Source organism: Columba livia, unplaced genomic scaffold, assembly GCF_036013475.1.
Source record: "Columba livia isolate bColLiv1 breed racing homer unplaced genomic scaffold, bColLiv1.pat.W.v2 Scaffold_127, whole genome shotgun sequence".
NCBI lineage: Eukaryota > Metazoa > Chordata > Aves > Columbiformes > Columbidae > Columba > Columba livia.
In genome coordinates this window covers 1,233,426-1,376,441 of record NW_027043024.1, presented here as the reverse complement: position 1 = coordinate 1,376,441, position 143,016 = coordinate 1,233,426, and the positions used below count along the sequence as shown (strand labels likewise).

The window sequence follows — 143,016 nt, the reverse complement described above, 5'->3', positions numbered from 1 at the left end:
GGCTGGGACTGGCTGTGCGCGGCTGGGGCAGCCCCTGCTTGAAGGAGGAGGGAGCAGAGAATGGCGAGGGAAGCTGTCCCCAGCACACAGGACCCGGTCCCCCAGAGCTTTACTCAGATGCTGCTGCCTGCTCCGCTACACCTGCAAGAATCCGCATTCAGAGGTTGTTTGCAGGACAAACCAAGGGCCACTTGACAGCCTCACCACGCTGATTCTTTGTTTTCAACATGATCGTCATGAGTTTTCTTAAGTAGGTATGAGTCTCCTTTGAAGAAATAGGCTGAAGCCACATTCACAAAACCACACAGTCCGTTTTCAGCAATAGAATCTACCGTTTTCCCCTTTAGTGACAACCAAGTTTCTCTCAAGGTGCGCTATTACAGTGCTTGTGAGCTGTTCAGTGACTCACTTGCTAAAGGAGGTGGCCTCATCCAACTCCCAGTTTTAGCCTGCCAGCTCTCCAATGCATTGCCTCTGCCACCTTCCTTCTACCGGGCCCAAAGCGCATTCTACTGCCTGGTTAGGGAGATGCACGTGCCACCGGTCCCAAAGCATCCCTCTGGGGACCCATCCTAGCTGGCCGTTACCTCTCCGCTGCTGCACCAGCCAAACCTTTCTGGAACAGCAAACTCTCAGAATCTGCTCCAGCTCTGTAAGAGTCGGTCCAAAACCAGAATCTGCCTGAACATCGCCACCAAGAACAGACTGACAGTGACTTAGAGAGAGGCCTGAGGAGAAGCATTGTGGTGCACAGGTGTCTCCAGCCTGGAAGGCTACTGCTAACACTGGTTGCTGTGTGGAGTTTGCCTGCTGCTTCAGCCAAGCTAGCCCCCACCTCCTAAAAGGGATTGTTAGACGGGTCTCTCTGACCCAGGGACAATCGCTGCCGTCCAGAAGATGGATTCTTACCTGCAGCCTCAGTCACACCTTGTCCCCCACCCGCTCCCTTGAACAAAGGACAACAAAAAAGAGCATGCCCAGAAGCTCGCCTAGGGTCCTGAGGCCACCCGATGGACCAGAGAGATACCCCTGAATGAGGCCACGCAGGCGCAGACAAGCGCTGGCAAGAGAGGCGAAGACTTTTCGAGCCTGTGCAGTTAAGCCCGGATTGAGAAACAAAGGCGGAGATTGGCCTGAAACAATGGGAGCGAGGGGGGTGAAGAAGCATAAAGATGGTTCCTGACTGGACGTCATTGAGATCTCCCCACCAGAGGATCCCAAGCCACCACGGAGGACCGGCAGGACTCCACGGGACTGGACACCAGAGGGACGCCTTTGGAACTCACCTGCTGGTAAACCAGTCCTCGTTCCCATCTTTTCCTTCTTCTTTCCCCGTTTCATTTTCCTTTCCCGTTTTCTTACTCTCTCGCTATCGCGTGCCGCTTTACGGGCAAAATAATAAAGTAACACTGTTTGATTGCATTCTAAGCCCTTGGCATTTCAGATGCCTTAGTTTTGTGACACCAAGCTGGGAGGAGTGGTGACACTGGGAGCTGTGCTGCCATCCAGCGGGACCTGGACAGGCTGGAGAGCTGGGCGGGGAATAACCTGAGGAAATTTAGCAAGGGCAAGTGTAGAGTCCAGATTTCTCGTTGCTGCTGCACGTGCTGGTGAAAGAGCACGAGATGTCTGTAACATTGGTTGACGTGTTTTGCTGTTTGAGGAGTTCCACAATATGTAAAACCAGAGGAAAGCAGAATGCACGCTCGATTAGAGGAGTGATCCCCCAGTGCGCTGTAATACAAGTGCCTGCTTTTTAACACTTTCAAAACAGTGTTAAAGAGTCTGTTTGCTGACTTTTCGGTATCATTTTCTGGCGACGAGGATGGGATGATCTGCCTGACCTCCCGTGGACCCCAGGATCTCTGGGACCTTGTGCCGGCACCGGGGAATTCCCGGAAGGGACCACAGATCCTCGGACCAGCTCGGGACGCGGGTAAAACCCCATCAATGAGATAAGGCGCTTTCATTGTCTGGTTGGGTTGGCACGCTGCCTGCGCGAGACGTGGGTGACACCAGCGCGTTGGGTCTGCGCATTCGCGTCTGCGCATTTTGGTAAACTGGGTAACTTAGAAAAAGAAAGAAAGAAAAAATTAAAGAGAAAAATGAGAAAACAATAAATGAAAGAGAAAAACAAGGGAACAGTAATTTGATAAATGTACCTTTAGTGATTTTGGTGTTTGTGCCTTAGCAATTGTATAATTGTTTGTGTCTTTAGTGGTTTGTTGTTGTTGTTGTTACTTTTGTCTTGAGTGATTTTATAGTCCAGTACTTACAGTTCACCAATTGTCTGTTAATGTGATTGTGAAGTAGGCAGTGGACAATCGACAGGAGGATTCGGGAGAAATCCCCCCCGGGCTGTATTTTCTGACATTGGAAAAGGATCGTTTGCTGTTCAACAGGGAGTCAACCAGGGAGAATCTGATTGAATATTGTAATTAATGGCGGCCACTGTAAATAACATTAATATGCTGCACAGGTCTAGGTGGGTATACTTTGAGATGTGTAGTATAGTAATGCGCTACATGTAATATATAGTAAGATATATATTTTAAATCATATATTGCCTATTACATAAGGCATATTACACAATACATAATGTTACATATGCATTGTCTTTATCCCCTTCAGATCCATTTGTTTTGAAAAAGGATAATCAGGGAAAGAAATGGAAACCAGTCAAAGGTTTGTTGAAGAACAGCTATTGGTGTAGAATACACAGAGAACATGAGATCAAAATTGTCCCTTGGTCAGTCCAGGGTGGGATCCTGATATCCTTATATCGGGGGACAGGCTGCATTGGTATGGACAGTGCATTTTATACGGGATTAGACACGCTGTGCCTAAAGCCGTAAATACGCCAAAACCTTCTGAGATGAAACAGGATCGTGAGGAGTCTCCCACTGAGTTTTTACACCGTCTTAAACCGACAGCTCAGAAATATGTTAATATAGGTCACAGCGTGAGAACAAGTGCTGGTGGAATGACACAAGGAGCAAGGACTGTGTGGGACATGAACCATCAGGGACAGAGGGACTGATACGGGATTGGTACATCAGGGACAGAGGGATTGATACGGGATTGGTACATCAGGGACAGAGGGATTGGTACGGGATCGGTACATTAAGGACAGAGGTACCTGTTTCAAATGTTTTCAAATGTTTCAGATGTTTCAAATGCAAACCTATGTTTGTATTAAGTGTCTCTCTACATCTTAAAGAGAGTCTGTGCCTCATCTGTTACACCCCTTCATCTGTTTCCCTAATTACGACTTAGACTGTATTTACCATTGTAAAAATAAAGCTTTCCCCCCTAATTTTTGTCATGTATTGTAATTAGAATTAATATTGGATGTTGGAGCCTGTCCTAGCTAAACTGGAAAAAAGACAGCAGCCATGTGTATCTTTAAATAAAGATTAAACCAAGTCTGCTAGCTCATTATCTTTAAGCATTTTCCTGTGATCACCTCCCTCCCAAGGTTTTGTGTCTGTTGTATCAAGGCCTGACACCCACAGCCACAGTGGATGAATCACCATGGGCACAACACCAGGAATCCGCCTGTTCGTGTCCAGGATATCCACTTCAGCAGACACGTTTTAGTAAAAGAGCACATCATGGAACTGAAAAACCATCTAATTGTGTCATTATACACATTCACTGCTCTTTTTTCTACTTTATACCCCTTGTAGCTTTTTAAAATTGAACTGTTTGAAAAGGGTTTCTCTTTTGGCTCTGCACACGAAGCCTGATTTTCCTTCTCTAGGGCCTTTCACCAGGTTCACCACACTCGTGTGATCATTGCGCTGCACGTGGGCAAAATCAGCCGTGCCCTGTGTTTCTCCTGTAAAATAGTAAGAACGCTAATATAATTGTGCCAGGAACTGCCTGCACAGGGAATATTTTAAGGAACCCACTGCTAATGTGTTTTTAATTGGTACTTGCGTTACGGATTAGATGCAACAAAAATCCATACTTTCTTTTATCCTTTGCTATACAGGAGGTGGTTGAACTTTTCTATAGCACATTCGATCACTTGTTGTAAAGCAATGAAATAAATAACTTAGGCTTTTTCTATGGATAAACAACATTTAATCCAATTCCTTAATTGTATTCCTTAAACATGTGTTCATTAGAGCATAAGCAAAACAGCGCTGGGTGCGCGGGGGATTCGCTCCGCCCAACACGCACACCTTGAAACAATAAGAGGTGTGCTTAAATACAGTAAGGTGTTACATATTCATAATGACCCCAGGAACGCCTGTACATATCCATAACCTTTCCCGATTCTCATTAAAATGAGTTTCAGAGAACCATTTCCATAGTCTCCTCCTTGACCCTCCCCTGTTGCACCTGCTCAGTGTCACTTGGTGGCTTTGAGGAGGAGTCTCTATGGGTCTATATGGGTCTCTGTGGTCTCTATGGGACTCTATGGTCTCTATGGTCTCTGTGGGTTTCTATGGGACTCTATTGTTTCTGTGGTCTCTATGGCTCTTTATGGGACTCTACGTATCTCTATGGTCCCTATGGGTCTCCCAAGCTGCCAAGTCGACCGAAACCAGACTGGCGCCCCTTTTGCTGTAAATCTTGGCTGTCTTGTCTCCTCAAGGTTACAGCTGGTGCTGTAAAACTTCTGATCTCGGCATTCGATGAGGTTCTGGTTTTTCTTAACACAACTGGTTACATGTGGCTCTAAACTAGATACTCATTATGTGGCTTCAAGTGTTAGTTCTTTAGTAGGCCCTTATTATGTGGTTGGTTAACCCTGAAAATGTTAGCTCCCTCTATCAATATAACCTCATAAACAAGTTTCAGAACTTTTTACATAGAACTTACCCACCTTTTCTTTTTTGCAGGTTCAGAGCCCGAGCCTCATTTGGTTGTATCTGTAAACATCAAACATCTCAGCACGAATCACAACTGCATTTCTCACAGACAGAAGTGCCTGAACTCCACAGCTTGCCTGGCAGTGCAGAGAGCAGGAAGTGTGGTGAGTCCTGGGCCCTTGGGGACATTTCACCCTGTTTTGTGTCCCAGTCCCTCCCTGCTCCCTCCTCTTTCCTACTGTGCCCTTCTTCCTCTTCATCTCTTCTCCCTCTGTCCCTCTGCTGCTTCCTCACCTATTCCTCCACCCTTCTGAATCTCTGTGCAGGGTTTCTCGTGTCTCCCTCTCCGTCTCAACCCCTCTGTGTTCTCACCATCCCTGGTTTCTCTTTGTCGTCATTCTGGTCTGTTGCTCTGTCCTGCTCCGTGCCCCATCATTTCTCACGGTATCCCTCTGTCCTGCTCACTGCGCCTACTCCTGCCCCTCTTCTTTTTTACTCCCTCTCCATCTTGCTGCCCACCCCAGGATTTTTTCCCAACCTCTATCCTGCCCCAACCCTTATTGTTCTTTCTCTCTCCTGCTCCCTCTCTGTCTCTCTGCATGTCTTCCCTTTCCCTGCTGCTTCTTTCTCCATCTCTGTCCAGATTACTGCCCCTTTTCCTTCTTGATGTCTTTCTGTCCCATTTGTCTTTCTGTCTTCTTTGCCTGTTCCCAGCCCCATCCCTTCTCACTATATCTCCCCTGTCCAGCTGGCTCTGCCTTTTACTTGTCTTCTCTTCCTCTTTCCTGCTTCTCAGCCCTCTTTTCCTCTTCCTCCAGCTCATTGCTGCATGTTTTCCCTTTCCAGTCTCTTCATTTTGATCTGAACTTTGCTTTGTTTCTCAGTCCCTTTGTTCTGTTCCCTGCCTTTCTTTTTGTCTCTCCATCTGTACATCCCCCTCCCTGTCTTTCTCTACCCCCTTCCTGCTTCTCCTCCTCCCCACTCCCCATCCCTCTGTCCTGCTCCTCAGCCCTGCTGTTTCTTCCTCCCTATCTCATCACGACTCCTTGTCCCTTTTTGCCTTGATCTCTCCATCTCTCCATCCTTTTCCCTGTGTGTTTCTTTCTCTCTGGGTTCCTCTGTCTTCTCTCTTGTCTCATTTGTCTCTTTCTAGTCCTCTGTCCTTCTCCCCAGCAGCTTCAACTGAATGACCAGGTGTCCGTGCACTCTGGTGTTTCCTCATCCCTGCCCTGGGGAAGATCTGTGTCTGTAGGGCTGGGGATCATTTAGGAGCTGGTCTCCTTGTGCAGACGGCAGAGCCGGGTGCAGTTGTGGCAGAGGTTGTTCTCAGCTGCTGCTCTGTGCAGCTTGGTTCAAGAGCCAGCTGGGGGCTTCTTTGGAAGGGAGGTTTCTTGTTCTGTGCTTACTGCTCCTCGGGACCCTGCACAGGAGCGCTGTTGGGGTCTGCAGGGACGGGTGGGACCTGCTGTGACTCCTGGTGAATGTGAACTCAACTTGTCCTGATGGCCTCGAATGAAACCAGGCTGACCGTAGATGGTTTTCTTCCCTGTTTCAGTTCCAAACTACATGTTTGGCACTAAAAAACAGGAGACTGTGCTGTTTTCCAGACGTCAGTGGCTGCGAATCAGCTGAGAACATCACTGCCTTAGGTACCAGGGCAGGTGGTCTGTGATCAGGGCTGTGGACTTGCATGGCAGCGCTTTTATGAACATTTTATGGTGTTGGCACTTCAAAGCCCTTCATTTTCCTAGAAATGTTAAGATGATATTTCTTATTTGGAGGTTCAGACTCTGGTTGGACTTGATGTCGAATGGTCTATATAATGGGGTCCATAAAATAAGAATCTCACTTCCTTGTTGTTTTCTAACACTGTCTGAATTTGGTAAGCGAGAGCAAGAGTGGTTGACAGTGTCTGCTTTTGGGAGTAACGTATTCCTGACTCTCCTTCTTGGTATGGTGAAGGTTTCTGCGTGCACTATGATTTTGCTGGGCTGTGAGGCTGTGTTGGAGCAGCAGAGGTAAGAAGTGGTGGCTTTAAAGGCATTGAAGCTGTGGTAAAACTAGCAGGTAAAGCTCGTTTCTTCCTAGAGAGCTGCCTGACAAAAATAGTTACAAGGAAAGACCCTTGAAGTTGGCTTTTTTTTTCTAATTTAGTCTTAATATGGAGCTTTTGGTACTGATTGATTGATTGATTGATTGATTTCTGGGAAGCAAGAAGTGAGAGCCTGTGCACTCCCATAGGCAGCGCTGCCTCCCAAATAGGTGCACCCTTCTCCACTTCTGTTCCTTCCCTGCTCGTGCAGAACAAGGCCATGCAGTAGTGTGCAGATGTGGTGATTCCAATGTGACTATGAGGTCACAGCCCCACGGTGACGTGCTGTGCTGTGTCTTGGCAGCAGCAGCAGCAGCAGCATCATGGTGCGAGCGTGGGGGCCATGGTCCTCACCCTCCTCCTCCTCCTGGTGTCCCTGCCAGCCCGGGACGCCCAGGCTGCTCCAGCCGAGCGCAGGGAGCAGGTGGGCGGGCAGGGGCAGCACCCAGCCCCGAGCAGCTCAGCAGGGCAGCAGTGGGGCCAGGGCTGGGGCTGGGGCCGGGAGAGCAGCCGGGCTGGGCCGGGCAGGGCGAGCCAGGCAGCACCAGGGTGTGGGCAGGGGGCAGACGCCCCGCAGGGAGGGGAGAGGGGCTGCGGCTGCTTCAGGGGCAAGTTCTGGGCAAGCAGGGGCTGGGAGTGGTGGCCCAGGGGCAGAAACCAGCACTGAGTCCCTGTGGGGCCCTCGCTGCCCCCCAGCCTCGTGCCACACGGCCCCATCCCAGGGCACGCTTGGAGCCTTTGGGCCTGTTTCAAATCCAAGCTGGGATTGCTTTGGCCCTTTGGGCCAGTTTTGAGCTCAATCTGGGCACATTTGTGCCCTTTGGGGTCGTTTCTGCCTAGATCTGGGAGTTCTTTGGCTTTGCACTCCAGTTTCTACCCAAATCTGGGGGTGTTTGGGCCGCTTTTGGCCATTTTTTACCCAAATCTGGGCATACTTTGACTTTTTGGTCCAATTTCACCCCAAATCTGGGGATGCTATACCTAATTTTGGCCAGTTTTGATCCAAATCTAGTGGTGCTTTATTATTTCTGGCTCTTTTTACCAGATATATTCAGGTGCTTTTTTTCCCCTAATGGAGGCGCTGTAATCTCAAATATGAGATGTTTTCACCTTCGCTGACAGTTTTGCACCCAAACGTGGATGTTTTTGCCTCTTTTGGCCACTTTTTGCCCAAATACTCAGATATTTTTGCCTGTATTGGCCAACTTAGCCCCCAAATATTTGGAATATTTTGTCATTTTGCCAGTTTTTTCCCCAAATACGGCTATTTCTCTGCAATATATGGGCATTGTTGTCCTAAATATGTTGTGCTGTGTTTTGTTTTGTTTTTCTCTCTTCTTTATGTCCTCTTTCACCCAAAATGCAGGAGTATTGCTCTGTGAGCCTGGAAACCTCTCTGGTCTGTGCTTGACTCCAGGCCATGGCATTGGCAGAGTTGATCGAGCTTCTCAGCTGGATCCTGGTTATGAGCCTTGGGCTGTCCCAGAGGTACGTTGGCACTGTCTGTCTGCTTGAGGGAATAAACACTCACGTTTTAATAGGTTATTCACGTGTGATTGTACCCAGGATCATCTCAGAGGCTTTTCAAAAGCTTTTTGAGCCTTGGTGGTGTTACACAGACAAGTAAAGAATATTCATTTGCCTGCAAACCTGCTAGGTCTCAGCAAGAAGGTCACCCATGTTCCATTTCTAGCTGTGGGAACGTACACCTTTATATGTGTCCTGTGTCATTGCCTCACCCCCTCCCATCACTGCAGGTGACTGAGGAAGAAGGAGATCACAACATGCCATGGAAGCTCCTCACCCGTGTTTGACTCCCTGTTTGGTTCCTGCAGTCCATGGTGATCAAGCCTCTTGGTGTAATCCTGTTCCTGAGCCTGGGGGCAATCCCAGGGTAAGTGTTCATTCTTCATTGGTCACTGGCCTTTTGCATTTGTTAATATTTGGTTTATTATTTGTTAACATTTTCCTGCAATAGTTGCGCCTTGCAGTAGCCAGCAGGCTCTTTGCTAGAAGAAACATGGCTGATCATTTTTTGCCCTGGTGCTCCATGCTCCCACCTTAGTGTGGGTTTTCTTCTGTGTGTGTGAGAGGTGTCCTGGTCAGAAGGCCCTGAGAGGCCCCATGTTTGTCCATCTGGTCCCTGAGGGGTGTTGCACGTGGCCTGGTCACAGTAGTTTGGAAGCTGCCAGGTCCCAGCCAAGGGCTCTGCAGCCCCTCTGCAGCTTTGGCAATTTCAGCATGCGTCTGGGTCCCGTGTTGTTGCCTGACCCCCGTCCAGGCACTGCAGGTCACTGAAGACAAGGTAGATCACAACGTGATATGGAAACGCTTTTCCTTTCTCCTTGATTCCAGCCGTCCCTGTAGGCAGCGGCTACTTGACTTCTTGACTTGAGTCTGTCCGTGAGCCCCGGGGCGATCCCACAGGTACGACCTTGGAACAAATGAGCGTTTCCATGTTCATTTTCTGTTCCTGTGAAATTTAGCTTGCTACTTTCTTGGCTGACGCTGGGTCACGCAGAGGGGAAGTGGGTCCGCCTCAGTGCTGTGCCCCAGAGGGCTCTGCCTTGCAAAGCTCTTTGCCAACTGCTCCATCTCTGCGCTGCTCGCGGTGCCGGCTGCCGAGCCAGCGGCAGGTTGGGGCTGAGTTTAGAGCTGGGTGAGCTCCAGGGAGTCCTTTCTCCCGACAGCTCCAGGCCTGGTTAGTGGCCACTGCAAGTGCTGGATAAATGTTGGCAAGCTGCTCCTGACGGGAAGGGAGAGAGGAGCTGCCGCTGGGATGGGTTTGGATCCTGAGGACACAGCGGTGGGTGACAGGGGTGGCCATTGCGGAGGGGCAGTGTGAGCTCTGGTGCTGCTGTCTCCAGGTTGGATCACCAGACCCAGGCCACCATGCTGGTTCACCAAGTCCTTGGCAGATCCCTGTGGTCCATGGTGAGCGCTGGCTGCCAGGTCCTGGGCCTGTGACTCTCAGGGCAGCGGTTTCCCTGAGAGCCTTGCAGTAAAAATCTTTTGGGAAAACTGCTGAGTGTGTGTAACTTACCCAGAGGTGCAGCTGGTCAGTCTTGTGGTTCCTGTGGGTTGTGGCTTGTGTTGTAGTGATGGAAAAGGCTGTTGGCTGGGGGCCCCCAGCTCTTTGCCACCAGCTGAGGAACCCATGTTGGCAGTTATGTAGCAGCACTTGCTGTCCCAGCACACAGTGGAATTGCACGCTGTGAATCCTGGTGCCGACATCCCAGAGCCCAAAGCTGGAGAGGGGGAACACGGCAGCTGCCTGTGCTGTGCTGGGGTGGTGTTGGGTGCGGGTGTTGTGCCAGAGTGTGCTTACTGCTCTTGCTTTTGCAGTGAAGTTCTCAGCGTGCAAGAGCATCTGGGAGACCTCTGACCCTTTCCTGGGCCTGGTGCTGGAGATCAGGTAGTGGGGCAGGGTGTGGGTGGGGGGAGCTCTGCTCTCACAGGGGATGTTCCTGCAGCTGCACCGTTACTCCTCTCCAGGCTGCTTAACTGCCAGTGTCAGGCAGGGTGCAGGCAAGAGGGAAGCAGCTTCTGTTGTTGTGCTGCCTCTGTCTGGCAGAGCAGAGCCTGTTGCCTGAGCATGAGCCACGACTCCTCCATTGAGGCTCCGTGGGATTGGGGACAGTCCAGCCGTCCCTCATGACATGCTGGCCAGTGCCTGGCTGGGGGCAGGCTCAGGGGTTTGGTGCAGTCTGTGGCCCTGTGCTCATGGTCTGTTTTATCTCTTGGGGCCAGTGTCTCTGATCAGGTGAAAAAAGCTGTGACCAACAGACCCGTGTGTTCACCAGTGACAGGCCAGGTGAGTCCTGAAGGCTGTTCTGGGCCAGAGCTGCAGGGAGCTGCTGCCCCTCTGCCTGCTCTGCGAGGGCAGGTGGGCTGCAGCTTGGCAGGGAGGCAGGCACTGCACCCAATGGACAGGTGTGAGGGAGGATGGCTTGCAGGAAGGATCCTGCTCAGTTAAGAGTAGCTGTGTGAGCTTGGAGGGGATGGGATTGCAGTATCACCCTGTGTCCTTGGCACAGTGATTCAGCCTGGAGGCCCAAAAAGCTGCTCGCCCTCCTGCAGCTGCCTCCTGTGCCCAGAACAGTTCAGAGCTCCTGCAACACCAGCAACACAAGTGGGGCCAAAGCAGAGCTGTCCTGGCAGAGCTCCTGGGAGAGCAAGCAGCCACCCACCTCACCCAAGCTGCTGCTTGAGCCCATCCCCAGCCAGGAGCCCAGGGGCAGTGGGGAGAATGCTGAGACCCTGGAGAGGGACTCCTGCAGCAGCGGTGCTGCCAGCCCAGTGCACGGCACAGCGGGGATCTGTTCAAAGCGTCCCAGAAGGCCCAGGGTGGAACCAGCAGCTTCTGCACCTCTCAGGAATCAGGCTGTGGCATGGACCTCCCTACTGGCTCCAGCACCAAGGTGGCTGCACCCAAAGACTCCAAACTGGCAACATTGAAATCGTCCCTGTTGGCCAGTGCTGCTCTGGAGCTGAACATCACCATGTCACCACCACCAGCCATGAAGCTGGTGCTTTCTGCCAAGAAGTGAGTCTGAGCTTCTGCCTGGAGTCTTCAATAGGTGCCTTGTGTCTTCAGAGCTGGAGATTGTGTTGGGGAGAGTGTAGACGGCATGCTGGGTGTCTTGCTAAGCTGGAGGCAGACAGGGAGAGCCCCTCAGCCCCAGGGCTGCAGCAGTTGCTCTGGTTTGGGGTACAGGGCCAGGTCCCCGCTGTTGTTCCCTTCTCTGATTAAGGCTGGAGAGACGCCTCCTGTCTTCTTGCTCAGGACAGAGGGGCGGCTGTGCCAGTGCCTGGAGCGGGGTGGCCTCACCAATCTTCTCTGAGTGTCTTGTCCCCTGGGGTGATGGGAGCAGGTGACTCCCCAGCTGGAGGCTGCAGAGTCTCCTCCTCCCCAGGCAGGGGCTGGGACCGGCCCTCTGGGCGCCGCTGTGCAACCAGGGCTCAGGACAGTGCGCTGGCGTTTCTGTTGTTTATATGTCCTTCCTTCCTTTTTTCGTTTCTAATCTTTTCTTTAGATCACCAAGTTTGTTGGTTTTTTCCATGTCAATAACTGCAGCGCAGCATCCTTTGGAAGGCGAGCAGAAGTGACCATTGCACACCACCTCATTCACAATTTGCCAACCACACCTACCCCATGGACACCACCCACCCCAACTCCTTGGCCTTTTGGCAAGTCGAGGTAAGTGGTGCCAGTCGCTCCCAGGCTCCTGCACGGCAGCAAGGCCAGTAGTCCACGAGGCAACTGTCTGACATGGCAGGTGGCCCGGGGCAGTGATTTCAGCAGCCACCTCTCCTGTTCTCTTGGATTGGCTAAGATGGTAGCAGTTGGGTGCTGTGCTTGTGCACTGTGGAGTGTGGAGGAAGAGGGGGGCTCCTGCTCCTGACCTGGCCTTCAGATCACGTCAGCCTCTTTTCCTGTTCTGCAGGCTGTCCTCATCTGCTCTCCGTTGGCCAAATCATGAAAAGCTGACCTTCAGCTTCATCCTCAGCTCAGCCCTTTGGCTCCCAGCCTCCCCGTGACCAGCTGTTCCACTGCCCACCCTTCGCACCACCTTCCTCCCTGCAGCAGCGAGCAGGAGCCCAGCCAGGTCACCCCTGGTTCCTCCAGAAAGTGTCAGTGTAAGCAGCACCGTGGAGCAGACAGCAGCCCCTGTGCTCTGGCTGTGAAGGACAAGGATCAAGTCTCCAGCCCTCAGGGAAGAAGAAGAAGAATCTCACAGGAGGGCTCAGTGTCCCCTGCGGGGAAGGAGGTGGCAGGCAAGGGTCCCAGCGGTGGCAGGGAGGCCACCAGCTGTCAGCACTGAAAGATCAGGCCCGTGGTGCAAGTGTCAGGCCCCAGGACCTGTCTGGACACAGAGCCCATCTGCCCCCTCAAGAGGAAGAAAAGGAGGAGATGGAGGAGACAGAATAGTGCTGCTCAGGGTTAGAATTAGGTTTAGCATTAGGGTTACAGATTGTGGGTAAGGGTTAGAATGAAGGCTTGGGTTTAGGTTTAGTGTTTAGGGTTTGAGTTAGTGAAAGGGTTAAAGTTAGGTTTATGGGTTAGGATTAGGATTAGAGTTAGAGTTTGCTGTTAGGTGCTAGGGTTAGAGTTAGGGTTAGATGAGTGTTAGGGGTTAGTGAAGAGTATTATGGTAAGTAGTTAGGGTTAGGGGTAGGGACAGAGTTAAGGTTTGGTTTTGATTAGAGTAGGTTTATGGTTTAGGTTTAGAGTTAGTGTTAGTGGTTAGGATTAGGGTACGGTTAGGGATGAGGAATTGGCATAGTAGTTAGTGATAGGGTTTGTGGATAAGGGAAATGGTTAGATTTTGGGTTTGGGGTTAGGATTAGGGGTCTGGTAGTGCTTGGAATAGTGGTTAGGGTTAAGAGTTAGTGTTAGAGAGATGGTTAGAGTAAGGGTTGGAATTTGGGGTAGAGCTGGGGTTAGCAGTTAGGACCAGGATCAGAGTTTTCCTTAGGGTTATCATTTATTGGTTATTGTTTCTTGGTTAGCGTGTCTAAGTTAGGTTTAGAGTTAGGATTAGTGTTTAAGCTTAGGTTTCAATGTTAGGATTAGAGGCTAGGGTTAGAGGATATGTTAGGCTGAGAATTAGTGCTACAGGTTAGAGTTAGGATTAGGTTTATATTAGCGTCAGAGGGGGCTAGTGTTTCGTCAGATGTAGGGATAGGGCTTTGGGTAAAGCACAGGGTCAGGATTAGAGTTACCAGTTAGGGATTAGGAGTAGCGTTAGGTTGAGATAAGGTGTATGGTGAGGCTTAGTTAATGGTTAGGGGTTTGGGTGTAGAGTTAGAGTTAGCATTAGGTAAGGTTTCAGGTTAGGTTTTGATTACAGGTTGGTTTAGGGGTTAGGGTTATAGTTAGGATTAGGGTTTGCGGTTGGGGGTAGTTGTTAGTTCTCGAGTTCTAATTAGAGGTAGGGTTAGACTTAGCCTTAGGGAAAAGAATTAATTTTAGTTTTAGGGATAGGATTTGGGTCAGTGTTAAGGTGTAGGGGTTATTGCTGAAGTAAGCATGAGGTTTAGAATGAGCCTTGCAGGCTAGGGTTGGGGTTAAGGTTTAGGAGTTAGGTTTAGAATAAGTGTTAGGGCTTTGTTTTTGTGGTTAGAGTTAGAAGTAGAGTTAGGACAGGGTTATAGTAAGCAGTTAGGACTTAGGGTTATGGTTATAGTTAGGCTTAGGGTTAAATTAGGGTTTTTGTTCGGGTTTGGTGTTAGGGCTTTGGTTAGGGCTAGAGTTAGCATTAGGTTTCAGGTTTAGTCTTAGGGTTAGGATTTACAGTAAAGGTTAGAGTTAGGGTAAAAATTAGGGCTTAATTTAAGGGTTAAGTTAGTGTTAGATTGAGAGTTAGGGTTAGGATTAGGTTTAGGTTTAGCATTTAGATAAGGGTTAGGTTTTAGATAAGGTTGAGGGTTAGTGTTAGATAAGGTTTTAGGTTAGGGGCTAGAGTTAGGGTTAGAGTTTGGGATAGGCTTATGGAGCATGGTTAGGGTTAGTGTTTGGGGTTAGGGTTTTGAGTGAGGGTTATGGGTCAGGTTTTGGGTTAGAGTTAGTCTTAGAGTTGGGATTAAACTTTGGGCAAGAGGTTAGAGTATAGCATTAAGGGTTAGGGTTAGGAGTTTGTGTTTGGGTTATATGAGGTTTAGGTTAGGATTACATGGTAGGGTTAAGATCTAGGGTTAGATTTAGGGTAAAGGTAAGTGTTAGGAGTTACAGTTAGGGTTAGGCTTAGGAATTAGGGAGTTGGGTTAGATTCTGGGGTTAGGGGTTTGATCTAGGGTTAGGGGGAAGGGTTACATTTAGGGTTAGAAATAGGGTTAAAGGCAGGGCAAGGGTTCCGAGTTAGGGTTAGAATTACTGTGTTTGAGTTAGATGAGGTTTAGGATTAGGGGTATGTGTTAGAGTTAGGCTTTAGGGTGAGGAGTTATGGTTAGTGCTAGAATTAGGAGCTAGGGATTAATCTGGGAGGTAGGGTTTGAGGTTCGGGTATGTGTTTGCATTGGGGTTTGGCTTAGGTGTTCAAGTATTAGGGGTAGGATTTGATTAGTGTTAGAGTTCGAGAGTAGTGTCAGTGGAAGTGGTTAGGGGTTAGTTTTAGGAGGTAGGGCTAGGGTTAGGGTTATGTTTAGAGTCAGGTTTAGGGTTAGAGTTAGCTTTAGGGGGTTGATGATAGGCTTAGGTATTAGGGAGAAGAATTAGGGTTAGATTGAAGGATAAGATTATGTCTAGGATAAGTGGTTAGGACTTAGGTTTAGGGTTATACTTCCTTTTAGGGTTAGATTAGAATCATGTCAGTGGAAGTGGTTAGGGTTAGGGGTTAATTTCAGGAGGCAGGGCTAGGGTTAGGCTTATGTTTAGAGTCAGGGTTAGGGTTAGAGTTAGGGTTAGGGTCAGGGTTTGATTAGGATTAGGGTTAGAATTAAGGTTAGGGCTTTTGGGTTTGGGTTGGGGTAGAGTTTGGTTTTAGGTTGAGGCTTAGATTTGTGATTACAGTAAGAAGGCTAAGCATAAAGTTTAGAGTTGGAGTTAGGGTTGGGGGTTTGCATTAGCGTTCCATTAGGGTGAAGATAATTGGGTAGAATTTAGGGTTAGGCTTAGGCTTGAGGGAGTAGCATTAGTGGACATAGTTAGGAGTAGCTTAGGTGTAAGGGTTGGGGTTTGGGGTTAGAGTTAGGGGTTGGGCTTAGAGTTAGGGGTAGGAATTATAATTAAGATTAGGGTAAGGGTTAGATGAGTTTAAAGTTTAGGGGTTAGGCAGTAGTGTTAGAAAAGGTGATTAGGGTTAGGTTTTAGAATTCTGTTGGAGATAGGGGTTTGGGTTCATGGTTAGGGAGTAATGTTATTGTAAATGGTTAAGATTAGCATAGGAGATTAGGTTTAGCGGTGAGGCTAGAGTTAGGTTAATTTCAGGGTTTAGGGGTTATTGCTAGAGTAAGGGTGAGGTTTAGAATGATGGTTACTGGCTAGGGTTAGGGTTAGGGTTAAGGTTTAGGTTTGAGCTTTAAAGTCAGCTTTAGGGGGTTGGTTTTAGGCTTAGGTATTAGGGAGAAGAATTAGGGTTATATTGAAGGATAAGATTATGGCTAGGATAAGTTGTTAGGACTTAGGTTTAGGGTTATAGTTCCTTTTATGTTTAGATTAGAGACAGTGATTGGGTAGCGTTACCAGTTAGGGAGAAAGGTTAGAGTTAGCGTTTGATGTTAGCGTTAGATTATGGGTTGGGCGTATTGTTAGGTTAGGGTTTGGATTTCTATTTATGTGATGTTAGTTTTAGGGTTAGAGTTAGGGCTTTGTCTTAAATTTTAGGATTAGGTTTAGGATTAGTATTTAAGTTTACATTTAGGCTTAAGTTTTAGGATTTGGTTTAGGGTAATGGTTGGATTAGGGTTAGCATTAGGGGTACTGGAGCTGTCTTACGGGTAGAGTTAAGTTTTTGGGTTAGATTTAGGGGTTGGGTTAGATTAAGGTTTAGAGTTAGAATCAGGGTTAGGGCATTGAGTTAGTTTTAGAGTTAGGGTTAGAGTTTGGTCTTAGATTTAGCCTTTGGTTTAGGATTACAGTAAGTGATTGGACTAACATTAAAGGTTTAGATTTAGGGATAGGTGTTAGAGGTAGTGTTAGGGTTATTATTAGGGTTTGTTTAGGATTAGGTTTAGGGTTTATGGTTAGGGATGTGATTAGTGGTAAAGGTTAGTATTAGGGTTAGTGTTAGAGGTAAGGATTAAGGTTAGGGGTTAGGGAATAGTGTGGGGTTAGTGTTATGGGTTGGGGATACGGAGTAGTGAAAGTGGTTGGGAGTAGGTTTAGGTACTAGGGTTAGATTTAGGGTTAGGGTTTGGATTTACATTTGGGTTTGGTTAGTGTTCAGGTTAGAGTTAGGGTTAGTGGTTAGTTTTAGATTTACAGTTAGGGTTAGGTTTAGGGTTAGGGTTAGAATTGGGGTAAGGTCTTGGGGTTACAGTTAGATTAGTTTTAGGTTAGTGTTAGGGTTGGTGGTAGGGGTTTATTTAGGGTTAGGGGTTAGGGAGTAGCGTTATTCTAAGTGGTTAGGATTACTGTAAGGGGGTAGGGTTAGGGGTGGGGATAGGGTTAAGGTTAGAATGATGGGTTAGGGATGCAGTTAGGGTTTGGGATTGGGAGTAGAGTTAGGTTTCGGGACAGGGGTTTGGGGTTCAGATTAGATTCAGGGTTAGGGTTTAGGATAAGGATTAGGCTTTTGGTAAGTGTTGTGTTAGTGTTACGGGTTGGGGATATGGAGTAGTGGAAGTGGTTAGGAGTAGGTTTAGGTACTAGGGTTAGATTTAGGTTTAGGGTTTGGATTTACATTTTGGGTTTGGTTGGAGTTAGGGTTAGTGGTTAGTTTTAGATTTACAGTTCGGGTTAGGTTTAGGGGCCAGGGAGTTGTGTCAGTGGAAGTGGTTAAGGTTAGGGGTTAGTTTTAGGATTTAGGGTCTGAGTTAGGGTTAAGTTTCAGATTAGATTTAGGGTTAGGGTTAGATTAGAGTTAGGGGATGGTGTTTCCAGTTAGACTTATGGTTAGGGGTTTGGATGAGGTTTACAGTCAGGATTAGATTAGTGTTAGGATATAGTTAGTGTTAGGGCTAAGGATTAGGTTTCAGAGATAGGGAATAGTGTTAGTGTAAGCAGTTAGGGTTAGGTTTTAATATTAGGGTTGAAGGGTAGGACTAGGGTTAGGGTTAGAGTTAGGCTTATGGGTAAGTATTAGAGTTAGGTTAGGTTTAGAAGAGGGTTAGAATGTAGGGTTGTAGTTAGTGTTAGGGGTTAGTTTTATGTTTTGGGTTAGAGTTAGGATTACGTTTTAGCTTTAGATTTAGGTTAGAGTTAGGGATGGGGTTAGCATTAGGGTTAGGGTTAGCGTTAGGCAGTAGTGATAGTGGAATGGTCAGAGTTAGGTTTTAGATTTCTATTGGAGATGGAGGTTGGGTTGGCATTAAGGGTTGCAGTTCTGGTTAGTGGTTGGGGTAGTGTTAGTTTAAGTCGTTAGGATTAATGTAAGGGGTTAGGTTTAGGGGTTAGGGGTTGGGATAGCTTTAGGGTTAGGATAATGGGTTAGGGTTTGAATTAGGGTTAGTTTAGGGTTAGAGTCAGTCGTAAGAGTTGCAGGTTATGATTTCAGGTTAGGGCTTGGTTTAGTGTAGTGTTTGGTTTAAGGCTGGTGTTAGTATGATGGGTTAGGGTTAGTTTTAGGGTTAGGCTAGGGTTATGGGTTAGGGTTAGAGATTGCATTAGGGTAAGATTTCAGTGGTTAGAGTTAGGGTAAGGGTAGAGTTAGGGTTAGGGAGGATTTGGTTTAGGTTAGATTTTGGGCAAGAGGTAGGGTTAGGGTGGTGGTTGGGTTAATGTTATGGTTAGTTTTAGGTGAATGCTAGGTGTAGGGTAAGTTTTAAGTGCAGGGGTTAGGATTAGGGTTAGGGTGAGGGATGGATAAGTGTTAGGGTTAGGGCTTAGGGAGTGGTGTCAGTGGAAGTGGTTATAGGGTTGGGGTTTAGCTCAGGGTCCCAGGGGGATTTGTGAGGTACCAAGGCCTGGATGAAGAGCTCCCTTCTTGGTCGCACACATCCCAAAAGACAGGGCCACGTCTGTGACTTATCTGCCTGGCGCTGTCCCACCAGCAGTGGCAGATGCGTCCTGGAGAGGAGTGGAGCTGCCAGGCACTGTCAGAGGATCTCCCTGAGGTGCCACTCACTGCCCACCCAGACTCACACCCTGTCCCTGGCTGTGACTGATACACCAGCTACGAGCTCTGGACACAGGACACAACAGTCCAACAGCAAAGACCATCTCTCCTGTCCTGAAAGACTCTTATGACCCCTGGAGCCCAAAGCCATGGACCACATGAACTCATTGGACATTTCAGAGGCGTGGCCTATAGACTGAGGAATGAGATCTGTGTGTATATCCAGAGATAGGAAAGTGCTGTTGATTAACTGGAATGTATTGGAGAGTTATTGGGACCCGGGCACAACACAGATGGTACAGAATAAGGGGGGGCACTGTCCTGGTTTCAGCTGGGAGAGAGTTAATTTTCTTCCTAGTAGCTGGTAGAGTGCGGTGTGTTGGATTTAATCTGAGAAGAATGTTGCTAGCACAGGGATGTTTTGGTTGTTGCTAAGCCATGTTTATCCCAAACCAAGGACTTTTCAGCAAGGAGGCTGGAGATGCACAAGAAGCTGGGAGGGGCACAGGCAGGACAGCTGGCCCAAGTGGCCAAAGGGATGTTCCACACCGTATGATGTCATGCTTGGTGTGTAAACTAGAGAAAAGTTATCTGGGGGACCGCTGTTTGGGATCTGGTTGGGTGTCGCTCGATGGGTTGCGAGCAATTGCATTGTGCGTGACTTGGTTTATATCTCCTGTTATTATTATTACCATTTTTGCAATTACTACTATTACTACTGCCATCGTTATTATTATAATTACTATTACTATAATTATTTTATTTATTATCATTATTACATTATATTTGTTGTAGCTGTTGTAGCTATTGTAGCTATTGTACCTATTGTAGCTATTGTAGCTATTGTTGCTGTTGTTATTGGTTTCCCTTTCTGTCTCATTAAACTGTCTTCATTTTAACCCAAGATGTTTCTTTCTTGCCTGATTCCCTCTCCCATCCCACTGGGCTGGAGGGAGTAAGAGAAGGGCTGTGTGTGATGTTCAGCTGCCTGCTGGGTTCAACAAAACAGTCCTGGTAAAAGGAGTGATCATGCAAGGTGTCCCAGAGGAAGAGGTGAACCTGAGGAGGGCACAGGGTAACAAGGGCCCTTCAATGCCAGGACAGGCTGTGAGGAGCCAGGATGCCAAAAGATGTCAGACTGGAGGATGTTTCAGGACACCATCTTGGTTCAGCCCTCCCCTGCCCTTGGTGCCATGAGAGACACCCCATGGTCCTGCCCAGCCTTGTCCTGGGCTCCTGAGCCAGCTGGGAAGATGGCAAGGGCTCAGCAGCAGTGATCCTCATCCAGCTGGCTCTGTTTCCCAGCCCAACCAGCGTGGCCAGAGCAGAGTCAGCCCATGGCCCCAGGGCACCACAGCCCCTCGCTCTGCAGAGCAGCATCGCCAGCTCAGGGCCCTGTGGGGAGCACAGGGAGGGAACCAGGACCAGCCGGCCAGGCCAGGCTGGACACCCTCACCTGGGGAAAGGGATGTCCCTGGAGAAGAGCAAGGGAGCATTTCTGTGCCTGCAGGGAGGAATCCAGGAGGAAGAGAAACCTCTTTCTGCAGACACTCCTTTGGGTCAGGCTGCTCTGTTGCTGGAGCAGGACTCTTGTTCTGGTCTGAGGAGAGGGGCTGGCACTGATGGACACAGCTCATCTGTGGTGGGGATCTGCTGGAGTTGAATCTGCTTTTCCTGTCTGTCCACACCTCCTCAGGAGACACTCTGCATCGGTATCCATGGGGGAATTCTGCTATCACATCTTCAAAGTGCTCACTGCCGAAACAGTGTCATCCTCACCAACTTCTCTCTCATCCTCACTCACACAAGATAAATCAACCTGTTGCCCATGTCATTGAGCAGCTCCATATATCTGAGCTGATCCTTCACACAGGGGGATCCCTCTGTCCTACCCTCCCTGAGACTCTCTCCAGCAGACCCTGTATCCTTCAGCTGAAACACCACAGCTCAGCAAGCTGTCCCACCTCACCTCATATCATCCAAAAATGTCACAGTGCTTTGACAAGACATGGGCACCTCCTGGCAGTGGATGTTCGGAAGCTTGTTCAGTGCTACACCACCTGGGTTTCCACCATCCAGAGGGACACAGATTGCCTCTGTGATAGCCCTCTTGTAGAGCCAGACCTAATGAACAGCATTTTAAACAATACCTCAGAGTCTGAGTGCATTTCTTTCTGGGTTCATACCAGACCAGCATCAACTGGGGAAAAACACTCTCCCAGCACTCTTGGATGCAAACCCTCTGGTCCCAAGGGCTGGTAAGGCTGCAGTTTGCTCATGAAACCCCTGGCTTGATCCCCATCCACCACATTTGTTGTCCTCCAGAGTCCTGGCTGAAAGCACAAAGGCCTGGAAGACTTTGCTGGTGACATCTGATGCAAAGACACGGAGACATCTCAGGTCTACCTACACCTTGTCTTACTAAATTCCGTAGTAGTCTCACAGTATTTAGGATTATCCTTTAGCTGTTTCTGAAGTAGCAACAGCTTATCTTGATGACCTTCCATTCCTTTTGGAGTTTTACTTGTGTTTTGATGTGAACCATTGCTGTGCCTGGAGGACCCTTGTCAGGGATTGGCTCAAGGAGCGTGGACATGAGTCCACCGAGCAAGTGTACGAGCAGAGCCCATTTTAGTTGACATAACTAGGCCTTAGCTAGCTTGAATATTAGGGCGTGGGGAAGGGGGAAATGGAAAAGTACTGACTAAGGCAGGGTCTGCATATCCTTGAAGAGATAAGAGTCAAAGGAATGGGGTCTGTTCTTGAAGAGATAAAGGTCAGAGGAATGGGGTCAGTTCTTGAAGAGATAAAGGTCAGAGGAATGGGGTCAGTTCTTGAAGAGATAAGGGTCAGAGGAATGCGGAATGTGCATAGTTAACTAAACCCAAGTAGGTGGAGGAAGTAAACGTAACCTTTTTAGTGCTAAGCCTATTAGGTAGAGACAAGTATGCATAATTACTGTGTTTGGTATAAATACGCGCTATTTCGGGCAATAAAGTTGAATCATGCTTTATCACTCACACTGAGTCGGCCTGCATGTTTTCCTCAGCCGCGTACTCGCAGACGCTGTCCTTGAAAACTAAATGTATCCAGGCATATTGTGAAAGTATTTGGTCTCCCACAGCATCCTCACAGCTAAGTTGAGGAGGTGTGGTGTAGACAATAGAGTAGTGAGGTGGGTTGCAAACTGGCTTAAGGAGAGAAGCCAGAGAGTGGTAGTCAATGGTGCGGAGTCTAGTTGGAGGCCAGTATCTAGTGGAGTGCCTCAGGGGTCAGTACTGGGGCCAATATTATTCAATATATTCATTAACGATTTGGACGAGGGAATTGAGTGTACTATCAGCAAATTTGCTTATGACACCAAGCTGGGAGGAGTGGTGACACTGGAAGCTGTGACGCCATCCAGTGACCTGGACAGGCTGGAGAGTTGGGTGGGGAATAACCTGATAAAATTTAACAAGGGCAAGTGTAGAGTCCTGCATCTGGGCAGGAACAACCCCAGGTTCCAGTATAGGTTGAGAAATTACATATTAGAGATCAGTGTAGAGGAAAGGGACCTGGGGGTCCTGGTGGACAACAGGATGACCATGAGCCAGCACTGGGCCCTTGTGGCCAGGAAGGCCAATGGCATCCTGGGGTGTATTACAAGGGGGGTGGCTAGTAGATCGAGAGAGGTCCTCCTTCCCCTCTACTCCACCCTGGTGAGACCCCATCTGGAATACTGTGTCCAGTTCTGGGCCCCTCAGTTCCAGAAGGACAGGGAACTGCTGGAGAGGGTCCAGCGTAGGGCAACAAAGATGATGAAGGGAGTGGAGCATCTCCCTTATGAAAAAAGGCTGAGGGAGCTGGGTCTCTTTAGTTTGAAGGAGACTGAGGGGTGAACTTATTAACGCTTATAAATATATAAAGGGAGAGTGCCACGAGGACAGAGTGGACTGGATGATCTTCTGAGGTCGCTTCCAATCCCAAACATACTGTGATACTGTGAAGCCGCTCTGACCTGCACTGCTAACAACTAAAGCACAACCAACCTACAAGTTTCTTGCAAGTATCGTACCAAACAGAGCATCTCCATTTCTTTTTCATCATTTTAAATGGGCAGATGGATTTTTCCACAAGAAAATCCCCAATCTAAGCAAGACTCACGGTTCAGCACACCAGTCCTGCACTGACATTGCCGGCAATAGGCATCCTGTAGAAGATGTTCCATACTATGATTCCTGCCACAATTTTATCCCTGGGGTAGAAAATGGCACCACCGCCATGCCCTTCTCTTTGCTTTGGAACTTGAGGCACTGGGGGAAAACTTGGAGGAATGTCAATTTCTGATGTTTCTGCTTCAGTCTCTTGATCGAAGGGACCTTGTTCCTCTAGCAAAGAGATGTCCAAACATCCAGTGCAGAAGAGAAGCAGCAGCTCTTTGCTGGTGATGTTGAGAGCGGACTAAAAAGCAGGGCCCTGAAAGAGGCTGAGGCATTTTCTTGGAGTTGCATCCGGCAAAAGTTAAGTTTCAATAAGACGAGAATGAAACCATCCTGACATGAAGCACAGCGCTGGCCATTCCCGACTTCCATCACCAAAAGCAAAAGGCAGATCAGCTGCTTCTTTAAGGCAGCATAGACAAAATAAAGGTGCTTAGAACCACAGCAACTCTTCTGTGCAAAACCTGATCATTTGATTGCTATGGAGGAAATTCAGCCTCCCTGGGAAAAGAAGCTGGAATTTTGGGAAATGACTTACCCAAGGCCTTCTTGGAAGAACGTTACGTTTGAATCCCATTTGACTATCAAAACCAGCCTTTAAAGCTTGGTGTAGGAAAGAAGCAAACAGATTGATGTCTCCGGGAGCTCTGCGGTGCGATCAGACCAACTCTCTGGGCACTACCCAGCGAGACACATAAACCTTCCCGCACGGACACAGCTCCCGAGCACGACTCCAGCCCTCCCTCATTGCTCCCTTGCATTTTTCAGCATGGCTTTTGCTGTTAATGTAGCAAGAATATATATATATATATATATATATTCATTAACGATTTGGACGAGGGAATAGAGTGTACTATCAGCAAGTTTGCTGATGACACCAAGCTGGGAGGAGTGGTGACACTGGAAGCTGTGACGCCATCCAGCGGGACCTGGACAGGCTGGAGAGTTGGGTGGGGAATAACCTGATAAAATTTAACAAGGACAAGTGTAGAGTCCTGCATCTGGGCAGGAACAACCCCAGGTTCCAGTATAGGTTGGGAAATTACATATTAGAGAGCAGTGTAGGGGAAAGGGACCTGGGGGTCCTGGTGGACAACAGGATGACCATGAGCCAGCACTGGGCCCTTGTGGCCAGGAAGGCCAATGGCATCCTGGGGTATATTACAAGCGGGGTGGTTAGTAGATCGAGAGAGGTCCTCCTTCCCCTCTACTCCGCCCTGGTGAGACCCCATCTGGAATACTGTGTCCAGCATGGCTTTTGCTGTTAATTTAGCAAGAACTCCTCCTGTTGGCAAATTACTGTTGGTAAACTACTGTCAACAAGTCCAATGGCTTCGTAGCCTACACTGGGACCCAGATTGCTCCTAGGAAGGAAGTGTTGATTTCAGAGAGAACACATAATACAGATTAAAGTGAAGTACACATTGCTGAGTCAACACCTTGAACTGGGCACCTGCTGAATTGGAACTGGGAGGCTTAGAGGAGTCAACGCAGCTGTGATTTAGGGCCCAGCAAGTCCCGTGTGTCAAAAGTGTTCCAAATCGTGCCGAGGAAACAGATGCTTCCCACAGAACGATGTGGGTATCTCTAGATGTACATCACTACCTTTCTGGCCACGGCCCCAACTGACTTGTTGCGGCACAGCCCCGCAGCACCAGAACATGTCGCCGGTCACCTCCCGCCTGAGGAGCGCAGGTTGGACAGCTGTGGCAAGTTACTTGCTTTGTTCCATGTCAGTTTTACTCCTTTGGCTTTTCGGGAAGTGTGGCTGTTTCACGTCCACTCCATCATGACGTTCCAATTTCCCTGAAAGTGCTGGCGTCACCTTATCCCAGAGAAAGACCGCGCTGTGAGCAGGAGGAATACACCAGTCCAAGCCAGGAAAAGAAGGGCTCTGCTCCGGGGACATGGCGGTGCTGTGCTTTGTCCTGAGCCCCCGGCCGATCGCAATACAACTCTGCCCTTCCCAGGCAGAAATTCCCTGCAGGGCAACTGGGCAGCTGGAGGCTGGGGAGAGAGATGCTGCTGCTGCCCGGTGCTGCCCCAGCCATTGCAATCAGCTCTGGGTCTGTGCAGTGCACGGGGGTGCTGGGGAAGAGGAGGATGCTGCGAAGGCTGCAGCCCGGGGCATGCAGCAGCCACAGACAGCCATGGCTGGTTTGCAATGCGCCACACAGGGATCAGCAGCTGCTGCGGCTCTTGGCTGACTGGGTTTATACCTGAGCCCCCCTCCATTTCTGGGCCCCAGAAACCCAGGGCAGAGTAACTCACATCTGAGACAAAGCTCTGAGCAGGTGGATTTCTTGTCAAGACCAGCACTGTTTGCAGCGCTTCTCCCCGGTGTCTCAGGCCTGAACGTGCTCTTGTGATGCTGGCAGCCTTGTGCATCAGAGCCTTGTGCAGAGATGGGTCATGGCTCAGATTTCCAGCAAGGGAGCGAGCAGCCGGCTCTTCCTGACTTGGAAGACCCTCGGTGGAGGAGAGGGACCACATGAGGGTTTGGAGGCTCTTGCCTGTATCAGCTCATGCAGGTGCTCAGAAACACCCCCGCAATGGGGAGGTTCCTTGTGAGACGAAGGGGATGCCGTACGGTGCAGGTCAACCAGGCCAAGCCGGCAATAGATCTCAAATGTTCCAAGTCCTGGACTGGAACTGGAGACAGGCGGGTGGGAAGGGAGCTTGAGGGGGATCCAGCCAGACTGCCGGCTTGCGGCAGCACCATCCCAGGGCTTCCGGCAACCAAGGCCGGGACACCCCGAGGACAGAGATTTCCTGCAGCCTTCTTTGTCCCGAGATGGAGCAGGAACAGAGGAGCACAGGGGGAAAACTTGTCTTTTTTTTTTTTTTTGGCTTTATTGATTTTGAAAACAATCCAAGGCCGAGCAGAGGCTGGCAGCACCATGTCCTCAGGGCAGGTGAACGCCGCGGTCACGGCTCTACTCCTCTTGCTGTCCCGCGGTGCAGCTGCAGCGGAAAGCCCTGCGCAGAGCCCGGAGCGCCCTCCTGAACCGGGAAGGCCGTCGCCGTGGAGCCGGGCCCTGCGCTGGGCAGGCGATGTCTGCGCTGGTCTCTCCCCCATGCTCTGCAGACATTGGAGAAACCGTGTTCTCCTCTTCCTCCTTTGCAGCTGGGACAAGAGGGGCTGTGCTGGCCTGTCTCTCATCCTCTCCTGCCACATGAGCCTCAATGGCTTCAAGTCCTGCAGGTGCTGGTGCTGCCATTGGAACATCCGTGCATTGGGCCAGGTCCTGCTGTTCTACCGGTTGCTGGCCAGGTCCCTGGATCTCAGCCTCAGCCCTGCGCACGGCCTCACTGATGATGTACTCCACGATGTCTGACAGGTCCACATCGTCCTCTGTGGGGCTGTCCTGGGCAGGTGCCGGGCGCTCTGCCTCTGCTGCCGCCTCCGTGTCTGTGCAGCTGGGCAAGCCAGACCCCTCCTGGGGACCTGCAGGGACGTCCCGGAGGTGCTCCTGGACCGAGGGGTTGATCCAGATGCTCTGGATGGTGTCTCCGCCCTGGCACGCCTCTTTGCTGTTCTCATCTTGCAGGTCCATGGGCTGGGCCAGGTCCTGCTGTTCCTCTGGTTCCTGGCCAGCTGCCATGATCTGAGCCACAGCCCTGCGCACGGCCTCACTGACGATGCGCTGGGCTGTGTCCCACAGAGCCGCGTCGTCGGCTGTGGGGCCCTGTGGGGCAGGTGCCGGGCACTCTGCCTCTGCTGCTGCCTCGCTGTTGGTGCTGCGAGGCCAGCCAGACCCCTCCTGGGGACCTTTATGGTGGTCCTGCAAGTGCTCCTGGACCGAGGGGGTGACCCAGGTGCTCTGGAGGGTGTGCTGGCCCAGGCTGTGGCTGATCTGCGGGCAGGAGGAGGAGCAGGACACCTCCTTGTCAGTTGGCATCTTGGGTCTCCTCTATCAAAGAGCCGCAATGGGCACCCAGGGGAGATGCTGCCTCCTGAGAAGCTGCTGCTCCTGAGAAGCTGCTCTCCTGGGAGTGAGCACCCCAGGGCTCTCGCTCCTTAAATACCCCCACGGTCAGGGCGGGGACCCCGACGTCACAATGGCCTCTGGTTATGACGTCACAGAGCCCGGGCGGTTGTCATGGAGACACCCACCTCCGGGCCCGGCTGGGACTGGCTGTGCGCGGCTGGGGCAGCCCCTGCTTGAAGGAGGAGGGAGCAGAGAATGGCGAGGGAAGCTGTCCCCAGCACACAGGACCCGGTCCCCCAGAGCTTTACTCAGATGCTGCTGCCTGCTCCGCTGCACCTGCAAGAATCCGCATTCAGAGGTTGTTTGCAGGACAAACCAAGGGCCACTCGACAGCCTCACCACGCTGATTCTTTGTTTTCAACATGATCGTCATGAGTTTTCTTAAGTAGGTATGAGTCTCCTTTGAAGAAATAGGCTGAAGCCACATTCACAAAACCACACAGTCCGTTTTCAGCAATAGAATCTACCGTTTTCCCCTTTAGTGACAACCAAGTTTCTCTCAAGGTGCGCTATTACAGTGCTTCTGAGCTGTTCAGTGACTCACTTGCTAAAGGAGGTGGCCTCATCCAACTCCCAGTTTTAGCCTGCCAGCTCTCCCATGCATTGCCTCTGCCACCTTCCTTCTACCGGGCCCAAAGCGCATTCTACTGCCTGGTTAGGGAGATGCACGTGCCACCAGTCCCAAAGCATCCCTCTGGGGACCCATCCTAGCTGGCCGTTACCTCTCCGCTGCTGCACCAGCCAAACCTTTCTGGAACAGCAAACTCTCAGAATCTGCTCCAGCTCTGTAAGAGTCGGTCCAAAACCAGAATCTGCCTGAACATCGCCACCAAGAACAGACTGACAGTGACTTAGAGAGAGGCCTGAGGAGAAGCATTGTGGTGCACAGGTGTCTCCAGCCTGGAAGGCTACTGCTAACACTGGTTGCTGTGTGGAGTTTGCCTGCTGCTTCAGCCAAGCCAGCCCCCACCCCCTAAAAGGGATTGTTAGACGGGTCTCTCTGACCCAGGGACAATCGCTGCCGTCCAGAAGATGGATTCTTACCTGCAGCCTCAGTCACACCTTGTCCCCCACCCGCTCCCTTGAACAAAGGACAACAAAAAAGAGCATGCCCAGAAGCTCGCCAAGGGTCCTGAGGCCACCCGATGGACCAGAGAGATACCCCTGAATGAGGCCACGCAGGCGCAGACAAGCGCTGGCAAGAGAGGCGAAGACTTTTCGAGCCTGTGCAGTTAAGCCCGGATTGAGAAACAAAGGCGGAGATTGGCCTGAAACAATGGGAGCGAGGGGGGGTGAAGAAGTATAAAGATGGTTCCTGACTGGACGTCATTGAGATCTCCCCACCAGAGGATCCCAAGCCACCACGGAGGACCGTCAGGACTCCACGGGACTGGACACCAGAGGGACGCCTTTGGAACTCACCTGCTGGTAAACCAGTCCTCGTTCCCATCTTTTCCTTCTTCTTTCCCCGTTTCATTTTCCTTTCCCGTTTTCTTACTCTCTCGCTATCGCGTGCCGCTTTACGGGCAAAATAATAAAGTAACACTGTTTGATTGCATTCTAAGCCCTTGGCATTTCAGATGCCTTAGTTTTGTGACACCAAGCTGGGAGGAGTGGTGACACTGGGAGCTGTGCTGCCATCAGAGACCTGGACAGGCTGGAGAGTTGGGCGGAGAATAACCTGAGGAAATTTAGCAAGGGCAAGTGTAGAGTCCTGCATCTGGGCAGGAACAACCCCAGGTTCCAGTATAGGTTGGGAAATTAGATATTAGAGATCAGTGTAGGGGAAAGGGACCTGGGGGTCCTGGGGACAGCAGGATGACTGTGAGCCAGCACTGGGCCCTTGTGGCCAGGAAGGCCAGTGGTACCTCGGGTGGGTTAGAAGCGGGGGGTCAGTAGGTCAGAGAGGTTCTCCTGCCCCTCTACTCTGCCCTGGTGAGACCACACCTGGAATCTTGTGTCCAGCTGTGGCCCCTCAGTTCCAGCAGGACAGGGAACTGCTGGAGAGAGTCCAGCGCAGCCACCAAGATGCTGGAGGGAGTGGAGCATCTCCCGTGTGAGGAAAGGCTGAGGCAGCTGGGGCTCTGGAGCTGGACAAGAGGAGACTGAGGGGCGACGCATTCCTGGGGATCAATATGGAAAGGGTGAGTGTCAGGAGGATGGAGCCAGGCTCTTCTGGGTGACAACCAGGGACAGGACAAGGGGCAATGGGTGCAAACTGGAGCACAAAAGGTTCCACTTAAATTTGAGAAGAAGCTTCTTGCCGGTGAGGGTGGCAGAGCCTGGCCCAGGCTGCCCAGGGGGGTTGTGGAGTCTCCTTCTCTGCAGACATTCCAACCCGCCTGGACACCTTCCTGTGTAACCTCATCTGGGTGTTCCTGCTCCATGGGGGATTGCACTGGATGGGCTTTCCAGGGTCCTTCCAACCCCAAACACACTGTGATGCTGTGATGTACCCACCATCCTAGGTACAGCATAATAGATACAGCATCACAGATACAACATGTCGAGTTGTGCTCCTCTCCCGCACCGAGCGGTGATCGTGGGGCTCAGGGTGGGGGGGAGGGCAGGGAGGGCGGGGGTTCTGTGGGCTTCAATAAGTTTTGTTTGGGGTTTTTCAATCGCCTCTGTTGACACGTCGTATAAAAATTGATTGCTGCAGTGCTAATGAATGAAAAGGAGGATGAGCAACAGACCGCAGAAACTGTTTGGGTTTTGGTTTATTGAAACATTATTATTGAACTCAAAAAGCAATAAGATCTTGCAGTGGTCTTCTAATACCTAGTGATAGATTTTTAATGTACTGGTTTGGAACTTTGAGATGATATCTGATATGAAGTGGCTGTTCCATTGTGGAATATTGCAGGAGTAAACTCTTGCATTTTAGCATTCTTGGCAGATCTGCAGCTTGATAAAGACCTCAGGCTGTTTGGTTTAATCAGACTTTTGCAGATCCCACCTTCACTGGTCAAAGCACCGGCTGCCAATGTGTTTTCTGGTGTTGTCACTTCTTTCTGAACAAAGACGGCAGAGGCAGCAGCTCTGCTGGTGGTGTCTGTTTGATTGAAACATGGATTATCTACAGGAACTTTAACCTGAAAGCTCAGGAAGCTGTGGTCGGTGGTATATCTGTGTAATGTTTGTAGATCCTTCTGCAGATATTCTTACGCCAACGAGCACGGAACGTTTGTGAGAATGACCTGCTGTGCAGTTCGAAGGAAGAAAGATGTGTGAGCTGCAGCAGCAGGAAGGCTGCAGCCGTGTAAGCCGGGGTGCAAACGGCACGAAACGGGCTGCAGCGGCGGAGCCCTCGGTCCCGGGCCGTCCCGGGCAGGCGCAGCCCGAGCGCTCCCGGCCCCGCTGCCGCTGACCCGCTCTGCGGCCGCCGGCGGCTCCGGGCCGGGAGTTGGGGCGGGGCCCGGTGGCGGGCGCGGACGGGATTGGCTCCTGCGCGGGCTGGGCGGGGCCACGCTGCAGAAGCGCGCGGGCCGAGGAGCGCGTGCTGCCGGTGCGGCGGCGGGAGCAGCGCGCGAGGAGCGGCGGGGCCGGCGGTGAGCGAGGGGCGGGCGGACAGCGGGGAGACTGGACGGGGCCGCCCCGGTCCCGGCTGAGGGGGGAGGCTGGAGGGGGAGGGACGGGACGGTTTCGGCAGGAGGAAGGCGAGGGGCAGCCAGCCGCAAGAGCGCGGCCCCGGGCCGGGCCGAGAAAGGGGCGAGGGGGAAACACGCGGGCGGCTGTGAGGGAAGGGAGCCCCGGGCTGAGCGCTGCGCGGGGCTCGGGCGGGGCCGTGGGGCGGAGGGGGGAGCCCGTGGTGCCGCAGGGCAGAGGGAGGAAAGCGAGCGGGAGGGGGCAGCGCCGGGTCGGGAGCGGCGCAGGCGGGGCCGGGGCCGTCGTGGGGGCGCCAGGGGGCGCGAGGGGCGGGGGCGGCGCTGCCGCGGGGAGGGGCCGGGAACGGGGGGAGCGGCGGGAGCGGCGGAGGAGCCTGAGGGCGGGACGGCGCGGAAGGAGCTTGGGCGGGAAAGGCTGAGGGAGCTCAGGGAGGGGTGACATCGGGGAGGCTTTGGCGGGAAAGGCTGAGGGAGCTCAGGGAGGAGATGGCGTCGGGGAGGCTGCAGTGGGCAATGCTGAGGTAGCTCAGGACGGGATGGCACTCAGGTGTGGTTTCAAAGGGAAATGCTGAGGTACCTTGAGGAATGGACACTGGGCTGGGAACTATGAACACATCAGATTGGTTCAGAGAGTGTTCATGACAGAAATTTGTGCAGTGAAGTATTCCAGCAAAGAGAGGGAGAAGAGCCAAACTTAGATCAGGCCTCCTAGGACGCCTGCAGGTTTGTGGACAGGGGTGACGAGGTTGTTAATCCGGTCCTAACTGTTTCTTTCTCTGTCCCTCTCTTGCAGCACCTGACTGAATGGAGGAGCAAGTGGATGGGATGATCTGCCTGACCTCCCGTGGACCCCAGGATCTCTGGACCTTGTGCCGGCACCGGGGAGTTCCTGGAAGGGACCACAGATCCTCGGACCAGCTCGGGACGCGGGTAAAACCCCATCAATGAGATAAGGCGCTTTCATTGTCTGGTTGGGTTGGCACGCTGCCTGCGCGAGACGTGGGCGACACCAGCGCGTTGGGTCTGCGCATTCGCGTCTGCGCATTTTGGTAAACTGGGGAACTTAAGAAAGAAAGAAAAAATTAAAGAGAAAAATGAGAAAACAATAAAGAAAAGAGAAAAACGAGGGAACAGTAATTTGATAAAGGTACCTTTAGTGATTTTGCTGTTTGTGCCTTAGCAATTGTATAATTGTTTGTGTCTTTAGTGGTTTGTTGTTGTTGTTGTTACTTGTGTCTTGAGTGATTTTATAGTCCAGTACTTACGGTTCACCAATTGTCTGTTATTGTGATTGTGAAGTAGGCAGTGGACAATCGACAGGAGGGATTTGGGAGAAATCCCCCCGGGCTGTATTTTCTGACATTGGAAAAGGATCGTTTGCTGTTCAACAGGGAGTCAACCAGGGAGAATCTGATTGAATATTGTAATTATTGGCGGCCACTGTAAATAACATTAATATGCTGCACAGGTCTAGGTGGGTATACTTTGAGATGTGTAGTATAGTAATGTGCTTCATGTAGTACATAGTAAGATATATATTTTAAATCCTATATTGCCTATTACATAAGACATATTACACAATACATAATGTTACATATGCATTGTCTTTATCCCCTTCAGATCCATTTGTTTTGAAAAAGGATAATCAGGGAAAGAAATGAAAACCAGTAAAAGGTTTTTGAAGAACAGCTATTGGTGTAGAATACACAGAGAACATGACGTCAAAATTGTCCCTCAGTCAGTCCAGGGTGGACGATTTAGACTGTATTTACCGTTGTAAAAACAAAGCTTTCCCCCCTTAATTTTTGTCACGTGTTGTAATTAGAATTAATAGAGATATTGGAGCCCGTCCTAGCTAAACTGGAAAAAAGACAGCAGCCATGTGTATTTTTAACTAAAGATTAAATCAAGTCTGCTGGCTCATTATCTTTAAGTGTTTTCCTGTGATCACCTCCCTCCCAAGGTTTTGTGTCTGTTGTATCAAGGCCTGACACCCACGGCCGCAGTGGATGAATCACCATGGGCACAAACCAGGAACCCGCCTGTTCGTGTCCAGGATATCCACTCCAGCAGACACGTTTTAGTAAAAGAGCACATCATGAAACTGAAAAACCATCTAATTGTGTCATTATACACATTCACTGCTCTTTTTTCTACTTTATAGCCGTTGTAGGTTTTTAAAATTAAACAGTTTGAAAAGGGTTTCTGTTTTGGCTCTGCACACGGAGCCTGATTTTCCTTCTCTAGGGCCTTTCACCCGGTTCACCGCACTCGTGTGATCATTGCGCTGCACGTGGGCAAAATCAGCCGTGCCCTGTGTTTCTCCTGTAAAATAGTAAGAACGCTAATATAATTGTGCCAGGAACTGCCTTCACAGGGAATATTTGAAGGAACCCACTGCTAATGTGTTTTTAATTGGTACTTGCGTTACGGATTAGATGCAACAAAAATCCATAATTTCTTTTATCCTTTGCTATACAGGAGGTGGTTGAACTTTTCTATAGCAGATTCGATCACTTGTTGTAAAGCAATGAAATAAATAACTTAGGCTTTTTCTATGGATAAACAACATTTAATCCAATTCCTTAATTGTATTCCTTAAACGGGTTCATTAGAGCATAAGCAAAACAGCGCTGGGTGCACGGGGGATTCGCTCCACCCAACAAGCAAACCTTTAAACAATAAGAGGTGTGCTTAAATACAGTAAGGTGTTACATATTCATAATGACCCCAGGAACGCCTGTACATATTCATAACCTTTCCCGATTCTTATGAAAATGAGTCTCAGAGAACCATTTCCATAGTCTCCTCCTTGACCTTCCCCTGTACTGCCTGCGCAGGGTCTCTATGGGTCTCTATGGTCTCTGTGGTCTCTATGGGTCTCTATGGTCTCTGTGGGTGTCTCTGGGTCACTATGGTCTCTGTGGTCTCTATGGGTCTCCCAAGCTACCAAGTCGACCGAAACCAGACTGGCGCCCCTTTTGCTGTAAATCTTGGCTGTCTTGTCTCCTCAAGGTTACAGCTGGTGCTGTAAAACTTCTGATCTCGGCATTTGATGAGATTCTGTTTTTTCTTAACGCAACTGGTTACATGTGGCTCTGAACTAGATACTCGTTATGTGGCTTCAAGTGTTAGTTCATTAGTAGGCCCTTATTATGTGGTTGGTTAACCCTGAAAATGTTAGCTCCCTCTATCAATATAACCTCATAAACAAGTTTCAGGACTTTTTACATAGAACTTAACCACCTTTTCCTTTTTCCAGGTTCAGAGCCCAAGCCTCATTTGGTTGTATCTGTAAACATTAAACATCTCAGCACGAATCACAACTGCATTTCTCACAGACAGAAGTGCCTGAACTCCACAGCTTGCCTGGCAGTGCAGAGAGCAGGAAGTGTGGTGAGTCCTGGGCCCTTGGGGACATTTCACCCTGTTTTGTGTCCCAGTCCCTCCCTGCTCCCTCCTCTTTCCTACTGTGCCCTTCTTCCTCTTCATCTCTTCTCCCTCTGTCCCTCTGCTGCTTCCTCGCCTATTCCTCCACCCTTCTGAATCTCTGTGCAGGGTTTCTCGTATCTCCCTCTCCGTCTCCACCCCTCTGTGTTCTCACCATCCCTGGTTTCTCTTTGTCGTCATTCTGGTCTGTTGATCTGTCCTGCTCCGTGCCCCATCATTTCTCCCGATATCCCTCTGTCCTGCTCCCTGCGCCTATTCCTGCCCCTCTTCTTTTTTACTCCCTCTCCATCTTGCTGCCCACCCCAGGATTTTTTCCCAATCTCTATCGTACACCCAACTCTTATTGTTGTTTGTCTCTACTGCTCCCTCTCTGTCTTTCTGCCTGTCTTCCCTTTCCCTGCTGCTTCTTTCTCCATCTCTGTCCAGATTACTGCCCCTTTTCCTTCTTGATGTCTTTCTGTCCCGTTTGTCTTTCTGTCTTCCTTGCCTGTTCCTGGCCCCATCCCTTCTCACTATATCTCCCCTGTCCAGCTGGCTCTGCCTTTTCTTTGTCTTCTCTTCCTCTTTCCTGCTCCTCAGCCCTCTTTTCCTCTTCCTCCAGCTCATTGCTGCATGTTTTCCCTTTCCAGTCTCTTCATTTTGATCTGAACTTTGCTTTGTTTCTCAGTCCCTTTGTTCTGTTCCCTGCCTTTCTTTTTGTCTCTCCATCTGTACATCCCCCTCCCTGTCTTTCTCTACCCCCTTGCTGCTTCTCCTCCTCCCCACTCCCCATCCCTCTGTCCTGCTCCTCAGCCCTGCTGTTTCTTCCTCCTTGTCTAATCACGACTCCTTGTCCCTTTTTGCCTTGGTCTCTCCATCTCTCCATCCTTTTCCCTGTGTGTTTCTTTCTCTCGGGGCTCCTCTGTCTTCTCTCTTGTCTCATTTGTCTCTCTCTAGTCCTCTGTCCTTCTCCCCAGCAGCTTCAACTGAATGACCAGGTGTCCGTGCACTCTGGTGTTTCCTCATCCCTGCCCTGGGGAAGATCTGTGTCTGTAGGGCTGGGGATCATTTAGGAGCTGGTCTCCTTGTGCAGACGGCAGAGCCGGGTGCAGTTGTGGCAGAGGTTGTTCTCAGCTGCTGCTCTGTGCAGCTTGGTTCAAGAGGCAGCTGGGGGCTTCTTTGGAAGGGAGGTTTCTTGTTCTGTGCTTACTGCTCCTTGGGACCCTGCACAGGAGCGCTGTTGGGGTCTGCAGGGACGGGTGGGACCTGCTGTGACTCCTGGTGAATGTGAACTCAACTTGTCCTGATGGCCTCGAATGAAACCAGACTGACTGTAGATGGTTTTCTTCCCAGATCCCGTTCCAACCTCCGTGCTCAGTGCTAAAGAACAAGAGACCTTGTGCTCTTTTCCAGATGTCAGTGGCCGCAAATGAGCTGAGAACGTCCTGCCTTAGGTAACGGGCAGGTGATCTGTGATCAGGGCTGTGGACTTGAATGGCCGTGCTTTCATGAACGTTTTCTGGTCTTGCCATTTCACAGCCCTTCCTTCTCCTGGAAATTTAAGATGGCGTTTCTTATCCTGAGGTTCAGACGGGAGTTGGGCTTAGTGTTGAACGGCTGATACAATGTGCTCCCTGAGGAGCACATCATGCTTTTTTGTTGTTATTTTCCAACACCGTCTGAACTTTGGTCAGCAAGAGAAAGAGTGGTGACCGAGTCTGTTATCTGAGAGTAACGTGTTCCTGTACCTTTCCCGTCGTTCTGTGGTGAAGGATTCCTTCCCTTGCAGAGAGGACTGCGAGACCCATTCCTGCCAGGTTGGACTTTGCCTCCAAACGTGGCGCAGCCTCTTCCATTGTGACATCAGCCACTGCCATTGACGTCACAAAGCAGCATCAGCGCTGAGGTTGGCACAGCAGGGGATAAGACCAGGGGTCTCCCTGCGCCTTGGCCACTCTCGATCTTGAGGGAACTGAGATCGCAGAGTTTCTGACTCACTGCTGAGCGAGCGAGATGCTTGTTACCTGCACCTCAGCAGGTACCCAGAGACACCCAGAGATGGCTGAACGTCTGAACTGGTATGTTGGGAATATTTTCTGCTCCCTTCCCCAGGTGTGTTTTCTACCTCGTCAGCTGGGGTGGGTGGAGGGTGGGCAGGAGAGGAACAGGAGGGCACCCTGAGAGCTGGGTCTGGAGCTGCTGGAAGGCAGCAGCCGCCTTTCAGTCTCTTCATGAAGTTGAGGGCTTGGCCCAGAAGCCTTTGATCTCTGCAGAATGAGGGACAGGTCCATTTTGGAAGGGACAGAGAGAGTCCCAGGGGTTGCCCAGACACAGCCTGCCGCAGTAATTGTGCGAGCTCAGCTCAGTCCTGTATTGTGCTCTGCAGGGTGGGTTCTGTCCCTGAGCCTGCTTGGTTTTCCTCTCCACGGGGACCAGAAGGACACCAGCGTGTCCTCTGTTGGCCGTGGGTCTGAATTGTGTTCCTGACAGAGGAGGTTTCCTTGGGAAACCTGGTCAGCTCCTCACCAGGGCTCTGCCTTAGGAAAGAGGCTCAAAGTCCTCAAAGTGGTGCAAGGAGTTCTCTAGGAGAACAAAAGGGATTGTTTATTCCTGATGAGTGTCGCTGTGAGCCTGTTGAGAGCCTCCTGGAACAGGCAGGAGGAATTTCCCCCTTGCAGAGCGGTGTGTGCTGTGTCTTGGCAGATCAGGCTCAGGGCAGCAGGGCCCAGACACCGGAGTTTCTTTGGTGCTTCCTTGGTTGCCCGTTGCTTGCCAGCACGCATTGACATTTAGCCCTCCCTCCCTCTTTCCAGTCTGCATTTGTCTGCCGTTCTGCCAAGAGAAGGGCCAGAGATAACCCAGCTGATAAAGAAACGCTGTGAGAGGGGAGACACACACCCCTGGCAACTGTTGGACTGTAGGGGCACAGGCTGAACATTCTCTTGAGAGGGTGGAGAACAGGATCAGCACAAGTGTCCGTTGAATGCTGGGCAGGATAAACAGGCGTTTGTTATGTCTTTCCATTTCCAGAGAACCTCTCTCCAGCCCCACAGACACGAAGTGTGGACAGAAGTCCTGTTGCAACTCCTGCTCTTAGTCCGGAGTCAATCTTGAGCCCTTTGTCCCTAAGGAAACAATCTTTGTCGTGACAAATCCCCCACTGGTGCAGCTGGTGACACCTCCAGCAGTGACTGGAGCTGGTGCAGGACCAAGCCAATGCACACGGCAGGAACGCCAGGCTCAAGGGCTGAGTCCATGCTGCTGCTCTCCAGTCTGCTGCTGATCTGCACGGGAACTGCCAGCTTCACCAGCCTTTTCTTTATCTGCTCTGCAGGACGATGAAGGTTCTCAAGGCAACAACCCTGGTGCTGCTCCTTGGTATTTTCTCTTTCGGTGTGTCGAGGGTTAAGATTGCGGGGTGACAATAAAACCCTGGCAGATGTATTGTTAACCCCCTCTTCCCCCCCACACTTCCCCCTCCCTCTCCCCCCTTTTCACTAAGGAGAGGCGATTGGAAGGAAAAGAAGCACAGAGTGAAGAGAGTTGGAAAAAATTAAAGATGTTTTACTAATGCTGCTAATAAGAAGAGAGAAAATAATACAAAATATACAAAACCAATCCTGAAAGTCTCAGCAACTGCAGAGCCGGCACCTGAAGTCCTGGATTAGACTCTGCAGCCAATCGGAGCTGAATTCAGTCTGTCACTAGGCCTCAGTTCGCAGGGACGACTAGCAAGGTCCTCTCCTAATGTCGGCCATAAGCAGAAGGGAAAAGGGAAAAGCACAGAGGGAACGAGATCCTCGTGATCTCCCACTTTTATATGAAGTATTCACGTGAATGGAATGTTATACCCAGTTGGTCAGTTTCTTGGTCTCTTTCTTCTCGTCGCCCCTCTCGCGAGATGTCCATCTGTGCTTATCATTAAGTTTGCATTCCATTGCCAGGTTTACCAAAACATGTGTCTGGTTCTCCAGGAAAATGCAGTTAATATGAAGGCTTTAGCTGACAGGCAAATTCACTGAGAGAGAAACTTGTTTTTTAATAAAACCAGGACATTCCACCCCTTATAATATGCCATTCACTGAATGCTTAAACCTTATCAATACAATCTATCAATACAATCTAATTAATCACTACTACTATATATATATACATATGTACATATATACACAGGAGTAATTAATCAGTGGACCATCCTTTAAAAAGTTCATTAAGTTCATTTTGTCACGACACTCTCCCAGGGCAGGAAAAATGGTACAAGTGCATCTCATGACCACTGTTTGTGGGTTAAAGACATCAACTTCGAAGAAGTTGTCAGGCGCCACTCGAAGAAGCTAGCTCTGGTTTCATCATCACTGTCTTGATCTGAAAAACACTTATTAAACACTGTTAGCATGGCAATTCACATCATGCAGTTCAGTATTGCATATTTTCACCTAAACTCAAATCCCCTTGAGGTACACACCAAACTTCTCCATCCTTAAGCATCACCCACCAGGTGCTGCCAGGTCCCTGGGCAAAAACAATCCCACGAATGGGCTTGCCTTTGCCTGAGGCAGGAGGAACCCAGACTGCCTTTCCTAACATGTTTTTCATGTGTACTACATGGACTTTATCTCCTTCTACAGTCCGTAGAATTTCTGACTGGGCAGGCCCGGCTCGATTGGTTGATCCCCTGGTGTTGACCAACCAAGTGGCTTTTGCTAAATGTGAATCCCAGTTTTTAAAGGTTCCACCACCAAGTGCCTTTAGTGTAGTTTTTAGCAAACCATTGTACCTTTCAATTTTCCCAGAGGCTGGTGCATGATATGGAATATGATATACCCACTCAATACCATGTTCTTTGGCCCAATTGTCTATAATACTGTTTTTGAAATGAGTACCATTGTCTGATTCAATTCTTTCTGGCGTACCGTGTCGCCAAAGGACTTGCTTTTCAAGGCCCAAGATAGTGTTTCGGGCTGTAGCATGAGGTACGGCATATGTTTCCAACCATCCAGTGGTTGCTTCCACCATTGTAAGTGCATAACGCTTACCTTGACGTGTTTGTGGAAGTGTAATATAATCAATCTGCCAAGCTTCTCCATACTTATACTTTAACCATCGCCCCCCATACCATATAGGCTTTAACCGTTTTGCTTGTTTGATTTCGGCGCAAGTTTCACATTCAGAAACAACCTGTGAAATAGTGTCCATAGTTAAATCCACCCCTCGATCGCGAGCCCATTTCTATGTTGCATCTCTACCTTGATGCCCTGAAGCATCATGGGCCCACCGGGCTAGGAAAAGTTCACCTTTATGTTGCCAGTCCAAGTCCACCTCAGCTACTTGAATCTTAGCAGCTTGATCCGCTTGTTGGTTGTTTTGATGTTCCTCAGTGGCTCGACTTTTAGGCACATGAGCATCTACATGCCAAACTTTCACAGGCAGGCACTCTAGCCGAGCAGCAATGTCCTGCCACAGTGTGGCAGCCCAAATGGGTTTACCTCTGCGCTGCCAGTTGCTTTTCTTCCATTGCTGTAGCCACCCCCACAAGGCATTTGCTACCATCCATGGGTCAGTATAGAGATAAAGTATTGGCCACTTCTCTCGTTCAGCAATGTCCAAAGCCAGCTGGATGGCTTTCACTTCTGCAAATTGACTAGATTCACCTTGTCCTTCAGTGGCTTCTGTAACTTGTCGTGTGGGACTCCACACAGCAGCTTTCCACCTTCGATGTTTTCCTACAAGACGACAGGATCCATCTGTGAACAGTGCATACTGCTTATCAGTCTCTGAAAGGGTATTATACGGTGGTGCTTCTTCAGCACGTTTTACTTCCTCCTCATCTGGAGACATCCCAGTGCCTTTACTTTCTGGCCAGTCTGTAATCACTTCTAAGATCCCTGGGCAATTGGGATTTCCAATTCGAGCTCGTTGCGTGATCAATGCAATCCATTTACTCCACGTAACTTCGGTTGCATGATGTGGAGAGGGAACCGTCCCTTTGAACATCCAGCTCAGCACCGGCAGTCGAGGTGCCAGGAGGAGCTGTGCTTCAGTACCGATCACTTCTGAAGCAGCTCAGACTCCTGCATATGTGGCCAGTATCTCTTTTTCAGTTGGAGTATAGTTGGCCTCAGATCCTTTGTATCCTCGACTCCAAAAACCTAAGGGTCGACCTCGGGTTTCTCCTGGTGCTTTCTGCCAGAGGCAGGGACATTGAGAATTTTTTCCTAATACCCCATCTTAACCTCCCCTGGCGCAATGTGAGGCCTCTTGTCTCTTGCTACTTGGGGAGAAGTTCTTTACCCGCCAAAGAGTACACCCAAGCAGGCCATGAGCTGCAGCTTCTCCAGGAGATGCTGTGGGATGCGGTGTCAAAGGCTTTACTGAAGTCTAATTACACAACATCCACGGCCTTTCCCTCATCTACTAGGTGGTTCACCTTGTTGTAGAAGGACATCCGGTTGGTGAAGCAGGACCTGCCTTTCACAAACCATGTTGAGTGGGCCTGATCACATGGTTTTCTTGTATGTGCTGTGTGATATCACTCGGGATGTTCTGCTCCATGACATTCCCTGGCACCGAGACCACACTAACAGGTCTGTAGTTCCCCGGATCTTCCTTCCAGCTCTTCTTGTGGATGGGCGTCACATTAGCCAACTGCCTGTGAACTGGGGCCTCCCCAGGTAACCAGGATTGCTGATAGATAGTGCAAAGTGGCTTAGTGATCACCTTGGTCAGCTCCCTTAGCACTCTTGGGTATATCCCATCTGGCCCCATAGACTTGTGGGTGTGCAAGTGGTGTAACAGGTGGTTAACCATTTCCCCTTGGATTACTGGGGCTTCATTCTGCACCCTAAGCCTGCCTCCTGTCTCAGGGGGCTGGGTACCTGGAGCACAACCGCTCTGACTCTTAAAGACTGAGGCAAAGAAGGCATTTAGTACTTCAGCCTTTCCCTTGTCTTCTGTCGCTGTGTTTTCCCCGTACCGATCCGGGGATGGAGATTCCGTTTAGCCCTCCTTTTGTTGCTCATATATTTATAGGAACATTTCTTGTTGCCTTTCGCAGTGGTGCCCAGGCTCAGCTCTAGTTGGTCTCTGGCCTTTCTAATTTTCTCCTGCATAACTTTGCGGCATTCTTGTATTCCTCTTGAGCAGCCTGCCCCTCCTTGCAAAGCTTATCAATTCTCCCTTTATTCCCAAGTTCCAGCTGCAGCTCTCTATTCAGCTAGGCCAGAAATTCTTCCTCGCCATCTCGTCTTTAGGCAGACAGGGACAGCGTGCTTCTGTGCCTCTAAGATTTCCTTCTTGAAGAGAGACCAGTTTTCCTGGGCTGCTTTGTCCTTCAGGACTGCTTCCCAAGGGACTCTGCCAAGCAGGCTCCTGAACAGGTCCAAGTTTACCCCTTGGAAGTCCAAGGTGGCAGTTCTGCTGAGCATCCTGCTAACTTCTCCAAGAACGGAAAACTCCGTCATTTCATGGTCACTATGCCCAAGGCGACCTCCCTGTTGCCCACGAGTCCTTCTGTATTTCTTTTGATGGTATCCATGCAGGTCCTGGTCACGTAAGAGCTCACTTGTTGCTGGTGGCAGCTTTCCTGTTGGGGGCACCGCTTTCCAGCAGCCCATGAACCAACCCCACTGGTGCCCAGTGCCGTGAGCACTGCAAGTGGGACCACTCTGTGCACAGGGACCCCCTGTCCCCAGGGCGGCCGTGCCAGCACCCCCAGCCACCTCCAGCCCCAGGAACCCAGAGTGAGCGGAAACCACAACTTGGCAAATACCAGAAAAAGACAGAGAGTGCAGGTCTGAAAAAACATGAATAAATATATTTACAGGAAAAAACAGAAAAGTAAACCTATTTAGAGAAAGAAACCCGAACTACAACAAACGAAATACAATCAACATACTACTTAATACATACAACATAAACATACACTACACTATCAATAAACACACACTACAAATCAATACACTACGTAAATACACACAACAAACTACTAACTCCCTCTTCTGTCTATCCCACCCCACCAAGCCCATCATCAACATATCATCTACCCATCCACTTCCATTTCCTCTAACATGTCACTGTCCACTTCCATTTCTTCCTCCGCATCCTCATCCACTTCCATGTCTTCATCCATCTGCACTTGATCCACCTCCATGTCTTCTTCAATATTTTCATCCACCTCCATCTCCTCTACCTGCTCAGCCCCCATGCAGCAACTGGCTCTCCAGCCCCCAGCACAGTGTGGTGTAGCCTAAGGCAAAAGCCAAGCAGAAAAGTGCATTGGTCCTGCCCTGGGCAGCTCAGCAGAGCTGTGGGACAGGGGTCTCAGCACCCCTGACCCCTCTTGCTGCCCAGGGAGAGCTGTGGGGTGATGGGTCCCCTGGGCACTTCGCCAGCAGGAGCTGCCTGGACTTGGGGCAGCTCGTGGGCCACCAGCACCCACGGGCCAGCACCTGCATCCGGAGTATCCCGTGCTTTGTGCGCTTCGGCATCTTGGGGAGCTCGGTGTTCTTGCAGGTCTGTGGGAGCAGAGAGGGCAGGGGTGAGCAGCCATGTCCCTGCCCCATGGGGTGTCACAGGAACAGACCCCAGCCCCACACCTGCCTTGGTGCCCAGAAGCTCCTTACCTTGCACAGGTGTTTTCTTGGCTGCGTGCTGCTCCCCGGGCAGGGCTGGGCTGCCCTGGCTCCAGCCTGGAAAGGGGCAGAGGAGGCACGGGCTCAGGCTCCGGGCAGCACCAGCTGCTCCTGCTGAGCATCCCTCTGACACGAGCCCGGGGTGCCCTGGGCGCCCATGGTGACGTGTCCCACAGGCAGGGATGCTCGATTTCAGCAGGGGACGAGCAGCCCAGAAGGGCTTCTCCCAGCCCGTGGCCTTGCAGGGGTGGCTGGAGAGGATGAGCTGAGCTCCTGGTCCCCAAGCTCCCCAGAATGGGGTCCCCACCCCACGCCATCCCCGCAGTGCCTGCTCCCGCCTGCCCGGGCAGTGGAGGTGCCCAAAGCCATGGAGCGGGACTGTACCTCCAGCAACACAAGTCTCCTCTTGCTCCGGAGCTTCACAACAAAAGACGGGTTGAGCAGAAAAAAGGGACTGAGGTGCTGGGTGTAGGCGAGAAGGGTTGGGTTATGCAGTCGAGGCACTGGGAATTGGAGAGAAGGGCTGGACTGGGAGCAGGGTAAGCGGGAAGAAAGCAAGAGGAGCAGACAAGGTGGGCAGTGCTGAGAGATGGAGAGGGTCGCTGTGGTGTGCTTGTTGCCAGGCACCAGCGCTGCAGATGGAACACGAGCCGTGACATCACACCTGGGTTGCATGGGCACTCTGGTTTGGCTGAGCAGCAGGGATGGGGATGACCTGCTCTCAGTGGTGGTTATGGAGCTACTAACCTGCCTTTTCACCAGTTTCATCATCCCAACCAGTCCTACTTCCATGTAGCCTTGAGCGGTTCTTCCCAACCGTCCCGTCATGCCCAGCAGCCATCCTCACTCCTCAGAAATGTTGTTCTCCTGTTGGTTCCTGCAGTAGCTGAAGTTCACCTCCCTGTCCATGGCCATCCCTTTGCAGGTCTGGTCTCGCTTTGCCCCTGTACAGCACAGCCGCTCTTCCACGTGGGCACCAATGGCACCGCAAGTCCCAGCCTGGGTACTGTCAAGGAAGACCAGAAAGCCTTGGGGTACAAGTGAATAAATCTAATGCCCAGGTCATCTTTCCCTCCCTTCTACCAATTAAAGGAAAGGGCGCAGACAGAAAGAGATGTATAATGCACATCAACTCCATGCTTTGTGGCTGGTGGTGTCCTAAGGGTTTTGGCTGCTATGACAATGGGACATTGATGACTATAAGCAGCTAGGGAGGGATGGGATCCACCTGTCTAGAAGAGGCGAGGGAATGTTTGGCAGCAGGCTGGCCAACTTGGTGAGGTGGGCTTTCAGCTGAAGGGCTTGGGGACAGTGTCCAAAGTGGCAAAACCCGTGCCAACACATCCAACTGGGGAAAACAAGCCAGGCCAACCAGAGAAGCGACAAATGTTCCTGAGCTGCCTCCCAAGATGAGGACCAGAAGGCCAACCAGCTCCAGGGTGTGTATGGCTGTGGTGGATCCTTCTGCAGACCTCACGGGAAACCTGCACACTCGATTCCTTCTCTGAAATGTCTGTGCACCAACGCACGCAGCATGGGGAACAAACAGGAACAGCGAGAGATCCGTGTATGGTCACACAGCCACGATCTCTTTGCCATTCCAGAGACACGGTGGCACAGCTCACACAACTGGAAGGGTCTGTACTTTTTTGGAAAGACAGGCCAGCAAGGGCAGTGGGGGAGTTGCGCTTTATGTGAGAGAGCAACTCGAATGTATCAAGCTCTGCCTGAGGGGATGAAAAATGAGTCCAGAGCTTATGGGTAAAAACAAAGGGCCAGACGAACATGGGGTGACGTGTTGTGGGTGTTTCCTACAGGCCCTGAGCAGAAAGAGAAGCCAATGAGTCTTCTCCCACGTTGGTGGACAACAGGTTGACCATGAGGCAGCAATGTGCCCTTGTGGCCAAGAGTCTCCTGGGGAGCATTAGGAAGAGCGTGACCAGCAGGTCGAGGCAGATTATCTTCCCTCTCTGATCTACCCTGGAGAGGCCGCATCTGGAGTTGTGTGTCCAGCTCTGGGCTCCCCAGCTTACAAAGGAGAAGGAATTACTGGAGAGAGTCCAGTGGAGAGACACAGAGATGATGAGGGCTCTGGAGCTTCTTTCTGAAGAGGCAAGACTGAGAGAATTGGGTCTGTTTGGCCTGGAGAAGACAAGCTGACAGGGGATCGTGTTTATGCTGCTAAATATCCCCAGGGTGGGTGTGAAGAGGATGGGCCAAACTCTTTTCAGTGGTGCCCAATGACAGGGTGAGGGGCAACGGGCACAGAATGACACACAGGAGGATCTGTCTTGACATGAGGAGAAACTTCTTTACTGTGAGGGTGCCAGAGCCCTGGAACAGGCTGCCTAGAGAGGATGGAGAGTCTCCTCCTCTGGAGACACTCAGAACACACGTAGATGCCATTCTGTGCCATCTGCTCTGGTGAACCCGGTCTAGCAGGTGGGTTGGACTAGGTGATCTCCAGAGGTCCTTCCCAACCCAAACCAGTCTGTGATTCCGTGTTGAGCTTCTCAAGAGACGAGAGGCCCTGCAGAGGCATCTGGACAGACTGGAGCATTGGGCGATGACGAATGGGTTGATGTGTAACAAGCCCAAATGCGGGTTCTGCCCCTGTGAGTGGGCAAGAGCTGCACAAGTGTAAACGGGGAGAGGAGCAGCTGGAGAGCAGCCGTGCAGAAAGGGATCTGGGGTGCTGGGGGGGCAGCGGCTCAGGAGCCAGCAGTGTGCCCGGGCTCGGACAGGGCAAACGTCGTCTTGGGGATGTCAAACACAGCCCGACCAGCCAGCCAAGAGAAGGGATTGTCCCACTGGGTCCAGGCTTGGTGCAGCCTCACCTGGAGCACTGTGTGTCGGGCTGGGCCCCACCATTTGAGAAGGACTTGAATGTCCTTGCATGCGTCCAGAGGAGAGGAACAGCTCCCACTGGCTCCAGCCCGGACGCTTCTGCAAGCTGGGAGCAACCCCGGTCCTGACCCCAGCCTGGTGGGGAACAGCTCCAAAGCCCTGCACATGGGTAGGTTCAGAGCCTTAAACAGCAGCACCTACAGCTGCAAAACCTTCTCCCTGATCCCGGCACAAGCCGTTCCCAAGGCTCTCATGGCTCACTCATTGCTGGTGACAGCTTTGCTGTTGGGGACACCGCTCACCAGCAACTCATGAACCAACCCCACTGGTGCCCAGTGCCATGTCTCTGCAAGTGGGACCCCTCTGTGCACAGGGACCCCCTGTCCCCGGGGTGGCCGTGCCAGCACCCCCAGCCACCTCCAGCCCCAGGAACCCAGAGCGAGCGGAAACCACAGCTCTGCAGATACAAGAAAATGACAGAGAGCACAGGGCTGAAAAAACATAAATCAATCTATTTACCAAAACAAACAAACACACAAAGAAACAAATCTATGTACAGGAAAAACAACTAGATACAACAAAGCACAAAAGTCCCTCTCTAATGCCCAACCCACCCACAAAGCCCAACAACATCATTGCACTGGCTGCAGGCAGTGGCTGGGGGAACACAGGGGACCTGGAGGGGACGTGAGGATCACAGGGGGCACATGGCCTGCACTTTTCCCCCCTGCACCACAATTTACCCCCAATCCCCTCTGGTTTTATTATCCTGAATAATTTGGGTAGGAAAAGACCCAACCGTTCCCCTGACACCCGAAACCAAAACACCCGTCGCTGATTTATCACGAATCCCTTTGGGCCTCGAGCGTTTTATTCCACCCGAGCGACCCCCGGATGAAACACCAGGACGCTCAAGTTCTCGCGTTTGTAGCAAATACCCCGTTTTGCCCCATTTTTGTTTCTCAAACTGGGATGAACATCCCTGGCTCTTCTCAAATGCAAAATAACAGGTGTTTCGCTGCCCTCTGGGCTGGACTTCGCTGCTGCTTAATGGGGATAAACCTGGCATTTTTATTAGTGTGAATTTCCTTAATCGGGATCTTCCCTATGATCTTAATGGGGATCACAGTATCACAGTATGTTTGGGATTGGAAGGGACCTCAAAAGATCATCCAGTCCAATCCCCCTGCTGGAGCAGGAACACCTAAGTGAGGTCTCACAGGAACATGTCCAGGAGGGTTTTGAATGTCTCCAGAGGAGGAGACTCCACAACCCCCTTGGGCAGCCTGATCCAGTGCTCTGTCACCCTTACTGAGAAGAAGTTTTTTCTCAAGTTTAAGTGGAACCTCTTGTGTTCCAGCTTGATCCCATCACCCCTTGTCCTATCATTGTTTGCCACCAAGAAGAGCCTGGCTCCATCCTCATGGCACTCACCCTTTATATATTTATAAGCATTAATAAGTTCACCCCTCAGTCTCCTCTTCTCCAAACTAAAGAGACCCAGCTCCCTCAGCCTTTTTTCATAAGGGAGATGCTCCACTCCCTTAATCATCTTGGTTGCCCTACGCTGGACCCTCTCCAGCAGTTCCCTGTCCTGCTGGAACTGAGGGGCCCAGAACTGGACACAATATTCCAGATGGGGTCTCACCAGGGCGGAGTAGAGGGGAAGGAGGACCTCTCTCGATCTACTAGCCACCCCCCTTGTAATACACCCCAGGATGCCATTGGCCTTCTGGACCACAAGGGCACAGTGCTGGCTCATGGTCATCCTGTTGTCCCCAGGACCCCCAGGTCCCTTTCCCCTACACCGCTATCTAACATGTAATTTCCCAACCTATACTGGAACATGTGGTTGTTCCTGCCCAGATGCAGGACTTCCCTTGTTAAATTTCATCAGGTTATTCCCCGCCCAACTCTCCAGCCTGTCCAGGTCCCGCTGGATGGCAGCACAGCCTTCTGGTGTGTCAGCCACACCTCCCAGCTTGGTGTCATCAGCAAACTTGCTGATAGTACACTCCATTCCCTCGTCTAAATCGTTAATTAATATATTGAATAATATTGGCCCCAGTACTGACCCCTGAGGCACTGCACTAGATACTGGCCTCCAACTAGACTCCACATCATTGAACACCGCTCTCTGGCTTCTCTCCTTAAGCCAGCTTGCAACCCACCTCACTACTCTATTGTCTAAACCACACCTCCTCAACTTAGCTGTGAGGATGCTGTGGGAGACTGTGTCAAAGGCTTTACTGAAGTCAAGGTAGACCACATCCACCGCTCTGCCATCATCCATCCACCTTGTTACCTTCTCATAAAAGGCTATGAGGTTGGTCAAGCATGACTTACCCTTGGTAAAGCCGTGCTGACTGCCCCTAATAACCCTCTTATCCTTGATATGCCTTGAGATGGCACCAAGGATAAGCTGTTCCATTACTTCCCCAGGGACAGAGGTGAGGCTGCCCGGTCTATAATTACCCGGGTCCTCCTTCTTGCCCTTCTTTAACGATTTGGACGAGGGAATTGAGTGACTGTCAGCAAGTTTGAGGATGACACTAAGCTGGGAGGAGTGGTGACATGCCAGAAGGCTGTGCTGCCATCCAGAGACCTGGACAGGCTGGAGAGTTGGGCGGGGAATAACCTGATGAAATTTAACAAGGGCAAGTGTAGAGTCCTGCATCTGGGCAGGAACAACCCCAGGTTCCAGTATAGGTTGGGAAATTACATGTTAGAGAGCAGTGTAGGGGAAAGGGACCTGGGGGTCTTCGTGGCCACAAGGGCACAGTGCTGGCTCATGGTCATCCTGTTGTCCACCAAGGCCAATGGCATTCTGGGGTGGTCAGTAGATCGAGAGTGGTTCTCCTTCCCCTCTACTCCGCCCTGGTGAGACCACATCTGGAATATTGTGTCCAGATCTGGGACCCTCAGTTCCAGAAGGACAGGGAACTGCTGGAGAAGGTCCAGCGTAGGGCAACAAAGATGCTGGAGGGAGTGGGGCATCTCCCTTATGAAGAAAGGCTGAGGGAGCTGGGTCTCTTTAGTTTGGAGAAGAGGAGACTGAGTGGTGACCTTATTAATGTTTATAAATATATAAAGGGTGAGTTCCACGACGACGGAGCCAGGCTCTTCTCGGTGTCAAACAATGATAGGACAAGAGGTAATGGGATCAAGCTGGAACACAAGAAGTTCCTCTTAAATTTGAGAAAAAACTTCTTCTCAGTAAGGGTGACAGAGCACTGGAACAGGCTGCCCAGGGGGGTTGTGGAGTCTCCTTCTCTGCAGACATTCAAAACCCACCTGGACATGTTCCTGTGCGACCTCACCTGGGCGTTCCTGCTCCAGCAGGGGGATTGGACTGGATGATCTTTTGAGGTCCCTTCCAATCCCTAACATTCTGTGATTCTGTGATTCTGTGACTGTGGGCATTCCAGAAGCTTCTCTGCTCCCCCACACTGGCTGTGGCTGCCCCTTAAGCCTCCAAGTGTCCCCCACACTGGCCGCAGGTGCCCAGCGGCTCCCTGGCACCTCAGCACTCCCTTCTCCTAACGGCCCTGGCCAGGGGCTCTGGGGCCAAACGAAAGAAGCTGTAGCAGAGAGAGGGAGATGTGCCCACTCCTTCCATGATGAGGAGGGAGGGGGAGAGAGGGGAGTTTGATCCTGCCATGGAAGTGTCACCCTAACTTTTCCCTGGCTGAATGTTTATAGTAAATGTACTGCATTTTTAGAAAAATAGTGCAGCTTTAGTTTCTACCAGGAGGGTGCGTTTTTGTGCCATTGACATTTCACACATATTATACCAATTTATTTCTTGCCTGTTCAGTTGCTTTCTACGCATGTCTTGTTCTGTTGATAGGGAACCATCCAGAATTTGTATTTAGTTTTGATATTGTTCGGTCAGCTGCTAATCCAAATTAACTAATCTTTCATTTTCCAGTGCTCCCCTGTTTCATCCTTTGGCAGGTGATGTTCTTGTCACCAGGTAAAACATCCTTCCCACATGTATTTTGGATGGTTTCTAGCTGATCCATGGTGCTTCATGTGTTCTAATGTCTGCCTTCTCCACCATGTGGTGATGGATCTGTCTCTGTGTTTGTGTGGCAGGTGTCACATCAGCAGCATTGTCCCAGCCAGGTCACTGCATCTCTTTCTGTTCTCCCTCTGCTGTCACCATGACTGTACCAGCTGTCTGATGTGCTTTCTGACCTCATGGACCCTCTGGTCCTGCCTCCCTCCTGCTGGTCAATCCTGTTGCTGCAAGAGAAGTGATGACCAGTCAGTGTCCCCTCTGTGGCACTTGGAACTTCCAGAGCTGGACGGCTGGTGGGAACTGTCACCATCAGCCAAGGCTCTGTGTGAAGTCTTCTCCTGGCACAGGAACAGCTCTGGCTGTGCCTGGTGAGCACCACGCTGCACCACGGAGAACAGCAACACTGGTAGAGTGGGTCTCTATGGGGCTCTATGGGTCCCTATGGTCTCTATGGGTCCCTATGGTCTCTATGGGTCTGTATGGGTCTCTATGGTCTCTATGGGGCTCTATGGGTCTCTATGGAGCTCTATGGGTCTGTATGGGTCTCTATGGTCTCCATGGGGCCTTATGGGTCCCTATGGTCTCTATGGGTCTCTGTGGGTCCCTGTGGGAAAGTTGACGGGGGGACCTGTCGACCCCAGCAGCCCTGGGCCCCGACAGGGCCCAGTTCAGCAGCCCTGGGCCCCAGCATGGCCCAGTTCAGCAGCCCTGGGCCCGAGGCTCAGCCCAGGGACAGCCCCACAACCAGGGTCAGAGCGGCTCCTGCTGCTGCCCCGAGGGTCACCAGCCCCAGGCAGCCCTGAGCCAGAGTGCAGGTGTCTGAGCTGGGCTGAGCTGGAAGGGGCTGCAAAACAGCTCATCGGAGGAGGCGATGGAAGAAGGTGCCGTGTGTGTGCCACTGGGGGTGAACCGACACCCTCAGTTTGATATCTGGACCTGTGCTGGGCTTGCACATGGACTAAGCCCCAGCTCAGAGCACAAATTGCTGTTCCCAGCCCTGGGTGCCAAGCGCTGGTCCTGCTCTCTCCTCCCTGGTACGGCCCGAGCGCACGACTGCCCTGCCTGCTCCTGCCTTGGGGCTTGGGGAGCTCGGGTCAAAAGGAAAGACAGACTGGTGTGGTTATGGGATCTCTTAAGTGTCCTGGGATTGCTTTGCTAATCACTCTGTAATGTTCCCGGGCTATTAACTCAATATGTGCCCAGAGAGGCAAATAAGTCCATCAACCCACTTTCCTGTTAAGGTTTCCTTCTCACAAAAACCCACACTTCCATTTTCTCATCGGCAACAGACCGAAAGATGGAAGCTGAAGCAGCACGTGCCTCTTGTGAAAACAGGTAACAACAGATGGTTCCACTCAGTCGATCCTTAGTTGCTTCTTGCATAGGCAAACTGTCCATTAATTTAATCTCTGGTGTCCAGGCAAGGCCTTGCTGATGTTCCTGTGTCACAGCAAGAGTGTGGATGTCAGGCTTTCTGCAGATTTGTGACTGAGTTTTCCTGTTTCTTTTAATTAGGACAATCTTGCTGCGGACTCCTGAAGTCTCCCATAAGCTGGTGGGTTTAGAGAAGGACGGGGAGCTCCAGTGAGCTCAGAGAGGACCAGGCAGCATCACAGGCAAAGCAGACGGGAACTCGGCTGGGTGAACATTAATGGAATTTATTGACAGGTGAAACTGCCGTGTCTCCCCCGTCTTTGGGCGGATCACCGTGCACCCTGAACCGATACAGGCAGGTGTAGTCCGGGTGGCCCCAGTTGCTCAGCACTTGCAGCCTGATGTAATTCACGACCCCAGGGAGCTCGTTCTGCAACGACAAGAAGAAATGAGTCGCCTTTTCCTCTCTGGCACGTGAGCACTGACAGAAGTGCCACAGCAACGGCCTCAATCAGCAACTTCCTTCCTGCTGCCCCGCGGGGGCTTTGACCTGTGGTGGTCCAGATGTTCTTATCCTGCTCTACCCCACTGGGCCATGAGAACAGCAAAGGAAGAAGCAGCTACCAGATGCCTCAGCAAATACACTGGAAAGTTCTCGCCTGCTTTGGGGCACAGGTTTCCACCGTCAGAAGACCCAGTGCTGGGGTCAGTATAATGTCTTGTTGCCTTCTCTAGAAAGCCATGGAAACAGAATGGCCTCCCTGTCACTACTCACTGCCAGCACCAACAGAGCCCTCAGGAAGCCCAGTATTACTGGTCTCTAACTGGCAGACCAGCAGTCGTGCATCCTACAGGATGCGGCCACTTGTGTGCACTTGGGGTCCAATCAAGCTGATTCCATCTTCAACTGTGGCGCTTCTAAGCACTGAAGTTTAACTCCAAAATGAAAGAGAAGAGCGGCAGTGCAGGCATCTGCCGCCAGGGAGATAAAGCAGAAGAAAGGCAGCGTGGCACTCGCTCAAGGACAGGGCTGCCTGTACCCTTTGGCAGGGAAGCCTCTCCCCATCCAGCCGTGTTTCTCCTCCTCTCCTGCAGTTCCCCTCCCTCTGTGTCCCCATACCTTCAGCTGGAAGGTCTGACTGGGATTCAGGGCTGCCAGGAAAGTGAACTGTCCCAGGAACGTTCCCTGCTCCTCGTGTTCTTCCTTGAAGCCCTACAGAAAAACAGGGGTAGAGAAAACAAGAGCGTCTGGTGCACCATGGAAGACTGAACTTCAGCTGGTGAAGTACGGGGTTATTTCAGCTACGTAGTCCAAGGATGATGAGCACAAGGACAAGACGAGAAGCTGCAAGTGGGCAGCACGTCACACTTGCCCACTCAACGAGTCCAAGCTGGCAGTCAGAAAAGGAGCAGATGCTCCCAGTGAGAGGGAGGTGACCTGAGGATCACAAATGCCACTGGGATTGGAAACCAAGAAGGTTTAGGACCATGTACTGTCCAGCTCCCTTTCCTTGTGGCTCCTGGAGTAGCATCTTGTCCCAGAAGCTGCTTTTTGAGTGGTACATTGAAAAAAAAGAGGAATTCAATGGGAAGGAAATGACCTCAAGGAGCGTGTTTGTTCTGAGAGCCAGGAGGAAGCTTCAGGCCCATGGACTCTTTGACCCATCTACACCCCCTGCTCAGAAATGCTGTGCAACCCCCTGCCCCCAACTCCAGAGAAATCACTTACATAGACAGCAAAGTCCTTGGGAGCTCCAGAGATGCTTTCTCCATGGAATGCTGTCCCTGAGACATGGGCCATGGTGATGGCTCTGGGAATGACTGGCATGGACAGCTTGATGAACACGTGTCCCTGACTTCCTGGGAAGGGCCAGCAGTTTCCAGGATGATTGTCTGGCTGAAAGGACAAGAAACACTCAGCAGGGAGACACAGGAGGAGAGCAGGTCCATGAGAGAAGGGGGCAGGAAAAGAATCTTCGAGGAGCAAAGACAAGGGGGAAGGACACTCAGAGCAGCGTGTGTGGTTCATTCTCCCAACCTTTGTTTTACTGCTTCTGGGTGCTCCTACCTCCAGAATAAGCTCAGGGGACCTCATGTAATCCATCACCGGCAGGGAGTACAAGAAGAACTTGGCTTTGCCAGTTCGGAAGGATGGAGAAGTCTTGGAATGAATGACAGCTGCCCCTGGAAATTGAAAGATGAGCATGATCATCAGGCAGTGTCAGGAGGGATATTACACTTTTAACTTGAAAAAGGCTTCTCAGTTGTCATCCATGTCCTACAGTGGGTTCCCCTTATTCTTCTTGGCTCGACCCCTCTGGAACACACAGCAGTCATCAAACTGTCGTATTTGGCCATGGCAAAAGACAAGACTGTGAACCAGCCTTTCTGTGTTTCCCATGGGGTCTGGCCCATTACAGGCTCTGTCAGTGGGGGCACTTTTAGGGCACAAATTGACCCGTGACTTCTCACCCCTTCTCTCCTGCCCCTGGGCATGTTCCAATGCCCATCTTGTCAATCTGGACAGGAAGCGTTTTGGAACTGGTTTGTTTGTACAATGTCACAGCACCTGCTGATTTCAGGGCGTAATCCGGCATCGGGACTTGGATTGCCTCCAGCTTCTCCAAAGCTTGATTGATGATCTCGTGAACAGCCTGGGAAGGAACACAAAGGAGAGCGACTGTTGGAAGGAGAAGGACCGGGGCAAGCAGCTCCCCTGCAAGGCCAGCCAAGGTGAGCGGGTACAAGGCCCGTTTCAGAGGGAGGGAACGCCCACATTGCCTGGAAGCCTCCCAGGTTTGCTCTGCTCTGATTGTCGGGATCAGAAAGGGGGACTGCTCACTCCAGTGCTCTGAATGCTGGAGCTGCGGGAAGGGGCTTTTCCTGTGGAGAGACCCCAGGCCAGGCAGCACGGACAGATAAGCCTTCTGGGCATGAGATAGGCCTGGCTTAACTCTGCACTGCTGAGACCATTCCTTAATTCCAGTCCTCCCTTGAGGAGGACCCGAGATCTGGGCGCAGAGGAAGGTCCGACTCAGACAGCTGTCATTCCCGTCACGCTCTCTCTTCCCCATAAGGAAGTGTGGAGCAACAGGAAAAGGAAGCGTGGCCATGGCAGCACTTGTTCCAGCAGCACCAGCCTGTTGGCTGTGACAGGGAATGGAGTAGGATACATGCCGATGGAGGATAAAACCCCTGAGTAGATCCTTCTGCCTCGTGCCCTTACCCGTCCGGTAACGCCTGGGAGCTTTGCCTGCTTCAGTCCTTCCTGCAGAGCCCGCTCAGCCACATCCTTAGTGCTCCAGCGCAGATGATAAAGCTGTTCCTGAACCCCACGGAGCTGGTCTGGCAGGGGCAGGGCTTTGCTCAGGTCTGCAGTGCTCCAGGGGGTTAAGGCACCAAGTCGTCCCACGTGGTAAACACCTGTGGAACACACACCAGAGCTTAGAACTTGGTCTAAGGCTGGGCTATGCCTCGGGCTGCCTGCTCCCCTTTCAGTGTCTCTCCCAAGTGCCACAGCTGTCTCCCCTCCTGTTGTCTTTGACAGTGGCCATCATGGCGTATGGGCTCCGCAAGAGATGGACGTTCCCTGCCCTGGACTGTGCTCCTTGTTCTGCAGAAGATTCTCAGCCCCTGGGGCAGGAGAGCTCAGCCACGGCCTCTCCCTGGGCTGAAGAGAACTGGCTCAGCCCTCCTGGGGAAGGCAACTCAGCCCTTCCTCACCCACACCCGTCCCGCTGGAGCAGGGACCGGCACAGCTCTGTGGGGACTTTCTGCTCTTGGCTGAGCTCCTCTGCTCACAGCGGGGGAAGCGGAACAGGGCAGGATGGAGCCCTGAGTACCTTCTAAAGCACCGTCCTCAGGTCGGAGATCTGCAGAGACTCACCGAAAGAGAAGAGACCGAGAAGCAGCACCAGGGTCGATGCCTTCAGTGCCTTCATCTTCCTGCAGAGCAGATAAAGAAAAGGCTGGTGAAGCTGGTGTTTCCTGTGCAGATCAGCAGCAGACTGGAGAGCAGCAGCATGGACTCAGCCCTTGAGCCTGGCGTTCCTGCCGTGTGCATTGGCTTGGTCCTGCACCAGCTCCAGTCACTGCTGGAGGTGTCACCAGCTGCACCAGTGGGGGATTTGTCACGACAAAGATTGTTTCCTTAGGGACAAAGGGCTCAAGATTGACTCCGGACTAAGAACAGGAGTTGCAACAGGACTTCTGTCCACACTTTGTGTCTGTGGGGCTGGAGAGGGGTTCTCTGGAAATGGAAAGACATAACAAACGCCTGTTTCTCCTGCCCAGCATTCAATGGACACTTGTGCTGATCCTGTTCTCCACCCTCTCAAGAGAAGGTTCAGCCTGTGCCCCTACAGTCCAACAGTTGCCAGGGGGGTGTTTGTCTCCCCTCTCACAGCGTTTCTTTAGCAGCCGGGTTATCTCTGGCCCTTCTCTTGGCAGAACGGCAGACAAATGCAGACTGGAAAGAGGGAGGGAGCGGTGAATGTCAATGCGTGCTGGCAAGCAACGGGCAACCAAGGAAGCGCCAAAGAAACTCCGGTGTCTGGGCCCTGCTGCCCTGAGCCTGATCTGCCAAGACACAGCACACACCGCTCTGCAAGGGGGAAATTCCTCCTGCCTGTTCCAGGAGGCTCCCAACAGGCTCACAGCGACACTCATCAGGAATAAACAATCCCTTTTGTTCTCCTAGAGAACTCCTTGCACCCCTCTGAGGACTCTGAGCCCCTTTCCTAAGGGAGAGCCCTGGTGAGGAGCTGACCAGGTTTCCCGAGGAAACCTCCTCTGTCAGGAACACAAGTCAGACCCACGGCCAACAGAGGACACGCTGGTGTCCTTCTGGTCCCCGTGGAGAGGAAAACCAAGCAGGCTCAGGGACAGAACCCACCCTGCAGAGCACAACACAGGACAGAGCTGAGCTCTCACAATTACTGCGGCAGGCTGTGTCCGGGCCACCCCTGGGACTCTCTCTGTCCCATCCAAAATGGACCTGTCCCTCATTCTGCAGAGATCAAAGGCTTCTGGGCCCAGCCCTGGTGTTCATGAAGAGACTGAAAGGCGGCTGCTGCTCCAGCAGCTCCAGACCCAGCTCTCAGGCTGCCCTCGTGTTCCTCTCCTGCCCACCCTCCACCCACCCCAGCTGACGAGGTGGAAAACACACCTGAGGAAAGGGGAGGAGGAGTTTTCAAACATACCGGTTCAGACGTTCAACCTTCTCTGTGTGTCCCTTGGTACCTGCTGAGGTGCAGGTAACAAGCATCTTCCTTGCTCAGGAATGAGCCAAAAACTCTGCGATCTCGGTTCCCTCAAGATCGAGAGTGACCAAGGCGCAGGGAGACCCCTGGTCTTATCCCCTGCTGTGCCGACCTCAGCGCTGACGCTGCTTTGTGACACAACGGCAGTGGGTGATGTCACAATGGAAGAGGCTGCGCCACGTTTGGAGGCAAAGTCCAACCTGGCAGGAGCGGGTCTTGCAGTCCTGTCTGCAAGGGACATCTCCCTCATGAGGTGACGCTGCCTCGCATTGGTCCCCTGGGCCGTCACTCTGCCCTGTTTGGGGCCCGCCCTTCCCTGAGAGTGGCCTCTGATTGGCCCCCAGCTGGTCAGGCTGCTCAGATGCAGTTCACCTGAAGTGACGCTCTCTCTGATTGGTCACCCGGGCTGTCACTCTGCCCTGGTTTGGGCCACCCTTTCCCTGAGGTGACGCTGGCTCTGATTGGTCAGTGGCTGCTCAGGTTGCTGCAGTGCAGTGCCCGCCCCTCAACTGAGATCTGACCTCTGATTGGCTGCCTGGGCTGGCACTCTGCCTGGGCCTGCCCTTCCCTGAGGTGACGCTCTCTCTGATTGGCCACCTGTGCTGTCACTCTGTCTGGCTGTGTTACCTCTCCATGTGGTGGCCACAGCAGAGGAGGAGACGAGGGTGAGAGGCACCAAATTCATCCTCAGTGCCGCAGGAGTTTTTCCTGACCTTGTGCTGACCGTTGATGTCGGGCTGTGCATGATCAGCGCTTGTTACAATACTGCCAGCGCCTTCTGCTTTGGTAGAAATGGTTTCAGAAGCTGATGGAGTAAGAAGATTCTCAACCTCACGGCTGAAGTCGGAACGAACCTTCCTGGACTAAAGCTGGAGGAGCAGTTGGAGCTTTTGAAACGTAACATTCTATACTGGCCGGCAAGCGCCTTTGTTGGCTTGGCCGGCTGCAGGAGGCACCGGCTGCTTCGTGCTGGTGCCTTTCGCTGACATTTGGCGCTATGAAAACGAGCGAAGCTGGCAATGACTGCCATTTCCAGTGTTCCCCAAACGCACAGGTAAAGGCTGCAGACCTTAGAGTGCTGTGGATCCTGGATTTCCTGACACAGCCGTGCTGACAGGGAGCTCTGTTATGTAAACGCAGAAGCTGATACGTCTCTCTGGGTCATGGTGGGGGGAGGGGGGAAAAGTGGGGGACGTGTCCCCTGCTGTGACCCTCATGTGCCCTCCAGGTTCCCCGTGTCCCCCCTTCACACAGAGCTGATGGCTCCGACAGGGTTCCAAGAACTGGTGTCACCTTGTTTGGTTCCCGTCCGCAACCGTCCCCACAGTGGCCTTGACCCCGTGGTGACCCTGACCCCGCGGTGGCCTTGACCCAACGGTGGCCCCGACCGTCCCAGTGGTGGCCCTGACCCCACGGTGACCCTGCTCACGTCCCCAGTGGCCACGGCCACCCCTGCGGTGACCCTGGTGGCCCTGACTGTCCCCTGTGGTGTCCCCTGATGGTGACCGTCCCCATGGTGGCCACGGCCATCTGGCTGTCACAAAGGTGGCCTCTGATGGCCCTTGATGGCCCCGTTGTCCCCTGGGGTTCCTCCAGTTTAGTTGGTTTGACACACTCGACCCAAAGCTGGTTTGGCAGAATTTTGGGGGGGACTTGAGGGGAGGGGAAAGGGCCCCCCCAAACCTGGAGGGGAGGGACCCCAAGATCCAGGGGGGAGGGGGGAAATTCTCCTTCCCCCAAATGTGGGGGTCCCCAAGTGGCCAGTGGGTTGTGGGATGTCCCCCCTGCTCTGGGATAAGGGAGGAACACCCCAAAACCTGGAGGGGGGCTGGACCCCGTGACCCCCCCGACCGGGAGCTTGAGGGGATCCCCAAAATATGGGGGAGGGTGTAAATACTAGGGGGGTCCCCCAAAGTCTGAGGGGGGATCCTCAAAAGTTGGGAGGTTCCCCAGATCCCAAGGGAGGATCCCAAAGCCCTGGGGGGGTCCCCTCAAACCATAGAGGGGATCCCCAAATTCGGGGGGACTGCAGAGCCGAGAGAGGTCCCCAAAACCTGGGGAGGGTTCCCCAGATCCCTGTGGGGGGAACCTGAAGCCCTGGGCGGTGTCCCCAAAATATGGGGGGAGGCCTAAATACTGGGGAGTTCCCAAATTGAACAGGGGTCCCCAGATTTTGGGGCAGTCTCCAAAACTTAGGGGAGGGTCCCCAAGCCCTGAGCGGGGGGTGTCCTTGTCCCTTTGTCCCTCCTCCATTTTTGGGGTTCATTCCTGGGGGTCCCCCATCCCTCTGTACAGCACAGAGAGGCGCCCCCAAGCTGGGGGGGCGCTTGTGCTTGTGGGGGGACCCCACCGGGATGGGGGAACCTTTGCGGGGGGTTTTATTTTGGGGGGAGGCCCACGGCGTTCCTCAGTTTCCACAGGTAGGGCGGGCTGGTCCATTTACATCTATTTTACAAGGAAAATGTGTCTCTTTTTGGGGGAGGCATGTGAGGGATTTTGGCAACAAAAGTGTCAGCCGGGGGTCTCCCCACTTTGGGTGGGGGCCTCTCAGTTTTGGGGGGTTCAGCCCTGCCCCCCACCTCACCCTGGCTCAGTGCTGCCAATGATACAGGGGCCCCCCGATGGCTTTTGGTGGGGCCCCCCCTCAAAATGGGGCTGTGTCCTCCCCACCCCCACATGTCCAGGGTGGGGGACACAAGGAGCCCCCACCGCCCCAGGTCCAGTGCTTTTGGGCGGCACGAGGACCCTCATGTTGACACGGGGTGGGGGGGCACGAGGGGGCCATGTCCAGCTGGGGGGACACAGAGGGGCCCTCGTGCGAGGCTGCGTCCTCGTGCAAGGCCGGGTCTTTGCCTCAGGCTGGATCCTCGTGCACGGCCAGGTCCACGTGCCTCGCGCCCCCCCGCCCTCGGCCCCCCCGCAGGCTGCAGCTGTTGAGGTTGCTGTTGAGGGGAAGTGGCTCTGGGGGGTCACGGAGGCCACCCGGGGGGGCTCTGCGGGGAGGGGGGGCCAATGGAGGAAATGGTGGGGGGGGAACGAAGTGGGGGGAGCAAGGAGACCCGGGGGACACAAGAGTGGGGGGGGCACAAAGGGACTAGGGGGACACAAGGGGGGGCACAAGATGGGGGAGAAACACGGTGACTGGGGGGGCGAAACGAGGGGGTACAAGGGATAGAATGAAGTGGGGGGAGCAAGGAGACTCAGGGGCACAAGCAGGGAAGCACAAGAGTTGGGGGGGCACAAGGAGACTAGGGGGGCACATGGAATTAGGGGGCACAATGGGGGGCTCATAAGGGGGGGGCAATATTAGGGGCACAAAGGGACTGGGGGACACAAGGGGGGACACAAGGAGACTGGGGGAGGCTACGGGGGGGGCACAAGGACAGGAACGAAGTGGGGGGTACGAGGGCAGACGGGGGGCACAAGATTTGATGGTTCTGTGATTCTTGATTGATTTGATTCTTCTGTGATTCTCTGATTCTTTGATTCTGTGATTTTGCGGTTCTTTGATTCTGCGATTCTATCATTACATGATTCTATGGTTCTGCAATTCCATAATTCTTTGAATCTTTGATTCTATAATTCTGTGATTCTATGTTTCTATGATTTTATTATTCTGTGATTATTTGATTTTTTTATTCTTTGATGTTTTTATCCTTTGATTTTTTGATTCTATAATTTATTGATTCTATAATTTATTGATTCTAGGACATTATGATTCTTTGATTCTAAAGCTCTACGATTCTTTAATTCTATGATTCTTTGATTCTACGGTTCTTTGATTTTTTGATTCTACAATTATTTCATTCTATTACTCTGTGATATGGGTTTTGGTTTTTTTTTTTTTCTTCTGTGATTCTATGATCCTACAATCCTGTGATTCTGTAATTCCATGATTCTGTTATTCCCTGATTCTATGATTATGTGATTCTACGATTCTTTGATTCTGGGATATTATGATGCCTTGATTCCCTGGTTCTTCGATTCTAAGATTCTACGACTCTAAGGTTCTATGATTCCTTGATTTGATGATTCCATGATTCTTTGATTCTGGGATATTACGATTCCTTGATTCCCTGATTCTTCAATTCCAAGATTCTATGACTCCAAGGTTCTACGATTCTTTTATTCCACGATTCTACGACTCTTCGATTCTTTCCTTTGAGCCCAGAGCAGTTTGGAGCCTCCAACCCTCCCGTGTGTCACCTGCTCCATCCTCGGCTTGGTGGAGGGGCAGAGACAGCTACCGGCACCTGGCACGGCCGTGAACTGCTGCTGTGAAGCGGAAAATCATAGAATGGTTTGGGTTGAGACCTTCCCAGCTCCCCAGTGCCACCCCTGCCATGACCAGGGACATCTTCACCAGCTCAGGTTGCTCAGAGCCCCATCCAGCCTGGCCTGGGATGTCTCAGGGATGGTTCACCCACCACCTCTTGCTCAGGGTCAGGAGGTGCTGCTGAGTCCCCCGGGGGAAATAACCCCCTTGTTTGGGCCCTGAGACTTGGCATCTGAAGGAAGAGGCTCAGGCTGGTCCAGCCACCCCTGCACAACGGGGCACAATGCAGAGGGAGAGCGAAAAAGGATGCAGAGGGAGAGGCTGAGGCTACACCTTCCCCCTCCCGAGGGCTCCCAGCAGGAAGGACCCGTCGCTGGTCACGTCCCTGTGTCCTACTCCCATCCTCCACAACCAGTCTGGAAGCATCATTACAAGATGCTTCTTGCAGCCCCATCTCCCACTCCGTGGATTCTGGTCTCACCCCCCAAACCAGCCGCCGTTTCTCAGGGAATCCACCTCCCTGCACGCACCGGATCCCCGGCCAAAACCGCTTCAATCAGACCAGACCCTGCATCTCCCCCTAGTGCTGCAGCATCCGCCCGACACCTTTTAGTGACTAAAGAAGAAATGGGACCACAACAATCCTTGTACAGGCCTGAGCATTTGATAGATGTTTACTGCTATTCAGGTTTAGCCGGGAATTGGGTGCATTGGATGGGGTGTCCTCCTCGCACAGTGCTGCACAGCTCCAGGGCGTCTCGCTCGCGCATCCGTGGGAAGCCTTTTCTGACTTAGTGCTCCCTGCATATATATTTCATACTTTCCTGCAATCAACCTTTCCTTTTTCCTGGCTTGGCCTTTCCCAGCGAGTTCTTGAGGATTGGCTTCCTGCAAACTGCTTGAGTGCTGCTGAAGGAGGATGAAGGGACAGCTCTGGCGACCCAACCTCTGTACTCACCACCAACAATCGTCCAGCACCGCAACGCAGGTTTCACAGCTCCTCGTGTCCAACCCTGGTGTGACCTGATTACAGCAGGGGGTGAAAAAGCTCAAGCAGCCAACAAGAGAACTGTAGAACAGAGTCACAGAATCATTTTGGTTGGAAGAGACACTCAAGATCAAAGTTCATCCTCAAGACTCATCACTGTTGTCTTTTTTTCCCCAGCACTAATGTCCATGTTTGCCAGGAGAACACAAGCACCTGAATCTCTAATCGAGCAGCCCTGGAGATGCTCTGTGCTTTGGCATATTTTCACTGAGAACTCTACATCCTAATTTATTATGCTCAGCAGCTGTAGAAAGCTTCTGCCCTTCTATCTCACAAGGCTGCTTGCATCGATGAAGGCTGAAATTTAAAAAATGTAAAGAAATAAACAACCAAACAAAACCCAAACCAAGCTCCTCCATTGTTTCCTGAGTCGTCAAACTCTCTAGGGAAATCAGGTGGCGCCACTTAGGACTGGGTTTGGCTATGACAGCAACTTTATTGTTGCAAACACACATGTCAAGTTCAGCGGTCAGCATCCTCTTGAGAATGTTTGTCTGTGGCCTCTGATGGTCAGTGGCCAGTTTCGATGGTAATTTCAGTCACGAGTACTGAACGCTTCTGTCCATAAGCCGTGCACCTGGAACACCTGGCAGAGAGGTTGGCAGCATTGCCAGGTGAGGCTGCAAACGCAGCCTCCTTTGCAGTCTCCTCTCCAGTGCTCACTTTGGATTTCTTGATCTTCTTCCCGTTCTGGCATTTCCCTTTAAAGGCTGGATCGCCAGAAGTCTCACTTCTATCCTTCGCCGCTTTCTTTCGGGCGCACCGTCACCCTCCTCTGCACAGGTCTGTTTTCTCTTTCTGCACGGCGGTTTTTCGTTCGCAGCCTCTGGGTGAATGGGCACTGGGGGGAGCGCACCTTGTTTTTCGAGCGAGTATTTCCCAGGCTGCTGCTCCCCTCGCGACCTGGGGTGCCAGTCTGCTTGGTGGCCGCTCGAGCTGTACAGCTGTTCCCAAATGGAGCTTCTGCCATACCCTGAGCTGTTTCTGGCCCTGTGGGAAGAGCGGCGCAGGATCCCACTGCCACGCCGCAGCTGACGGGGAGCGCGCTTCTGCGTTTCCACAGGGCCGGTGCGCCTGCGCTTGGGAGGCGGACAGTCCGGGTGGCTCCCGTCCAGCTTCTCCCCCTCCTCAGTGGCAGAGTGCCTTCTCTTCCTGCCGCAGCGCTGAGGGCGAGGCGCTGCGGAGTCCCGTGGGCTTCCGTTCCGCTGGATCCTCTGCGTACTTGCTTCACCTTCCGGCTTTCTCGGTGCCACGAAGCCTCCAGAAAATGGACTCTTCAGCTCTGGAACCGACTTTGCCAACCCAGTGCTCTGTGTCTCTTGGCGTTCAGTGCCCGCTCCAGGGGTCAAATCGTGGTGCCTGGAGAAACAACAGGGATCTTAGTCTAGGGTTGTTCTCGCAGCCTCCACGTGGCTTCACTCTCATCCTAACATCTTCTGGCAGCACTTGATATGACACGCAGAAGACTGAACCCGGACTGGAAGCTGGAAATTAGATTGTGCTCTGCCAGTCCTATCTGCCCCTTCCAGAGCAGGAATTCATCTTTCTACCCTCTTGAACCCCCATTTCACCTCTCTTCACAGCTAGCCAGGCCCAGAGAGCAGACAGATAGCAATTTACACAATCACAACAAATGAGTGCCAAACAAGGAAGAAGAAGAAATGACGGGGCCATCTGCAGAGCAGACAGAACTCAGCTGGACGGTCTTTCTCTCTTAGGACAGAAAGCAAAGCCCACCGGAGAAGAACAGTAACGACAAGATCTGAAACAGGAGAGGGAGCGTATTCTGAACACCCTTTCACACTTGTTCTTACCTGACATAGAAGAGTAAATATGCGCGCTGGCCAAGAACCGTCTGGATGTCACACAGAACCACAGACTCATCGTCCATCTTGTACCACCGTCCATCGCTGGCCTGCAGAGCAAAGCAATTCTATCTTCAGATGAACGGCAGGCTTTTGAAAACAAAAACACAGGCAGTACACCACTGAAGGGCACAATAGACAAATGCAAATCACACTTTTACCTTTACAAAGCAGTAATAGTGTCCTTGCTGACAGCTGTGACCTTCATGGACCAGGACGGCATACAAGGAATAGAGGAGTGGTCCTCCAGCCGCTTCAGATGTGTATTTGGCAAGGTCCAAATATTCTGGGTACCGCACGACCTAAGGAGACACCAAGAGGATTCCCAAGTTATCCTGAGAGTCTTTGGGAAGCAGCCTGAGAAAAACCTGTCAAAGGATCTTCTCAGTTCATCAGAAACAGGTGTCGCCATGTCATCACCAAAGTGGCAGAAAACTGTTCTCGGCCAACCCAACTCTTCATGAGCACCCAGGTGCTCATCTTCACCCTGGAACTTTCCTCTGGCCACAAGGGCAAGAGCAAGGCAGAGCTGTTGCAATTCTTTTTCTCAGACGGCTGCACTCCATAGCCATCGTGTGCAGACACGAACAACTTCCAGAACAAGCATTCTCCTTCGGGAAAGGACTCCTTCCAAGCAGACAACGTGGCCGTGCACTTGTTTACATACCTTGCTAATCTTTCTGCCAAAGAAAGGATCGAATCTCTTCAAGCACACGGTCAGGACGTTGGAGGACTGATGGATTGTAAGCCTCTTGGACGCACTGACCCGCTGTTCACACCTTGAAAACACAGACCCAACGGTTGCAACCTGTCTTGCCCACACTCCACCCCCCATCCATCTAGGGTTGAGCTAAGGCTTGTTTTGCCCAGTTCAGGCAGAATGGAAAAAAAATGTACCCATCTTAGAAACAAATGCATTTTATTCCAAGTCATGGATGATTCAGGAGGTTTAGTTGTACAGGGAAGAAAACCAAACAAACAGAAAAAAACCCAAGCTGTGTCACGACTGGGTCTCTCAGTGATGTCCAAACCTAACTACTGCTTCCAAACATGCAAATCCATAACCCAGTATCTACTATGAAGATGTCATTAGTAAAGATCTTACTTGCTACACTTATAGCTGTTTTCGCCACCCAGATGCTCGGGTCTGACAAAGTCCTCCAGAGCTCCGGTGACAGATGTGGCTGTCTGGATGAGAAAGAAAGGAGAGCACTGAGCTCCTGGAAACTCAAAATCCCAAGAAATAGCTCCCCATGTGGTGCCAGCGTTAACCCGATAAACAGCTACTCCTGGGCAGCACCAGAGTGTCCTGTGCTCTGCCTGGTCAAAACCAGCAAAAGCCACAAAAGCCACCCGTCCAGCATCACGTGCGTACTGAGGAGTCCAAAGCAGGGCGGTAGGACAGCGTCATCATGGCTGTCGACAGCATCCTTGCTCTTTGCCCAGCTGGCACCCAGCGCAGGGAGACCATTTACAGGGCTTCTACGGAGGGAGCACACAAGTCCACTTCCCTTCCCATCCACCACCATCTTGCGTGGTAACAACCCGCAGTTTGAAGTCAACGGAGTTTACTGGAGATAAACGAGGCCCCTGCAGGGACCTCAAAACATTTTGCACCACCATTTCCAAACATCTTACCTTGATATCCAAAGGAATATCACGGAATGCCTCGTAGGTGTCTGAAACAGCTTTGCAGCTCCAGCATGTTACTGGAAGGCAAAGAGAAAAGGTTCTGAGGTTCGGACGGATACTAACTCTGCCCATGTAATTGACCAGTGCAGCCTGGACATGCTGCTGCCTGCAAAAAGCAGTTTTCCACAAAGGGAGAAAGAGCCACAGACCGTTCTAAGGACAGGGATATTTTTAAAAATTACCTCTGGATCTTAGAAGTCCTCCAAAGACCTGATCAATGACTGTTCCGCCTTGAGATGCGTCCCAGCTGGAAAGAAACGGTAATCGTGGCTCAGAAGGTGGAAGGCAGAGAGCTCGCTCTTGCAAGAGTTTTCCTTGTTAGGAGAGCCCCGGAGAGCGGGTTTCACTGACGATTTAAAGGAAGGAGTCAAAAGGGCCAGAGAACATTTCCATGGTCATGTGCTCATGCTTACTCGCTGCTGCTGCTCAAACAAGCTGTCTGCATGGCATCCACGGCACAGCCGAAGAATTCATGCGCGTCTTCCTGAGCGCCAAACTGGAAATCTCCTATTCCTGAGAAAGAAGAAGGTTTTCACATTAGTCTCCCCAAAAAATGAAAGAAAACTGACCCTTCTAAAAGCTCTCCTCCTTAACCTGAACCCGGAATAAACAGTTACACACGGGGTTCTTCGGCAATGAAAAATACCTCCAAATGAAACCATCTGAAATGACTCACGTGGCAGCTCGCTGACAACAGCCACAGGTGCAACAGCACTGCCTGAGCAAGACAGGACCTCCTCCACGTGCACTTCCATCGTACACATCATGCAGAAGCCTTTCTTCTCACCTAAGAGGGGAGGGAAAGAAGGAAGCAGCCCAATTAAAATATACACGGCTATGGAAAATCTTCAAGGAAGAAAAACACCAAACCACCCCACAGGTTACAGGTACAACGTCCGCTCTCCCTTCTTCATCCTCTACTTCTCATCCTCAGAGCTGTTTTCCCAGAGTTGCCGTGGTTTCTTCATCATTTAGAGCTGCCCCAGAGGTGTAAAAGAACGCGTAGCAAGGACTCACAGGACTGGCTGTGCTGGCGAGACAGCAAGTAGTTGGCCAGCGGAGGGGTGTACGTCAAACACTGCAGGATGGAATTGAGGTAGCAGGTGTCGCCCAGGTTGTAGAGGCCTCCTCCCACACTGCGTGTTTGCTGCCAGGCCGCGCAACTCTTCTGCGGAGGATACAGGTCCCTTTCTGGCAGAGCCATTCTCACACTGGTGCCTGCAAGAAAATCAGATTTTAAAGGAGATCTCCTTGTGTGGATAAAGAAAGCCCTCAAGTGGTGTGCCTAGACTTGGCCCTCTTTGGATGTGCTAGAGAAAAGATAACTAGGAAACAGGAATTACGCTGACAGCCTGCATCTACCCAAACCCCAACGGGAGAGCCCAGTGGACAGCGAGGAAGGTACAGGCCAACCCACACTTCTACCCTCTCTCTATCTACACCATCCCCTGTCTCAAAGGAAACGAAGCATTACCTTTTCCACAAACTGGAATTGTCAGGAAGGGGAGGGAGAAAAAAAAGGTCGTAATTTCCAGAAGAAGAGTATTGAATGAATACAGCAAGGAGCTGAGTGGCTCCGCCGTCGAGCTCAGCCCGCGCTCACGCTCGCCAGCACAGCCGCCAGCTCAGTGCGAGAGCACAGCAGGAGCTGCCGGGGACGCCCCTTATGAGCACCCGGCCCTGGGACGCCCTTTGTGACACGGGGCCGTGCGGGGCCGTGCAACAATGGGGCTGGCGCCGCCCGGCACCTCTCGTAGCTGCGGCTGCGGGGCCTCCCCAGGCACCAGCCGCGGGGCAGGGGCTCCTCCCCGGCAGAGCACGCACCTCTGCCCACACCAGGGGCTCACAAACAGGCCAGAAGGCGCACGAGCCTTTTGGACGCTGCACGATCGACTTCAAGACTCATCGCTGTTGTCCTTTTTCCGCCAACACTACTGCACGAGGTTGGCAGAAAAGTCAACTTCTTCACTGAAAAAAGGAAGAAGGAGTGTGTCTGCAGTGCTGTGAGCTCCCAGAGAGGAGCATCGAGCTCTGGCAAATCTGCCAGGTTCTGAGTCCCCCACGCAGGGCGAAGTGCCCATTGGAAGGCTGAGCAGCAGCTTCTACTGTCCCTCTCTTCTCCTTTCAGGAGTTTTCCGTAAGCACCGAGTGCTAACGTAACATCGAGCAGTTGGAGCAGGTACTCGGTCGGTTGCTGCTGCATCTGGTCCCTCATGTCTGTCATCTCCCTCTCCTTTGCATCCAGCATCTTCCTGATCTGCTCCCGCTCGCCAGCCATCGTTTCCTCCAGCTCGCGAACGCGATCTTCTGCTGCACTGGCCTGTGAAAAACACACTTGGCATCTATGTGGGTACAATAAAAATGTTCAAAAATCCATCTCCCTCCCAAATGGACGTCAAGATTTCTGTCCGCAAAATTCAGGGAATGCAAAGGGACGGAAATGTCAATCCACCCAAACACCACACTGCTTGGGATTAGTTATTAAAGCAAATTTAGTGCCTTTACCTGTTTCTGAAGGCCACAGAGCTGGTTGCTGAGAACTTCTTTCTCATGAGAGTCTCTTTCAGCTCCTCTCGCGCCGCACCGGCCGCCTTGTCGTTTTGGTCAGAGGACAGTTTGGCTTTTTACAGCTGGAAGGCAAGTTTGATACACGTCACTTGCACCGAGTTGGATATTCTGCAAATATCCTTTCAGTACAAAATAGAAGCTATTTAATCTCTAGTAATTTTAAATGGAAATCTGGGAAGTTTATTAGAAGAATTGCATAATGTTAAGGAAATGCCCAAAGGACCAGAAAAATCTATTTCAGAACTATTCCTATAGGATTTGCTTATAGAGTCACTACCTAGATCACATCTAACCGGGGGGCTGTTGCTGCCCGGAGATGCCCCCACGGTGGCTGAAGTGCCCGGGATGTCCAGCGCTGCCTGCTGCCCATCGATGGCCATTGGCAGCTCCAGAGGTGATGGGGCCACCGCATTCCCCTCTGTGCCGCTGTCACCCAGGTCCCCAGGCACAGGGCTGCTGCCTGGACCATCCTGGCTGGACTCCACCGCCCCCAGGGAGCAGCCGAGTAGCTGCAGGGCCTCTTGGAGCAGCTCATCCTCCGGGATGGCCAGTTCAGCTGCCAGGTCTGCAGAGGCTGGTTCGGCAGCAGAGGGGCCAGATGGAGCGTCGCTGCCCAGGGCTGTCGCCAGGGGGGTGGCCACTGCATTTCCCTCTGCACTGCTGCCACCCGTGTTCCCAGGTGTGGGGCTGCTTCTGGGACCATCCTCGGTGACCCGCACTGTAGCTGGAGTGACACCAAACAGCCAACGGGCCTCTAGCAGGAGCATCTCCTCAGATACGTCGAAGCCATCGGTGGGGTTCTCAGGGGCTTCATTGAGGAGGGCAGCAGAGGGGCTGCTCCGGGGGATGTTCCTGCCCCCAGATGCCCCTGTGGCGGTGGCCGTGCTGGGAACGCTGATCGGTGCCCATTGCCCCTGGACATGCTGGTAGCCGGGGATGGAGGTCGGCAGCACCGGGGGGGCTGGGGCCACCGCTGTGCCCTGGTGGCTCTAGGGGATGGTCCACTGGTTGTGGAACACCCAGGGGTCAAACCACTGAAGTAAAACCAAAAACCCTCTGTGCCTGTTTACGTTGAGTTCTTTAAGGAAAGTAGGTAGGAATTCCTGCAACGAAGCTCTGACAATCAGGTGTAAACTTGAGTGGAGAAGCCTGATGTAAAGAAAAGTGATGTAAACCTCAGAGGCCAAATGAGCAAAACAGGGAGGCTGGACAGGTGAGGAGCAAGGTTTTCCATCCCATGTCTGGCCTCAAGGGACTGCTTTTCCAACCTGTTCACGCCTCCTTAGGAGACACTGCATCAGTGTCCATGGGAGAATTCTTCTATCGCTTCTTCAAAGGGCTCCTTGAAAATGTCTTCTTTACCTTACCTCCTGAAACCTCTCTAATTCTGTACAAGTGTTCTGTACAAGCTGTACAAGTGTTCAGGACTTGAGGAAAATGATGAAAGAGACATGGCTTGTCAGGCTTTTTGCCATTTTAAGAGGCCCATTTGTGTGTTTGAGGCTGCGTCCATGAATCACAGGTACTGAGCAGAGACTGGAAAAAGGCCTCGAGCACCCAAAGTCAAAACCAAAACTTCAGAGTTCCTTGAAGCATTAATGGGCCCCACTGAGGACTGTTACTGACAAAGCCTCCCCAGGGGCTCGTTAGAGCAGATAATTGGAGGCTGTTATGAGAGGTGGCTCTGTGCAGGTGGCTCTGATGCTCAGAAACCCCTTGGTTTGCTTTCTGAAGCAGAAAGGAGAAGCCCTGAGCTCCAGGCAATGGGAAGGGGGATCCTGTTCCTCACACACGGCTCAGGGCTCTTCCTGGGACCGTGGGATGTGGGGGTGCAAGGCCCAGGGAAGGACAACACTGCTCCAGCAACTTCCAGCTTGCCCATGGGGCTGCAAGGAGGCAACGAGGCCCCAGAGCCATGAGGACAACATGTCTTCTCCCAGGCCTCAGTGGCAGAGACAACTGCCCTGGCCAAGGGGACAGAGACCTGGGTTCTGCGGGTCCCTTCCAGCCTTACAGCGCCCTTTGCCATCTCCACCTCAGGCTGTTCTTTATGGTCCTACCCCTGCCCATCTTTCCCTGCAGGCTGCAGACACCCATCTCGCTTCCCCACCTGCTCTCACCCCAGCATTTCTGCACCTTCACTGCTGTGTCTGCACCCTCACCGGCTGTTCTTTGGAACACAAACCATGGGCTCATCCAGACTCCCTCCTGGTGACATCTTGCACCACAGCACTGCCCTTCCAGTGACATTTTTTCCTCCTGATACCCAGTCTCCACCTGCCAATCTGCATTTGGTGGCTTTTTCTTCTCTCTCCTGCTTTTTGCGACTACCAAGGAAAGTTCACCCACCTCAGAAATTGCCCTTCAAACAGGGAACCCAACCTGTTAGGCTTTTTCTGGTCTTCCACTTGACCAGAGAGAAGTAACCTCGGCATGATCTTCTAGATCCCACGATTGCTGCTGGCCTTTCAGCTTCTCTGACAGACACGACCATGTCCCTGGGCACTTGGGCAGAGGTTCTTTCCCAGCCATGTCCCTGCTGCTGGGCTGTCACCTCCAGAGACAGAACTGACCTCACAGTCCCCTTCACAGCCACATGCATCTTACTGGATTAAGAGTTTCTGAGACACAACTGACCTCGTACAACACCCTCCGTATGGCCCAGGACCCGACCAGGTAAAAGTATGTTTGTTTTATGAATTTGATGAAATCTATTTCCTGCAAATGATTGGAGTGGAGAAACATTCTTCACAGGAACTGCTGTATTTATGTTGACACTTTTTAGTTCTCTTCCTCTGACTCTTTTTTGGGTTTTTTTCTTCTTCCTCCACATGTTCCATTTTCAAAACCCTCTCCAAGGTGAAGATTCATTGAATCACAGAATAACTCAGGTTTGAAGAGAGCCCTGAATATCACCTTGTCTCACTCTCCTGTTCAAGGCCGGCTGAACCAGGTGAGTGTTTTCAGGGCCTCTGCCCAATGTTGCATCTTTCACGAAGGAACTGAAAGTGCACTGCGTCACATCATGGAGAAGAGAATAAAGATGTTGGCCCGAGTGCTGGTCACTGAGGGATGCTACTAATAACTGGCTACAGTTGTTCTTCAGGTAACTTTCCAGTGGTCATGAGGTTATTTCTCTAACTGTATTTATGTCAATCCACAAGATCGTCCCTTCCCTTTTGATTCTCTCCCCTATTTGGAGGTGGGGAGTGAGAGAGCGGCTACCATGGATGTGATTGCTAGCTTGAGTTAAATTCATTTCTTAATAAATTCATTTGTTAATTCATGTAACAAATAATTTACAAAGGGCAAACCCTGGCCAATAGATGAAGGGGATTATAGCAGTGCATACATGGAAGTACAGAAGGAGGAGGGGCAGTTACTGAGGATGCACTGGATAGTGTGGCACCTGAGCACGGCACAAATGGCATGAAAAGGCAGGAGAACCCCAACAGCATCCTGGGACGCCCATTCACCAGTCCCGTCTCTCAGGAGCCCCTCGGAATCCTCCAGCAACCCCCAGGAAACGCTCTTGCCCGTCAGCGAGCTGCCCCGACCCCCTGCCCATCCTACACGCTGTTAGAGCTGCCAGGAACACAGACTGCCAACCCTCCCCAGCGCTGGAATGCCAGTGCCAAGGGGAGGGCAGAATAGCAAGGTGCAAAACGCTTCAAAACTCCACGTCGGCACTAATTAACCCGACACAAACGAACCTCTGACACAGATGAGCCAGATCAAGAACAGGAACGTTCATGGGCTGAGGAATCAGGTTTGCAAATCTTCTACACCGATCTGAACCGACACAGCATTTTTTATTTTTTGCCTTAGCTTCTGCTCTGGTTTCAGCTGAGGCTTTCTGGTTTCGCCATCTTCCCGTGAACCCGCACTCGATAAATGCAGGTATACTTCGGGTTTCCCCAGTTGCTCTTGACAAGAAATTTGACATATGAAAAGGCTCTGGGAAGTGCCTGTGAAGAAAAGAGGCAAAAGGAAACGGAGGCGTCAAGAGCCAGAGTGCAGTCAATGGACCTGCCCCTGCCAGCCCGGCTCCTGCGCAGGAACCAGCTCCCAGAAGTGCTGCGGGCCCCTGTGCCCAGTAAGAAAGCGTTCACGCTCTTCCTGCTGCGGACGTGCGGGCAAACCTGCTTTGCTCCCTGGCATCTTTCCCCCACGTGTGGACCGTACCTTCAGCGGGAACGTCTGGATGGGCTCTTTCGCCACGTTGTACATGAACGTCCCAAGCAGAGTTTCCTCTTCTCCGTCCGCATCCAGTCCCTCGGGGGCAAAGCACAAGGAGAGCAGCTCAGACTCATCCCAGCACCGCGGGGACGTATGCGCTGGATCAGCCCCATCCCGTTCCCAGCCTCTCCTGGGACCCCAGCGCTCGTCTGGTACTGGTTGGGCTGGAGCTCAGTCTCCGCCTGGAGTTTTGGTGAAGAACCCTAAGGTGCCCTGGCCAGACTAAGTCTTGAGAGCAAGGAAACCTCTCGAGCCCTTGAAGTATCACGCCAGGGCACGGCCGGGCTCGGGAGAGAGCGGGACACAAACCTCTGAGGATGCAAAGTCGCTGTCACGGCTTGGCCCCAGGGCAGAAGCGCCCAGCAGACACTTACAAAGACAGCGACGTCTCTGGGGGCGCTAATGACGGACCCAGAGGGAGAGGCTTCCTTGGAGATGTGCTGCACGGTGACGGCGCTCAGGTGGATTCGTGCTGGCAACCGGATGACCACCTGGCCCTGATGCCCTTGGAAAGGCCAGCAGTTCCCTGGGGAAACATCCGGCTGCAACCAGAACAGCAGAGAAATGAAGCGTGAGAGAGCGCTGGGGCCAACACAACTGCTCCCGGAGCTCGCAGCGCAGGCACCGGGGTGTCTGTGGGGTCTGCTGCAGCTCAGAAATGTCCCTGAGATCAGACCCCAACTTCCCAGGAAGGAAGGAAACCAGCACTGAGGATTCCTGCTGCCCTACCTTCAGAACAGCCTCAGGAGGGTTGGCAGGATGAAACAGCTGTATAACACTGCAGAACCAATTCCCTTGGCAGCTGTAGGTCTGGGAAGTTCTCCGCGTGTCGATGGCGGCACCTGGAAGGAAGGGGGGGCAGATGACCGCAAGCGGAGGACTCGGTGCTCAGACGCGACCCGTGAGGCCGCTGCCAGCTCCTCGTTTTTCAGTCCTGTCCTCATCACCAGTTTGGAGAGCAGCGCCAGGAGCACGGCTGGGCTGCTTGTGTCCGTACCAGCGCTCTGCAGGGCCCAGTCAGACATCTCCACGGAGACTTGCGAAGCCGCCTCGGACGCTGCCTGGTTGAGGAACAGCACGGTCAGCAGTCCAAGCCCACCAACAACCCCAAGGAGGCTTTCTCAGGGCTTCTGCCCAGCCAAACCTCCTTCCCCAAATGCACGCTCACCTTCCTCGCGCTGATGAGCTGCACCCTCAGCTGAGCCACCTCCTGCAGCAGACGCCGCATATTTTGATTTTGTGCCACCAGCAAAGCCTGGTAATCGCTGAAGGACCAGGAAAGCAGATCTCATCAGAGAGATGTCCGTCCCCTCTGGGGAGCATCGGAGCTCAGCATGGAGCACAGACACGGGTGCTCACCCGGCCGAGCAAGGCAAAGGCCAGAGGGAAGGACAGGAGCCCTGGCTTTAGGAAAATGGGTGCAGGTAGCACGAGGTGTTGGCTGAGGCTTCTGCACAGACCCAGTTGCAGCTCAGGAAACTTCTCTTACCTCTGGATCTTCCGTTCGATCGCAGACCCACAGATCTGCTCCTGAAAGGGAACAATTCCCTGTTAGAGTCTCCACCACCAGAGCTGCCGGGGCTCCCCGGGGGAGGCTTCCCCAGGAGACACGGCACAAGCTGCTCTTTCTTTGCGTCGCCCTGCACGGAAGCAGAAGAGCCCGTGATTTCTCCAGCCACTGTCAGCAGTGCTCCCTTGCAGGAGTCACCCACCTCCATCCACCCCTTCGCCCGTGTCGTCCACCCTGGCATCGAGGTTGTGCAGTAAATGCCAAGAGCCACCAGGAGCAACAGGAGGATGGCTCGGAAGAACCTCATGTCCCTCAAGAACTGCATCCTCTGCCTGTCCATCACAAACCAGTTCTTTTTGGGGGCCATCTTGTGCCTGAAAAAGAGAGTCCAGGGGCTGTCAGGGAAACAAGTGTTGAGCAAACCCCTTCAACAGCTGGATTTGCATTCTTAGGCTGAAAAGCTGGAGGAACCTGATTTCTGTCCACACTGCTCAACACTACTGGCAGCTCTTCCGCAGAGGAAGAGCTGCAGGAGCACCTTCTGAAAGAGAAGGAAAACAATCCATAAAGAACAAATGAAGACTCTTGTCAGCAGCCTTGTGGTGTGGACCTTGCTCTCTCTTTGGCTGAGAAGCCAGGATTGTTCTCACATAGAATCACAGAATAGTTTGGGTTGGAAGGGACCTTCAAAGCTCATCGAGTGCAACCTCCTGCCATGAGCAGGAACGTCTTCACCCTGATCGGGTTGCTCAGAGCCCCGTCCAGCCTGGCCTGGGGTGTCTCCAGGGATGGTTCATCCACCACCTCTCTGGGTACCTGGGCCAGGCTCTCACCACCCTCAGGGGCAACAATTCCTTCCTCATGTCTGGGCTAGGGAACAGGCCCTGTTCTCCCCTTTGCTTGCACTGGCCCTGGACATCCCCTTCCCCCCGTCCACAGCAGAAACCTGCACTACGTACATGGTAAAGACGGACATGCTCAGCAGGGGACGTCCCAGCTGCGTGGACAGAGGCAGCCCCTTCCCCAGCTCCGTTTCTCTCTCCAGAAGCCTCTGTCATCTTCCCCACGCTGCTCCCCGCCCCACGGGTCGTGTCCGGCCACATCCCAGCTCCCACCCCAACCCACCGCCCCAGGCAGGAGCGGCCAATTCTTACCCACTCGTCTGGCAGCGGCTCGGCCCCGCTGCCTCCCCTGCCGGCTCTTGGTCGGCCTTGACCTCCAAGGAGCCTTTGGAGGCCTCTCGGCATCTTCTCTGGGGTGCCTTTCTCCTGGCCATGGCTGGCAAGGGCGGGTTCCCCGCTCAGCGCAGCACTTGGCCTGTCCAGTCACCAACAGCTCGCGCAGCCCAACAGCACCCGCAGCAGGAGCTGCCTGCCCAGGGCAACAGCCAAATGGCAGCTGGGGCTCCTTCCCCAGGCGGGAAGGCCACGTTGGCCAACTCTGACCTCTCAGTGGCGGCTCTGACGTCACACTGGGGTCCCCAGGGCTGAGCAGGGCAGGGACACCCTGTGGGATCTGCTGGGGCGACACAGCTGCCGCCTGCCCGGGCACAAACACCCCCTCAGCAGAGGAGCCGGATGGAGAACGGGGATGTTTATGGGGTCAGGAACGTGATTTCCAACAGCCCGTGCGGAAGGAGACAGGACGAGCGCAGGTTCTGAGCTGCAGACGGGCAAACTTGGGACTCGTCCTGTGGCTTCGATTGGGGAGTTGGCAGAGGCATCGACCCCCCGGCCAAACCAGCAGCAGTTTGGTGCAGGCTCCAGAGGAGGGAAAGGCCAGAGCAGCAGCTGAGCCCAGAACTGCCGCTGGGAAACCCCGAGGAAGCAAACAACACACTGAACTGCGACAACGAAGGCCAATGGCATCCTGGGCTGGATTAGAAGGGGGGTGGTTAGGAGGTCCAGAGAGGTTCAAGATGTGGGTGCACAGAGCCTCGTGCAGACCTTTCCCAGGGCCTGCCACTGGACTACAAAACAGCCACTTTGTTCCATCAATACGGCAGCCTGGGGAGCTGCTGTGAGCTCTCTGCTGAGCAAGCTGCCCGTACAGCAATGGTTGTGCTGCTCACGGGTCAGTGGACGAGCCCAATTTAAGTGTTACATCAATCACCTGGCTTAATTAAATGCCTCTTAGATCAAACGAATCACCCAGCATGAAAAGGTGGTGTGATTTTTAATATCCTCTTTGCTTTGTGGTACTTAGGGAGCTGAATTTGCAGAAATCTGAAGCAGTAAAATTCTGCTGGTATTCACCAAAACGGCTCCAGACTGCACTGACCACCTGTGTGATCAGGTCTGGTTCGCACTTTGCTGAGAAGAACGGAATCGACTGGGGAGAAAAGAACGACTTCAAGGCTAAAAGGAAGACATGACAGGGCCTGTTCTGCACTTTGGTGGGAAGAAAAGGATTTATTCAGACTAAACCCCTTCAAGGTGATGGACTAGAAACAAGATCGGCGGTTTAACAAAGCAAAGGCTCATCTGAGATCAGTGAAAAAAGATCCAACAAGAAGCAAGAAGAGCCCAGACTCAAATATTGGACTGAATCACAGTGACAGGACAGGAAGGGATCGAGATGGGACTCAGGGATGAATCCATAGACAAACACATGGGGAATTAATTAACCAAGTTAATTAATTAATTAATTAACCGGCTGGTGCCATCACCACCAAATCTCAGCAGCAGCATTTGTTAACACCGGTTAACAGCTTTGGGTACCCAGAGCTGCCTTCAGCTCATGTGAAAGCGTCTCCTCGTAACGCCCAGCGTGAGCCCAAGAACGACACCTCCCCAACGCACACACTGAGGAACCTCAAACAGTGCCCCCTTTCCATGGGCTGCGTTACAACCTGTGACAGAAAGGGGATTCCACAGCCTGGAAAAGCTCCACAAGGAGCTGGAGATTCCTGGGTCTCAGAGTAATTCTAGAGCTCAAGTGGTGACAGACATCAGCTCCAGCTCAGAAAGGCATGGAAAGAGAAACCCTTTTCTGCCATGGGTGCCAGTTTGGGGCAGGCTGCCCTGTCCATGGGGCAGCAGGAGCTGCCTGAAGAGCCCCGGGGCCAGGCCACCTGGCGCTCCCGCTGGGCCCACGGCTCCTCCTTCACCGCGGTCACGAACACACACGGCACCTCCCGCTGCCCCGCGCCCCGCCGCCTCGTGGCCCCGGCCACCCGAGCCCGCCCGCTCCCAACGCCGGACCAGCACCGGGCGGAACCGCAGCTGCACCGCCCCGCGCTGCCCACGGGAAATGGAGTCCGGCCCGCCCGCCAGGAGCCCCGTTATAGTTGAACTGGTTTTTGTAAGTTGCATTCGGTTTTGTAAACTGTGTCCAAGATTCTTACCTTATCTTGAAGCTTTGCAGGTTGTATTCAGGTTCTTATCTTAGTTTGGGAATAGAGAGCTGAAAGTTAGTCCTTATCTTGAAAGTGTAGGATGTGCATCCAAGAGTCTCACAGGATTCTATAATGAGCATATGGATAGTGCGCATGTGCTGTGACAAGAGGCGAAAAGGACACGAGTGAAGAAGACTCCTTACTTCATCCTGCAGACCCCCTGAACGACCACCAGAGAACACTGCGCGTGCTCAGAGCAGTTCCAAGAGCTGCTCCATTGAGTCCATTTTTACTGTTCTGCTTACAATAGATGACAGCTCTTTTCTCCTGCAGCAGAAGCACAGCCACATCTCCTGTTTCTGGGAAAAACAACCCTCAGGCTGTTCGAGGATCAGTTGTGCCTTCCATCACAGCAAACCTCGAAATACAAACGGACTTTTCCTGCCACCTAGTAACAGTGAGTGAAAACATTTTCTCTACTATTTGTTCATTAGAGTAAGTACATACACAAGAGTGTCCTTGCAGTGCTCAGTAATCTCTATGAAGGTTCAAAATGTACCGTGGTAAATCAGTGGTGTAGGATCTGCTACCGCAGTGAGTTCAGAGCAAAGAAAGGAATTGTATTGGCATTTGAATAGTGTTGCCATGGGACTTTTTGAGCTGCCATGTTACGGATCTTCGTGTTGCAGGAAAGATGATGGCACAAGTGGTGATTCAGGCTGCTGGGATCCACAGAGCAGAAACGCTGCAGAAATCATTTGCAAAGGTATATAATATCTGAAAATCAAATTAGTTTTGGAAAATAAAAAAGCACCATTACAAGTTTTGTTTGGTTGGTTTTTTGTGCGTGTGTGTGTTTGTTTGTTTCCATTCCTTCCTCAGAGGAAGCAATCTCCTCCCTGAGGAGCCATCTCCTCCCTGAGCTCCCTCAGCCTTTCCCGCCAAAGCCTCCCCGATGTCCCCCCCTCCCTGAGGTCCCTCAGCCTTTCCCGCCCAAGCTCCTTCCGCGCCGTCCCGCCCTCAGGCTCCTCCGCCGCTCCCCCCGTTCCCGGCCCCTCCCCGCGGCAGCGCCGCCCCCGCCCCTCGCGCCCCCTGGCGCCCCCACGGCGGCCCCGGCCCCGCCTGCGCCGCTCCCGACCCGGCGCTGCCCCCTCCCGCTCGCTTTCCTCCCTCTGCCCTGCGGCACCACGGGCTCCCCCCTCCGCCCCACGGCCCCGCCCGAGCCCCGCGCAGCGCTCAGCCCGGGGCTCCCTTCCCTCACAGCCGCCCGCGTGTTTCCCCCTCGCCCCTTTCTCGGCCCGGCCCGGGGCCGCGCTCTTGCGGCTGGCTGCCCCTCGCCTTCCTCCTGCCGAACCCAGCCCGTCCCTCCCCCTCCAGCCTCCCCCCTCAGCCGGGACCGGGGCGGCCCCGTCCAGTCTCCCCGCTGTCCGCCCGCCCCTCGCTCACCGCCGGCCCCGCCGCTCCTCGCGCGCTGCTCCCGCCGCCGCACCGGCGGCACGCGCTCCTCGGCCCGCGCGCTTCTGCAGCGTGGCCCCGCCCATCCCGCGCAGGAGCCAATCCCGTCCGCGCCCGCCACCGGGCCCCGCCCCCCCTCCCGGCCCGGAGCCGCCGGCCACTTGCTTGCTTGCTTGCTTTCTCTCTCTCTTTCTTTCTTTCTTTCTCTCTTTCTTTCTCTCTTTCTCTTTCTCTCTCTCTTTCTCTCTCTCTTTCTCTCTCTCTCTCTGTCTCTCTTTCTTTCTTTCTCTTTCTTTCTTTCCTTCTTTCTTTCTTTCTTTCTTTCTTTCTTTCTTTCTTTCTTTCATTTCTTTCTTTTCTTTCTTTCTTTCTTTCTCTTTCTTTGTTTCTTTCTTTGTCTTTCTTTCTTTCTTTCTCTTTCTTTCTTTCTTTCTTTCTCTTTCTCTCTTTCTTTTCTTTCTTTCTTTCTGTCTCTCTGCCTGTCTTCCCTTTCCCTGCTGCTTCTTTCTCCATCTCTGTCCAGATTACTGCCCCTTTTCCTTCTTGATGTCTTTCTGTCCTGTTTGTCTTTCTGTCTTCCTTGCCTGTTCCAGGCCCCATCCCTTCTCACTATATCTCCCCTGTCCAGCTGGCTCTGCCTTTTCTTTGTCTTCTCTTCCTCTTTCCTGCTCCTCAGCCCTCTTTTCCTCTTCCTCCAGCTCATTGCTGCATGTTTTCCCTTTCCAGTCTCTTCATTTTGATCTGATCTTTGCTTTGTTTCTCAGTCCCTTTGTTCTGTTCCCTGCCTTTCTTTTTGTCTCTCCATCTGTACATCCCCCTCCCTGTCTTTCTCTACCCCCTTGCTGCTTCTCCTCCTCCCCACTCCCCATCCCTCTATCCTGCTCCTCAGCCCTGCTGTTTCTTCCTCCCTGTCTCATCACGGCTCGTTGTCCCTTTCTGCCTTGATCTCTCCATCTCTCCATCCTTTTCCCTGTGTGTTTCTTTCTCTCTGGGCTCCTCTGTCTTCTCTCTTGTCTCATTTGTCTCTTTCTAGTCCTCTGTCCTTCTCCCCAGCAGCTTCAACTGAATGACCAGGTGTCCGTGCACTCTGGTGTTTCCTCATCCCTGCCCTGGGGAAGATCTGTGTCTGTAGGGCTGGGGATCATTTAGGAGCTGGTCTCCTTGTGCAGACGGCAGAGCCGGGTGCAGTTGTGGCAGAGGTTGTTCTCAGCTGCTGCTCTGTGCAGCTTGGTTCAAGAGCCAGCTGGGGGCTTCTTTGGAAGGGAAGTTTCTTGTTCTGTGCTTACTGCTCCTCGGGACCCTGCACAGGAGCGCTGTTGGGGTCTGCAGGGACGGGTGGGACCTGCTGTGGTTCCTGGTGAATATGAACTGAACTTGTCCTGATGGCCTCGAATGAAACCAGACTCACTGTAGATGGTTGGTTCTCTTGCCTGTTTCAGTTCCAAACTACACGTTTGGCACTAAAAAACATGAGACTTTGTGCTGTTTTCCAGACATCAGTGGCTGCGAATCAGCTGAGAACATCACTGCCTTAGGTACCAGGGCAGGTGGTCTGTGATCAGGGCTGGGGACTTGCATGGCAGCGCTTTTATGAACATTTTATGGTGTTGCCACTTCAAAGCCCTTCATTTTCCTAGAAATGTTAAGATGATGTTTCTTATTTGGAGGTTCAGACTCTGGTTGGACTTGATGTCGAATAGTCTATATAATGGGGTCCATAAAATAAGAATCTCGCTTCCTTGTTGTTTTCTAACACTGTCTGAATTTGGTAAGCGAGAGCAAGAGTGGTTGACAGTGTCTGCTTTTGAGAGTAACGTATTCCTGACTCTCCCTCTTGGTATGGTGAAGGTTTCTGCCTGCACTGTGATTTTGCTGGGCTGTGAGGCTGTGTTGGAGCAGCAGAGGTAAGAAGTGGTGGCTTTAAAGGCACTGAAGCTGTGGTAAAACCAGCAGGTAAAGCTCGCTTCTTCCTAGAGAGCTGCCTGACAAAAATAGTTACAAGGAAAGACCCTTGAACTTGGCTTTTTTTTTTCTAATTTAGTCTTAATATGGAGCTTTTGGTATTGATTGATTGATTGATTTCTGGGAAGCAAGAAGTGAGAGCCTGTGCACTCCCATAGGCAGCGCTGCCTCCCAAATAGGTGCACCCTTCTCCACTTCTGTTCCTTCCCTGCTCGTGCAGAACAAGGCCATGCAGTAGTGTGCAGATGTGGTGGTTCCAATGTGACTATGAGGTCACAGCCCCACGGTGACGTGCTGTGCTGTGTCTTGGCAGCAGCAGCAGCAGCATCATGGTGCGAGCGTGGGGGCCATGGTCCTCACCCTCCTCCTCCTCCTGGTGTCCCTGCCACCCCGGGACGCCCAGGCTGCTCCAGCCGAGCGCAGGGAGCAGGTGGGCGGGCAGGGGCAGCACCCAGCCCCGAGCAGCTCAGCAGGGCAGCAGTGGGGCCAGGGCTGGGGCTGGGGCCGGGAGAGCAGCCGGGCTGGGCCGGGCAGGGCGAGCCAGGCAGCACCAGGGTGTGGGCAGGGGGCAGACGCCCCGCAGGGAGGGGAGAGGGGCTGCGGCTGCTTCAGGGGCAAGTTCTGGGCAAGCAGGGGCTGGGAGTGGTGGCCCAGGGGCAGAAACCAGCACTGAGTCCCTGTGGGGCCCTCGCTGCCCCCCAGCCTCGTGCCACACGGCCCCATCCCAGGGCACGCTTGGAGCCTTTGGGCCTGTTTCAAATCCAAGCTGGGATTGCTTTGGCCCTTTGGGCCAGTTTTGAGCTCAAACTGGGCACATTTGTGCCCTTTGGGGTCATTTCTGCCTAGATCTGGGAGTTCTTTGGCTTGGCAGTCCAGTTTCTACCCAAATCTGTGGGTGTTTGGGCCACTTTTGGCCATTTTTTACCCAAATCTGGGCATACTTTGACTTTTTGGTCCAATTTCACCCCAAATCTGGGGATGCTATACCTCTTTTTGGCCAGTTTTGATCCAAATCTAGTGGTGCTTTATTATTTCTGGCTCTTTTTACCAGATATATTCAGGTGCTTTTTTTCCCCTAATGGAGGCGCTGTAATCTCAAATATGAGATGTTTTCACCTTTGCTGACAGTTTGGCACCCAAACGTGGATGTTTTTGCCTCTTTTGGCCACTTTTTGCCCAAATACTCAGATATTTTTGCCTGTATTGGCCAATTTAGCTCCCAAATATTTGGAATATTTTGTCATTTTGCCAGTTTTTTCCCCAAATACGGCTATTTCTCTGCAATATATGGGCATTGTTGTCCTAAATATGTTGTGCTGTGTTTTGTTTTGTTTTTCTCTCTTCTTTATGTCCTCTTTCACCAGAAATGCAGGAGTATTGTTCTGTGAGCCTGGAAACCTCTCTGCTCTGTGCTTGACTCCAGGCCATGGCACTGGCAGAGTTGATCGAGCTTCTCAGCTGGATCCTGGTTATGAGCCTTGGGCTGTCCCAGAGGTACGTTGGCACTGTCTGTCTGCTTGAGGGAATAAACACTCACGTTTTAATAGGTTATTCACGTGTGATTGTACCCAGGATCATCTCAGAGGCTTTTCAAAAGCTTTTTGAGCCTTGGTGGTGTTACACAGACAAGTAAAGAATATTCATTTGCCTGCAAACCTGCTAGGTCTCAGCAAGAAGGTCACCCACGTTCCATTTCTAGCTGTGGGAACGTACACCTTTGTATGTGTCCTGTGTCATTGCCTCACCCCCTCCCATCACTGCAGGTGACTGAGGAAGAAGGAGATCACAACATGCCATGGAAGCTCCTCACCCGTGTTTGACTCCCTGTTTGGTTCCTGCAGTCCATGGTGATCAAGCCTCTTGGTGTAATCCTGTTCCTGAGCCTGGGGGCAATCCCAGGGTAAGTGTTCATTCTTCATTGGTCACTGTCCTTTTGCATTTGCTAATATTTGGTTTATTATTTGTTAACATTTTCCTGCAATAGTTGCGCCTTGCAGTAGCCAGCAGGCTCTTTGCTAGAAGAAACATGGCTGATCATTTTTTGCCCTGGTGCTCCATGCTCCCACCTTAGTGTGGGTTTTCTTTTGTGTGTGTGAGAGGTGTCCTGGTCAGAAGGCCCTGAGAGGCCCCATGTTTGTCCATCTGGTCCTTGAGGGGTGTTGCATGTGGCCTGGTCACAGTAGTTTGGAAGCTGCCAGGTCCCAGCCAAGGGCTCTGCAGCCCCTCTGCAGCTTTGGCAATTTCAGCATGCGTCTGGGTCCCGTGTTGTTGCCTGACCCCTGTCCAGGCACTGCAGGTCACTGAGGACAAGGTAGATCACAACGTGAAATGGAAACGCTTTTCCTTTCTCCTTGATTCCAGCCGTCCCTGTAGGCAGCGGCTACTTGACTTCTTGACTTGAGTCTGTGGGTGAGCCCCGGGGCGATCCCACAGGTACGGCCTTGGAACAAATGAGCGTTTCTATGTTCATTTTCTGTTCCTGTGAAATTTAGCTTGCTACTTTCTTGGCTGATGCTGAGTCACGCAGAGGGGAAGTGGGTCCGCCTCAGTGCTGTGCCCCAGAGGGCTCTGCCCTGCAAAGCTCTTTGCCAACTGCTCCATCTCTGCGCTGCTCGCAGTGCCGGCTGCCGAGCCAGCGGCAGGTTGGGGCTGAGTTTAGAGCTGGGTGAGCTCCAGGGAGTCCTTTCTCCCGACAGCTCCAGGCCTGGTTAGTGGCCACTGCAAGTGCTGGATAAATGTTGGCAAGCTGCTCCTGACGGGAAGGGAGAGAGGAGCTGCCGCTGGGATGTGTTTGGATCCTGAGGACACAGCGGTGGGTGACAGGGGTGGCCATTGCGGAGGGGCAGTGTGAGCTCTGGTGCTGCTGTCTCCAGGTTGGATCACCAGACCCAGGCCACCATGCTGGTTCACCAAGTCCTTGGCAGATCCCTGTGGTCCATGGTGAGCGCTGGCTGCCAGGTCCTGGGCCTGTGACTCTCAGGGCAGCGGTTTCCCTGAGAGCCTTGCAGTAAAAATCTTTTGGGAAAACTGCTGAGTGTGTGTAACTTACCCAGAGGTGCAGCTGGTCAGTCTTGTGGTTCCTGTGGGTTGTGGCGTGTGTTGTAGTGCTGGAAAAGGCTGTTGGCTGGGGGCCCCCAGCTCTTTGCCACCAGCTGAGGAACCCATGTTGGCAGTTATGTACCAGCACTTGCTGTCCCAGCACACAGTGGAATTGCACGCTGTGAATCCTGGTGCCGACATCCCAGAGCCCAAAGCTGGAGAGGGGGAACACGGCAGCTGCCTGTGCTGTGCTGGGGTGGTGTTGGGTGCGGGTGTTGTGCCAGGGTGTGCTTACTGCTCTTGCTTTTGCAGTGAAGTTCTCAGCGTGCAAGAGCATCTGGGAGACCTCTGACCCTTTCCTGGGCCTGGTGCTGGAGATCAGGTAGTGGGGCAGGGTGTGGGTGGGGGAGCTCTGCTCTCACAGGGGATGTTCCTGCAGCTGCACCGTTACTGCTCTCCAGGCTGCTTAACTGCCAGTGTCAGGCAGGGTGCAGGCAAGAGGGAAGCAGCTTCTGTTGTTGTGCTGCCTCTGTCTGGCAGAGCAGAGCCTGTTGCCTGAGCATGAGCCACGACTCCTCCATTGAGGCTCCGTGGAACTGGGGACGGTACAGCCGTCCCTCATGGCATGCTGGCCAGTGCCTGGCTGGGGGCAGGCTCAGGGGTTTGGTGCAGTCTGTGGCCCTGTGCTCATGCTCTGTTTTATCTCTCGGGGCCAGCGTCTCTGATCAGGTGAAAAAAGCTGTGACCAACAGACCCGTGTGTTCACCAGTGACAGGCCAGGTGAGTCCTGAAGGCTGTTCTGGGCCAGAGCTGCAGGGAGCTGCTGCCCCTCTGCCTGCTCTGCGAGGGCAGGTGGGCTGCAGCTTGGCAGGGAGGCAGGCACTGCACCCAATGGACAGGTGTGAGGGAGGATGGCTTGCAGGAAGGATCCTGCTCAGTTAAGAGTTGCTGTGTGAGCTTGGAGGGGATGGGATTGCAGTATCACCCTGTGTCCTTGGCACAGTGATTCAGCCTGGAGGCCCAAAAAGCTGCTCGCCCTCCTGCAGCTGCCTCCTGTGCCCAGAACAGTTCAGATCTCCTGCAACACCAGCAACACAAGTGGGGCCAAAGCAGAGCTGTCCGGGCAGAGCTCCTGGGAGAGCAAGCAGCCACCCACCTCACCCAAGCTGCTGCTGGAGCCCATCCCCAGCCAGGAGCCCAGGGGCAGTGGGGAGAATGCTGAGACCCTGGAGAGGGAGTCCTGCAGCAGCGGTGCTGCCAGCCCAGTGCACGGCACAGCGGGGATCTGTCCAAAGCGTCCCAGAAGGCCCAGGGTGGAACCAGCAGCTTTTTGGGCCTCTCAGGAATCAGGCTGTGGCATGGACCTCCCTACTGGCTCCAGCACCAAGATGGCTGCACCCAAAGACTCCAAACTGGCAACATTGAAATCGTCCCTGTTGGCCAGTGCTGCTCTGGAGCTGAACATCACCATGTCACCACCACCAGCCATGAAGCTGGTGCTTTCTGCCAAAAAGTGAGTCTGAGCTTCTGCCTGGAGTCTTCGACAGGTGCCTTGTGTCTTCTGAGCTGGAGAATGTGTTGGGGAGAGTGTAGACGGAATGCTGGGTGTCTTGCTAAGCTGGAGGCAGACAGGGAGAGCCCCTCAGCCCCAGGGCTGCAGCAGTTGCTCTGGTTTGGGGTACAGGGCCAGGTCCCCACTGTTTTTCCCTTCTCTGATTAAGGGTGGAGAAACGTCTCCTTTCGCCTTGCTCAGGACAGAGGGGCGGCTGTGCCAGTCCCTGGAGTGGGGTGGCCTCACCAGTCTTCTCTGAGTGTCTTGTCCCCTGGGGCGATGGGAGCAGGTGACTCCCCAGCTGGAGGCTGCAGAGTCTCCTCCTCCCCAGGCAGGGGCTGGGACCGGCCCTCTGGGCGCCGCTGTGCAACCAGGGCTCAGGACAGTGCGCTGGCGTTTCTGTTGTTTAAATTTCCTTCCTTCCTTTTTTCGTTTCCGCTTCTAAGAGAAAACACTTCTGATTTGTTGACCACCCCCCACTTTCCTCTCACCTTCTGTGTTTTTACCCTTCCTTTTTCTCTGGGCTCTCCTTCTTATTTTCTTCTCTTGGCTTATGGAAACCTCTTTTCTTTAGATCACCAAGTTTGTTGGTTTTTTTCATGTCAATAACTGCAGCGCAGCATCCTGTGGAAGGTGAGCAGAAGTGACCATTGCACACCACCTCATTCACAATTTGCCAACCACACCTGCCCCATGGACACCACCCACCCCAACTCCTTGGCCTGTTGGCAAGTCGAGGTAAGTGGTGCCAGTGGCTCCCAGGCTCCTGCACGGCAGCAAGGCCAGTAGTCCACGAGGCAACTGTCTGACATGGCAGGTGGCCCGGGGCAGTGATTTCAGCAGCCACCTCTCCTGTTCTCTTGGATTGGCTAAGATGGTAGCAGTTGGGTGCTGTGCTTGTGCGCTGTGGAGTGTGGAGGAAGATTGGGGCTCCTGCTCCTGACCTGGCCTTCAGATCATGTCAGCCTCTTTTCCTGTTCTGCAGGCTGTCCTCATCTGCTCTCCGTTGGCCAAATCATGAAAAGCTGACCTTCAGCTTCATCCTCAGCTCAGCCCTTTGGCTCCCAGCCTCCCCGTGACCAGCTGTTCCACTGCCCACCCTTCGCACCACCTTCCTCCCTGCAGCAGCGAGCAGGAGCCCAGCCAGGTCAGCCCTGGTTCCTCCAGAAAGTGTCAGTGTAAGCAGCACCGTGGAGCAGACAGCAGCCCCTGTGCTCTGGCTGTGAAGGACAAGGATCAAGTCTCCAGCCCCCAGGGAAGAAGAAGAAGAATCTCACAGGAGGGCTCAGTGTCCCCTGCCGGGAAGGAGGTGGCAGGCAAGGGTCCCAGCGGTGGCAGGGAGGCACCCAGCTGTCAGCACCGAAAGATCAGGTCCATGGTGCAAGTGTCAGGCCCCAGGACCTGTCTGGACACAGAGCCCATCTGCCCCCTCAAGAGGAAGAAAAGGAGGAGATGGAGGAGACAGAATAGTGCTGCTCAGGGTTAGAATTAGGTTTAGCATTAGGGTTACAGATTGTGGGTAAGGGTTAGAATGAAGGCTTGGGTTTAGGTTTAGTGTTTAGGGTTTGAGTTAGTGAAAGGGTTAAAGTTAGGTTTCTGGGTTAGGATTAGGATTAGAGTTAGAGTTTGCTGTTAGGTGCTAGGGTTAGACTTAGGGTTAGATGAGTGTTAGGGGTTAGTGAAGAGTATTATGGTAAGTAGTTAGGGATAGGGGTAGGGACAGAGTTAAGGTTGGGTTTTGGTTAGAGGTAGGTTTATGGTTTAGGTTTAGAGTTAGTGTTAGTGGTTAGGATTAGGATACGGTTAGGGATGAGGACTTGGCATTGTAGTTAGTGATAGGATTTGTGGATAAGGGAAATGGTTACATTTTCGGTTTGGTTTAGGATTAGGGGTCTGGTAGTGCTTGGAATAGTGGTTAGGGTTAAGAGTTAGTGTTAGAGCGATGGTTAGAGTAAGGGTTGAAATTTGAGGTAGAGCTGAGGTTAGTGGTTAGGACCAAGATCAGAGTTTTGCTTAGGGTTATCATTTGTTGGTGATTGTTTCTTGGCTAGTGTGTATTAGTTAGGTTTAGAGTTAGGATTAGTGTTTAGGGTTAGGTTTCAGTGTTAGGGTTAGGGGCTAGGGTTAGAGGATATGTTAGGTTGAGAATTAGTGCTACAGGTTAGGATTAGGTTTGTATTAGCGCCAGAGGGGGATAGTGTTTCGACAGATGTAGGGATAGGGCTTTGGGTAAAGCACAGGGTCAGGATTAGAGTTACCAGTTAGGGATTAGGATTAGTGTTATGTTGAGATAAGGTGTGTGGTGAGGCTTAGATACGGGTTAGGGGTTTGGGTGTAGAGTTAGAGTTAGCATTAGGTAAGGTTTCAGGTTAGGTTTAGATTACAGGCAGGTTTAGGCGTTAGGGTTATAGTTAGGATTAGGGTTGGCGATTAGGGTTAGTGGTTAGTTTTTGAGTTCTAATTAGAGGTAGGGTTAGACTTAGCCTTAGGGAAAAGAATTAATTTTAGTTGTAGGGATAGAATATGGGTTAGTGTTAAGGTGTAGGGGTTATTGTTAAAGTAAGTATGAGGTTTATAATTAGGCTTGCAAGCTAGGGTTGGGGTTAAGTTTCAGGAGTTAGGTTTAGAATAAGTGTTAGGGGTTTGCTTTTGTGGTTAGAGTTAGAAGTAGAGTTAAGGATAGGGTTATAGTAAGCAGTTAGGACTTAGGGTTATGGTTATAGTTAGGCTTAGGGTTAGATTAGGGTTATTGTTAGGGTTTGGTGTTAGGGCTTTGGTTAGGGCTAGAGTTAGCATTAGGTTTCAGGTTTAGTCTTAGTGTCAGGATTTACACTAAAGGTTAGAGTTAGGGTAAAAATTAGGGCTTAATTTAAGGGTCATGTTAGTGTTAGATTGAGAGTTAGGGTTAGGATTAGGTTTAGGTTTAGCATTTAGATAAGGGTTAGGTTTTAGATAAGGTTGAGGGTTAGTGTTAGATAAGGTTTTAGGTTAGGGGCTAGAGTTAGGGTTAGAGTTTGGGATAGGCTTATGGAGCATGGTTAGGGTTAGTGTTTGGGGTTAGGGTTTTGAGTGAGGGTTATGAGTCAGGTTTTGGGTTAGAGTTAGTCTTAGAGTTGGGATTAAATTTTGGGCAAGAGGTTAGAGTATAGCGTTAAGGGTTAGGGTTAGGAGTTTGTGTTTAGGTTATATGAGGTTTAGGTTAGGGTTACGTGGTAGGATTAAGGTCTAGGGTTAGATTTAGGGTAAAGGTAAGTGTTAGGAGTTACAGTTAGGGTTAGGCTTAGGAATTAGGGAGTTGGGTTAGATTCTGGGGTTAGGGGTTTGATCTAGGGTTAGGGGGAAGGGTTACATTTAGGGTTAGAAATAGGGTTAAACTTAGGGCAAGTGGTCAGAGTTAGGGTTAGAATTACTGTGTTTGAGTTAGATGAGGTTTAGGGTTAGGGGTATGTGTTAGAGTTAGGCTTTAGGGTGAGGAGTTATGGTTAGTGCTAGAGTTAGGAGCTAGGGATTAATCTGGGAGGTAGGGTTTGAGGTTCGGGTATATGTTTGCATTGGGGTTTGGCTTAGGTGTTCAAGTATTAGGGGTAGGATTTGATTAGTGTTAGAGTTCAAGAGTAGCGTCAGTGGAAGTGGTTAGGGTTAGGGGTTAGTTTTAGGAGGTAGGGCTAGGGTTAGGGTTATGTTTAGAGTCAGGGTTAGGGTTAGAGTTAGGGGTTTGCATTAGCGTTCCATTAGGCTGAAGATAATTGGGTAGAATTTAGGGTTAGGCTTAGGGTTGAGGGAGTAGCATTAGTGGACATAGTTAGGAGTAGCTTAGGTTGTAAGGGTTGGGGTTTGGGATAAGAGTTAGGGGTTGGGCTTAGAGTTAGGGGTAGGAATTATAATTAAGATTAGGGTAAGGGTTAGATTAGTTTAAAGTTTAGGGGTTAGGCAGTAGTGTTAGAAAAGGTGGTTAGGGTTAGGTTTTAGAATTCTGTTGGAGATAGGGGTTTGGGTTCATGGTTAGGGAGTAATGTTATTGTAAATGGTTAAGATTAGCATAGGAGATTAGGTTTAGGGGTGAGGCTAGACTTAGGGTTAGAGTTAGGGTTAGGATTCTGTTTAGAGGTCAGGTTAGGGTTAGATTTCATGTTAGGCTTAGTGTTGGGTTAGGCTGTTTTAAGGGTTATGGTTATAGTTAGGTTAGTGATAGGGTTATGGTTAGGTTAAGGTTAGGGTTTAGGTTTAGTGTTAGGACTAGGTTTCAAGTTAGGGTTAGAGTTAGTATTAGGGTTTAGGCTTACCATTAAGGTTATAGTTAGTGTTATGGGTCAGCATTATAGTTATCATAAGTGTTGGATTTGTGTTAGGGAGCAGTGTTACGGTTAGTGGAACTGGTTAGGGTTAGGTAGGGTTAGTTTCAGGTTTTAGGGGTTATTGCTCAAGTAAGGGTGAGGTTTAGAATGATGGTTACTGGCTAAGGTAATGGTTAAGGTTTAGGGCTGAGCTTTAGAGTCAGCTTTAGGGGGTTGGTGTTAGGCTTAGGTATTAGGGAGAAGAATTAGGGTTAGATGTAAGGATAAGATTGTGGCTAGGATAAGTGGTTAGGACTTAGGTTTAGGGTTATAGTTCCTTTTAGGGTTAGATTAGAGTCAGTGATTGGGTAGCGTTACCAGTTAGGGAGAAAGGTTAGAGTTAGCGTTTGATGTTAGCGTTAGATTTTGGGTTGGGGGTATTGTTAGGTTAGGGTTTGGATTTCTGTTTATGTGATGTTAGTCTTAGGGTTAGAGTTAGGGGTTTGTCTTAAATTTTAGGATTAGATTTAGGATTAGTACTTAGGTTTACATTTAGGCTTAAGTTTTAGGATTTGGTTTAGGGTAATGGTTGGATTAGGGTTAGCATTAGGGGTTCCGGAGTTTTCTTAGGGGTAGAGTTAATGTTTTGGGATTAGATTTAGGGGTAGGGTTAGATTAAGGTTTAGGGTTAGAATCAGGGTTAGGGCATTGAGTTAGTTTTAGAGTTAGGGTTAGAGGTTGGTCTTAGATTTAGCCTTTGCTTTAGGATTACAGTGATTGGACTAACATTAGAGGTTTATATATAGGGATAGGTGTTAGAGGTAATGTTAGGATTATTATTAGGGTTTGTTTAGGATTAGGTTTAGGGTTTATGGGTAGGGATGTGGTTAGTGGTAAAGGTTAGTATTAGGGTTAGTGTTAGAGGTAAGGATTAAGGTTAGGGGTTAGGGAATAGTGTTGGGTTAGTGTTACGGGTTGGGGATACGGAGTAGTGAAAGTGGTTGGGAGTAGGTTTAGGTACTAGGGTTAGATTTAGGTTTAGGGTTTGGATTTGCATTTGGGTTTGGTTAGTGTTCAGGTTAGAGTTAGGGTTAGTGGTTAGTTTTAGATTTACAGTTAGGGTTAGGAGTTAGGGTTAGGGTTAGAATTGGGGTAAGGGCTTGGGGTTACAGTTAGATTAGTTTTAGGTTAGTGTTAGGGTTGGTGGTAGGGGTTTATTTAGGGTTAGGGGTTAGGGAGTAGCGTTATTCTAAGTGATTAGGGTTACTGTAAGGGGGTAAGGTTAGGGGTGGGGATAGGGTTAAGGTTAGAATGACGGGTTAGGGTTGCAGTTAGGGTTTGGGATTGGGGGTAGAGTTAGGTTTTGGGACAGGGGTTTGGGGTGCAGATTAGCTTCAGGTTTAGGGTTTAGGATAAGGATTAGGCTTTTGGTAAGTGTTGCGTTAGTGTTACGGGTTGGGGGTACGGAGTAGTGGAAGTGGTTAGGAGTAGGTTTAGGTACTAGGGTTAGATTTAGGTTTAGGGTTTGGATTTACATTTTGGGTTTGGTTAGAGTTAGGGTTAGTGGTTAGTTTTAGATTTACAGTTCGGGTTAGGTTTAGGGGCCAGGGAGTTGTGTCAGTGGAAGTGGTTAAGGTTAGGGGTTAGTTTTAGGATTTAGGGTTTGAATTAGGGTTAAGTTTCAGATTAGCTTTAGGGTTAGGGTTAGATTAGAGTTAGGGGATGGTGTTTCCAGTTAGACTTATGGTTAGGGGTTTTGATGAGGTTACTAGTTAGGATTAGATTAGTGTTCGGATATAGTTAGTGTGAGAGGTAAGGATTAGGTTTCAGAGTTAGGGAATAGTGTTAGTGTAAGCAGTTAGGGTTAGGTTTTAATATTAGGGTTGAAGGGTAGGACTAGGGTTAGGTTTAGAGTTAGGATTATGGGTAAGTATTAGAGTTAGGTTAGGTTTAGAAGAGGGTTAGAATGTAGCGTTGGAGTTAGCATTAGGGGTTAGTTTTATGTTTTCGGTTAGAGTTAGGATTATGTTTTAGCTTTAGATTTAGGTTAGAGTTAGGGATGGGGTTAGCATTAGGGTTAGGGTTAGCGTTAGGCAGTAGTGATAGTGGAATGGTCAGAGTTAGGTTTTAGATTTCTATTGGAGATGGAGGTTGGGGTTGGCATTAAGGGTTGCAGTTCTGGTGAGTGGTTAGGGGGTAGTGTTAGTGTAAGTAGTTAGGATTAGTGTAAGGAGTTAGGTTTAGGGGTTAGGGGTCGGGATAGCTTTAGGGTTAGGATAATGGGTTAGGGTTTGAATTAGGGTTAGTTTAGGGTTAGTTTAGGGTTAGTTTATGGTTAGAGTCAGTCGTAAGAGTTGCAGGTTAGGATTTAGGGTTAGGGCTTGGTTTAGTGTAGTGTTTGGTTTAAGGCTGGTGTTAGTATGATGGGTTAGGGTTAGTTTTAGGGTTAGGCTATGGTTATGGGTTAGGGTTAGAGGTCGCATTAGGGTAAGATTTCAGTGGTTCGAGTTAGGGTAAGGGTAGAGTTAGGGTTAGTTTTAGAGTAAGTGGTTAAGGTTGGGGTAGGGATAGGCTTAGGTTTAGGGTTAGGTTTAGGTTTTGGGTTATACTAGGGTTAGTTTTCGGGTTGAGGGGGGGGTTTGGTTTAGGTTAGATTTTGTGCAAGAGGTAGGGTTAGGGTGGTGTTTGGGTGAATGTTCTGGTTAGGTGAATGCTAGGTGTAGGGTAAGTTTTAGGTTTAGGGGTTAGGATTATGGTTAGGGTAAGGGATGGATAAGTGTTAGGGTTACGGCTTAGGGAGTTTTAGATTTATATTGAAGGGTTAGGTTTAGGACACTGGGTTAGGGTTAGAGGTAGTGTTAGTGTTATTTTTGGGATAGGGGCTTAGGGTTATAGTTAGTCTTAGAATGATGGGTTAGGATTTAGCATTAGATTAGGGCTAGGTTTAGGTTAGGCTTTAGGGTTAGGCTTAGAGGTTGAGTTAATGGTTAGGCTTAGATATTGGGGTTGGGTTAGTGTTAATTTTAGTCTAAGTGCTTATGGTTGGTGGCTGGGTTCATGGGTTAGGGATATGAATGGGGCTAGGATTAGATTAGGGTTATGTTTAGGTTTAAGGTTTGGGTTAGAGGTGAATTTAGGGGTTAGGTGGAGATTTCAGGTTAGAGTTAGGGTTAGTGTTGGGTCTGTGTTAGCGTTAGGTTAGGTTAGGTTAGTTACGGCTTACCATTAAGGTTAGGTTAGTGATAGAGTTAGTGTTAGGTTAGGGTTAGAGTTTAGTATTGGGGTTAGAGTTTAGGGTTACTGTTAGAGTTAGAGTCAGGGTTAGGGCTCAGTTTTAGATTTATGGTTAGAATTAGTGGTAGGGGTTGGGATTAAGGTTAGGGTAAGGGTTGGAATAGTGTTAGGTTTGGGGGTTAGGGTGTAGTGTTAGGGTCAGTTGAAGTGGTTAGGTTTAGAGGTTAGGTGTATGGGTTAGGGACAGTGATTGGGTTAGGGTTAAGTTTAGATTTAGATTTAGGTTTATGATTTTAGTTTGGTTTGAGTTTAGGCTTAGACTCAGGCTTTGATTTAGGATTAGAGTGAGGGTATGGGTTAAGCATTATGGTTAGTTTTTTTTTAGAGATAGGTGTTAGGGGGTAGGCTTACAGTTAGGATTAGGTTGTGAATAGGGTTAGGGTTTGGGGATGGGGGTAGAGACTAGGTTAGGGTTAGAGTTATGGTTTAGAGGTTAGGATCAGGGTTGAGGTTTAGCAATGAATGTTCATATATGTGGTTATGGTTAGGGGTTAGTTTTATGGGTTAGGGGAAGGGTTAGTGATTAGGGAATGAGTTAGTATTATAGTTAAGGATAGGGTTAGGGTTAGCAGTTATGAGTTAGGGTTAGGGTTAGCAGTTATGAGTTAGGGTTAGGGTTTCAGCTAGGGTTAGATGATGGTTAGGGTTAGAGTTGGCATTACCAGTTGGGGGAAGGGTTAGGGTTAGGGTCTGGTGTTACGGTTTTGGTTAGGGGTAGAGTTAGCGTTAGATGTTTAGGGTTAGAATTGGAGTTAGGGTTAGGAATTACAGGTGAGGTTAGTGTTAGGGTACAAGTTAGGGCTTAGTTTAAGGGTTAAGTTAGGTTTAAGAGTTAGGATTGCATTTAGAGTTAGCGTTAGCACTAGGGTTATCATTTAGATAAGGGTTAGTGTTGGATAAGGTTTAGGGTTAGGTTTAGATTAGGGTTAGGGAATAGAGTTAGAGTCAGGGTCAGGATTAAAGGTTAGGGTTAGGGGTAAGGGCCTATGGTTAGTGCTTGGGATTAGGCATTTGAGATAGGGTTAGGGGTTAATTTTCAGGTTAGGGTTAGGCTTACTGTTAGGATTAGGCTTAGGAGTTAGTGAATATTGTTAGTGTAAGCAGTCAGGGTTAGGTTTTAATACTAGGTGTAAAGGGTAGGATTATGGTTAGGATTATGGGTAAGTATTAGAGTTAGATTAGGTTTAGAAGAGGGTTAGAATGTAGGGTTGAAGTTAGCGTTAGGGGTTAGTTTTATGTTTTGGGTTAGAGTTAGGATTACGTTTTAGCTTTAGATTTAGGTTAGAGTAGGGATGGGGTTAGCGTTAGGGTTAGCATTAGGTAGTAGTGTTAGTGGAATGGTCAGAGTTAGGTTTTAGATTTCTATTGGAGATGGAGGTTGGTTTTGGCATTACGGGTTGCAGTTCTGGTTAGTGGTTAGGGGGTAGTGTTAGTGTAAGTCGTTAGGATTAGTGTAAGGGGTTAGGTTTAGGGGTTAGGGGTCGGGATAGCATTAGCGCTATGTTAGTGGGTTAAGGTTTGAATTAGGGATATTTTAGGGTTAGAGTCAGTTGTAAGAGTTGCAGGTTAGGATTTAGTGTTAGGGCTTGGTTTTGTTTAGTTTTTGGTTTAGGCCTAGTGTTAGTATGATGGGTTACGGTTAGTTTTAGGGTTAGGCTAGGGTTATGGTTTAGGGTTAGGTCACATTAGGGTGATATTTCAGGTAAGAGTTAGGGTAAGGCTAGGGTTAGGGTTTGTGTTAGGGTTAGGGGGGATATAGGTTTAGGTTAGATTTTGGGCAAGAGGTAGGGGTAGGGTGGTGGTTGGGTTAATGTTATGGTTAGTTTTAGGTGAATGCTAGGTCTAGGGTAAGTTTTAAGTGCAGGGATTAGGATTAGGGTTAGGGATGGATAAGTGTTAGGGTTAGGGTTTAGGGAGTGGTGTCAGTGGAAGTGGTTGGGGTTGGGGTTTAGCTCAGGGTCCCAGGGGGATTTGTGAGGTACCAAGGCCTGGATGAAGAGCTCCCTTCTTGGTCGCACACATCCAAAAAGACAGGGCCACGTCTGTGACTTATCTGCCTGGCGCTGTCCCACCAGCAGTGGCAGATGCGTCCTGGAGAGGAGTGGAGCTGCCAGGCACTGTCAGAGGATCTCCCTGAGGTGCCACTCGCTGCCCACCCAGACTCACACCCTGTCCCTGGCTGTGACAGATACACCAGCTACGAGCTCTGGACACAGGACACAACAGTCCAACAGCAAAGACCATCTCTCCTGTCCTGAAAGACTCTTATGACCCCTGGAGCCCAAAGCCATGGACCACATGAACTCATTGGACATTTCAGAGGTGTGGCCTATAGACTGAGGAATGAGATCTGTGTGTATATCCAGAGATAGGAAAGTGCTGTTGATTAACTGGAATGTATTGGAGAGTGTGGGACCCGGGCACAACACAGATGCTACAGAATAAGGGGGGGCACTGTCCTGGTTTCAGCTGGGAGAGAGTTAATTTTCTTCCTAGTAGCTGGTAGAGTGCGGTGTGTTGGATTTAATCTGAGAAGAATGTTGCTAGCACAGGGATGTTTGGGTTGTTGCTAAGCCATGTTTATCCCAAACCAAGGACTTTTCAGCAAGGAGGCTGGAGATGCACAAGAAGCTGGGAGGGGCACAGGCAGGACAGCTGGCCCAAGTGGCCAAAGGGATGTTCCACACCGTATGATGTCATGCTTGGTGTGTAAACTAGAGAAAAGTTATCTGGGGGACCGCTGTTTGGGATCTGGCTGGGTGTCACTCGATGGGTTGTGAGCAATTGCATTGTGCGTGAATTGGTTTATATCTCCTGTTATTATTATTACCATTTTTGCAATTACTACTATTACTACTGCCATCGTTATTATTATAATTACTATTACTATAATTATTTTATTTATTATCATTATTATATTATATTTGTTGTAGCTATTGTAGCTATTGTAGCTATTGTAGCTATTGTAGCTATTGTAGCTATTGTAGCTATTGTAGCCATTGTAGCTATTGTTGCTGTTGTTATTGGTTTCCCTTTCTGTCTCATTAAACTGTCTTCATTTTAACCCAAGATGTTTCTTTCTTGCCTGATTCCCTCTCCCATCCCACTGGGCTGGAGGGAGTAAGAGAAGGGCTGTGTGTGATGTTCAGCTGCCTGCTGGGTTAAACAAAACAGTCCTGGTAAAAGGAGTGATCATGCAAGGTGTCCCAGAGGAAGAGGTGAACCTGAGGAGGGCACAGGGTAACAAGGGCCCTTCAATGCCAGGACAGGCTGTGAGGAGCCAGGATGCCAAAAGATGTCAGACTGGAGGATGTTTCAGGACACCATCTTGGTTCAGCCCTCCCCTGCCCTTGGTGCCATGAGAGACACCCCATGGTCCTGCCCAGCCTTGTCCTGGGCTCCTGAGCCAGCTGGGAAGATGGCAAGGGCTCAGCAGCAGTGATCCTCATCCAGCTGGGTCTGTTTCCCAGCCCAACCAGCGTGGCCAGAGCAGAGTCAGCCCATGGCCCCAGGGCACCACAGCCCCTCGCTCTGCAGAGCAGCATCGCCAGCTCAGGGCCCTGTGGGGAGCACAGGGAGGGAACCAGGACCAGCCGGCCAGGCCAGGCTGGACACCCTCACCTGGGGAAAGGGATGTCCCTGGAGAAGAGCAAGGGAGCATTTCTGTGCCTGAAGGGAGGAATCCAGGAGGAAGAGAAACCTCTTTCTGCAGACACTCCTTTGGGTCAGGCTGCTCTGTTGCTGGAGCAGGACTCTTGTTCTGGTCTGAGGAGAGGGGCTGGCACTGATAGACACAGCTCATCTGTGGTGGGGACCTGCTGGAGTTGAATCTGCTTTTCCTGTCTGTCCACACCTCCTCAGGAGACACTCTGCATCGGTATCCATGGGGGAATTCTGCTATCACATCTTCAAAGTGCTCACTGCCGAAACAGTGTCATCCTCACCAACTTCTCTGTCATCCTCACTCACACAAGACAAATCAACCCATGTCATTGAGCAGCTCCATATATCTGAGCTGATCCTTCACACAGGGGGATCCCTCTGTCCTCACCCTCCCTGAGACTCTCTCCAGCAGACCCTGTATCCTTCAGCTGAAACACCACAGCTCAGCAAGCTGTCCCACCTCACCTCATATCATCCAAAAATGTCACAGTGCTTTGACAAGACATGGGGCACCTCCTGGCAGTGGATGTTCGGAAGCTTGTTCAGTGCTACACCACCTGGGTTTCCACCATCCAGAGGGACACAGATTGCCTCTGTGATAGCCCTCTTGTAGAGCCAGACCTAATGAACAGCATTTTAAACAATACCTCAGAGTCTGAGTGCATTTCTTTCTGGGTTCATACCAGACCAGCATCAACTGGGGAAAAACACTCTCCCAGCACTCTTGGATGCAAACCCTCTGGTCCCAAGGGCTGGTAAGGCTGCAGTTTGCTCATGAAACCCCTGGCTTGATCCCCATCCACCACAGTTGTTGCCCTCCAGAGTCCTGCCTGAAAGCACAAAGGCCTGGAAGACTTTGCTGGTGACATCTGATGCAAAGACACGGAGACATCTCAGGTCTACCTACACCTTGTCTTACTAAATTCAGTAGTAGTCTCACAGTATTTAGGATTATCCTTTAGCTGTTTCTGAAGTAGCAACAGCTTATCTTGATGACCTTCCATTCCTTTTGGAGTTTTACTTGTGTTTTGACGTGAACCATTGCTGTGCCTGGAGGACCCTTGTCAGGGATTGGCTCGAGGAGCCTGGACATGAGTCCACCGAGCAAGTGTACGAGCAGAGCCCATTTTAGTTGACATAACTAGGCCTTAGCTAGCTTGAATATTAGGGCGTGGGGAAGGGGGAAATGGAAAAGTACTGACTAAGGCAGGGTCTGCATATCCTTGAAGAGATAAGAGTCAGAGGAATGGGGTCTGTTCTTGAAGAGATAAGGGTCAGAGGAATGCGGAATGTGCATAGTTAACTAAACCCAAGTAGGTGGAGGAAGTAAACATAACCTTTTTAGTGCAAAGCCTATTAGGTAGAGACAAGTATGCATAATTACTGTGTTTGGTATAAATACCCGCTATTTCGGGCAATAAAGTTGAATCATGCTTTATCACTCACACTGAGTCGGCCTGCATGTTTTCCTCAGCTGCGTACTTGCAGACGCTGTCCTTGAAAACTAAATGTATCCAGGCATATTGTGAAAGTATTTGGTCTCCCACAGCATCCTCACAGCTAAGTTGAGGAGGTGTGGTCTAGACAATAGAGTAGTGAGGTGGGTTGCAAACTGGCTTAAGGAGAGAAGCCAGAGAGTGGTAGTCAATGGTGCGGAGTCTAGTTGGAGGCCAGTATCTAGTGCAGTGCCTCAGGGGTCAGTACTGGGGCCAATATTATTCAATATATTCATTAACGATTTGGACGAGGGAATTGAGTGACTATCAGCAAGTTTGCTGATGACACCAAGCTGGGAGCAGTGGTGACACTGGAAGCTGTGACACCATCCAGCGGGACCTGGACAGGCTGGAGAGTTGGGTGGGGAATAACCTGATAAAATTTAACAAGGACAAGTGTAGAGTCCTGCATCTGGGCAGGAACAACCCCAGGTTCCAGTATAGGTTGGGAAATTACATATTAGAGATCAGTGTAGGGGACAGGGACCTGGGGGTCCTGGTGGACAACAGGATGACCATGAGCCAGCACTGGGCCCTTGTGGCCAGGAAGGCCAATGGCATCCTGGGGTGTATTACAAGGGGGGTGGTCAGTAGATCGAGAGAGGTCCTCCTTCCCCTCTACTCCGCCCTGGTGAGACCCCATCTGGAATACTGTGTCCAGCATGGCTTTTGCTGTTAATTTAGCAAGAACTCCTCCTGTTGGCAAATTACTGTTGGTAAACTACTGTCAACAAGTCCAATGGCTTCGTAGCCTACACTGAGACCCAGATTGCTCCTAGGAAGGAAGTGTTGATTTCAGAGAGAACACATAATACAGATTAAAGTGAAGTACACATTGCTGAGTCAACACCTTGAACTGGGCACCTGCTGAATTGGAACTGGGAGGCTTAGAGGAGTCAACGCAGCTGTGATTTAGGGCCCAGCAAGTCCCGTGTGTCAAAAGTGTTCAAAATCATGCCGAGGAAACAGATGCTTCCCACAGAACGATGTGGGTATCTCTAGATGTACATCACTACCTTTCTGGCCACGGCCCCAACTGACTTGTTGCGGCACAGCCCTGCAGCACCAGAACATGTCGCCGGTCACCTCCCGCCTGAGGAGCGCAGGTTGGACAGCTGTGGCAAGTTACTTGCTTTGTTCCATGTCAGTTTTACTCCTTTGGCTTTTCGGGAAGTGTGGCTGTTTCACGTCCACTCCATCATGACGTTCCAACTTCCCTGAAAGTGCTGGCGTCACCTTCTCCCAGAGAAGGACCGCGCTGTGAGCAGGAGGAATACACCAGTCCAAGCCAGAAAAAGAAGGGCTCTGCTCCGGGGACGTGGCGGTGCTGTGCTTTGTCCTGAGCCCCCGGCCGATCGCAATACAACTCTGCCCTTCCCAGGCAGAAATTCCCTGCAGGGCAACTGGGCAGCTGGAGGCTGGGGAGAGAGATGCTGCTGCTGCCCGGTGCTGCCCCAGCCATTGCAATCAGCTCTGGGTCTGTGCAGTGCACGGGGGTGCTGGGGAAGAGGAGGATGCTGCGAAGGCTGCAGCCCGGGCCATGCAGCAGCCACAGACAGCCATGGCTGGTTTGCAATGCGCCACACAGGGATCAGCAGCTGCTGCGGCTCTTGGCTGACTGGGTTTCTACCTGAGCCTCCCTCCATTTCTGGGCCCCAGAAACCCAGGACAGAGTAACTCACATCTGAGACAAAGCTCTGAGCAGGTGGATTTCTTGTCAAGACCAGCACTGTTTGCAGCGCTTCTCCCCGGTGTCTCAGGCCTGAACGTGCTCTTGTGACGCTGGAAGCCTTGTGCATCAGAGCCTTGTGCAGAGATGGGTCATGGCTCAGATTTCCAGCAAGGGAGCGAGCAGCCGGCTCTTCCTGACTTGGAAGACCCTCGGTGGAGGAGAGGGACCACATGAGGGTTTGGAGGCTCTTGCCTGTATCAGCTCATGCAGGTGCTCCGAAACACCCCTGCAATGGGCAGGTTCCTTGTGAGACGAAGGGGATGCCGTACGGTGCAGGTCAACCAGGCCAAGTCGGCAATAGATCTCAAATGTTCCAAGTCCTGGACTGGAACTGGAGACAGGCGGGTGGGAAGGGAGCTTGAGGGGGATCCAGCCAGACTGCCGGCTTGCGGCAGCACCAGCCCAGGGCTTCCGGCAACCAAGGCCGGGACACCCCGAGGACAGACATTTCCTGCAGCCTTCTTTGTCCCGAGATGGAGCAGGAACAGAGGAGCACAGGGGGAAAACTTGTCTTTTTTTTTTTTTTTGGCTTTATTGATTTTGAAAACAATCCAAGGCCGAGCAGAGGCTGGCAGCACCATGTCCTCAGGGCAGGTGAACGCCGCGGTCGCGGCTCTACTCCTCTTGCTGTCCCGCGGTGCAGCTGCAGCGGAAAGCCCTGCGCAGAGCCCGGAGCGCCCTCCTGAACCGGGAAGGCCGTTGCCGTGGAGCCGGGCCCTGCGCTGGGCAGGCAATGTCTGCGCTGGTCTCTCCCCCATGCTCTGCAGACATTGGAGAAACCGTGTTCTCCTCTTCCTCCTTTGCAGCTGGGACAAGAGGGGCTGTGCTGGCCTGTCTCTCATCCTCTCCTGCCAAATGAGCCTCAATGGCTTCAAGTCCTGCAGGTGCTGGTGCTGCCATTGGAACATCCGTGCATTGGGCCAGGTCCTGCTGTTCCAGCGGTTGCTGGCCAGGTCCCTGGATCTCAGCCTCAGCCCTGCGCACGGCCTCACTGATGATGTACTCCACAATGTCTGACAGGTCCACATCGTCCTCTGTGGGGCTGTCCTGGGCAGGTGCCGGGCGCTCTGCCTCTGCTGCCGCCTCCGTGTCTGTGCAGCTGGGCAAGCCAGACCCCTCCTGGGGACCTGCAGGGACGTCCCGGAGGTGCTCCTGGACCGAGGGGTTGATCCAGATGCTCTGGATGGTGTCTCCGCCCTGGCACGCCTCTTTGCTGTTCTCATCTTGCAGGTCCATGTGCTGGGCCAGGTCCTGCTGTTCCTCTGGTTCCTGGCCAGCTGCCATGATCTGAGCCACAGCCCTGCGCACGGCCTCACTGACGATGCGCTGGGCTGTGTCCCACAGAGCCGCGTCGTCGGCTGTGGGGCCCTGTGGGGCAGGTGCCGGGCACTCTGCCTCTGCTGCTGCCTCGCTGTTGGTGCTGCGAGGCCAGCCAGACCCCTCCTGGGGACCTTTATGGTGGTCCTGCAAGCGCTCCTGGACCGAGGGGGTGACCCAGGTGCTCTGGAGGGTGTGCTGGCCCAGGCTGTGGCTGATCTGCGGGCAGGAGGAGGAGCAGGACACCTCCTTGTCAGTTGGCATCTTGGGTCTCCTCTATCAAAGAGCCGCAATGGGCACCCAGGGGAGATGCTGCCTCGTGAGAAGCTGCTGCTCCTGAGAAGCTGCTGCTCCTGAGAAGCTGCTCTCCTGGGAGTGAGCGCCCCCGGGGTCTCGCTCCTTAAATACCCCCACGGTCAGGGCGGGGACCCCCACGTCACAATGGCCTCTGGTTATGACGTCACAGAGCCCGGGCGGTTGTCATGGAGACACCCACCTCCGGGCCCGGCTGGGACTGGCTGTGCGCGGCTGGGGCAGCCCCTGCTTGAAGGAGGAGGGAGCAGAGAATGGCGAGGGAAGCTGTCCCCAGCACACAGGACCCGGTCCCCCAGAGCTTTACTCAGATGCTGCTGCCTGCTCCGCTACACCTGCAAGAATCCGCATTCAGAGGTTGTTTGCAGGACAAACCAAGGGCCACTTGACAGCCTCACCACGCTGATTCTTTGTTTTCAACATGATCGTCATGAGTTTTCTTAAGTAGGTATGAGCCTCCTTTGAAGAAATAGGCTGAAGCCACATTCACAAAACCACACAGTCCGTTTTCAGCAATAGAATCTACCGTTTTCCCCTTTAGTGACAACCAAGTTTCTCTCAAGGTGCGCTATTACAGTGCTTGTGAGCTGTTCAGTGACTCACTTGCTAAAGGAGGTGGCCTCATCCAACTCCCAGTGTTAGCCTGCCAGCTCTCCAATGCATTGCCTCTGCCACCTTCCTTCTACCGGGCCCAAAGCGCATTCTACTGCCTGGTTAGGGAGATGCACGTGCCACCGGTCCCAAAGCATCCCTCTGGGGACCCATCCTAGCTGGCCGTTACCTCTCAGCTGCTGCACCAGCCAAACCTTTCTGGAACAGCAAACTCTCAGAATCTGCTCCAGCTCTGTAAGAGTCGGTCCAAAACCAGAATCTGCCTGAACATCGTCACCAAGAACAGACTGACAGTGACTTAGAGAGAGGCCTGAGGAGAAGCATTGTGGTGCACAGGTGTCTCCAGCCTGGAAGGCTACTGCTAACACTGGTTGCTGTGTGGAGTTTGCATGCTGCTTCAGCCAAGCCAGCCCCCACCCCCTAAAAGGGATTGTTAGACGGGTCTCTCTGACCCAGGGACAATCGCTACCGTCCAGAAGATGGATTCTTACCTGCAGCCTCAGTCATACCTTGTCCCCCACCCGCTCCCTTGAACAAAGGCCAACAAAAAAGAGCATGCCCAGAAGCTCGCCAAGGGTCCTGAGGTCACCCGATGGACCAGAGAGATACCCCTGAATGCAGGCCACGCAGGCGCAGACAAGCGCTGGCAAGAGAGGCGAAGACTTTTCGAGCCTGTGCAGTTAAGCCCGGATTGAGAAACAAAGGCGGAGATTGGCCTGAAACAATGGGAGCGAGGGGGGGTGAAGAAGTATAAAGATGGTTCCTGACTGGACGTCATTGAGATCTCCCCACCAGAGGATCCCAAGCCACCACGGAGGACTGTCAGGACTCCACGGGACTGGACACCAGAGGGACGCCTTTGGAACTCACCTGCTGGTAAACCAGTCCTCATTCCCATCTTTTCCTTCTTCTTTCCTCGTTTCATTTTCCTTTCCCGTTTTCTTACTCTCTCGCTATCGCGTGCCGCTTTACGGGCAAAATAATAAAGTAACACTGTTTGATTGCATTCTAAGCCCTTGGCATTTCAGATGCCTTAGTTTTGTGACACCAAGCTGGGAGGAGTGGTGACACTGGGAGCTGTGCTGCCATCCAGCGGGACCTGGACAGGCTGGAGAGTTGGGCGGGGAATAACCTGAGGAAATTTAGCAAGGGCAAGTCTAGAGTCCTGCATCTGGGCAGGAACAACCCCAGGTTCCAGTATAGGTTGGGAAATTACATATTAGAGATCAGTGTAGGGGAAAGGGACCTGGGGGTCCTGAGGACAGCAGGATGACTGTGAGCCAGCACTGGGCCCTTGTGGCCAGGAAGGCCAGTGGTACCTCGGGTGGGTTAGAAGCGGGGGGTCAGTAGGTCAGAGAGGTTGTCCTCTACTCTGCCCTGGTGAGACCACACCTGGAATCTTGTGTCCAGCTGTGGCCCCTCAGTTCCAGCAGGACAGGGAACTGCTGGAGAGAGTCCAGCACAGCCACCAAGATGCTGGAGGGAGTGGAGCATCTCCCGTGTGAGGAAAGGCTGAGGCAGCTGGGGCTCTGGAGCTGGACAAGAGGAGACTGAGGGGCGACGCATTCCTGGGGATCAATATGGAAAGGGGGAGCGTCAGGAGGATGGAGCCAGGCTCTTCTGGGTGACAACCAGGGACAGGACAAGGGGCAATGGGTGCAAACTGGAGCACAAAAGGTTCCACTTAAATTTGAGAAGAAGCTTCTTGCCGGTGAGGGTGGCAGAGCCTGGCCCAGGCTGCCCAGGGGGGTTGTGGAGTCTCCTTCTCTGCAGACATTCCAACCCGCCTGGACACCTTCCTGTGTAACCTCATCTGGGTGTTCCTGCTCCATGGGGGATTGCACTGGATGGGCTTTCCAGGGCCCTCCAACCCCAAGCACACTGTGATGCTGTGATGTACCCACCATCCTAGGTACAGCATAATAGATACAGCATCACAGATACAACATTTCGAGTTGTGCTCCTCTCCCGCACCAAGTGGTGATCGTGGGGCTCGGGGGGGGGGGGGGGGGGCAGGGAGGGCGGGGGGTCTGTGGGCTTCAATAAGTTTTGTTTGGGGTTTTTCAATCGCCTCTGTTGACACGTTGTATAAAAATTGATTGCTGCAGTGCTAAGGAATGAACAGGAGGATGAGCAACAGACCGCAGAAACTGTTTGGGTTTTGGTTTATTGAAAAATTATTATTGAACTCAAAAAGCAATAAGATCTTGCAGTGGTCTTCTAATACCTAGTGATAGATTTTTAATGTACTGGTTTGGAACTTTGAGATGATATCTGATATGAAGTGGCTGTTCCATTGTGGAATAGTGCAGGAGTAAACTCTTGCATTTTAGCATTCCTGGCAGATCTGCAGCTTGATAAAGACCTCAGGCTGTTTGGTCTAATCAGACTTTTGCAGATCCCACCTTCACTGGTCAAAGCACCGGCTGCCAATGTGTTTTCTGGTGCTGTCACTTCTTTCTGAACAAAGACGGCAGAGGCAGCAGCTCTGCTGGTGGTGTCTGTTTGATTGAAACATGGATTATCTACAGGAACTTTAACCTGAAAGCTCAGAAAGCTGTGGTCGGTGGTATATCTGTGTAATGTTTGTAGATCCTTCTGCAGTTATTCTTATGCCAACGAGCACGGAACGTTTGTGAGTGTGACCTGCTGTGCAGTTAGAAGGAAGAAAGATGTGTGAGCTGCAGCAGCAGGAAGGCTGCAGCCGTGTAAGCCGGGGTGCAAACGGCACGAAACGGGCTGCAGCGGCGGAGCCCTCGGTCCCGGGCTCTGTGGCCGCCGGCGGCTCCGGGCCGGGAGGGGGGGCGGGGCCCGGTGGCGGCCGCGGACGGGATTGGCTCCTGCGCGGGCTGGGCGGGGCCACGCTGCAGAAGCGCGCGGGCCGAGGAGCGCGTGCCGGCGGTGCGGCGGCGGGAGCAGCGCGCGAGGAGCGGCGGGGCCGGCGGTGAGCGAGGGGCGGGCGGACAGCGGGGAGACTGGACGGGGCCGCCCCGGTCCCGGCTGAGGGGGGAGGCTGGAGGGGGAGGGACGAGCTGGGTTCGGCAGGAGGAAGGCGAGGGGCAGCCAGCCGCAAGAGCGCGGCCCCGGGCCGGGCCGGGAAAGGGGCGAGGGGGAACCACGCGGGCGGCTGTGAGGGAAGGGAGCCCCGGGCTGAGCGCTGCGCGGGGCTCGGGCGGGGCCGTGGGGCGGAGGGGGGAGCCCGCGGTGCCGCAGGGCAGAGGGAGGAAAGCGAGCGGGAGGGGGCAGCGCCGGGTCGGGAGCGGCGCAGGCGGGGCCGGGGCCGCCGTGGGGGCGCCAGGGGGCGCGAGGGGCGGGGGCGGCGCTGCCGCGGGGAGGGGCCGGGAACGGGGGGAGCGGCGGGAGCGGCGGAGGAGCCTGAGGGCGGGACGGCGCGGAAGGAGCTTGGGCGGGAAAGGCTGAGGGAGCTCAGGGAGGGGGGACATCGGGGAGGCTTTGGCGGGAAGGGCTGAGGGACCTCAGGGAGGAGATGGTGTCGGGGAGGCTGCAGTGGGCAATGCTGAGGTAGCTCAGGACGGGATGGCACTCCGGTGTGGTTTCAAAGGGAAATGCTGAGGTACCTTGAGGAATGGACGCTGGGCTGGGAACTATGAACACATCAGATTGGTTCAGAGAGTGTTCATGACAGAAGTTTGTGCGGTGAAGTATTCCAGCAAAGAGAGGGAGAAGAGCCAAACTTAGATCAGGCCTCCTAGGACGCCTGCAGGTTTGGGGACAGGGATGACGAGGTTGTTAATCCGGTCCTAACTGTTTCTTTCTCTGTCCCTCTCTTGCAGCACCTGACTGAATGGAGGAGCAAGTGGACGGGAAGTTCCTGCGCCACACACAGTATCACATTTGTTACTCTCGCCCTCAGAGACCCAGAGATCCAAACCGTTCGCATGGTTCCTTGAAGCAGCCTGTGCTCATGCGCTTCTCCCAGGGAGAAGGCGGAATGGCAGTGACTGGCCACGTTAAGCCACAGGGTGCACACTCTGCAGCTGTCAAGCCCAGCTCTGCGTCAGCTCACACCTGCGATTTTGCCCCGCACACGCGGATTTGAGTTGTCGCTGGTTGTCGCAGCGTTTGGCTTTGGTGAGGACAGCGTGTGTTTGTCAGCAGTTGGTGTAGGTGGAATCTTGAGGAGAAAGCGATATTTCCGTGCCAGAACTGGTTGGTGTTTGCATGGTATTGTGGCGGTTGTTCCCGCAGGCAGTCAGTGCTGGAGTGTTATTGCAGGATGAGGGGATTTTGGAGCCTTGTCTGTGAGATGCACCAGAGGCAGCAGCTGAAAGCAAAAGGCTGAGATTTGGAGAGTTTGTGGGTGTGTTTTGGGCGGTTGTCAGTTGAAGAGTTGGCTGTTTGCAGGTGAGGTGTAGGGCAGAGGGTGAAGCTGACTTTGCCTGGGCGGCGCAACTGGCTGGGTGTGCAGAGCTGAGGAGAGCGGGCTGCTGCGGGTGACCCTAAAGCTGGAGAACCAGCCAGCAGCTCCAGAGGCTCCCGCTGCCGGGCAGGGCCGTGCAGGCCAGTGCCCTGGGGCACAGCGACGTGACCCTCCGCAAGTACCAAAGAGCAGGTGAGGGCCGTGGGCATTTGTACTGAGCTGTGACATCTCTAACCCGTGACATTGGGGTCCAGCAAGTACCAAAGAGCAGGTGAGGGCCGTGGGCATTTGTACTGAGCTGTGACATCTCTAACCCGTGACATTGGGGTCCAGCAAGTACCAAAGAGCAGGTGAGGGCCGTGGGCATTTGTACTGAGCTGTGACATCACTAACCCGTGACATTGGGGTCCAGCAAGTACCAAAGAGCAGGCGAGGACCGTGGGCATTTGTACTGAGCTGTGACATCTCTAACCCGTGACATTGGGGTCCAGCCTGAGCAGGGCACGTGCGGAAGCTGTGCTGCAGGGAGGGCAGAGCTGAGGGGAAGGGCTGTGTGAGGGGCTGGTGCCAAGGCAAGGTGGGCTCGCTGTGGGGTGTGGGGAGGTGTCAGCCCCAGACTCAGCCCCTGTCTGACTGTAGTGCCCTTGGGCTGGTGTAGCTCAGTCCTCCGTGTGTTTTTCTCCAGGTGGAGCAGCGTGCAAAGGAAAAGCAAGGAAGGTGAACCTGTGAGGAAGAGTGATGGATAAAGAGGGTTGGAGCACACCTGCCAGTCAAGAGGGATCAAGAAAGAAGACACCGGTGGTGGAACCGCAGGTCAGGAGAGCTCAAGGAGGGAGAAAGGTAATTGTGTCCGTATGGGTTTTTCTAGCTCACACACCAATGATAACAGTTTGGATAAGAAAAGAAATGTATGCAAAACCAATAATGAAAGGCAGAGAATGTTTATATGCTATGTATTGGGTAGACCTGAAGGTATATTTCTTCCTACAATGAAGGAGAATTCATAATGTTAATTAACTGAAGATGTGAATTTCCAGATTGCATTGGCAACATATGCAGGGAACATATGAGTTTATTACCCTCAACATAAACTGTGGGCTGAAATTGGTAATTTACCGTTGTACGGCAAACGCTGCTGTCAGCAACGACCAGTAAGTGACAAGACTGTCTTTACTGATGCCTCTGGTCGCTCACGTAAAGTTGTAGTGACGTGGCTAAACTCAGATACCCAGTGCTGCAAACACAAGGTAGAAAAAGAGACCAAGAGTCAAACAAGTTCTTGAACTGACAGCTGTTAGGATCGCTTTGAGGTGTTCTGTAACAAACCTTTGAATGTGGTAACTGGCTCATATTATGCAGCTGGCATACTTAATGACCTGGAAGCTTCTTTTCTTAAGGAAGAGGATAATCCTCTGTTGATGGCTGAATTGAGAATGCTATGGTTTCTAATAAATGATAGACATCATGGTTATTACGCAATACACACCTGCTCTTGCAGCGGCCCTTCCAGGACCACTTGCGGAAGGCAATAGGAGGGCCGATGCACAAGCTGTGCTGCTTACTGTGCCTGAAGCCTTGCAGCAAGCTGAATTATCACATCAATTCTTTCACCAGAGTGCAAAGTCGTTAAAACGACAATTTCAAATTACGGTGGATCAGGCCAGGAGTGTTCTTATGTCCTGCCCTGATTGCCAACAGAGAGGGTGTTAATCCAGGAGGGATTACTGCCAGTGAAGTACGGCCAGTGTTAAAGAGTCTCTTTGCTGACTTTTTGATATCATTTTCTGGCGACGAGGATGGGATGATCTGCCTGACCTCCCGTGGACCCCAGGATCTCTGGGACCTTGTGCCGACACCGGGGAGTTCCCGGAAGGGACCACAGATCCTCGGACCAGCTCGGGACGCGGGTAAAACCCCATCAATGAGATAAGGCGCTTTCATTGTCTGGTTGGGTTGGCACGCTGCCTGCGCGAGACGTGGGCGACACCAGTGCTGTAAGCAGAGGAGCTCAGCCAAGAGCAGAAAGTGCCCACAGGGCTGTGCCAGTCCCTGCTCCAGCGGGACGGGTGTGGGTGAGGAAGGGCTGAGTTGCCTTCCCCAGGAGGGCTGAGCCAGTTCTCTTCAGCCCAGGGAGAGGCCGTGGCTGAGCTCTCCTGCCCCAGGGGCTGAGAATCTTCTGCAGGACAAGGAGCACAGTCCAGGGCAGGGAACGCCCATCTCTTGCGGAGCCCGTACGCCATGATGGCCACTGTCAAAGACAACAAGAGGAGAGATAATTATGGCACTTGGGAGAGACACTGAAAGGGGAGCGGGCAGCCCGAGGCATAGCCCAGCCTTAGACCAAGTTCTAAGCTCTGGTGTGTGTTCCACAGGTGTTTACCACATGGGACGACTTGGTGCCTTAACCCCCTGGAGCACTGCAGACCTGAGCGAAACCCTGCCCCTGCCAGACCAGCTCCGTAAGCTCCAGGAACGGCTTTACCATCTGCGCTGGAGCACTAAGGATGTGGCTGAGCGGGCTCTGCAGGAAGGACTGAAGCAGGCAAAGCTCCCAGGCGTTACCGGATGGGTAAGGGCACAAGGCAGAAGGATCTGCTCAGGGGTTTTATCCTCCATCCACACGTATCCTACTCCATTCCTGTCACAGCCAACAGGCTGGTGCTGCTGGAACAAGTGCTGTCATGGCCACGCTTCCTTTTCCTGTTGCTCCACACTTCCTTATGGGGAAGAGAGAGCGTGACAGGAATGACAGCTGTCTGAGTTGGACCTTCCTCTGCGTCCAGATCTCGGGTCCTCCTCAGGGGAGGACTGGAATTAAAGAATGGTCTCAGCAGTGCAGAGTTAAGCCAGGCCTATCGCATGCCCAGAAGGCTTATCTGTCCGTGCTTCCTGGCCTGGGGTCTCTCCACAGGAACAGCCCCTTCCCGCAGCTCCAGCATTCAGAGCACTGGAGTGAGCAGCCCTCCCTTTCTGATCCCGACAATCAGAGCAGAGCAAACCTGGGAGGCTTCCAGGCAATGTGGGCATTCCCTCCATCTGAGATGGGCCTTGTCCCTGTTCACCTTGGCTGGCCTTGCAGGGGAGCTGCTTGCCCCGGTCCTTCTCCTTCCAACAGGCGCTCTCCTTTGTGTTCCTTCCCAGGCTGTTCAGGAGATCATCAATCAAGCTTTGGAGAAGCTGGAAGAAATGCAGGTCCCGATGCCAGATTACGCCCTGAAATCAGCAGGTGCCGTGACATTGTACATACAAACCAGTTCTAAACCTCTTCCTGTCCAGATTGACAAGATGGGTGTTGTAACTTGCCCTGGGGTGGGAGAGAAGGGACAAGAAGTCAATTTGTGCCCTAAAAGTGCACCCACTGACAGAGTGTGTAACAGGCCAGACCCCATGGGAAGGTCAGAAAGCCTTGTTCACGTTCTTGTCTTTTTCCACGGCCCCATACGACATTTTAGTGGCACCTTGCTGTGTGTTTACGGACTAGAGTTGGACCAAGGGTTGGACTCGATGATCTCTGAGGTCTTTTCCAACCCAGTAGATTCTGTGATTCTGTGTTCCAGAGAGGCCGTACCAGTACGAAAGAGGGGAAACAACTGTGGGACATAGATGATAACTGAGAAACCTTTTCCAAGTCAACAGTGCAATATCCCTCCTGACACTGCCTGATGATTCTGCTCATGTTTTAATTTCCAGGGGCTGCTGTCATTCATTCCAGGACTTCTCCATCCCTCCGGAACTCCAAGGCCAAACTCTTCTTCTGTTCCCTGCCATTGATGGATTACATGAGGTCCCCTGAGCTTATTCTGGAGGTAGGAGCACCAAGAAGCAGTAAAACATAGGTCGGGATAATGAACCACACCTGCTGCTCAGAGTTGCGTTTCCCCGTATCTTTGATCCTCAAAGCTTCTTCTCCTGCCTCCTTCTTGCATGGACCTGCTCTCCTTCTGTGTCTCCCTGCTGAGTATTTCCTCTCCCAAAGTGCCCCAGGTTCTACGCGGGAGCTTCTGCCAGGCCAGGCTGCTCCTGCAGTCTGTGTCTGCCCACTCGCTGTGCAAACTGTCAGCACGGCACGGGAGGAGAATGGCAGAGGAGCCTGCAGAGCTCTGGGATGTGTTCTTACTGAGCAACAGCAGGTGCTGAGAGTCTGCACTGCTGTAGGGTCCCATGTTGGGCTCTCAAGCTGTCCTGGCCCTGCTCCTGAGCTGCCTGCACAATCTGAAGAGCTGGCTGGTGCCAGTGGAAGGAGGTGGGAGCGGATGAGAGGGAGCAAGTGCTTCCCCTGACAGGAAAGGTTCATCCAGGTGGGCCCAGAGCTGCCCCCTGCTCTGGGCAGGGGCTTTTGAGCCACACCAACCCTGGCTTGTTTTTGGTGAGGGCTCTGGACTGGGAGAGGCCACTGAGATTCTACAACTAGCACACCCAGCTCCCAGCCATCGAAGGGCTTCTCTGCGGAATTGTTTTGTGATACGCGAATTCTCACAGCCGCTGCTCTGTTCGGTACCCACAGAGTCCGACTGAAGGCACTGGCTGTGCTTCAGAGCAGAACTGATTGGCCAAATGATTATTAATCCTCTGATGCTCATGGCAGGAATGAGAGCCAGGGCAACCTTCTCCACGTCAATGTAGTTTCTTCTTCTCCTTTCAGCCAGAAAATTATCCTGGAAACTGCTGGCCCTTCCCAGGAAGTCAGGGTCACGTGTTCATCAAGCTCTCTGTGCCAGTCATTCCAAGAGCAGTCACCATGGACCATGTCTCAGGGACAGCGTTCCATGGAGAAAGCATCTCCGGAGCTCCAAAGGACTTTGCTGTCTACGTAAGTGACTTCTCTGGAGTTGGGGGCTGGGGGTTGCACAGCATTTCTGAGCAGAGGGTGAAGATGGGTCAAAGAGTCCAGGGGCCTGAAGCTTCCTCCTGGCTCTCAGAACAAACACTCTCCTTGAGGTCATTTCCTTCCCATTGAATTCCTCTTTCATTCAATGTACCACTCAAAAAGCAGCTTCTGGGACAAGATGCTACTCCAGGAGCCACAAGGAAAAGGAGCTGGACAGTACATGGTCCTAAACCTTCTTGGTTTCCAATCCCAGTGGCATTTGTGATGCTCAGGTCACCTCCCTCTCACTGGGAGCGTCTGCTCCTTTTCTGACTGCCAGCCTGGACTCGCTGAGTGGGCAAGTGTGACGTGCTGCCCACCTGCAGCTTCTCATCTTGTCCTTGTGCTCATCATCCTTGGACTCCGTAGCTGAAATAACCCCGTACTTCACCGACTGAAGTTCAGTCTTCCATGGTGCACCAGACACTCTGTTTTCTCCACCCCTGTTTTTCTGTAGGGCTTCAAGGAAGAACATGAGGAGCAGGGAACGTTCCTGGGACAGTTCACTTTCCTGGTGGCGCTGAATCCCAGTCAGACCTTCCAGCTGAAGGTATGGGGACACAGAGGGAGGAGAACTGCAGGAGAGGAGGAGAAAAGTGGCTGGATGGGGAGAGGCTTCCCTGCCAAAGGGTACAGGCAGCCCTGTCCTTGAGCCTGTGCCACGCTGCCTTTCTTCTGCTTTAACGTCCTGGTGGCGGATGGCTGGACTGCTGCTCTTCTTCTCTTTCATTCTGGGTTTAATCTTCAGTGCTTAGAAGCGCCACAGTTGAAGCTGGAATCAGCTTGACTGTCTGGACCCCAAGTGCACACAAGCGGCCACATCCTGTAGGATGCACGACTGCTGGTCTGCCGGTTAAAGACCAGGAATACTGGGCTTCCTGAGGGTTCTGTTGGTGCTGGCAGTGAGTAGTGACAGGGAGGCCATTCAGTTTCCATGCCTTTCTAGAAAAGGCAATGAGACGTTATACTGACCCCAGCACTGGGTCTTCTGACTGTGGAAGCCTGTGCCCCAAAGCAGGCGAGAACTTCCCAGTGTATTTGCTGGGGCACCTGGTAGCTGCTTCTTCCTTTTCTGTTCTCATGGCCCAATGGGGTAGAGCAGGATAAGAACGTCTGCACCACGACAGCTCAAAGCCCCCGCGGGGCAGTAGGAAGGAAGCTGCTGATCGAGGCCGTCTCTGCGTCACTTCCTGTATCTGGGGTGCTGTATCTGGGGTGCTGTATCTGGGGTGCTGTATCTGGGGTGCTGTATCTGGGGTGCTGTATCTGGGGTGCTGTATCTCGGGTCCTGTATTTAGGGTGATGTATCTAGGATGCTGCATTTGGGATGCTCTATCTAGGATGCTGTATCTGGGATATTGTATCTAGGTTGCTGTATCTAGGATGGTGTATCCGGGATGCTGTATCTGGGATATTGTATCTAGGGTGCTGTATCTGGGATATTATATCTATGGTGCTCTATCCTGGATGCTGTATCTGGCATGCTATATCTGGGATACTGTATCTGGGATATTATGTCTTATCTGGCGTGCTGTATCTGGCGTGCTGTATCTGGCGTGCTGTATCTGGCGTGCTGTATCTGGCGTGCTGTATCTGGGATATTATATCTATGGTGCTGTATCTGGCGTGCTGTATCTGGGATATTATATCTATGGTGCTGTATCTGGCGTGCTGTATCTGGGATATTATATCTATGGTGCTGTATCTGGCATGCTGTATCTGGGATATTATATCTATGGTGCTGTATCTGGCATGCTGTATCTGGGATATTATATCTATGGTGCTGTATCTGGCATGCTGTATCTGGGATATTATATCTATGGTGCTGTATCTGGCATGCTGTATCTGGGATATTATATCTATGGTGCTGTATCTGGCATGCTGTATCTGGGATATTATATCTATGGTGCTGTATCTGGCATGCTGTATCTGGGATATTATATCTATGGTGCTGTATCTGGCATGCTGTATCTGGCATGCTGTATCTGGCATGCTGTATCTGGCATGCTGTATCTGGCATGCTGTATCTGGCATGCTGTATCTGGCATATTATATCTATGGTGCTGTATCTGGCATGCTGTATCTGGGATATTATATCTATGGTGCTGTATCTGGCATGCTGTATCTGGGATATTATATCTATGGTGCTGTATCTGGCATGCTGTATCTGGGATATTATATCTATGGTGCTGTATCTGGCATGCTGTATCTGGGATATTATATCTATGGTGCTGTATCTGGCATGCTGTATCTGGGATATTATATCTATGGTGCTGTATCTGGCATGCTGTATCTGGGATATTATATCTATGGTGCTGTATCTGGCATGCTGTATCTGGGATATTATATCTATGGTGCTGTATCTGGCATGCTGTATCTGGGATATTATATCTATGGTGCTGTATCTGGCATGCTGTATCTGGGATATTATATCTATGGTGCTGTATCTGGCATGCTGTATCTGGGATATTATATCTATGGTGCTGTATCTGGCATGCTGTATCTGGGATATTATATCTATGGTGCTGTATCTGGCATGCTGTATCTGGGATATTATATCTATGGTGCTGTATCCGGGATGCTGTATCTGGGATATTATATCTATGGTGCTGTATCCGGGATGCTGTATCCAGGATGCTGATTCTGGGATGCTGTATCCTGGATGCTGAATCCTGGATGTGGTATTTGGGATTCTGTATCTGGGATGCTGTATCTAGCATGATGTATCCGGGATGCTGTATCCGGTATGGTGTATCTGAGATGCCGTATCGTGGGTGCCGTATCGTGGGTGCCGTATCGTGGGTGCCGTATCGTGGGTGCCGTATCTGGGATGCTATATCTAGGGTTCTGTATCTGGGATACTGTATCTGGAATATTGTATTTAGATGATGTATTTGGGATGCTGTATGTAGGATGCTGTATCCAGGCTGCTATATCCTGGATGCTGTATGTAGGATGATGAGTCTAGGATGCTGTATCTGGGATGCTGTATCTAGGATGCTGTATCTGGGATACTCTATGTAGGATGCTGTATCTTGGATACTAAATCTAGGATGCTATAACTTGGATGCTCTATCTGGGATATTGTATCTAGGATAATGCATTTAGGATGCTATATCTGGGATGCTGTATCTGGGATGCTGTATCTGGGATGCTGTATCTGGGATATTATATCTATGGTGCTGTATCTTGGATGCTCTATCTGGGATATTGTATCTAGGATGCTGTATCTAGGTTGATACATTTAGGATGCTGTACCTGGGATGCCGTGTCTGGGATGCCGTGTCTGGGATGCCGTGTCTGGGATGCCGTGTCTGGGATGCCGTGTCTGGGATGCTGTATCCGGGATTCTGTATCTGTGATGTTCTATATGGGATCCTCTAGCTAGGATGCTGTATCCGGGATGCTGTATCCGGGATGCTGTATCCGGGATGCTGTATCCGGGATGCTGTATCTAATGTGCTGTATGTGAGATGCAGTATTTGGGACTCCATATCTGGGATGCTGTATCCGAGATGTGGTATTTGGGATTCCGTATCTGGGATGCTTTATTTTGAATGATGTATCCGGGATGCTGTGTCCGAGATGCTGTATCCTGGATGTTGTATCTAGGGTGATGTATCTAGGATGCTGTATTTGGGATGTTCTATCTAGCATTCTGTATCCGGGATACTGTATCTGGGATATTATATCTAGGGTGCTGTATCTGGGATATTATATCTAGGGTGCTGTATCGTGGATGGTGTATCGTGGATGGTGTATCGTGGATGGTGTATCGTGGATGGTGTATCGTGGATGGTGTATCGTGGATGGTGTATCGTGGATGGTGTATCGTGGATGGTGTATCGTGGATGGTGTATCGTGGATGGTGTATCCTGCATGCTCCATCCTGCATGCTCCATCCTGCATGCTCCATCCTGCATGCTCCATCCTGCATGCTCCATCCTGCATGCTGTATGTAGGATGCTGTATGTAGGATGCTGTATGTAGGATGCTGTATGTAGGATGCTGTATGTAGGATGCTGTATGTAGGATGCTGTATGTAGGATGCTGTATGTAGGATGCTGTATGTAGGATGCTGTATGTAGGATGCTGTATGTAGGATGCTGTATGTAGGATGCTGTATGTAGGATGCTGTATGTAGGATGCTGTATGTAGGATGCTGTATGTAGGATATTATATCTATGGTGCTGTATCCTGGGTGCTGTATCCTGGGTGCTGTATCCTGGGTGCTGTATCTAGGATTCTGTATCCAGCATACTGTATCTCGAATGCTGTGTCCTGGATGCTCTATCTAGGATGCTGTATTTGGCATGCTGTATCCAGGATGCTGTATCCTGGGTACTGTATCCTGGATTCTGTATCTAGGATGCTGAATCTGGGTTGCTATATCTAGGGTACTCTATCTAGGATGCTGTATCTGGGATACTCTATCTGGGATATTGTAACTGGGATGCTGTATCTAGGATGCTGTATCTGGGATTCTCTATCTAGGTTGCTGTATCTAGGGTGCTGTATCTGGGATACCGTATCTGGAATATTATATCTAGGATGCTGTATTTGGGATGTTGTATGTAGGATTCTTTCTCTAGGATGCTGTATCTGGGATGCTGTATCTGGGATGCTGTATCTGGGATGCTGTATCTGGGATGCTGTATCTGGGATGCTGTATCTGGGATGCTGTATCTGGGATGCTGTATCTGGGATGCTGTATCTGGGATGCTGTATCTGGGATAATGTATCGTGGGATATTGTACCTAGGGTACTCTATCCGGGATGCTGTATCCGGGATGCTGTATCTAGGATGCTGTATCCTGGATGCTGTATCCGAGATGCTGTATTTAGGATGAAGCATCTGGGATGCTGTATCTGGGACGCCTTGTGTAGTATACTGTATCTAGGATGGTGTATCTAGGTTGCTGTGTCTGGGATGCTGTATATGGGATGGTATATCTAGGATGCTGTATCAGGGATGATGTACTTGGATTCTGTATCTGGGGTACTATACCGGGGATGCTGTGTCTGGGATGCTCTATCTTAGATGCTGTATCTAGGATGCTCTATCTGGGATGGTGTGTCTAGGATGTTGTCTCTGATATGCTCTATCTATCATGCTTTATCTAGTATGCTGTATCCGGAATGCTATATCTCGAATGCTGTTTATGGGATGCTGTATCTAGGATGCTGTAACTGGGAAACTGTATGTGGGATGCTGTATTGGGGATGCTGTATCTACGATGGTGTATCTGGGATGGTTTATCTAAGATGCTGTATCTGGGATGCTTTATCTAGAATGCTGTATTTGGGATGCTCTATCTAGCATGCTTTATTTGGGATGCGGTATCTGGGATGCGGTATCTGGGATGCGGTATCTGGGATGCGGTATCTGGGATGCGGTATCTGGGATGCTGTATCGATGATGCTGTATCGAGGATATAGTTCCTGGCATGCTGTATCTAGGATGTTGTAGTCTGGGATGCTATATCTGGGATGCTGTACCTAGTATACTGTATCTGGGGTTCTGTATCTAGGATGCTGTATCTAGTATGCTGTATCTCGGGTGCTATATCGAGGATGCTGTATCTGGGATGCTGTATCCGGAATGCTGTATCGGGGAGCTGTGTCTGGGATGCTTTATCTGGGATACTCTATCTGGGATACGCTATCTGGATGCTGTATCGGGGATTCTGTATCTGCGATGCTGTATCTAGGACGCTATGTCTGGGACGCTGTATCGGGGACACTGTGTGTAGCACACTGTATCTGGAATGGTGTATATAGGATGCTGTATCTGGGATACTGTACCTGGGATGCTGTATCCACGATGCTGTATCTAGGACGCCATATCTGGGATGCTGTATCGGAGATGCTGTATGTAGCATACTGTATCTAGGATGCTGTATCTGGGATTCTGTGTATGGTATGGTGTATCTAGGATGCTGTGTCGGGGATGCTGTGTCGGGGATGCTGTGTCGGGGATGCTGTGTCGGGGATGCTGTGTCGGGGATGCTGTGTCGGGGATGCTGTGTCGGGGATGCTGTGTCGGGGATGCTGTATCGGGGATTCTGCATCTAGCATACTGTATCTAGGATGCTGTAACTGGGATGCTCTATCCAGCATGCTGTATTTGACAAGCTGTATCTAGGATGCTGTATCTGGGATGCTGTATTTGGGATGCCATCTCTGGGATTCTGTATCTCGGATGCTGTATCTTGGATGCTGTATTTGGGATGCTATAAAGAGGATGTTTTATCTGGGATGCTTTATAAAGTATACCGCAGCTAGGATGCTGTATCTAGGATTCTCTATCTAGGATACTGTATCTGGGATTCTGTATCTAGGATGCTGTATCTGGTACGCTGTATCTAGCATACTGTATCTACGATGCTGTATCAGGGATGCTGTATATAATATGGTGTATCTGAGAGGCTGTATCTGGGATATTGTATCGAGGATGCTCTATCTGGGATGCTGTATCGAGGATATTGTACCTAGGATGCTGTATCTGGGATGCTTTATCTAGGATGTTGTATCTGAGATGCTGTATTTGGGATTGTGTATCTGGAGTGCTATATCTCGTATGGTGTATGTAGGATGCTGTATCCGGAATGCCGTATCTAGGGTGCTGTATCTGGGTTGCTCTATGTGGGATCCTGTATCTGGGATGCCGTATTTGGGAGGCTGTATTGGGGATGCTGTACCTGCGATGGTGTACCTGCGATGGTGTACCTGCGATGGTGTACCTGCGATGGTGTACCTGCGATGGTGTACCTGCGATGGTGTATCTGGGATGCTGTATCTGGGATGCTGTATCTGGGATGCTGTATCTGGGATGCTGTATCTGGGATGCCGTATCTGGTATGCTGCATCTAGCATAAAGTATCGGGGATGCTGCATCTAGGATGCTGCATCGGGGATGCTGCATCTAGGATGCTGTATCGGGGATGCTGCATCTAGGATGCTGTATCGGGGATGCTGCATCTAGGATGCTGTATCGGGGATGCTGTATCTAGGATTCTGTATCGGGGATGCTGTATCTAGGATTCTGTATCGGGGATGCTGTATCTAGGATTCTGTATCGGGGATGCTGTATCTAGGATTCTGTATCGGGGATGCTGTATCTAGGATTCTGTATCGGGGATGCTGTATCTAGGATTCTGTATCGGGGATGCTGTATCTAGGATTCTGTATCGGGGATGCTGTATCTAGGATTCTGTATCGGGGATGCTGTATCTAGGATTCTGTATCGGGGATGCTGTATCTAGGATTCTGTATCGGGGATGCTGTATCTAGGATTCTGTATTCGGGATGCTCTTTCTGGGTTCTGTATCTGGGATGATGTATCCGGCATACTGTATCCGGGATGTTGCATCTAGGATGCTGTATCTGGGATGTTTATCTTCTATGCTGTATCTAGGTTGATGTATCTAGAATGCTGTATTTGGGATGCTATGTCTAGGGTACTGTATCTAGGTTTTTGTATGTGGGATACTGTATGTGGGATGCTGTATCTTGGATGCTACATATAGGATGACATATCTAGAATGCTGTATTTGGTATGCTGTATCTAGGATGCTGTATCTAGCATGTTGTATATGGGTTGCTGTATCTAGGATGCTGTATTTGGAATGCTGTACAGAGGATGTTGTATCTGGGATGCTGTATCAAATATACTGTAGCTAGGATGCTGTATCTAGGATTCTCTATCTAGGATACTGTATCCAGCAGATTGTGGAAGTACAGTATAAACACCATCCTTATGGAGAGATCTTTGTATTTTAGGCTAAGTCTAAGTGTCTCATGTAGCTGGGGTTTTTGCTTGGGCAAATACATTCAAATCCTGCCTGGACATGTTCATGTGTGACCTCATCTGGGTGTTCCTGCTCCAGCAGGGGGATTGGACTGGATGATCTTTTGAGGTCCCTTCCAATCCCAAACATACTGTGATACTGTGATACTGTGATCCCTGCACAAAACCACCATGACTCAGCCTAAGGAGATCTGCAGCTTATTTTTTTGTACTGCCATCAGATTGTGGAAGTACAGTACAAAACCCATCCTTATGGAGAGATCTTAGTATTTTAGGCTTAGTCTAAGTGTCTCAAGTAGGTGGGGTTTTTGCTTGGGCCTAATCCATACGGTTTTATGGCTTTCCTCCTCGTCTGAAGACGAATGTGCTAGAAACTATGAAGCAAAGAAATGTCCTGCAGCCTTGCCTTGCCTGTCCTTGCCTGTCCTTGCCTTGCCTTATTTCCTTCTCATCCTGTTCTCTGTCCCATCCTCTCTCACTAACCCCTTGTCTGGCTGCATGTCTCTTCTTTCCTCTCTTCTTTCCTTTTCTCTCACTCTCCTGCTTCCTGCCTCTTTCCTTTCAATTCCTCCATCTCACTCCTGCAGCCCAACACTACTTTTTATTCTTCCTTCCCTTTCTCCTGCTCCCTTCGCTTTCTCCCTCTGTCCCATATCTTTCTTCCCGACTTGTCTCTTGGAGACTTTGTTCCACTTTGGCCCCAAGTCTGGCCATGGTTTGACCAGTTTTCAGAGGCCTGGCTGGTGACAGCAGGGACAGCAGGCAGTGACAGGCCCGGGGCTGACAGGCTCCCCCTCCCCTAGGGGGCGCTCGGCTGGACAGCGTGTGTGTCACAAACCCCATTGGACAGTGTGTGTGTCACAAACCCCATTGGACAGTGTGTGTGTCACAAACCCCATTGGACAGTGTGTGTGTCACAAACCCATTGGACAGTGTGTGTGTCACAAACCCCCACTGGACAGTGTGTGTGTCACAAACCCCATTGGACATGTGTGTGTGTCACAAACCCCATTGGACAGTGTGTGTGTCACAAACCCCATTGGACAGTGTGTGTGTCACAAACCCCCCTGGACAGTGTGTGTGTCACAAACCCCATTGGACAGCGTGTGTATCACAAACCCCATTGGACAGCATGTGTGTCACAAACCCCCCCGGACAGCATGTGTGTCACAAACCCCATTGGACAGTGTGTGTGTCACAAACCCCCCTGGACAGCGTGTGTGTCACAAACCCCCCTGGACAGCGTGTGTGTCACAAACCCCATTGGACAGTGTGTGTGTCACAAACCCTATTGGACAGTGTGTGTGTCACAAACCCTATTGGACAGTGTGTGTGTCACAAACCCACCCGGACAGCGTGTGTGTCACAAACCCCCCTGGACAGTGTGTGTGTCACAAACCCTATTGGACAGTGTGTGTGTCACAAACCCACCCGGACAGCGTGTGTGTCACAAACCCCCCTGGACAGTGTGTGTGTCACAAACCCTATTGGACAGTGTGTGTGTCACAAACCCACCCGGACAGCGTGTGTGTCACAAACCCCCCTGGACAGTGTGTGTGTCACAAACCCCATTGGACAGCGTGTGTGTCACAAACCCCCCTGGACAGCGTGTGTGTCACAAACCCCATTGGACCGCGTGTGTGTCACAAACCCCATTGGACAGTGTGTGTGTCACAAACCCCCCCTGGACAGTGTGTGTGTCACAAACCCCCCCTGGACAGTGTGTGTGTCACAAACCCCCCCTGGACAGTGTGTGTGTCACAAACCCCCTCGGACAGTGTGTGTGTCACAAACCCCCTCGGACAGTGTGTGTGTCACAAACCCCCCCTGGACAGTGTGTGTGTCACAAACCCCCTCGGACAGCGTGTGTGTCACAAACCCCCTCGGACAGCGTGTGTGTCACAAACCCCATTGGACAGCGTGTGTGTCACAAACCCCTCTGAACAGCGTGTGTGTCACAAACCCCCTGGCGCAGGGTGTTTGTTGGCGCAGGGGGTTCTGTGCAGACTTTTCCTGCTGTGTGCAACTTGACTGCGAGCCAACCACTTTATTCTATAAACACGACAGTCTGGGTGAGCCACTGTGAGCTCTCTCTGCTAAATCAGTGAGCTGTGTGGCAATGCTTTTACTGCTCACAGCTCAGCGGATGAGCCCAATTTCAGTCTAATATTAACCATTTAACTTAAGTAGATGAGCGCTAAATATAATGAATTCTTTAGAGATACAAGGCTGTAGGATTTTTAATATACTCTTTGCTTCATGCTTCCCATGCCAGGTAGACACTCCCAAACTTGCCCCTCCCCAGCAGCCACCCAGTCTCAAAGTCATCCAGCGTGAAGGTCCGTCTGCAGGGCGGGGGCAGAGACACACGATGGCGGGGACACCCCATCATAGGGGGACACCCCATCATAGGGGGACACCCCATCATAGGGGGACACCCAGCACCTGCGCCCACACATAGTCAACACCAACCCCGGTGTCACCCACTAATGCCCAGGGGTCACAGGACCACCGCACTGTCACCCATGGGGTCTCAGGGATGGCCCCCACTGTCATACTGGGGGTAACTGGGCCCCCCAGTGCCACTCAAGGTGTCGTTGGACCCCACACGATCACCTCAAGGTCCTCAGGACACCCCACAGTGCTGTCCACCACCACCCAGGGGGTCTCTGGGACCCCCCCACTTATGATACTTGGGTTTCCAAGACGTCCCCACGGACCACAGGACCTCAGGACCTCCCCACTGTCACCCCGCGGATCCCAGGAGACATGCTCATTACCCCAGGGTCCCCTCAGTGCCACCCACCATCACCCCAGGGGGCCCCAGGGCTCCCTTCCCCCCAACACCCACGGAGTCTCTGGGACCCCACACTGTGGTCCCTGGAAGATCCCCAGGAGCCCCCCGCTGTCACCAGGGGCTAACTGGCATCCCCCAGTGCCACCCAGTGGGTCCCTGGCACCCCCTCCCCCATCCCCCCAGGGTCTCCAGGGTCCCACATCCCCCCAGGGGTCCCTGTTACCCCCAGGCCCCCCAGTTCCGCCCCCACCGTCACTCACTGGGCGGGGGAGAGGCCTGCAGGGCAATGGGCTGCAGGGGCGCAGCCCCTGGTGGGGCAGGCTCAGCTGCGGGAACCCCCACACACACCCTGGGGGCCCCCGAGGACCCTCCCGTGGGACACAGGCGTCCAGGGACCCCCAAGTAACACCCGCGCCCCCACCAAGGGGCCCCTGCTCCCCGGACCCGCTGTCCCCGATCCCCGCCGCCGCCTTCAAACCCGCCCCTCGGCGGGCACGCGCGGCCCGCCCATTGGTCCCCGCTGCGGACGGCCCCGCCCCCACCCGCCTGCCGCCCGCCCCGCCGCGCTTACGCCGCTTCTCATTGGCCAGCCACGCCGCCCGCCTGGCGGGCGGGGCGGGAGCTCAGCGCTGATTGGCTGCCGGGCGCAGTGAGGGGTCCGAGAGCGTTGTTGTGCGGGGGCGTTGGCGAGGAGACACAACGGTTTCGGGGTGCGGGCGGGCCGGACGAGGGTCGCCCTGCCGAGCAGAGAGCGGCTGTGCGGGCAGGGAGTGCGGGAAGGGGAGCGGCGGGGCTGGCGCCTCCGGTTTGTCAGAGGGAAGCTGAGGCAGCGCGGGCAGCGTGTGAGTTCAGACAGGCTGCGGGTTAAATGAGCCACAGCGCTGGTGACGCGATGAGTCTCTTGCAGAGCTCACGGGTGGACCTGGCGTTCAGTAACAATTCTCTTCAAGCATTTAATTTCTTTTGGGGCTGTTACTGCTTTAAGTGAACACCTGATTCCAGTGGGGTTTGTGACACACACACCGTCCAATGGGGTTTGGACACACACGCTGTCCAGAGGGGTTTGTGACACACTCAGTGTCCAGGGGGTTTGTGACACACAGGCTGTCCAATGGGGTTTGTGACACACACACAGTACAGGGCAGTTTGTGACGCACACGCTGTACAACGGGGTTTGTGACACACTCAGTGATCAGGGGGTGTGTAACACACACGCTGTCCAATGGGGTTTATGACACACACACTTTCCAATGGGGTTTATGACACACACATGTCCAATGGAGTATGTGACACACACGCTGTCCAATGGGGTTTGTGAAAAAACATGCAGTCCAGGACGGTTTGTGACACACACGCTGTCCAATGTGGTTTCTGACACACACGCAGTCCGGGGTGTTTGTGACACACACGCTGTCCAACGGGTTTGTGACACACACACTGTCCAATGGGGTTTGTGTCACACTCAATATCCATGGGGTTTGTGACACACACACTGTCCAATGAGTTGGAGACACACGCAGTGTCCAATGGGGTTTGTGATACACAAAATGTCCAATGGGTTTTTTGACACACACGCTGTCCAAAGGGGTTTCTGATACACACACACAGTCCTGGGGTGTTTTTGACACACACGCTGTCCAACGGGTTTGTGACACACACACTCTCCAATGTGGTTTGTGACACACTCAATGTCCAGGGGTTTTGGGACACACACACTGACACACTGTCCAGGGGGGTTTGTGACACACACACTGTCCAGGGGGGTTTGTGACACACACACTGTCCAATGGGGTTTGTGACACACACACTGTCCAATGGAGTTTGTGACACACACACTGTCCAGTGGTGTTTGTGACACTCACACTGTCCAGGGGGTTTGTAACATACAAACTGTCCAACGGGGTTTTTGACAAACACAGTGTGCACTGGGGTTTGTGCCACACACTCTGTCCAATGGGGCTTCTGACACACACGCTGTCTATAGGGTTTGTGACACACACAGTATCCAATGGGTTTTGTGACACACACACTGTCCTTTGGGGTTTGAGAAACACGCAGTGTCCAATGGCGTTTGTGACAAACACGCAGTCCAGGGCGCTTTGTGAGACACACACTGTCCCATGGGGTTTGAGACACACAGGCTGTCCAATGGGGTTTGTGATAAGCACACACAGTCCAGTGGGGTTTGTGACACACACACTGTCCAATGGGGTTTATGACACACACTCAATGTCCAGGGCTTTTGTAACACACACAATGTCCAGGGGGGTTTGTGACACACACACTGTCCAATGGGATTTGTAACACACACACTATCCAATACTGTTTGTGACAACACACTCTCCAATGGGGTTTGTGACACACTCAATGTCCAGGGGGCTTTGTGACACTCACGCTGTCCAATGGGGTTTGTGACACACACACTGTCCAGGGGGGTTTGTGACACACACACTGTCCAATGGAGTTGTGTCCATTGGGGTTTCTGACACACACAGTGTCCATTGGGGTTTCTGACACACACACACAGAGTCCAGGGGTGTTTCTGACACACAGACGGTCCAGAGGGGTTTGTGACACACACGCTGTCCAATGGGGGTTGTGACACACACGCTGTCCAATGGGGTTTGTGACACACAGGCTGTACAATTGGGTTTGTGAGACACACAATTTCTATGGGGGTTTGTGACACACACGCTGTCCAATGGGGTTTGTTACACACAGGCTGTACAATTGGGTTTGTGAGACACACAATGTCTATGGGGGTTTGTGACACACACGCTGTCCAATGGGTTTTGTGACACACACACTGTCCAGGGGGTTTGTGACACACACACTGTCCAACGGGGTTTGTGACACAAAAATGTCCAATGGGGTTTGTAACACACACACTGCCCAATGGGGTTTGAGATACACAGGCTGTCCAATGGGGTTTCTGACGCACACAATGTTGAATGGGGTTTGTGACACACACGCTGTACAATGGGGTTTGTGACACACACAATGTCCAATGGGTTTTATTACACACATTCCAGGGGGGGTTGTGACAAACACGGTGACCAACGGGGTTTGTGACACACACGCTGCACAATGGGGTTTGTGACACACATGCTGTCCAATAGGGTTTGTGACACACATGTGGTCCAGGTGGGTTTGTGACACACACATGTCCAATGGGGTTTGAGACATACGCAGTGTCCAATGGGTTTTGTGACAAACACACTGTCCAGGGGTTTTGTGACACACACACTGTCCAACGGGGTTTGTGACACAAAAATGTCCAATGGAGTTTGTGACACACACAGTGTTGAATGGAGTTTGTGACATACATACGCCGTCCAATACGGTTTGTGACACACAGAGTGTCCAATGGGGTTTGAGAGAAACACACGCTGTACAATGGGTTTTGTGACACACACACATTGTCCAATGGGGGTTGTGACACCCACGCTGTCCAATGGGTTTGTGACACCCACGCTGTCCAATGCGTTTGTGACACACACACTGTCCAGCCGAGCGCCCCCTAGGGGAGGGGGAGCCTGTCAGCCCCGGGCCTGTCACTGCCTGCTGTCCCTCCTGTCACCAGCCAGGCCTCTGAAAACTGGTCAAACCATGGCCAGACTTGGGGCCAAAGTGGCCCTAAGTCTCCAACAGACAAGTCGGGAAGAAAGATATGGGACAGAGGGAGAAAGCGAAGGGAGCAGGAGAAAGGGAAGGAAGAATAAAAAGTAGTGTTGGGCTGCAGGAGTGAGATGGAGGAATCGAAAGGAAAGAGGCAGGAAGCAGGAGAGTGAGAGAAAAGGAAAGAAGAGAGGAAAGAAGAGACATGCAGCCAGACGAGGGGTTAGTGGGAGAGGATGGGACAGAGAACAGAATGAGAAGGAAATAAGGCAAGGCAAGGACAGGCAAGGACAGGCAAGGCAAGGCTAGGCTGCAGGACATTTGTTTGCTTCATAGATTGTAGGACATTTGTCTTCAGACGAGGAGGAAAGGCATAAGACCTTATGGATTAGGCCCAAGCAAAAACCCCAGCTACTTGAGACACTTAGACTAAGCCTAAAATACAAAGATCTCTCCATAAGGATGGTTTTTATACTGTACTTCCACAATCTGCTGGATACAGTATCCTAGACAGAGAATCCTAGATACAGCATTCTAGCTACAGTATCTTTGATACAGCATCCCGGATACAACATCCTCTATACAGCATACCAAATACAGCATCCTAGATACAGCAACCCATATACAACATGCTAGATACAGTATCCTAGATACAGCATACCAAATGCAGCATTAAAGATACGTCATCCTATATGTAGCATCCAAGATACAGCATCCCACATACAGTATCCCACATACAAAATCCTAGATACAGTACCCTAGACATAGCATCCCAAATACAGCATTCTAGATACATCAACCTAGATACAGCATCAAAGATAAACAGCCCAGATACAGCATCCTAGATGCAACATCCCAGATACAGTATGCCGGATACATCATCCCAGATACAGAACCCAGAAAGAGCATCCCGAATACAGCATCCCGAATACTTTATGCTAAATGCAGCATACCAGATACGGCATCCCAAATACAGCATCCCAGATACAGCATCCTAGATACAGAATCCCAGATTCAGCATTCTAGATACAGCATGCTAGATATAGCATCTTAGATAGAACATCCCAGATACAGCATCCTAGATACAGCATCACAGATACACCATCGTAGATACAGCATCCCCAATACAGCCTCCCAAATACGGCATCCTAGATACAGAATCCCACATAGAGCAACCCAGATACAGCACCCTAGACACAGCATTCCGGATACAGCATCCTACATACACCATACGAGATATAGCACTCCAGATACACAATCCCATATACATCATCCCAGATACAACATCCTAGATAGAGCATGCCAGAACAGCATCCTAGATACACCATCCCAGATACAGCATACTAGGTACATTATCCTCGATACAGCATCCCAGATAGAGCATCCTCGATACAATATCCCAGATACAGCCTCTCAGATACACCATCTTATATACAGCATCCCTGATACAGCATCGTAGATACAGTATGCTAGATACAGCGTCCCAGATACAGCATCCTAGACACAGCATCCCAGATATAGCATTCCAGATACATCATCCCAGATACAACATCCTAGATACAGCATCCCAGGTACAGTATCCTATACAGAGAATCCTAGATACAGCATCCTAGCTGTGGTATCCTTGATAAAGCATCCCAGATACAACATCCTCTTTATAGCATCCCAAATACAGCATCCCAGATACAGCATCCTAGATAGAGCATCCTAGATACAGCATCCTAGATACAGCATGTCAAATACAGTATGCTGGATAGAGCATCCCAGTTACAGCATCCTAGATACAGTATGCTAGATGCAGGATCCCAGATACACCATAGTAGATACAGCATCCCCGATAGAGCATCCAAAATAGAGCATCCTAGATACAGTATTCCAGATACAGCATCCTCAATACAGCATCCCAGATACAGCATGCTCAATACAGTATCCCAGATACAGCATCCTAGATACAGCTTCCCGATACAGCATTCCGGATATAGCAGCCTAGATACAGCATCCCCGATACAGCGTCCTAGATACACCATCCCATATACAGAATCCCAGATACAGCACCCTAGATACACCATCCTAGATACAGTATGCTACATACTGCATCCCCGATACAGCATCCCACATATGGCATCCTTGATACAGCATCGTAGATACAGCATCCCAGATAGAGCATCCTAGATACACCATAACATACACAGCATCCTAGATACACCATACCATACACAGCATCCTATATACACCATTCTAGATACAGTATGCTACATACAGTGTCTCCGATACAGCGCCCCAGATATAGCATCCCCAATACAGCATCCCAGATACAGAATCCTCGATACAGCATCCCAGATACAGTATCCCAGATAGAGTATCCCAGATAGAGTATCCCAGATACAGCATCCCAGACACAGCATCCTCGATATAGCACCCGAGATACAGCATACTAGATACAGCATCCTACATACAGAACCCCAGATACAGCATACTAGGTACAGCATCCCAAATACAGCATCCTAGATACAGCATCCCCGATAGAGCATCTTAGATACAGCATCCCAGATAAAGTATCCTAGATATAGCATACTAGATACAGCTTCCCAAATAAAGCATCCTAGATAGGGCATCCCAAATACAGCATCCTAGATAAAGCATCCCAGATACAGCATCTTAGATAAACCATCCCAGATACACCATCGTAGATACAGCATCCCCAATACAGAATCCCACATACAGTATCCCAGATACAGCATCCGAGATACAGCATTCTAGATATAGCATTCCGGATACAGCATACTAGATAAAGCATGATAGATACAGCACATCAGAGACAACATCCTAGACACACCATCCCAGATAGAGCATCCTAGATACAGCATCCCCGGTATAGTATCCCAGATACAGCATCCAAATACAGCACCCCTCACACAGCATCCTAGATATACCATCCCATATACAGCATCCCAGACACAGCAACCTAGATTCACCATCCTAGATACAGTATACTACACAAGGCATCCCAGATACAGCATCCCAGATGCTTCATCCTAGATACAGCATCTCAGATACAGCATCCCAAATGCAGCATCCCAGATACACCGTCGCACATACAGTATCGCAGATAGAACATATTAGATACAGTATGCTAGATGCAGCGTCACATATACAATATCCCAGATACATCATCCCAGATATAGAATCATAGATACAGCATCCCAGATACAGCATCCTCTATACAGAATCATAGATACAGCATCCCAGATACAGCATCCCAGATACAGCATCCCAGATACAGCATCCTAGATATAGCATCCAGGATACAGCATCCAGGATACATCATAGATACAGCATCCCAGATACAGCATCCTCTATACAGAATCATAGATACAGCATCCCAGATACAGCATCCCAGATACAGCATCCCAGATACAGCATCCTAGATATAGCATCCAGGATACAGCATCCAGGATACATCATCCAGGATACAGCATCCTAGATAGAGGATACTAGATACATCATCCCGGATACAGCATCTCGGATACACCATCCAGGTTACAACACCGCGGATACAGCATCGTAGATACAGCATCCCAGAATCAGCATCCAGGATACATCATCTCGGATACAGCAGCCCGGATACAGCAGCCCAGATAGGGAAACCTCGATACAGCATCCGAGATACAGTATCGCAGATAGAGCATCCTAGCTACAGGATCCCAGGTAGAACATCACAGATACAACATCCCGGATACAGCATCCTAGATACAGCATCACCGATACAGCGTCCTAGATACAGCATCCTAGATACAGCATCTCAGATACAGCATCCCAGATACAGCATCCTAGATACAGCATCCTAGATACAGCATCCCAGATACAGCATCCCAGATACAGCATCCTGGATACAGCATCCTGGATACAGCATCCTGGATACAGCATCCTAGATACAGCATCCTAGATACAGCATCCTAGATGCAGCATCCCAGATACAGCACCCAAGATACAGCACCCTAGATACAGCACCCTAGATATAGCACCCTAGATATAGCATCCCAGATACAGCATCCTAGGTACAGCATCCAGAATACAGCATCCTGGATACAGCATCCAGGATAGAGCATCCCAGATATAGCATTCCAGATACAGCATCCCAGATACATCATGTTAGATACAGCATCCCAGATTCGGAATTCCAAACACCGCATCTCAGATACAGCATCCAGGATACAGCATCCCGGATACAGCATACCCGTTACAGCATCCCGGATACAGCATCCTAGATACAGCATCCCAGAATCAGCATCCAGGATATATCATCCCGGATACGGCATCCCAGATACGGCATCCCAGATACGGCATCCCAGGTACGGCATCCCAGGTACGGCATCCTAGATACAGAATCCAAGATACAGCATCCTATATACAGCACCCTAGATACATCATCCTAGATACATCATCTTAGATACAGCATCCCAGATACAGCATCCCAGATACAGCATCCTAGATACAGTATCCCGGATAGACCATCCTAGATACAATATTCCAGATACAATATCCCAGATACAGCACACTAGATACAGCACCCTAGATGTAACATCCCGGATACAGCATCCCAGATACATCACCCCAGATATAGCATCCCAGATACAGCATCCTGGATACAGCATCCCAGATAGGGAATCCCAGATACAGCATCCGAGATACAGTATCCCAGATACAGCATCACAGATACAGCATCACAGATACAACATCCTAGACACAGCATCCTAGATGTAGCACCCTAGATATAATATACCACATACAGTATCCCAGATACAGAATCCCAGAAACAGCACCCTAGATAGAGCATCCCAGATACAGCACCCTAGATACAATATCCCAGATACAGCATCCTAGATACAGCATCCCAGATACAGCATCCTAGATACAGCATCCTAGATACAGCATCCCAGATACACCATCCCGGTTACAGCATCCCGGTTACAGCATCCCGGTTACAGCATCCAGGATACTGCATCCCAGATACAGCATCCCGGATACAGCATCCCGGATAGGGAATCCCAGATACAGCATCCGAGATACAGTATCCCAGATACAGCATCATAGTTACAGGATCCCGGATAGAACAGCACAGATACAGCATATAATATCCCGCATAGAGTATCCCAGATACAGCACCATACATATTACACCCCAGATACAGTATCCCAGATACAGCATGCCACATACAGCATCCCAGATACAGCATCCTAGATACAGCACCATAGATATAGCATCCCAGAAACAGCACCCTAGATATAGCATCCCAGAGACAGCATCCTAGATACAGCAACCCAAATACAGCATCCTAGATATAGCATCCCAAATACAGCTTCCTATATACAGCATCCCAAATAAAGCATCCTACATACAGCATCCTAGATACATCACCCCAGATAGAGCATCCAGGATACAGCATCCCAGGCAGAGCATCCCGGATAGAGCATCCTAGATACAGCATCCTAGATATAGCATCCCAGATACAGCACACCAGATACAATATGCCAAATACAGTATCCCAGATACAACATCATAGATAGAGCATCCCAAATACAGCATCTTAGATACAATATTCCAGATACAGTATCCCAGATACAGCACACTAGATATAGCATCCCAGATACAGCATCCAGGATACAGAATACCGGATACAGCATACTGGATACAGCATCCCAGATACAGCATCCCAGATACAGCATCCCAGATACAGCACCCTAGATTAAGTACCCTAGATATAACAACCCAGATAAAGCATCCTAGATACAGAAACCAGGATACAGCATCCCAAATACAGCATCCTAGATACAGCATCCAGGATACAGCATCCAATATACAGCATCCTAGATACAGCATCCCAGATACAGCATCCCAGATACAGCATCCCAGATACAGCATCTTAGACACACCATCCCGGATACAGCATCCGGGACACATTATGCCACATACAGCATCCCAGATACGGAATCCCAAATACCACATCTCAGATACAGCATCCAGGATACAGCATCCCAGATACAGCATCCTAGATACAGCATCCTAGATACAGCACCATAGATTTAATATCCCAGATAGTGTATGCCAGATACAGCATCCCAGATACAGCACCATAGATATAATATCCCAGATACAGCATCCCAGATACAGCATCCCAGATACAGCATCCCAGATACAGCATCCAGGATACAGCATCCAGGATACAGCATCCCAGATACAGCACCCTAGATATAATATCCCAGATACAGTATCCCAGAAACAGAATCCTAGATAGACCATCCCAGATACAGCATCCTAGATACAGCATCGCGGATACAGCATCTCGGATACAGCATCCCGGTTACAGCATCCTGGTTACAGCATCCCAGAATCAGCCTCCAGGATACAGCATCCCGGATACAGTATCTCGGATACAGCATCCCAGATAGGGAAACCCAGATACATCATTCAAGATACAGTATCCCATAATCAGTATCCTAGCTACAGGATCCCAGATAGAACATCACAGATACAGCATCCCGGATACAGCATCCCAGACACGGCATACGATATACGGCATCCTAGATACAGCATCCTACATACAGCATCCCAGATACAGAATCCCAGATACAGCACCCTAGATACAGCACCCTAGATATAGCAAAACAGATAGAGCATCCCAGATACAGCATCCAGGATACAGCATCCAGGATACAGCATCCAGGATACAGCATCCAGGATACAGAATGCTAGATACATCATCCCGGATACAGCATCTCAGATACACTATCCCAGATATGGAATCCCAAATACCGCATCTCAGATACAGCATCCAGGATACAGCATACTAGATACAGCATCCTGGATACAGAATCCTAGATACAGCATCCCAGATACAGCATCTCGGATACACCATCCTGGTTACAGAATCCCAGATACAGCATCCTAGATACAGCATCCTATATACAGCACCCTGGATTCATCATCCTAGATACATCATTTTAGATACAGCATCCCGGATACAACATCCCAGATACAGAATCCTAGATATAACATTCTAAATGCATCATCCTAGATAAAGCATCCTAGATACAATATCCCAGATACAGAATCCAAGATAGAGCATCCCAGATTCAGCATCCCAGATACGGCATCCCGGATACGGCATCCTAGATACAATATCCTGGATACAGTATCCCAGATAGAGCATCCTAGATAGAGCATCCCAAATACAGCATCCTAGATACAGCATCCCCAATACAGCATCCTAGATACATCACCCTAAGTACAGCATCCGGGATACAGCATCATGGATACAGCATCCTAGATACAGCATCCAGGATACAGCATCCAGGATACAGCACCCAGGATACAATATTTCAGAAACAGCATCCCAGATACAGTATCCTAGATACAGCACCCTAGATATATCATCCCAGATACAGCATCGTAGATACAGCACCCTAAATACAATATCCCAGATACAGCATCCCAGATACAGCATCCCAGATAGGGAAACCCAGATGCAGCATCCGAAATACAGTATCCCAGATACAGCATCCTAGGTACAGTATCCCGGATAGAACATCACAGATACAGCATCCCAGATACGGCATCCCAGATACGGCATCCTAGATACGGCATCCCCGATACAGCGTCCGAGATACAGCGTCCGAGATACAGCGTCCGAGATACAGCGTCCGAGATACATCATCTTAGATACAGAATCCCGGATACAGCACGCCAGATACAGCACGCCAGATACAGAATCCTAGATATAACATCCTAAATGCATCATCCTATATACAGCATCCTAGATACAATATTCCAGATACAGCATCCAAGATACAGCATCCTAGATACAGCACCCTAGATACAGCATCCTAGATACAGCATCCCGGATACAGCATCCTAGATACAGCACCCGAGATACAGCATCCAAGATACAGCATCCCAGAAACAGAATCCTAGATATAACATCCTAAATGCACCATCCTAGATACAGCATCCCAGATACAGCATCCAAGATACAGCACCCTAGATACAGCACCCTAGATACAGCATCCCAGATACAGCATCCCAGATACAGCATCCCAGATACAGCATCCCAGATATAGGAAGTGCCGCAGCGATGGCCTCGATCAGCAGCTTCCTTCCTACTGCCCTGAGGGGGCTTTTGAGCTGTCGTGGTGCAGACGTTCTTATCCTGCTCTACCCCATTTGGCCACGAGAACAGCAAAGGAAGAAGCAGCTACCAGATGCCTCAGCAAATACACTGGAAAGTTCTCACCTGCTTTGGAGCACAGGCTTCCACAGCCAGAAGACCCAGTGCTGGGGTCAGTATAACGTCTCATTGCCTTCTCTAGAAAGCCATGGAAACTGAATGGCCTCCATGTCACTACTCACTGCCAGCACCAACAGAACCCTCAGGAATTCCAGTATTTCTGGTCTCTAACTGGCAGACCAGCAGTCGTGCATCCTACAGGATGCGGCCGCTTGTGTGCACTTGGGGTCCAGACAGTGAAGCTGATTCCAGCTTCAACTGTGGCGCTTCTAATCACTGAAGTTTAAACACAAAATGAATGAGAAGACGGCAGTCCAGCCATTCGCCACCAGGACGTTAAAGCAGAAGAAAGGCAGCGTGGCACAGGCTCAAGGACAGGGCTGCCTGTACCCTTTGGCAGGAAGCCTCTCCCCATCCAACTGCATTTCTCCTCCTCTCCTACAGTTCTCCTCCCTCTGTGTCCCCATACCTTCAGCTGGAAGGTCTGACTGGGATTCAGTGGCGCCAGGAAAGTGAACTGTCCCAGGAACATTCCCTGCTCCTCGTGTTCTTCCTTGAAGCCCTACAGAAAGATGGGTGGAGAAAACAAGAGCGTCTGGTGCATCATGGAAGACTGAACTTCAGCTGGTGAAGTACGGGGTTATTTCAGCTACGTAGTCCAAGGACCATGAGCACAAGGACAAGACGAGAAGCTGCAGGTGGGCAGCACGTCACACTTGTCTACTCAACGAGTCCAAGCTGGCCGTCAGAAAAGGAGCAGACGCTCCCAGTGAGAGGGAGGTGACCTGAGTGTCACAAATGCCACTGGGATTGGAAACCAAGAAGGTTTAGGACCATGTACTGTCCAGCTCCTTTTCCTTGTGGCTCCTGGAGTAGCATCTTGTCCCAGAAGCTGCTTTTTGAGTGGTACATTGAATAAAAGAGGAATTCAATGGGAAGGAAATGACCTCAAGGAGCCTGTTTGTTCTGAGAGCCAGGAGGAAGCTTCAGGCCCCTGGACTCTTTGCCCCATCTTCACCCTCTGCTCAGAAATTCTGTGCAATCCCCTGCCCCCAACTCCAGAGAAATCACTTACATAGACAGCAAAGTCCTTGGGAGCTCCGGAGATGCTTTCTCCATGGAACGCTGTCCCTGAGACATGGGCCATGGTGACAGCTCTCGGAATGACTGGCATGGACAGCTTGATGAACACGTGTCCCTGACTCCCTGGGAAGGGCCAGCAGTTGCCAGGATGATTTTCTGGCTGAAAGGACAAAAAATACTCAGCAGGGAGACACAGGAGGAGAGCAGGTCCATGAGAGAAGGGGGCAAGAGAAGAAGCTTCCAGGAGCAAAGACGGGGGAAAGGCAACTCTGAGCAGCAGGTGTGGTTCATTCTCCCGACCTTTGTTTTACTGCTTCTTGGTGCTCCTACCTCCAGAATAAGCTCAGGAGACCTCATGTAATCCATCACCGGCAGCGAATACAAGAAGAACTTTGCTTTGCCAGTCCAGAAGGATGGAGAAGTCTTGGAATGAATGACAGCTGCCCCTGGAAATTGAAAGATGAGCATGATCATCAGGCAGTGTCAGGAGGAGTATTACACTCTTGACTTGAAAAAGGCTTCTCAGTTGTCATCCATGTCATACAGTGTGTTCCCCTTTGTCTTGCTGGCTCGACCCCTCTGGAACACACAGCAGGGAGTCATCAGACTGTCGTATTTGGCCACGGCAAAAGACAAGACTGTGAACCAGCCTTTCTGTTCTTCCCATGGGGTCTGGCCCATTACAGGCTCTGTCAGTGGGGGCACTTTTAGGGCATGAGGTGACCCTTGACTTCTTGCCCCTTCGCTCTTACTCCTGGGCATGTTCCAATGCCCATCTTGTCAATCTGGACAGGAAGCGGTTTGGAACTGGTTTGTCTGTACAATGTCACGGCACCTGCTGATTTCAGGGCGTAATCCGGCATCGGGACCTGCATTTCCTCCAGCTTCTCCAGGGCTTGAGTGATGATCTCCTGAACAGCCTGGGAAGGAACACAAAGGAGAGCGCCTGTTGGAAGGAGAAGGACCGGGGCAAGCAGCTCCCATGCAAGGCCAGCCAAGGTGAATGAGGACACGGCCCGTTTCAGATGGAATGAACCCCCACATTGCCTAGAAGCCTCCCAGGTTTGCTCTGCTCTGATTGTCGGGATCAGAAAGGGAGGGCTGCTCACTCCAGTGCTCTGAATGCTGGAGCTGTGGGAAGGGGCTGTTCCTGCGGAGAGGTCCCAGGCCAGGAAGCACGGACAGACAAGCCTTCTGGGCATGAGATAGGCCTGGCTTAACTCTGCACTGATGAGACCATTCTTTAACTCCAGTCCTCCCTTGAGGAGGACCCGAGATCTGGACGCAGAGGAAGGTCTGACTCAGACAGCTGTCATTCCTGTCACGCTCTCTCTTCCCCATAAGGAAGTGTGGAGCAACAGGCAAAGGAAGCATGGCCATGACAGCACTTGTTCCAGCAGCACCAGCCTGTTGGCTGTGACAGGAAATGGAGTAGGATACGTGTGGATGGAGGATAAAACCCCTGAACAGATCCTTCTGCCTTGTGCCCTTACCCGTCCGGTAACGCCTGGGAGCTTTGCCTGCTTCACGCCTTCCTGTAGAGCCTGCTCAGCAACATCCTTTGAGCTCCAGCGCAGATGATAAAGCTGTTCCTGGAGCTCACGGAGCTGGACGGGCAGGGACAGGGTTTCACTGAGGTCTTCTCCTAACTCTGCTGTGGTGCTCCAGAGGGATAAGGTACCAAGTCGTCCCACGTGGTAAACACCTGTCAGACACAAACCAGAGCTTAGAACCTGGTCTAAGGCTGGGTTATGCATTAGGCTGCCTGCTCCCCTTTCTGTGTCTCTCCCAAGTGCCTCAGTTGTCTCTCCTCCTATTGTCTTTGACAGTGGCCATCATGGCGTACGGGCTCCGCAATAGACGGACGTTCACTGCCCCGGACTGTGCATCCTTGTCCTGCAGAAGACTCTCAGCCCCTGGGGCAGGAGAGCTCAGCCACGGCCTCTCCCTGGCTGAAGAGAACTGGCTCAGCCCTCCTGGGGAAGGCAACTCAGCCCTTCCTCACCCACACCCGTCCCGCTGGAGCAGGGACTGGCACAGCTCTGTGGGGACTTTCTGCTCTTGGCTGAGCTCCTCTGCTCACAGCAGGGGAAGCGGAACAGGGCAGGACGGAGCCCTGAGTACCTTCTAAAGCACCGTCCTCAGGTCGGAGCTATGCAGAGACTCACCGAAAGAGAAGAGACCAAGGAGAAGCACCATGGTCGTTGCCTTGGGAGTCTTCATCTCCCTGCAGAGCAGATAAAGAAAAGGCCGGTGAAGCTGGCGGTTCCCGTGCAGATCAGCAGCAGACTGGAGAGCAGCAGCACGGACTCAGCCCTTGAGCCTGGCGTTCCTGCCGTGTGCATTGGCTTGGTCCTGCACCAGCTCCAGTCACTGCTGGAGGTGTCACCAGCTGCACCAGTGGGGGATTTGTCACGGCAAAGATTGTTTCCTTAGGGACAAAGGGCTCAAGATTGACTCTGGACTAAGAACAGGAGTTGCAACAGGGCTTGTGTCCACACTTCATGTCTGTGGGGCTGGAGAGGGATTCTCTGGAAATAGAAGGACACAACGAACGCCTGTTTCTCCTGCCCAGCATCCGATGAACACTTGTGCTGCTCCTGTTCTCCACCCTCTCAAGAGAAGGTTCAGCCTGTGCCCCTACAGTCCAACAGCTGCCAGGGGGGTGTGTGTCTCCCCTCTCGCAGCTTTTCTTTAGCAGCTGGGTTATCTCTGGCCCTTCTCTTGGCAGAACGGCAGACAAATGCAGACTGGAAAGAGGGAGGGAGGGCTGAATGTCAATGCGTGCTGGCAAGCAACGGGCAACCAAGGAAGCACCAAAGAAACTCCGGTGTCTGGGCCCTGCTGCCCTCAGCCTGATCTGCCAAGACACAGCACACACCGCTCTGCAAGGGGGAAATTCCTCCTGCCTGTTCCAGGAGGCTCTCAACAGGCTCACAGTGTACACTCATCAGGAATAAACAATCCCTTTTGTTCTCCTAGAGAGCTCCTTGCACCCCTCTGAGGATCCTGAGCCCCTTACCTAAGGCAGAGCCCTGGTGAGGAGCTGACCAGGTTTCCCAAGGAAACCTCCTCTGTCAGGAACACAAGTCAGACCCACGGCCAACAGAGGACACGCTGGTGTCCTTCTGGTCCCTGTGGAGAGGAAAACCAAGCAGGCTCAGGGACAGAACCCACCCTGCAGAGCACAACACAGGACGGAGCTGAGCTCACACAATTACTGCGGCAGGCTGTGTCTGGGCCACCCCTGGGACTCTCTCTGTCCCATCCAAAATGGACCTGTCCCTCATTCTGCAGAGATCAAAGGCTTCTGGGCCCAGCCCTTGCATTCATGAAGAGACTGAAAGGCGGCTGCTGCCTTCCAGCAGCTCCAGACCCAGCTCTCAGGCTGCCCTCCTGTTCCTCTCCTGCCCACCCTCCACCCACCCCAGCTGACGAGGTAGAAAACACACCTGGGGAAGGGAGCAGAAAATATTCCCAACATACCCGCTCAGACGTTCAGCCATCTCTGGGTGTCTCTGGGTACCTGCTGAGGTGCAGGTAACAAGCATCTCGCTCGCTCAGCAGTGAGCCAGAAACTCTGCGATCTCAGTTCCCTCAAGATCGAGAGTGGCCAAGGTGCAGGGCGACCCCTGGTCTTATCCCCTGCTGTGCCGACCTCAGTGCTGATGCTGCTTTGTGACACAACGGCAGTGGCTGATGTCACAATGGACGAGGCTGCGCCACGTTTGGAGGCAAAGTCCAACCTGGCAGGAGCGGGTCTCGCAGTCCTGTCTGCAAGGGAAGGAATCCTTCACCACAGAACGACGGGAAAGGTGCAGGAACACGTTACTCTCAGATAGCAGACTCTGTCACCACTCTTTCTCTTGCTGACCAAAGTTCAGACGGTGTTGGAAAACAACAACAAAAAAGCAAGATGTGCTCCTCAGGGAGCACATTGTATCAGCCGTTCAACAGTAAGTCCAACTCCCGTCTGAACCTCAGGATAAGAAATGCTGGATTAAATTTCCAGGAGAAGGAAGGGTGTGAAATGGCAAGACCAGGAAATGTTCATGAAAGCACGGCCATGCAAGTCCACAGCCCTGAGCACAGACCACCTGCCCTGGTACCTAAGGCAGGATGTTCTCAGCTGATTTGCGGGCACTGACATCTGGAAAAGAGCACAAAGTCTCATGTTTTTTAGTGCCAACACGTAGTTTAGAACTGAAAGAGGGAAGAAAACCATCTACAGTCAGTCTGCTTTCATTGGAGACCATCAGCACAAGTTGAGTTCACATTCACCAGGAGTCACAGCAGGTCCCACCCGTCCCTGCAGACCCCAACAGCGCTCCTGTGCAGGGTCCCGAGGAGCAGTGAGCACAGAACAAGAAACCTCCCTTCCAAAGAAGCCCCCAGCTGCCTCTTGAACCAAGCTGCACAGAGCAGCAGCTGAGAACAACCTCTGCCAACAACCTTTTAAAATTCTCACTAAAATTTCCCTAATCCCCATCAAAATTTTTATCAATTTCACATAAAAATTTCTAAAATTCCAGTTGAAATTTGTAAAATTAATGTTGAAATTTTTCAAATTTTTCCCTTCAAAATTTTTCAATTCCCGTCCAAATTTTTCATATTCCCATTGAAATTTTTCAAATTCCTCTCAAAATTTTTCAAATCCTGTTGAAACTTTTTAAATTCTCACTAAAATTTTTCAATTCCCATCCAAATTGTTCAAATTCCCTTTGAAATTTTTAAATTCTCAACAAAAATATTAAAATCCTGTTGAAACTTCTCACTAAAATTTTCCTAATCCCCGTCAAAATTTTTACAATTTCATGTCAAAATTTCTAAAATTCCAGTTGAAATTCTTAAAATTAATGTTCCAGTATTTAAAGTTCCCATCAAAATTTTTTAAATCCCCGTCAAAATTCTTTAAATTTTTGTCAAAATTTTTACATTTTCATGTCAAAATTTCTAAAATTTCAGTTGAAATTTTTAAAATTAATGTTGAAATATTTAAAAGCTTCCTTCAAAATTTTCAAAATCCCCAACAAAATTTTTCAAATTCCCGTCAAAATTTTTACAATTTCACGTCAAAATTTCTAAAATTCCAGTTGAAATACTTAAAATTAATGTTGAAATTTTTAAAGTTTCCTTCCTTCCAAGGCCCTGAAGGAGGCTGAGGCCTTTTCTTGGAGTTGCATCCGGCAAAAGTTCAGTTTCAATAATTCGAGAATGAAACCATCCTGACATGAAGCACAGCGCTGGCCATTCCCGACTTCCATCACCAAAAGCAAAAGGCAGATCAGCTGCTTCTTTAAGGCAGCATAGACAAAATAAAGACGCTTAGAACCACAGCAACTCTTCTGTGCAAAACCTGATCATTTGATTGCTATGGAGGAAATTCAGCCTCCCTGGGAAAAGAAGTTGGAATTTTGGGAAATGACTTACCCAAGGCCTTCTTGGAGGAACGTTACGTTTGAATCCCATTTGACTATCAAAACCAGCCTTTAAAGCTTGGTGTAGGAAAGAAGCAAACAGATTGATGTCTCCGGGAGCTCTGCGGTGCGATCAGACCAACTCTCTGGGCACTACCCAGCGAGACACATAAACCTTCCCGCACGGACACAGCTCCCGAGCACGACTCCAGCCCTCCCTCATTGCTCCCTTGCATTTTTCAGCATGGCTTTTGCTGTTAATTTAGCAAGAACTCCTCCTGTTGGCAAATTACTGTTGGTAATACATAATACATAATACATAATACATAATACATAATACATAATACATAATACATAATACATAATACATAATACATAATACATAATACATAATACATAATACAGATTAAAGTGAAGTACACATTGCTGAGTCAACACCTTGAACTGGGCCCCTGCTGAATTGGAACTGGGAGGCTTAGAGGAGCCAACGCAGCGGTGATTTAGGGCCCAGCAAGTCCCGTGTGTCAAAAGTGTTCCAAATCGTGCCGAGGAAACAGATGCTTCCCACAGAACGATGTGGGTATCTCTAGATGTACATCACTACCTTTCTGGCCACGGCCCCAACTGACTTGTTGCGGCACAGCCCCGCAGCACCAGAACATGTCGCCGGTCACCTCCCGCCTGAGGAGCGCAGGTTGGACAGCTGTGGCAAGTTACTTGCTTTGTTCCATGTCAGTTTTACTCCTTTGGCTTTTCGGGAAGTGTGGCTGTTTCACGTCCACTCCATCATGACGTTCCAACTTCCCTGAAAGTGCTGGCGTCACCTTATCCCAGAGAAGGACCGCGCTGTGAGCAGGAGGAATACACCAGTCCAAGCCAGGAAAAGAAGGGCTCTGCTCCGGGGACGTGGCGGTGCTGTGCTTTGTCCTGAGCCCCCGGCCGATCGCAATACAACTCTGCCCTTCCCAGGCAGAAATTCCCTGCAGGGCAACTGGGCAGCTGGAGGCTGGGGAGAGAGATGCTGCTGCTGCCCGGTGCTGCCCCAGCCATTGCAATCAGCTCTGGGTCTGTGCAGTGCACGGGGGTGCTGGGGAAGAGGAGGATGCTGCGAAGGCTGCAGCCCGGGCCATGCAGCAGCCACAGACAGCCATGGCTGGTTTGCAATGCGCCACACAGGGATCAGCAGCTGCTGCGGCTCTTGGCTAACTGGGTTTATACCTGAGCCCCCCTCCATTTCTGGGCCCCAGAAACCCAGGGCAGAGTAACTCACATCTGAGACGAAGCTCTGAGCTCTGACCACTGTTTGCGGCGCTTCTCCCTGGTGTCTCAGGCCTGAACGTGCTCTTGTGATGCTGGCAGCCTTGTGCATCAGAGCCTTGTGCAGAGATGGGTCATGGCTCAGATTTCCAGCAAGGGAGCGAGCAGCCGGCTCTTCCTGACTTGGAAGACCCTCGGTGGAGGAGAGGGACCACATGAGGGTTTGGAGGCTCTTGCCTGTATCAGCTCATGCAGGTGCTCCGAAACACCCCTGCAATGGGCAGGTTCCTTGTGAGACGAAGGGGATGCTGTACGGTGCAGGTCAACCAGGCCAAGTCGGCAATAGATCTCAAATGTTCCAAGTCCTGGACTGGAACTGGAGACAGGCGAGTGGGAAGGGAGCTTGAGGGGGATCCAGCCAGACTGCCGGCTTGCGGCAGCACCAGCCCAGGGCTTCCGGCAACCAAGGCCGGGACACCCCGAGGACAGAGATTTCCTGCAGCCTTCTTTGTCCCGAGATGGAGCAGGAACAGAGGAGCACAGGGGGAAAACTTGTCTTTTTTTTTTTTTTTTTTGGCTTTATTGATTTTGAAAACAATCCAAGGCCGAGCAGAGGCTGGCAGCACCATGTCCTCAGGGCAGGTGAACACCGCGGTCACGTCTCTACTCCTCTTGCTGTCCCGCGGTGCAGCTGCAGCGGAAAGCCCTGCGCAGAGCCCGGAGCGCCCTCCTGAACCGGGAAGGCCGTTGCCGTGGAGCCGGGCCCTGCGCTGGGCAGGCAATGTCTGCGCTGGTCTCTCCCCCATGCTCTGCAGACATTGGAGAAACCGTGTTCTCCTCTTCCTCCTTTGCAGCTGGGACAAGAGGGGCTGTGCTGGCCTGTCTCTCATCCTCTCCTGCCAAATGAGCCTCAATGGCTTCAAGTCCTGCAGGTGCTGGTGCTGCCATTGGAACATCCGTGCATTGGGCCAGGTCCTGCTGTTCTACCGGTTGCTGGCCAGGTCCCTGGATCTCAGCCTCAGCCCTGCGCACGGCCTCACTGATGATGTACTCCACAATGTCTGACAGGTCCACATCGTCCTCTGTGGGGCTGTGCTGGGCAGGTGCCGGGCGCTCTGCCTCTGCTGCCGCCTCCGTGTCTGTGCAGCTGGGCAAGCCAGACCCCTCCTGGGGACCTGCAGGGACGTCCCGGAGGTGCTCCTGGACCGAGGGGTTGATCCAGGTGCTGTGGATGGTGTCTCCGCCCTGGCACGCCTCTTTGCTGTTCTCATCTTGCAGGTCCATGTGCTGGGCCAGGTCCTGCTGTTCCTCTGGTTCCTGGCCAGCTGCCATGATCTGAGCCACAGCCCTGCGCACGGCCTCACTGACGATGCGCTGGGCTGTGTCCCACAGAGCCGCGTCGTCGGCTGTGGGGCCCTGTGGGGCAGGTGCCGGGCACTCTGCCTCTGCTGCTGCCTCGCTGTTGGTGCTGCGAGGCCAGCCAGACCCCTCCTGGGGACCTTTATGGTGGTCCTGCAAGCGCTCCTGGACCGAGGGGGTGACCCAGGTGCTCTGGAGGGTGTGCTGGCCCAGGCTGTGGCTGATCTGCGGGCAGGAGGAGGAGCAGGACACCTCCTTGTCAGTTGGCATATTGGGTCTCCTCTATCAAAGAGCCGCAACGGGCACCCAGGGGAGATGCTGCCTCCTGAGAAGCTGCTGCTCCTGAGAAGCTGCTCTCCTGGGAGTGAGCACCCCAGGGCTCTCGCTCCTTAAATACCCCCACGGTCAGGGCGGGGACCCCCGCGTCACAATGGCCTCTGGTTATGACGTCACAGAGCCCGGGCGGTTGTCATGGAGACACCCACCTCCGGGCCCGGCTGGGACTGGCTGTGCGCGCCTGGGGCAGCCCCTGCTTGAAGGAGGAGGGAGCAGAGAATGGCGAGGGAAGCTGTCCCCAGCACACAGGACCCGGTCCCCCAGAGCTTTACTCAGATGCTGCTGCCTGCTCCGCTACACCTGCAAGAATCCGCATTCAGAGGTTGTTTGCAGGACAAACCAAGGGCCACTTGACAGCCTCACCACGCTGATTCTTTGTTTTCAACATGATCGTCATGAGTTTTCTTAAGTAGGTATGAGTCTCCTTTGAAGAAATAGGCTGAAGCCACATTCACAAAACCACACAGTCCGTTTTCAGCAATAGAATCTACCGTTTTCCCCTTTAGTGACAACCAAGTTTCTCTCAAGGTGCGCTATTACAGTGCTTGTGAGCTGTTCAGTGACT

The 143,016-nt window shown here is 51.4% G+C and overlaps 1 long non-coding RNA gene across 1 annotated transcript; it reads right to left on the bottom strand.

Moving 5' to 3' along the window:
* Nucleotides 1–52,472: 52,472 nt before the first annotated feature.
* Nucleotides 52,473–134,531, bottom strand: LOC135577624 (uncharacterized). Its single transcript, XR_010469332.1, has 3 exons — nt 134,435–134,531; nt 52,807–52,828; nt 52,473–52,635 (listed from the first exon to the last, which is right to left on the bottom strand). It is a non-coding gene; the product is annotated as an uncharacterized LOC135577624 (long non-coding RNA).
* Between the last annotated feature and the right edge of the window lie 8,485 nt (nt 134,532–143,016).